The sequence below is a fragment of the Oncorhynchus tshawytscha genome, linkage group LG18, assembly GCF_018296145.1.
Source record: "Oncorhynchus tshawytscha isolate Ot180627B linkage group LG18, Otsh_v2.0, whole genome shotgun sequence".
Taxonomy (NCBI): Eukaryota; Metazoa; Chordata; class Actinopteri; order Salmoniformes; family Salmonidae; genus Oncorhynchus; species Oncorhynchus tshawytscha.
In genome coordinates, this window is record NC_056446.1 from 15454081 (window position 1) to 15565119 (window position 111039).

At 41.4% G+C, this 111039-nt stretch overlaps 6 protein-coding genes and 1 long non-coding RNA gene across 11 annotated transcripts; 2 read left to right on the forward strand and 5 right to left on the reverse strand.

The window, feature by feature from the left end:
* Positions 1-7503: 7503 nt before the first annotated feature.
* clvs2 (clavesin 2) lies at positions 7504-47466 on the reverse strand. Of its 2 annotated transcripts, XM_024377981.2 has the most exons (7): positions 47187-47466; positions 46511-46635; positions 29773-30130; positions 28862-29036; positions 13801-13911; positions 13283-13503; positions 7504-9494 (listed from the first exon to the last, which is right to left on the reverse strand). In XM_024377981.2, exons 3-7 carry the CDS (start codon positions 30051-30053, stop codon positions 9401-9403), a joined length of 882 nt encoding a protein of 293 aa, XP_024233749.1. In that variant the 5' UTR covers positions 30054-30130; positions 46511-46635; positions 47187-47466; the 3' UTR covers positions 7504-9400. The 2 variants fall into 2 exon arrangements, with proteins under 2 accessions (XP_024233749.1, XP_024233748.1); XM_024377980.2 differs by lacking the exons at positions 46511-46635; positions 47187-47466 and having other exon boundaries at positions 29773-31829.
* Positions 46781-54336, reverse strand: smpdl3a (sphingomyelin phosphodiesterase acid like 3A; the record flags this gene model as incomplete). The annotated part of the gene is given in 6 exon segments (XM_042300501.1): positions 46781-46791; positions 47187-47364; positions 53178-53322; positions 54137-54207; positions 54209-54270; positions 54273-54336. Coding segments are annotated over 6 exon segments (531 nt in total), but the record flags the coding sequence as incomplete, so codon positions are not given.
* A 1776-nt stretch (positions 54337-56112) lies between these two features.
* Positions 56113-57909, forward strand: LOC112218070. The gene is made up of 4 exons (XR_002948555.2): positions 56113-56192; positions 56785-56848; positions 57441-57539; positions 57728-57909. It is a non-coding gene; the product is annotated as an uncharacterized LOC112218070 (long non-coding RNA).
* Positions 57910-65808: 7899 nt separating this feature from the next.
* On the reverse strand, positions 65809-67440 carry fabp7b (fatty acid binding protein 7, brain, b). The gene is made up of 4 exons (XM_024377982.2): positions 67278-67440; positions 66971-67143; positions 66593-66694; positions 65809-66096 (listed from the first exon to the last, which is right to left on the reverse strand). Exons 1-4 carry the CDS (start codon positions 67348-67350, stop codon positions 66046-66048), a joined length of 399 nt encoding a protein of 132 aa, XP_024233750.1. The 5' UTR covers positions 67351-67440; the 3' UTR covers positions 65809-66045.
* Positions 67441-68708: 1268 nt separating this feature from the next.
* Positions 68709-90603, reverse strand: pkib (protein kinase (cAMP-dependent, catalytic) inhibitor beta). Of its 3 annotated transcripts, none has more exons than XM_024377983.2 (3): positions 90440-90603; positions 70738-70897; positions 68709-69528 (listed from the first exon to the last, which is right to left on the reverse strand). In XM_024377983.2, exons 2-3 carry the CDS (start codon positions 70868-70870, stop codon positions 69446-69448), a joined length of 216 nt encoding a protein of 71 aa, XP_024233751.1. In that variant the 5' UTR covers positions 70871-70897; positions 90440-90603; the 3' UTR covers positions 68709-69445. The 3 variants fall into 3 exon arrangements, with proteins under 3 accessions (XP_024233751.1, XP_024233753.1, XP_024233752.1); XM_024377985.2 differs by lacking the exon at positions 90440-90603 and adding an exon at positions 84950-85070; XM_024377984.2 differs by lacking the exon at positions 90440-90603 and adding an exon at positions 78479-78618.
* A 6395-nt stretch (positions 90604-96998) lies between these two features.
* serinc1 (serine incorporator 1) lies at positions 96999-101751 on the forward strand. The gene is made up of 10 exons (XM_024377989.2): positions 96999-97148; positions 98139-98300; positions 98637-98830; positions 99012-99091; positions 99196-99333; positions 99476-99645; positions 99758-99848; positions 99954-100098; positions 100425-100649; positions 100787-101751. Exons 1-10 carry the CDS (start codon positions 97110-97112, stop codon positions 100923-100925), a joined length of 1383 nt encoding a protein of 460 aa, XP_024233757.1. The 5' UTR covers positions 96999-97109; the 3' UTR covers positions 100926-101751.
* Positions 101752-101788: 37 nt separating this feature from the next.
* On the reverse strand, positions 101789-105659 carry hsf2 (heat shock transcription factor 2). Of its 2 annotated transcripts, none has more exons than XM_024377986.2 (11): positions 105461-105657; positions 104851-104959; positions 104635-104762; positions 104396-104520; positions 104215-104290; positions 103987-104048; positions 103810-103891; positions 103433-103542; positions 103088-103345; positions 102810-102912; positions 101789-102502 (listed from the first exon to the last, which is right to left on the reverse strand). In XM_024377986.2, exons 1-11 carry the CDS (start codon positions 105551-105553, stop codon positions 102176-102178), a joined length of 1473 nt encoding a protein of 490 aa, XP_024233754.1. In that variant the 5' UTR covers positions 105554-105657; the 3' UTR covers positions 101789-102175. The 2 variants fall into 2 exon arrangements, with proteins under 2 accessions (XP_024233754.1, XP_042156642.1); XM_042300708.1 differs by lacking the exon at positions 101789-102502 and adding an exon at positions 102523-102697 and having other exon boundaries at positions 105461-105659.
* Positions 105660-111039: the final 5380 nt, after the last annotated feature.

A 111039-nucleotide genomic window follows, 5' to 3' on the forward strand; every position in this document is an offset into this window, starting at 1 on the left:
TCAGGCTGAGGTTAAAGCTTGGTCGCAAATGGGTCTTCCAAATGGACAATGACCCCAAGCATACTTCCAAAGTTGTGGCAAAATGACTTAAGGACAACAAAGTCAAGGTATTGGAGTGGCCATCACAAAGCCCTGACCTCAATCCTATAGACAATTTGTGAGCAGAACTGAAAAGGCATGTGCGAGCAAGGAGGCCTACAAACCTGACTCAGTTCCACCAGTTCTGTCAGGAGGAATGGGCCAAAATTCACCCAACTTATTGTGGGAAGCTTGTGGAAGGCTACCCGAAATGTTTGACCCAAGTTAAACAATTTAAAGGCAACGCTAGCAAATACTAATTGAGTGTATGTAAACTTCTGACCCACTTGGAATGTGATGATAGAAATAAAAGGTGAAATAAATAATTATTTCTACTATTATTCTGACATTTCACATTCATAAAATAAAGTGGTGATTCTAACTGACCTAAAACAGGGAATTTTAACTAGGATTAAATGTCAGGAATTGATGTCAGGTGAAATGTTTTTGGCTAAACTTCCAACTTCAACTGTATAGACAATACATGGTGACTTGAGAGCCCATACTGTGAATCCCTGAGCGTAAAGGCTGAGCAATGGCTTTGTTTGTTTTGACTGTAGCTGTCTCAGCCTGCTGTATGGTATCTATCTACTATCTATCCATACATTTTGCAGTGGTACAGTAAACTGTCTTTTTCCAAGGACACGTGCATCCACAGTCAGCAACAACAGCTCGACAAAGTGTTGAGAAGTAGGCCAGAGAATAAAAGAAACTTGACTTTGAAGTTCCAGAGCTCCATTTCCTGTTCCACCAGAGGAAATGCTGCTGTGAGCTGTGTGTTGTTTTGTGTGGATCTGACTAATGGCTGGGGGCAGAGTCCCCCCCCACCATGAGATACACTCATCAACGATAAACATCAACAACAACTGCAGTGAATATTATTTTTTCATAATTATAACTATGTCTTACCTTTCTATTGTATTTTTTTGTCAGGGAAACTTGTTTACTGGTGGTGGAAAGTACTTGTTGGTTAACTGCTCTTCATTATGAGCTTGGTCATATCATCATACCTTTCCCAGTCACTAGGTATAACAAAGCAATGACAAAGACAACCATACCGTACGAGGTTTTAATACCTTAAGTTTACTTGATTTACGCCAGTGCTGCTGGCACATTTCAGTGAATTTATTCACTTGTGGAATGTCTTGACAGAGTACAGACCTCAGATATACATGATTCATAAGCACTGAGTATGTGCCGATTATGTGAGCTGTAACAATGTCATTTCAAAAACATTATTCAGAATTGAAATATGTTTTGGGTTGTTTTGTTCTTTAAGACGATTCAGTTTTGTTAATTGCCTGTATTATGCATGACTGTTATTTGAACAAAGACAACACATTTTGCAGTTGTTGTCCCTTGTTTTCAGCAACACTCTGGTGCACTACTGTAGGACTTGAAATATTAGCTATTAACAGACCTGTCAGACATCAGTTGAGATACATGTAATGGGTGGATATAGATTGCACTGCTATGAGATGTGAACGCGCTGTTGATTTCCTGACATGCACGGAGGAAAACAAACTACACACCTTATGTAACAGCAACAATATTAGATATGTTCCCAAATACTCATTTCAATGTAGATACATTTTCTTGCCAAATATACACAAGGGACATTTTTTATTTGGGGCTATTCCTTTTTTATAGCCCTTTACCCTGGGTTACCTTGTCAGTGCTCTATTCCTACTTTGTGAGACTATTGCTCAACTTTCTCCCTGCTCTGCTGTAGCTCTGTCCTGCAATGAATCACAACAGGATGTCACTGATATGTTTAATGATACTGTTCTTATGTTGTAGTTTTCGTTTTTGAACAGTTTTAATGAAGTCCAAACTCTTATTTAAACAACAGCACATTATTTATTTTAAATCCCCCCAAAAATATATTTTCAAAGTATGTTGTACATGGAGCATAAACCAACTGGTAATACAGTACTTATATAGCTTTGCAGTATTTATATGAATTCTTATTTTTTCCTTTCTTTGTTTTGTTTTCAGAACAATGTTCTCTTGGCGGCTTTTTTTGTCAACCTTGTTAAGTTTTTAGTATACAGTACTTTAAGCAAAACGTGGCTCTGGACAATGCAATGTAAGCATTACGAATTGAGTAAACAAACATGTTAACATTTAAAGGTCTTTGTGTTTTATTTTGGTATGGGCTAACTTCATATTATAGATATAGATGTCTTTAATATCTTCCAGTCATGGAAGGGATAGTTTGGGATTTTGGCAATGAGGCCCCTTTTATCTACTTCCCCAGAGTCAGATGAACTCATGGATACATTTTTTGTGTATCTGTGTTCAGTTTGAAGGAAGCTGCTAACTAGCGTTAGCACAGTTTCTAACTAGCGTTAGCACTGTTACTACCTAGGGTTAGCACAGTTTCTAACTAGCGTTAGCACAGTTTCTAACTAGCGTTTAGCAAATCTTCAGTAATCTGTCCTTAAACTGTTGTATTCTGCACAGCACATTGTCATGCCACCCAACCACAAAGTTATCTGAACCTTGGGCACAACAGTGACTATAAAGACAGTTGTTTAGGCCCAATCCTCTTATGTCCATCTTCCCCTGTGTAACAGGGCGCCCCCCCCTTGGGTTGTGCCGTGGCGGAGATCTTTGTGGGCTATACTCAGCCTTGTCTCAGGATGGTAAGTTGGTGGTTGAAGATATCCCTCTAGTGGTGTGGGGGCTGTGCTTTGGCAAAGTGGGTGGGGTTATATCCTTCCTGTTTGGCCCTGTCCGGGGGTGTCCTCGGATGGGGCCACAGTGTCTCCTGACCCCTCCTGTCTCAGCCTCCAGTATTTATGCTGCAGTAGTTTATGTGTCGGGGGGCTAGGGTCAGTTTGTTATATCTGGAGTACTTCTCCTGTCCTATTCGGTGTCCTGTGTGAATTTAAGTGTGCTCTCTCTAATTCTCTCTTTCTCTCTTTCTTTCTCTCTCGGAGGACCTGAGCCCTAGGACCATGCCTCAGGACTACCTGACATGATGACTCCTTGCTGTTCCCAGTCCACCTGGCCGTGCTGCTGCTCCAGTTTCAACTGTTCTGCCTTATTATTATTGGACCATGCTGGTCATTTATGAACATTTGAACATCTTGGCCATGTTCTGTTATAATCTCAACGCGGCACAGCCAGAAGAGGACTGGCCACCCCACATAGCCTGGTTCCTCTCTAGGTTTCTTCCTAAGTTTTGGCCTTTCTAGGGAGTTTTTCCTAGCCACCGTGCTTCTACACCTGCATTGCTTGCTGTTTGGGGTTTTAGGCTGGGTTTCTGTACAGCACTTTGAGATATCAGCTGATGTACGAAGGGCTATATAAATAAATTTGATTTGATTTGATTTAACAGCAGTCCTTATAGACAGGGAATAAAACAGCAACGATAATACTGTTTCTGCAACAGAGGAATAATCCTACCTGGCATTTTTATTGCTTTTTATTTTACCCCAGTTATGAAGCAGGCAACCTTATGTGCTGCTGTAGAGTGCTTCCATCAATTGCTGCTGTGTTTTTATGACACTTTACCAGCTAGATAGCCTTTAAGACTCCCAGGACGGTGTATATTCCATTCCCAGGCCTGAGAGGGGAACTACAAATAAGACAGAGTACTTGAGGTGTGTTTGCCTAAATATCATGCAGTGCAGAGAATTGCTGTTCTTAACATTGAGTCAGTTCCACAGATACTGTATGAGTGGAGGCTACTGTATGCCAAAGGACCTTAGTGGCGCTGTATAATTTGATTATTGGGTCCGTCCTTTCTATTTTCTCTCAAGGCTCCTCCCAAACTGGCCCAACAAGGGGAGTCAGTCAGCCCAGCCCACGCCTGGGCCATTCATAAATCTAATGGAATCGAATCAACTCAGGACAGGGCAGGGAACAAAAATAGAATCCAGTGAGTCAATCTCTCTCTTACATTGGTTTCCTGCTAAAACCATGTTATTTTAATGCATGTTTTCTGTCCCCTAAAAGCAGGGCACTATTTACTGTAAATACTGAATTCTCCATGGTTCTTCAGCTGCGAAATAAATCAAATCCAAGCAGAGGAGAGATGTTGGTCCTGAGGTCCCTATGCTCCCTGAGCTACAGTAACAGGGTACCACAAAGAGAGAGAGCCACGCTAGGCCTCATCATCAGCTGATGAGCCAGGAGATCTGGGTCAGCCAGAGCACTAAATTAGTACAATGTTCCTCATGCTCGGCAATGCCATCTCTTGCAATAAATAATACAAGGGACTTTTTTTTAAAAACAACCTCTTGTTGTTTTAGGTTTAGAGCTACCGTGGAGTTTTGGGTGAAAACAGAGTGAAATCAAGGATGCTGTGGGGGTTGTTAGTATTCCTGATATAACCACTGTGCAGACAGATACATTAAAGAGAATATTGCTCCTTGCCACGTAGTCAGAGCGGGTGAGTCTCATGCGTGTGATGGTGAGTAAGAGACCTGAGGTAAAGAGGTGTGATTCATCTCTGCCTATTTGGCCACAGCATCCTCCACAAAACAACTCCCTCCAGCATCAACAGCCTAAACACGCAGAAGGCAGGCAGGCAGCTCACAGAGGCCACCTCGGGCCAGGATTAGACCTCCAATCTCCATAAGAGACTGTCTGGGAGTGAACCAGGGCAAGGTAAGGCAATATGGAAGCTGTTGGTTCTACCTCTGGCTCCTCACGCTCTCAGCAGAGTGACACAGCTATAGAACAAAGAGTGCTACATTGATACATTGAAGTCAATGGGGAAGACCAGTAGACTCAGTCAAGGTGGAGAAAGCCATGTGAAATCATAAATCACACCACGTCTGTTGTCTCAGTCAGTATGGGCCTCCTCTGACTGGGTGAACCAACTAGCCAAACAGACTGCACCGTGATGGTCATGTCGGAGGGAATAACGATGGCTTTCTCAATGAATAATTCAAAAAGCTGATGGGTTTGCTGCTGTGTGTGTTCAGTAAGGGATTGAGGTGTGTTCTCTTCTTCACACACACTGCAGTAAACCCAGGGTGGCTCAGTATGGCTCAACCTCAGGAGGCTGAAGAAATTTGTCTTGTCACCCAACACCCTGACAAACTTTTACAGATACACAATCGAGAGCGTCCTGTCGGGCTGTATCACTGCCTGGTACAGAAACTGCACCGCCCGCATCCGCAGGTCTCTCCAGAGGGTGGTGCGGTCTGCCCAACGCATCACCGGGGGCAAACTACCTGCCGTCCAGGACACCTACAGCACCCGATATCACAGGAAGGCTGAAGAAGAAAAATAATAATCCAGGACATTAACCACTCGAGCCACAGCCTGTTCACCCCACTATCATCCAGGTGGCGTGGTCAGTACAGGTGCATCAAAGCTGGGACTGAGAGACTGAAAAACAGCTTCTATCTTAAGGCCATCAGACTGTTAAATAGCCATCACTAGCTGGCTTCCACAACCCTGCACCTTAGAGGGTGCTGCCCTATATATATAGACTTGGAGTCACTGGCCACTTTAATCATGTTTAAATAATGTTCACATACTGCTTTACTCATCTCATATGTTTATAAATTATTTTATTCTTCTGTATTTTATTCAATGCCACTCCGACATTGCTCAATATAATATTTATATATTTCTTAATTCCATCATTTTACTTTTAGATTTGTTTGTATTGTTGTGAATCGTTGTTAGATACCACTGCCGTTTATAGATACCACCGCACTGTTAGATACCACTGCACTGTTGGAGCTAGGAACACAAGTGTTTCGCTACACCCGCAATAACCTCTGCTAAATATGTGTATCTGACCAATACAATTGATTTGATTTATAGGCAAGGTTGGAAAAATCCTTCTGCTGCGACAATTCCTCATGTTAGCTCTCTACACAGACACCAGCCGCTTGCATTTTTGCTGAAACACGGCCTAGAGGTATTCTGGGGGTAATTTTCCACCCGACCAATTACCCTGATCCCACAGCTTTTGATATCTTTCAGAGCTTTTCATGTATTCATCAGCAAATTTGCCAATACACGTGTTTAGTGGAGGTGCTCTCATTTAAATGCGACCTGCTTACTGAATGCTTTGAAGGTCTCTCAATTACCCGCTGTTATCCTAATGTATCCCGTTCAGTGGTCTGCAACTCATACTTCAACAGCAGAGGTCCGTCTAATAAAAGTGCCCATAAATACAAGGTCAGTTTATCCTTCAGCATAACGTTGGTCTTGACACGGTTTGGCTCACGCTCTTATGCCTTACTGCCAAGCTGGAATTGGTGTGAGTCAGGAGTATGGCTTTCCATTATAGGATATTCATTCGGCATAAACGTAGTATGCAGTATACAGGAGTGCAAAACAGGTAAATAAGAGAGCAGAGTGATACCAACCTGTGTGTCCATATTTATTGGTTGCTCATGTTTGATTAATTTACATAATTTAATTCAGCAAGTTGTTTTCAAGGACTTTTAAACATTAAACACTCTTCCCAACACGTCTGCTTTGAATAATCTGTGATTTGACGAGACCTCTAATTTGAGTTTCTCTCTTATCTGTCCCCACATACACTACCGTTCAAAAGTTTGGGGTCACTTAGAAATGTCCTTGTTTTTGAAAGAAAAGCACTTTTTTTTGTACAGTAAAATAACATCAATTTAATCCAAAATACATTGTAGACATTGTTCATGTTATAAATTACTATTGTAGCTGGAAACGGCAGATTTTTGGGGGAATATCTACATAGGCGTACAGAGGCCCATTATCAGCAACCATCACTCCTGTGTTCCAATGACACGTTGTGTTAGCTAATCCAAGTTCCTCTGTCCAGTGTCTGTGTTCTTTTACCCATCTTAAACTTGTATTTTTATTGGCCAGTCTGGCTTTTTCTTTGCAATCTGCCTTGAAGGCCAGCATCCAGGAGTTGCCTTTTCACTGTTGACGTTGAGACTTGTGTTTTGGGGGTACTATTTAATGAAGTTGCCAGTTGAGGACTTGTGAGGCGTCAGTTTCTCAAACTAGACACTCTAATGTACTTGTTCTCTTGCTCAGTTGTGCACTGGGGCCTCCCACTCCTCTTTCTATTCTGGGTAGATCCAGTTTGCTCTGTTCTGTGAAGGGAGTAATACACAGTGTTGTACGAGATATTCAGTTTCTTGGTAATTTCTTGCATGGAATAGCCTTCATTTCTCCGGACAAGAATAGACTGACGAGTTTCAGAAGAAAGTGCTTCTTTAATCAGCACAACAGTTTTCAGCTGTGCTAACATCATTTCAAAATGTTTTTCTAATGATCAATTAGCCCTTTAAAATGATAAACTTGGATTAGCTAACACAACCTGCCATTGGAACATAGGAGTGATGGTTGCTGATAATGGGCCTCTGTACGCCTATGTAGATATTCCATAACAAATCTGCCATTTCCAGCTACAACAGTCATTTACAACATTAACAATGTCTACACTGTATTTCGGATCAATTTGAAGTCATTTTAATTTCAAAAAGAAGGACATTTCGAAGTGACCCCAAACTTTTGAACGGTAGTGTACAGCATATACAATCAAATTGACATGGAAACATGAAACCAAAGGATTAACTCGAAGCAATAACATGCATTCATTTCATGAACAATTATTAACTGTCATAAGAAGTCGTTACTGTACCTTGAAGCCATAGATGAAGTAAAGCATTACACAATAAAGACGTTGTTTTGTCAAAGGGGGGCTTTGGTTGAAATGGCAAGTCTGCATACATGAAAACAGTCGGAAGAATATTACAGATGCTTAACATATTCAATTCTCAAACGTGTGTTCCAGCCTCAAAAAAAAGATGCTGCTGTTGTTGCATCATCATCCTGTAATGTAGGATGATCGGAATAGTGCACAGGCCAAACGAGTCGTGGATGCCTTCAAATACTGACGAACATCACACAAAAACATGAAATACTTTAAACCTGGGTGAAACACACAGACAGCAGCATCCGATCAATGAGGCTTCGGACAACAATACCATTGTTCAACTATCGGGTTATTGCAACGCCTCTCACACATCGCTACCTGACGGTCACTACAGACAGACTGGGTGACACTGACAAGTTGTTACGGCGCCCTCCCTTAACCAAAGAAACCAAAGAGGTTCCTGGGTCTGCAGCAGCTGAGAGCATAAGTTCCTCGGTTATCGAGCTGGAGATGATATTGCCTGGACCGTGTGATCACTGGGTATTAGGACTGTCGATCTGTCTGGCCTAGTTCTGGGCAGCCAGGCAGCCACGCCAGAGTGAATCCATGTTAGTGGCATAGCAGGAAGGCAGCACTGTGTCAGGGCTCAGAGGCTCCAGAGCTGAACACTGCCTCGAGGTTCACCATCATGCAGGGAGAAACAAAGGAGCTAGCAACGGAAGATCACACAGTGGCATAAACTGACTGTACCCCTGCAGACATCACAAAAGTTTGATATCATATGTATACATTATACTGTAACTTAACTTCCAGCATCCTAAAATAAGATATGAGGTGTTCTAATAATAATAATATGTATTTATTTTAAATAGTGTATCTAAATTGATTTTCAAGTAGGTGTGTGCAGTAGTGGGCAACATCTCCTATGGAAGCAGATCGTTTCAAGATAATCCTTGAACAGGAACACATTTTTGGAATCACATGACACAGTGACAACACTGTTACCTCTTCTGAGCTGAACCAATAGCTGATACTAAATCATTTCAAAATATGAGACATTTGTCATGTTTTCATGGTTACTGTCAGTTAACCCACTGATCTCCGGCAGGCCATCATTGAAAATAAGAATATGTTCTTAACTGACTTGCCTAGTTAAATAAAGGTTCAATGTAAAAAAAATAAAAACATTAAAAAAACATTATTAGAACAAATCCCGAGCTGCACTTGCCGGTTTGGAAATGTTAAATACTGTACCAAAAGTCCCCAGCTTTCAATCCCCTTTAAGCGTGATTTCCCATCATCCTCCTATGGTACCACTTTTATCACAAAATATTTCACGAGAAGCACATACAGAATATTAACAGCAGTCTTTGCATGTTTTCCTGTCACAATAACTCCCCCATCCTCCTAGTGTTTAGATGAGAAGTGTATTTACAGTGTTGAATTGGCACTATGACAATAACATTTGGACCTCCGCCATTAGCTTCTCTTCCCTTTTTGTTTTTAGAAATATCTCTCAAAATGCCTCGTCTTTATGATGAGGTTTTCCTTATGCTCCGATCTCTGCCCTCGCATCGTTACGTCTCTGTGTTCTTTTTGTTGTTGTCGGAGGGAGCATGGGGATTGTCTCCCCTCTGTCTGTCTTTCTGTCTGAGGGCGATGTTTCCTGGTCTGCTTGCGTTGTCGCGCCGTACTTTAGTCCAGCGAGAGCAGCGGCTGCATGTTCTCCTCCTCGCTCTTCACTTTTTCTGGCCGTTTAAGCACTCCGGGCTCCACCACCGACTGGGACCTGTGGATATGAATAAAAGATGACTGGCATCAGAGAGGCCTGTGTTCATTGAAGCACTATCACTGAGGACTTCTCACCTAGTACAAGGGAGTGGGATGAAAAAGTGCACTTGCACCAGAGAACCCTTGCATCCTGCAGAGCAGGTAGCACACAAAGGAATCATACAAGGTCATAGACGATTGGTTTCATAAATGCATCCCAAAATCCCCCCAGCATGAATTGTTTAAGGAGGCCTCGGGTCACGTGCAATACCCCAAAAACACAAAAACGTACACACACGTGCAAACTAAACATTAAAAATTCTCTTCCCCTAGAAATGTTGTTGTCTTGTATAGTACATGAGCCCGAAAAGGTCATTTGATCACAAAATGTCACCCTCAGACACTGCTCTAACCTATTTCTGATGTATTTCTCCCATAGAAACCTAAGCCGCTTTTGGAGCGATCATTCGTCATGCAGACGTCTGGTATACGTTGGTCTCCTGTGTCTGCCGTGGCGGATAAACATTCATATGACTGATGAGGATTACTAAGAAAACAACCAGAGCTTCAACAACCAATCACCTGTGGCAACAAACAAAAAAACACCCACAAACAAAATAAAAGAGATGATTGTACAGTATTTACACAGGGGCTCAAATGGCCTTTGGAATAGTAACTAGTAGGATCCTATCAGCCTCAGTGAGCTTAACATTTACAAGTACATAAAGCTACTGCTGCTACCAGGGTCCTATGTAATCACTGCAGCAGTGAACAGTGACGTAAAACAGATCTGCCTCGGAGTCAGTCCACCACTCACACAGTTCAGTATGGCTGTGTCATTATGGGGTGGCCATGATACAGCGGCTCATCATTCAGAGCATATGGTTCTCCAACAGTGACTCATAACCAATTTTGCCATTTATTTTTAATCAATTAATGGATAAGGCAAATGTTGGCTTGACCTTTGTGGAGCGTATAAATCGCAGCGTAAAGTGGGTAGCTGAAAGCCCCTGACTAAAATAAGTCACTTCAGATCATATGGCTGCAGGTGATTTACAGCATTACGTTCGCCATATATCAGGCCCCTGGCCAAGATGCTATGATACACCAATCAAATGCTTCTGTCACAGATACAGGCCAGATCAGGGTAAAAGAGGGCTTAGATAACAATGGGAATAAAGACATTATTAAATGCTTTTATGTCCTTCATGAATCAATGAAAATCCCATACAGTACCTTATCTCTCATTGCTTCGACTGCTGCATCAGTGTATTGTCTTGGTAAGCAGAAATGTCATTCACAGTACAATTCACTGATAAAAATCTGCTGAACCAAAACATTTTTTTTTTTACTAAGGATACTGTGCTGTGCATGGAGGAAGTACAAGTTCAGTCAGAGGGTTGTGTGGGGCAGCAGGATTGGAACTGAGCTTATTGCCGAAGGTAAAACTCCATCACTTCTGTTCATGCTCCAAAAGGTAGCTGGCGCACTCCATTGAGTGAAGATCAGAGCATCATATTCATCTATTTTGCCTAATGCTCATTTCATGAGCCAGTAAGTGGAGAGAGACAGCCCTGAAGAAACTCACCGAGACAAGGGACTGTCACTAAAGCAAACTAATGTCACCATGCCTAATTTATTATTTCTATAAAATGTACAAAACTATCCGCTATGGAGGATTTCAGAAACTAAACCACTCGCCTAAATTAAACACTGAGATCGATTTCTCTGAACAAGTTTCGCATTTTGAATAGTGAATACATATTATAATATCCAAGTATACCATTTCCTATGATTATGTCTAGGAGCTACCCCACTGAATAATGTTGGTGAGAGGCCTTCAGTACACAACACACAAAACATCATATTTTTTGTGCTCTGTGCTCCCGTGTAATTTAATGAAGGATTACTCCTACTGTAGAAAATCAATCATGTGTTTTCCATGTATCTTATAGGTCTAGGAATCCCTAGTTATGTCCAATTTCTGCCCTATTCCTGTGGTTATTACATGAGCCATATACAGTTGAAGTCAGAGGTTTACATACACCTTGTGAAATGTATTTGCCTCTCAGTTTTTCACAATACCTGACATTTAATCCCAGTAAAGAATTCCCTGTCTTAGGTCAGTTAGGATCACCGCTTTATTTTAAGAATGTGAAATGTCAAAATAATAGTGGAGAGAATGATTTATTTCAGCTTTTATTTCTTTCATCACGTTCCCAGTGGGTCAGAAGTTTACATACACTCAATTAGTATTTGGTAGCATTGCCTTTAAATTGTTTAACTTGGGTCAAACATTTCAGGTAGCCTTCCACAAGCTCCCCACAATAAGTTGGGTGAATTTTGTCCCATTCCTCCTGGCAGAGCTGGTGGAACTGAGTCAGGTTTGTGGGACTCCTTGCTCGCACACGCTTTTTCAGTTCTGCCCACAAATTGTCTATAGGATTGAGGTCAGGGCTTTGTGATGGCCACTCCAATACCTTGACTTTGTTGTCCTTAATCCATTTTGCCACAACTTTGGAAGTATGCTTGGGGTCATTGTCCATTTGGAAGACCCATTTGCGACCAAGCTTTAACCTCCTGACTGATGTCTTGAGATGTTGCTTCAATATATCCACATAATTTGCCTTCCTCATGATGCCATTTATTTTGTGATGTGCACCAGTTCCTCCTGCAGCAAAGCACCCCCACAACATGATACTGCCACCCTTGTGCTTCATGGTCAGGATGGTGTTCTTCGGCTTGCAAGCCTCCCCGTTTTTCCTCCAAACATAACGATGGTCATTATGGCCAAACAGTTCTATTTTTGTTTCATCAGACCAGAGGACATTTCTACAAAAAGTATGATCTTTGTCCCCATGTGCAGTTACAAAGCGTAGTCTGGCTTTTTAATGGCGGTTTTGGAGCAGTGGCTTCTTCCATGCTGAGCAGCCTTTCAAGTTATGTCGATATAGGACTCGTTTTACTGTGGATATAGATACTTGTGTACCTGTTTCCTCCAGCATCTTCACAAGGTCCTTTGCTGTTGTTCTGGGATTGATTTGCACTTTTCATACCAAAGTACGTTCATCTCTAGGAGACAGAACGTGTCTCCCTCCTGAGCAGTATGACGGCTGCACGGTCCCATGGTGTTTATACTTGCGTACTATTGTTTGTACAGATGAACGTGTAATTTTCAGGCATTTGTAAAATGCTCCCAAGGATGAACAAGACTTGTGGAGGTCTACAATTGTTTTTCTGAGGTCTTGGCTGATTTCTTTTGATTTTCCCATGATGTCAAGCAAGTTTGATGGTAGGCCTTGAAATACATCCACAGGTACACCTAAAATTGACTCAAATGATGTCAATTAGCCTATCAGAAGCTTCTAAAGCCATGATATCATTTTCTGGAATTTTCCAAGCTGTTAAAGGCACAGTCATCTTAGTGTATGTTAACTTCTGACCCACGGGAACTGTGATACAGTGAATTATAAGTGAAATAATCTGTCTGTAAACAATTGTTGGACAAATTACTTGTGTCATGCACAAAGTAGATGTCCTAACCGATTTGCCAAAACTATAGTTAGTTAACAAGAAATTTGTGGAGTGGTTGAAAAACAAGTTTTAATGACTCCAACCTAAGTGTATGTAAACTTCCGACTTCAACTGTACTTTATGATATACCTGGAAGAAAATGCATCAGCTATGACATATCTGACAGAGTAACTTGTCCGTTTCTTAGAAGACACCTCTACTTTTATCTCGTATGAAGACACAACACACAATCTATCACATTGACACACGTGAATAACATGAGTCTAGACGGACCTCTTCATGGTTTTAGGAGACAGGTCTTTCTCAAGGTCTTTGACAGACAGGGTGTAGGACTCGGGGCAGTACTCGGTCTCCTCATCATAGGCGTGGTCCAGAAGGGTGCGGGCCCAGGTGCCCATGTCGTAGGGGGGCATCATCCCACCCAGTTCAGAGGGCAGGATCTCAGGGTGCATGAGTTGGTGAAGGCTGTTCAAGTTGTTCCCATGCATGAAGATCTGCAGAGGGATGGACAAAACAACAACACAACATTGACACCGATAGATAAATGAGCATATACAGTCTAACAGCATGCAAAAGTCTACAGTATGTTAGAGAGTATAGGTTCGCCATTGTGAAAAGCTGACCTGAACACTGTTTATATGAGCACAGCTCTTCAGAAGGTTACCATAAATGATGTTGAACACAATGAACATACATTCATTGGTTATACTGTACAGCAACACAGTTGAACCGGTGGTCTCTGTCAAAAAGATTTTTCATTATGTTCCCTCAACAACAAACTCTCCTCCTACCCGTTTTCTCGTCTTGTCCTTCAGAAAGGGGCGTATGACGGTGTACAGGGCGTGGATGTACCACGGCTGGTTCACAAAATGGATTCCTCCGAACCTGGCAGGGAAGCTGTCCTGTGGGCAACAAAGAGCACAAATACACTCACTATTCTGCCTGTTGGTATGGTTACTAACTTAATCCTATTTTGCGTTGTTACTTTTATTCTATTCAAATTACAGTATGTCAGAGGAGAGTATGTTTTAATGAGAGTGGAGTTGAACGTTGTTATGTAGAATGTAAATTTAACATCATTAAGTGATTTTTCCATTCCCTTTTCCATCAATCTTGATGGGTTTACATGTTGGGTTTATGTTAATGTTGCTCATCGAAAATCACCCAGTCCGTTTATTTTACTAGCTACTGTATACTGAATTAACATTGAATTGTTCAGTGCTGTTGTCTTCTGGGCAATGTTGCATTGCCATGCAGGTTGGAGACTGGCAGCCAGGGAATTTCTCATAGATTGGACACTATTCTCATAATGGTCTAATCTCTATGTCATAATTTGGACACAGGGAGTATGCTGAGATTGTATCTCGGTTGGCTGGCGAGCACCAGAACTGGATCCCTGGGGAAACATTTATGTAAATGAGTAATCTGATGATTTATGGGATTGTCTGTGAGGTGGACACAGGAGGAACACCCAGAGTGCACCATGTAACCTAGTGACACAGCCTGGGGGAAACTCAATAGTCTCACATAACATTTAATGAGTTGGTAATGCCTCAGTTTCATATGTAAGTGTGGTTTCCATCTGTTCTGAAGACTTTACTGAGGTTTAAGACCGGTGTAATGGTGACCTGTATCATTCGAATTAGCTAATGATGGTGTCGCTAGCTTACTGCAGCTCTCCCTCTTAAATCTGTCCGTTATTCATCGATGTTCATCAGGCTCGACATTTAAGATCACAGACATGACTGTCATTATGGAGTTTTTCCCTCCCACGCTGTTAATTCTTCATTAACGCAAGCTGTGCTGTACCTTTCTACCGAGCAAGAACGTACACCTCCACTGACTAAGCATGGCAATCAACTCATATCACAATACAGATACAGGGGATACTAATTCTTTCTATCACACTTTCAGACAACAAGTTGAAGTGCCAGAGGGTGTTCTTGCCGTGGGAGATAGCTCTTGCCTCTTGGCTATGCAGATGGATTTTTAGAACGTTTGCAAATAAGCAGATGGCTGTTCTTTTTTAAAAACAGGACAGTAATGGCTTCATGTGCACATGTAGTTCTGGAAACCCGAACAGAAGGATGCTTACACCTTAATTATTTTACACACAGTTACTGTGATCACAGGGACCAGGGTGTTAAGAGTCTATTGTTTGTTCAGGATACTCGTCATCACCTTCAGTGGGGCTAGCATGTGTCTGAGAGAGAAAAGAGTCATGTACTTTGATGGCAAAGATGACAGAACTGAGCTTTAGGGCCGCTTTCCGTCTCAGAAATGGACAGCCTCTGTCGCCGTGGTGATGCTGAACAGCTGGGTTAGCGTCCCTTGGCCTGGCTGCAAGGACACTGGGCGGTCCAGAGTCTGGCACCAGCGGAGCCGCTCACAGTTTTCTGGCACAAGATCTGACACCAACGAACAGAGACAGCTGACAGTGGACAGGAAGAGGGCAGAGGTCCGAGTCGCCTCACCCGGCCAAATCTCCCAGGCTGCCACAGCATGTATGTTCCTGAGAGCAGCATCAGCCTGCCTAATATTTGTCCCTCCTGCTTTGTGATCCATCCGACAGCTTTGACTTGGATGAAGGCGCCATCTGCATTATACATGAAACACAAATCAGAAGACATGATGGACGCTCTGTCTTCCTCCTCTGGTTGTTGGTAGTGGAAGTGGATTGATCTGTACCCCTAGTGTGATGTCGAGAAAGTGAGGAAGGGGGAAGGGGGAGGAATAGAAACCACCGCTGCCCTCATGTATTTATTTATTCAAACTACAAGATACTTCTGCTTCTGCTTAATTTGGGGAGGACAACCTCCAAAAATGTGAGAGCATGAAGCTCAACTGTGATCATCTGTTCATGTTCCATGCTGTTGGTCTCAGATGTTTGGATGCCATCTGCTTTTTTCAGCTGATCCGTTTCAAGTGACATTAGCCACCTAAGATGGATGTCCGCATACCTGGGAAAAATTTTCAGAACCTTTATCTAAATAGGCCGTGGTGGTGAAATAATTACAATATAGCGATTAAACACTGGAATGGTAGGATGTACAGAAGACGAATGTGCAAGTAGAGATACTGGGGTGCAAAGGAGCAAGATAAATAAATAAATACAGTATGGGGATGAGGTAGATTGGATGGGCTAATTACAGATGAGCTATGTACAGGTGCAGTGATCTGTGAGCTGCTCTGACAGCTGGTGCTTAACTTCTTTGGGACTGGGGGGCAGTATTGAGTAGCTTGGATGAATAAGGTGCCCAGAGTAAACTACCTGCTACTCAGGCCCAGTTGCTAATATATGCATATTATTAGTATATTTGGATAGAAAACCCTCTGAAGTTTCTAAAACTGTTTGAATGATGTCTGTGAGTATAACAGAACTCATATGGCAGGCAAAAACCTGAGAAAAAATCCAACCAGGAAGTGGGAAATCTGAGGTTTGCAGTTTTTCAAGTCATTGCCTATCGAATATACAGTGTCTATGGGGTCATATTGCACTTCCTAAGGCTTCCACTAGATGTCATCAGTCTTTAGAACGTTGTTTGATGCTTCTACTGTGAAGAAGGGGGAATGAGAGCTGAATGCATTCCATTGCATTTCTACAGACAAAGGAATTTTCCGGTTGAAACATTATTGAAGATTTTTGATAAAAACATCCTAAAGATTGATTCTATACTTCGTTTGACATGTTTCTACGAACTGTAATATGACTTTTCGTCTGAACTTTCGCCTGGACTTGCCCGCGCCTCGTGAGTTTGGATTGTATACTAAACACGCGAACAAAAAGGAGGTATTTGGACATAAATAATATAATTTATCGAACAAAACAAACATTTATTGTGGAACTGGGATTCCTGGGAGTGCATTCTGATGAAGATCATCAAAGGTAAGGGAATATTTATAATGCTATTTCTGACTTCTGTTGACTCCACAACATGGCAGTATCTGTTTGGCTTGTTTTGATGTCTGAGCGCTGTACTCAGATTATTGCATGGTGTGCTTTTTCCTTAAAGTTTTTTAAAAATCTGACACAGCGGTTGCATTAAGGAGAAGTGGATCTAAAATTCCATGCATAACAGTTGTATCTTTTATCAATGTTTATTATGAGTATTTCTGTAAATTGATGTGGCTCTCTGCAAAATCACCGGATGTTTTGGAACTACTGAACATAAATAGCCAATGTAAACTGTGATTTTTGGGTATAAATATGAACTTTATCAAACACAACATACATGTATTGTGTAACATGAAGTCCTATGAGTGTCACCTGATGAAGATCATCAAAGGTTAGTGATTAATTTTATCTCTATTTTTGCTTTTTGTGACTCCTCTCTTTGGCTGGAAAAATGGCTGTGTTTTTCTGTGACTAGGTACTGACCTAACATAATCGTTTGGTGTGCTTTCGTCATAAAGCCTTTTTTAAATTGGACACTGTGGCTGGATTTACAACAAGTTTATCTTTACAATGGTATAAAGTACTTGTACGTTTGAGGAATTTTAATTATGGGATTTCTGTTGTTTTGAATTTGGCGCCCTGCAATTTCACTGGCTGTTGGCGAGGCATATCCCAGAGAGGTTAAAGCTAGTGAGGGAGGTAAGACTCTCCAGCTTCAGAGATTTTTGCAGTTTGTTCCAGTCATTGGCAGCAGAGAACTGGAAAGAGAGGCGGCCAAAGGAGGAATTGGCTTTGGGGGTGACCAGTGAGATATACCTGCTGGAGTGCGTGCTACGGGTGGGTGCTGCTATCATGACCAGTGAGCTGAGATAAGGTGGGACTTTGCCTATCAGAGACTTGTAGATGACCTGGACCTGGCAATGAGTATGAATCGATGGCCAGCCAACGAGAGCGTACAGGTCACAGTGGTGGGTAATATATGGGGCTTTGGTGACAAAATGGATGGCACTGTGATAAACTGCATCCAATTTGTTGAGTAGAGTGTTGGAGGCTATTTTATAGATGACATCGCCAAAGTCGAAGATCGGTAGGACGGTCAGTTTTACGAGTGTATGTTTGGCTGCATGAGTGAAGGATGCTTTGTTGCAAAATAGGAAGTCGATTCTAGATTTAATTTTGGATTGGAGATGCTTAATGTGAGTCTGGAAGGAGAGTTTACTGTCTTGCCAGACACCTAGGGATTTGTAGTTGTCAATATGTTCTAAGTCAGAACCGTCCAGAGTAGTGATACTGGACGGGCGGGCAGGTGCGGGCAGCGATCGGTTGAAGAGCATGCACTTAGTTCTTCTTGCATTTAAGAGCAGTTGGAGGCCACGGAACGAGAGTTGTATGGCATTGAAACTCGTCTGAAGGTTAGTTAACACAGTGTCCAAGGAAGGGCCAGAGGTATACAGAATGGTGTAGTCTGCGTAGAGGTGAATCAGAGAATCACCAGCAGCGAGAGCGACATCATTGATGTATACAGAGAAGAGAGTCGGCCCGAGACTTTAACCCTGTGGCACCCCATAGAGACTGCAAGAGGTCCGGACAACAGGCCCTCCGATTTGACAACCTGAACTCTATCAGAGAAGTAGTTGGTGAACCAGGCGAGGCAATCATTTGAAAAACCAAGGCTGTTGAGTCTGCCAATAAGAATGTGGTGATTGACAGAGTCGAAAGCCTTGGCCAGGTCGATGAATACGGCTGCTGTCATGCCCTGACCATAGAGAGCCCTCGGATCTCTATGGTGTTTAGGTCAGAGCGTGACAAGGGGGATGTTCTAGTCATTGATTTTCTATGTGGCTGGGTTGTATGGTTCCCAATTAGAGGCAGCTGGTAATCGTTGCCTCTAATTGGGGTTCATATTTAGGAAGCCCTTTCTCCCACCTGCTTTGTGGGATATCGTTTTGTGTAGGTGCATGTAGCACTACGTTACTTCACGGGCGTTGGTTGTTTATTGTTTTGTTTAAAGTTTCACTGAATAAAATATGTGGAACTCTAATCACACGGCACCTTGGTCCGTCTCTCATAACAACTGTGACAGCTGCACAGCAATGTCTCTTATCGATGGCGGTTATGATATCATTTAGGACCTTGAGTGTGGCTGAGGTGCACCCATGACCAGCTCTGAAACCAGATTGCATTGCGGAAAAGGTACAGTGGGATTCGAAGTGGTCGGTAATCTGTTTGTTGACTTGGCTTTCGAAGACCTTAGAAAGGTAGGGTAGGATAGATATAGGTCTGTAGCAATCTAATTGGCATAATAAAAAAACATCCCCTAAACATCCATCAGTTTAAGCTAGAGATATCTGCATTGGATGCGTCTCAATTCACCACATCTGCCGACGTCGCACCTCCGCGTCTGCGGTGAAAGGTGACAGAGCTAGAGAGGTGTTTGTCAGACTATGAGACATCCCGAAAATCGGTCTTCTCACAAGATTGTCTGTAGCATCCTAACAGTTTGGCCTACAAAACTATTATGGCCCCTCGAAGAAAGATGAGACTCTCCCAAACACGATGGTATTCTCCGTTTTGCTCTATGACCACCACAAGCTTCTGGAGAATTGGCTGAAGTCGGTACAGGCAATCTGCAAATTTCTGTCTGTAGCGTCCAAACAGTTTGGGCTACATACTAATATGACCCCTCTGTGGAAAGGTGAGACTCTCACAAACATGTACAGTACCAATTGAAGGTTTGGACACACCTACTCATTCAAGGGTTTTTCTTTATTTTTACTATTTTCTACATTGTAGAATAATAGTGAAGACATCAAAACTACAAAATAACACATGGAATCAAGTAGTAACCAAAAAAGTGTTAAAAAAATCAAAATAAACAAAACAAAATATATATTATACTTGAGATTCTTCAAAGTAGACACCCTTTGCCTTGATGACAGCTTTGCATACTCTTGGCATTCACTCAACCAGCTTCATAAAGTAATCACCTGGAATGCATTTCAATTAACAGGTGTGCCTTTTCAAAAGTTTCAGTTGAGGAATTTATTTTTCTTCCTTAATGAGCCAATCAGTTGTGTTGTGACAAGGTATACGGAAAATGTCAAGAACTCTGAAAGTTTCTTCAAAAACCATCAAGCGCAATGATGAAACTGGCTTTCATGAGGACTACCACAGAAAAAGAAAACCCAAAGTTACCTCTGCTGCAGAGGATAAGTTCATTAGAGTTACCAGCCTCAGAAATTGTTTTCCATGAAAACATACATGAATTGGGTTGCAAAATGAATAGAAAATATAGTCAAGACGTTGACAAGGTTAGAAATAATTACTTTAATTGAAGTAATAATTGTGTCTTTGCTTTCTTCAAAGAATCCTCCATTTGCAGCAATTACAGCCTTGTAGGCCTTTTGCATTCTAGTTGACAATTTGTTGAGGTAATTTGAAGAGATTTCACCCCATGCTTCCTGAAGCACCTCCCACAAGTTGGATTGACTTGATGGGCACTTCTTACGTACCATACGGTCAAGCTGCTCCCACAACAGCTCAATAGTGTTGAGATCCGGTGACTGTGTTGGCCACTCCATTATAGACAGCATACCAGCTGACTGCTTCTTCCCTAAATAGTTCTTGCCTAGTTTGGAGCTGTGCTTTGGGTCATTGTCCTGTTGTAGGAGGAAATTGGCTACAATTAAGCGCCGTCCACAGGGTGATAGCCTTCCTTCTTCAAGATCCCTTTTACCCTGTACAAATCTCCCACTTCACCACCACCAAAACAACCCCAGACCATCACATTGCCTCCAACATGCTTGACAGATGGCATCAAGCACTCCTCCAGCATCTTTTCATTTTTTCTGCGTCTCACGATTGTTCTTCTTTGTGATTCGAACACGTCAAACTTAGATTTGTCTGTCCATTACACTTATTTCCAATCTTCCTATGTCCACTGTCTGTGTTATTTTGCCCATCTTAATCTTTTCTTTATATTGGCCAGTCTGAGATATGGCTTTTTCTTTGCAACTCTGCCAAGAAGGCCAGCATCCCGGAGTCGCCTCTTCATTGTTGACGTTGAGACTGTTTTTTTGCGGGTACTATTTATTGAAGCTGCCAGTTGAGGACTTGTCTGTTTCTCAAACTAGACACTCTAATGTACGTGTCCTCTTGCTCAGTTGAGCAACTCCTCTTTCTATCCTGGTTAGGGCCAGTTTGCGCTGTTCTGTGAAGGGAGTAGTATACAGCGTTGTACAAGATCTTTAGTTTCTAGACAATTTCTTGCATGGAATAGCCTTCATTTCTCAGAACAAGAATAGACTGACGAGTTTTAGAAGAAAGGTCTTTGTTTCTGGACATTTTGAGCCTGTAATTGAACCCACAAATGCTGATGCTCCAGATACTCAACTATTCTAAAGAAGGCCAGTTTTATTGTTTTTTAAACAACAGTTTTCAGCTGTGCTAACATAATTGAAAAAGGGTTTTCTAATGATCAATTGGCCTTTTAAAACTTGGATTAGCTAACACAACATGCTATTGGAACACAGGAGTGATGGTTGCTGATAATGGGCCTCTGTACGCCTATGTAGATATTACATTTTAAAAAATCAATAGTCATTTACAACTTTAACCATATCTACACTGTATTTCTGATCAATTTAGTGTTATTTTAATGGACAGAAACAAGAACATTTCTATGTGACCCCAAACTTTTGAACTGTCAGCCAGGGGCCGCCAGTCAGCCAGGGGCCGCCAATCAGCCAGGGGCCGCCAGTGCCGCCAGTCAGCCAGGGGCCGCCACTCAGCCAGGGGCCGCCTGTCAGCCAGGGGCCGCCAGTGCCGCCCCTCAGCCCAGAGGCGCCAGAGCCCCTCAGCCCAGAGGCGCCAGAGCCCCTCAGCCCAGAGGCGCCAGAGCCCCTCTGTCCCGAGCTTCCGCCCCTCTGTCCTGAGCTGCCGCCCCTCTGTCCCGAGCTGCCGCCCCTCTGTCCCGAGCTACACCCCACCTCTGTCCCGAGCTACCCCCCCTCTGTCCCGAGCTGCCCCTCTGTCCCGAGCTGCCCCTCAGTCCAGTGGGGTCATTTAGTAGGGTCACCGTGGTTAGGAGGCCACGGAAGCGGACAAGAAGGCGGACTAAGACGATGGTGAAGTGGGGTCCGCGTCCTGCGCCAGAGCCGCCACCGCGGACAGACGCCCACCCAGACCCTCCCCTATAGGTTAAGGTTTTGCGGCCGGAGTCCGCACCTTTGGGGGGGGGGGTACTGTCACGTTCTGACCTTTATTTCCTTTGTTTGGTCATTATTTAGTATGGTCAGGGCATGAGTTGGGGTGGGCAGTCTATGTTTGTTTTTCTATGATTTGGGTATTTCTATGTTTCGGCCTAGTATGGTTCTCAATCAGAGGCAGGTGTCATTAGTTGTAGCCTGGGTGTCACTGTGTGTTTGTGGGTGATTGTTCCTGTCTCTGTGTTTGCACCAGATAGGGCTGTTTTGGTTTTTCACATTTCTTGTTTTGTTAGTTTATTCATGTATAGTGTCTTTATTAAAGTACCATGAATAACCACCACGCTGCGTTTTGGTCCGCCTCTCCTTCAACTAAAGAAAACCGTTACTACATGATTCCATATGTATTATTTCATATCTGTTGTTCCATGTAGTGAATCGGTTATTCAATGCGATTGTATGGGCTAATTGCAGTAAGGTCAAAAATATATTTTTTAATCAAATACATTTTTTTGTTATTTTTTTTATACTTCAAGTGGTCTTAAAATTCTTAATCAAATAGCTAAATGATCCTTGGTATGACTTTCTTAAAACAATTCATTATTGCTTAGTAGAAACATCTTCCCCGGGCTCAGACAGGGCTTAGACTCCTATAGGTTAGAACTTGAATCTGATGAGCTAAAAAGACAAATGACATCCAAAAATCATCTGAGGCCAGCAGCGAGGAACATGAACAGATGGATATTGGTGTACATGGGCCATTTTGCATGGCTCCAAAGCTCTTTTATCACAAGATCATTTCAATTGATTTATTAGCTTATTAGCTTGTGTTTGGACATATTAGTTAATAGACACATGTCATTGCTTTGATCTCTTGGTGGCTGTGATGTCACAGCTCCTCCTTTTGTTGGATATCTAGAAGTTTCCTGATGTTACATCGCAGATTTTCCCAAGCAACTAAAGCTAGAGACTAGAGCTGAGGTTCAAGGGGAGTCCATCTAACCAGGCATCGATTGTTGATGGGGCATTCCCTTGCATTGCAAAGAGCAATTTATGGCAATAGAAGCCTATAAAGCCAAGCTGTCAAACTCATCAGTGAACACTGACGAACACATACTGGCAACATCCCAGAATGAGGAGCTTACAAACTGTTGTTCCACAAGGAGTCAACGGTATACACTGATGACATGTTATTTGTCTACCAAAACATGCTGATAATCCGATTACAACAGTGACTATCATATAATCTTGGCAGAGCCCCACCTGTTTTGAGCCCCCCCAAAAAACAAGATTTACATGCTAAAAACGCCACTTGATAGCCTATAATATGTAAGTAAATATTATTTGATTTTTCAATCTGGGCTTCTTCCACTACTGTCGATGTTGAACATTATGGCATGCGGCTCTCATGTCTCCCTGTTCTTTTTTTAGAAGCTGATGAGCCCATCTTTTCCTGGCTTGACGAGCTCTCTAAATTCTGCTCTGCTCCTGTCAGGAGTCATTGATAAAGGATGAGTGAACTCATCCTGCGGTGAAAATGAAAAAAATTATACGTACATATAGCAGAGCCCTTTTTAAAAAGGAAACGTAGCCTGGAGTGAAGATGCTACTTTGTTATCTCTTCCCTGGAATCAGACCTCTTCGTGTGCACTAGTTTAAAAGCAGATTACAGTAAGCAGCAGCATTATCCTCGGGGAAGGCTTTTGATTGAGAGCCACGTTAAGTACATTTAAAATGACAACACCATTGCACATTCTCTGTTTTCTTTGAAGAGATACACCCTGGAATTAACACATTCAGCCGGGGTAATTAGAGAGGAGAAAGGAGAGACAGAAGAGAGACACAGTCACAAACCATAGGTCACGTCAATAACAGGAGACACTTTATCTTCACAAGCCAGATACGGCCTGCTTTACTTAGCAGTGGGAGTGAGGGGTGAAGCTCCACTCATTGGCTCGTCCAATCCTGTTGCAGACCAGACCAGCACAGTTCTGCTGCAGGAGAAACAACACAACTCCAGAGTGAATCGGAATCTGAGGCAAGCAGACTAACAATTAGTTTTCCTCTGCCTTGGTCCCAGGTATGTCTGCTGCTGTTTCCTCAGCCAGCCGAGAGTCTCCTGGATGGGGCTGTGGGATAGGAGCCAGTGGAGCTGAACATCCAGATGGGAGATTCACAGTCAGACAGCCAGATGGAGGGAGTACTTTGTTTGGACTTGTCACAAGTGTGTAATGCACTGTTGATCACAGCATTGAATAATCCCTGACCTCTCATGAGGAAAGGTTCTCTTCTTCTGAATCACACTAAATGTGTTAACGGAGAAAATCTGTGAATATTATACAGACTTCTTGCCCTCGATAAAAGTACAGACTTGACTGAGGGAGGGTAAAATCAATTTTTCACAGATTTTGGGGATACTTTGACTGTGGGGATAAACACATTGGATAAGGCTCTAGTTCATGACTGGATTCATACGACATAAATACAATAAAGCGAGATCCCCACGTTATCGACAAGCTTGGAGAACCATGTCGAGCGGTTTACTGCTTTCAACTCATCCATCCTGTGGGTGGGCCTAATAAAACATACAATCGACGGGATGCAGTACATCAGAGCTCAATGAGGTATTCATAGAATGGTTATTAGGGATCCGGTCAGTGTTCTTCTTTCTGCTGGCCTTTTCACCACTTCAGTAGAAAAGGACGAACACTTTGTGTTGAACCCCTTCAAAGCTCAGTGGGTATTTTATCGATCTGTAATGACATTACTGCCCATGGATGAATCAAACCTTCATAGCTCCCATCCAAACAATACAGCAACACTGAGTTGGCTAAAGGATACTGACCGATACAAAAACGTGTCTTCTTTCTTTTTCTCTGTGGATTGTAAAGAAGCCTTTGTCTAGGAAAAGGTTTTTTCCCCCTGCGGTACTACCTACACGTAATGTGCACAGTAGCTACAGTATGTAGAAGAGAGACTCTGACTGGTACAGCTAATAGATATGCAGTCCGAGGGATATGGATGCTAGATAACGAGGGGAAAAGACAGATACAGAGAAAACATATTTTTATAAATCGAACAAGTCTCAAGGGCATTCAAAGAGCAGGCAAAGCCCAAGTTAAATCCCAGCGACAACAAACCAAAAAAATCGAATAAACCGTGTGGTCAAAATAGTCCATCAAATTATCCAGCACTTTCATTCTCAAGCATAAAGCCATAAAACCTATTTATACTACATCACTTCACAAAAGTACTTTGCTAATCCCAAGCCTCACACAGAACAGCATATAATGTCGGGCCTCAATGCACAAAACAGCCTTGTCTGCTGCTACTGAAACAAGTCTATTAGCCATATGCAGAAAAAAAACACATTTGTGAAATTCATCTTTCTACGTATTAGAAAGAAATGTCAGTGCGGTATGAATACTTTATAGAGTGTTAATAAACTGAGCTCTGAAGAAAGCTCCAAGCATGAACCTCTCGCAGTTCCAATTATTTCACTGACAATGTCCTACTATCATTATTAAAAGTAATGAGAATTTGGCCACATTAAATCTTGTTGCACAAGAGCTTTTGAAAAATGTGTTGCCCTCATGTATAATTAAAACTGATGGATTTAGCCTGGCTAAATGGTTATAAGCTGTCACCTTTTAAGATGTGAATTAGCACCATTGCACCATGTTACATAATTATGGAGAAACAGGCCAAATCGACAGAGGGACTGACTACAGCCCTACATCTGCAGAATTAGGTTAAAGGCTCAGTGCAGTCAAAAACTTGATTTCCGTGTGTGTTATATATATTTGCACACTATGCGGTTTGAATAATACTGTGAAACTGTGAAAATTATGATGACATTTTAGTGTAAGAGCTGTTTGAAAAGAATGCCTGAAATGACATCCTGTTTTGGTGGGATTGAGTTTTGGCCTAATGTGACATCACCAGGTGGTAAATTAGTTAATTGACCAACCAGAAAGACAGTTCCAAACCTCTCTGCCAATAACAGCTAGTTTTTCATTTTCCCCTCCACACTCCCAGACAGAAATTGCTATTTGCTAAAAAGCTATTTTTTTTCCTTATTTTTAACCATTTTAATTGAACTCAATCACACTAAGTTACTTAATTGTTACCCAGATATGATTTGATATTGAGACATATAAAAATAAAAAAAACAGCTGCATTGAACCTTTAATGTAAACAGGTTGAAAAATAGATTATCCCCCACTCTGTCTAAAACCCACAGAAACAATGTACACATCATCACCCACACCGAGGGAGAATGGCAGAAGTGTTTTTCTCTCATCTAGCAGCACAACCCATCTGGAGAGTACATAGCATGGCGGATGGATAGGTTGCCACGGAAACTCAGTGTGGGGTGGGATGGGGAAGACTGGTCTGTTGTGATTGGCTGCTGAACACAAGTTATTTCTCTAGACTGATAGGGACAAAAGGCAACGGTAAGACAGAGAGAGAGGGAGCAAAAGGAAACATCAGAGGCTCTGAGATAACAAAGTATAGCTTGGGGAAACCAAGGCCAGCATGATGTGTTCTACTCATTCCAAGCATTTCTTTTTCTTGGAATTGATTTGCCAAGAATATCTGCGCTCTGAACAAGTATTCATTTCTTTCGCCTCTTTTGCCAATACACAATGAAATCTCTACTGGAGTTTGTGCTCTCTGTATTAGCCATTCCAACAACAATAGATGTGACTGTCAGTTCGGGAATAAGGAACTAAATTACCACACAGTTGAAATATCCTTATGGGCTATCTTCAGATTTTCTTTGAATTTCCATTTTTCTGTTCAGCCTCAGACTATTCCAAAGTCTCTGTAAAAAAAAAACTGCCAGCAGAGTGTTGTTATTGTTGCCAGTAGTAATGTTAAACGATTTTCATTGTTGTCAGTAGTATTGAAATTCTTCATGGTATTCTGAACACACCACCCAAGTGCAATAACAACTGTACTGGCAAGAAATGATAAACAACCTGAACCAAGATCCTGAAGATCACACATGTACGCACACACGCACACAAATACACACACACACACACACCCACACACACACACTGGTGGGCAGCAAACAGTGAGCTGCACCTGGTACAAGTACCAATGATATGTAAGATGGATAGATCATCAGCTACTACATGTCCTTCACAACATAATATGAAAAAACAACATCTTGACATGTCTTGGTATTTTCAAAAATCAATAACCATACAGGCAACGAGTGTTAACCTCAGCTGAGGGTGAAACCCTTATGTTGAAAGTGCTTCTGCCCTTAATGACAGGCATAGTGACACATGAGGTGTGCTGGCACACACGAGACCCTTAATGTCATTACAAAACCCACCAGGGGGCCGCAACACCCAGAGATAGTCGCAGTGCTCAGTGTCAAGTGGGCTCACAGATACGATGTCACCGCTATTGATTACAATAGGAGAAGCTTTTCTCTCTGGCGTTAGCATTATGAGGAGAGGGGTCACATGGTGTCTGAGGTGGAAAATCCATAGTGGTATACCATACCATGTAATAATATCCTATATACCTTATGAAGTACCTACTATTGTAGAGCTGATGAACATATATGAATTACTGTAGATAAAGTATAAACTCGATCGAATGGAAACAGATTCAGTTGGGGCTTTTCAGTCTCCAACTCAGACAGGGAGGAAAATGTGGCTGATTCCATTAGTTATACAATGTTTCTGTGTGTTTTCTTTTGTTTCCCATTCTAGTTTGTTCCCGCATGATTTGGTAGCGGGCACATTGGGAGACTGAGATACTAATAGCAGTGATCAATTATTCACAGTCTATTCTGTGTCTGGAGAAGCAATGGAATGTGCAACGGCCTCGTCATGGTCCTCCGTTGATATTCAGTCAACAAACCTCTCTGATGGTAACTGCCTGTGCTCTACATGGTACATTATACACAGCTACACGGCTAGCCTATCTAAACTTGTCATACACTGGAATTTGAATAATGGGTTACAAGAGGAATTGGCTGACATTCACAAGGACGTTCAGAAAAAAATGTCTGTATGCATGTTGTTATTAGGCTTTAGGCTTAGGCTACACATCGTATTTATATTTTAGTTGGCCAGCTACCAAAGGATGCACTTGGCCAGGGATATTGTATTATTTTTTATCTTCCATTAGAAGTGATTGAACAGGGTCAAAGGAATGCTGTTCAAATGTGAGTCTCTATCACAGGCCTACACTGCCGGCAATCAAAATATGAATATCATTATTTACTTCTCATGCAAGTCTTTGATTGTAATGTCATTTCTGAGAGTACAGAAGAGTGATTATCGAGTGAAAGGGCTTTTACATTAGAACAGTTTGTCACATAACCAAGAGATTGATAAGATAGTTGATCCGAAACAGTTTCTCATGAAGATTCCGAGACGTTTTCCACCTTCTCCAGTAGGTACGCAGGACCATGTGTGGTAAGCGGGTTGAAATAGAGCCTGTCTCTAATGCTCAATGCATATAAACTAGCAACAGTAGTGCTATACTTCCGTAAGAACAACGGAGATCTGCACTGACAAGTGTCTGGTGTATTCAAAATGCCAAGAGGACAAGATCCCTGTGGCAGGCTTGACTAAGATGATTAAATGTAGCAAACCCCATGTGAATTTGGAGTGATCTGGGTAATCTCAGTAAATGGAGACAAGTGTCAAAAGTAGCTAAGAACTTCATCTGAGCGATGTGGAGCCCGGCAATGAGAAAGGTTAGAGAAATGTTGAGACTTACCTGTAGACCTTCTATGGCCAGTCTCAGCATACTCGGTGTTAGTTTGGAGGCTTGCTTGAATGTGAAGTTGCTCCAGTCGATGATCAGGACAAATCCATTCACCTGTAACTCTGGATCTTCTATCATGGACTCCAGCGACAACAGGATAGCTCGAAGTATGTCCACAAATGTATACCTATAGATGTGAGAAAAAGCATTAGGGGAGTAGCCTAGATTACAAAAATAAGACAAAGTAGTGATTAAGTGATTATTGTGTAATTATTACGTAATAACAAATGTACCAAATAATCTTAGTACTGTAATTCCAGTTAAAATGAAATGTAACCAGCATACCCTTGTTTGGCATTATATACAGAAAGTGACTACCATTTTCATTCAGGAGAGTAATACAAAGAATCAGATTGGAGAGACAATTTGACTTGTGTGAGTGCTGTTATTGATTAAGTTAATGGCCATTCCTGATGGCATTTTGCTTGTTCATCACATCCTGCTATTGCATGAGGTCTGAAAAGGCTGTTTTAAATGACTCATGTAATTGTCATTGTGACTATGGAGATCACATGAGTGGGCCCCTAAAGTCAAATCTCTGCAATATAGTAATTTGACTGTATCTGATTTAGTCCTTAAATTCAACATTCACTAGTGGGGTGATGATATCATTTCTACTGGCCTGTGCAGCCTAAACTTTTCTAATTTCCTGGCCTACATCCATGATACTGACAGGGATTGCCTTTGGGTTCATAGTTCAATTTGTGGGGATTATGTTTCGGTTATGTTCATAAGACTAGGCTCTGACAAATCCAATAACACAGATTTGTGAAAAATAAATAGAGGGTCGATAGCAAGCAAACTGTCAAGTGGTGTTAGAGTAGTTCTGAAAAGACAGCTCCCTAATATCAGAAGGACATTACCTGCTCTGGTCCCAGTTAGCAGCGAAGAGAATCAGTATTTTCCTGCCATATCTGTCCAAGTTGGTCAACACCCCCGGAAATCCGTCTTTGAGAGCTTGCTTGATGCCCGGATCGGTTGCTATGAGGTTTTTGAACATATCCAGATTTTGCTGACGATACTCAAAATACTGGGCCAAGAGGCGGAACGCCTCGAAATGGTTAAATTTCCGAGCTCTGAGAAAGCGTAGGATGAAAGCATCGTCTGTCCTAAGAAAGCCAATGTCTGGGCGCGTGATAATCATGTCCCTCACCTCCTGAATGTCCTGATGTGCAGTGTCGGGGTTCTCCTTTAACTCCACCTTGGCTTTCTCCAGTGTTTCTGGGGACAAACCGGATTGTAAGTGAGTCATCGTTCTTGCTTCAACGTCCACGGCCAATTTTGAATGGTAGGTAAAAATGTTACAGTAGATAGAGCCAAAAAGTCGTCAACAATGAATGCGTCACGTACAGGTCTATTGGACCTTCTCAACCAGGACCCTAAAATCAAAGCCTGACTTCAGATATCGTCCTGCTTCCCTGAGTATGATGGAAGGTGCTAGCAACATTGACTGTGTTCACTTTTTGGACAGTTCCATTTGGTTTCCACCTGTACCGTACATTTGACTTCTGTTTCCAAGTTTATTTTCATACGTCGACATTTGTAGCTCTCAATTCAGTCACAATACTGGCTGTGGCTGACTTCCCAAATAGGTCTAAATATGTTGTGGCTATGTTGAAAGCCTAAGCACATAATTGTAAGACAGCCATTATCGTCCATCCCCACCCAAAATGCCAATAATACAATTACCATAAAAGCGTTACACTATCCAAGCGGGCAGGCAATGCGGCACCCTGCAGCAACTCTTGTCATAACTCTCCTTACCGAAAGCATTTCAATTCAAAATCAGAGAGATGCTGTCACCGACTGCTAGAAATTACAGTCGAAGAATCAAGGCGACATATTCCGTCGACATCCTCACTCCATCCAACCTGCAGTCTATTTCCATTCTGTGTGTTTGGTACCAAAATTGTTTGGATGTGGGACCAACTTCATGTCCCGTCGTTCTGAGCGCCGTGCTGCTCCGGTTCTGTGGTGGAGGCTTTACGTCAAGTGCTACTGTTGCCGTTTTGTTGCTGTTGAAAGTGACTAAAACCATCGCTCCGGTGATACAGTCAGTCTGACCGTCATCACATGGTGGAGGGGGGAGAATCACCCACTCTCCTCTCTCTATTCATCGCACCCAAACACCTGCTCACTGGCTGCTACCAGACCGCATATGGGCTCCTCACTCTGATTTTACATCCGAATTTATGCTGATTTCTACTCTATCCTCGTCTCAATCTGTCTCTCATAATTTTGTGTGGCGTGCATTATTCATTTTATTTCAGGCTGTTCTGGTGCTGTCGCTTATGAAATACATTTTTGAAACGACCGCCAACCTATGCAGTCCCATCATGTTGATGCCATTTAGCATTTGCATTGGGGGACCAAATCTGCATGAGGCTATACATTTTCATATGGCTATGGCCTACAATTAGAACGGAAAAATAAGTGTCCTTATGACTTATTGGTTAATTGTCTTTCTCTTTACATGTTCCCTCAACTAACGCGAATTCAACGTGAAATCAACGAAAAGTCGGGTGAAAAAAAATACAAAACTCTTACATTAATTACTTTTCCCCAGGTTGTTTCATTATTGTTACACTTCGCATCAAAATGCATACAATGTTGCTACAAATAGACGACACAATTGGTTTGATAGATATATTTAACTGATTGCAGGAACATCCCGACATGGCCTTTGTTTCAATAAGGCAAATTCATTGTCTTGTGGTGCCCGCTGAACTGAATACACCAACCTGTCCGGTCCAACATTTGTTGCGTTTGTTGCTCTCTCCCCCTGGACAAAAAAAAAATTATCACAAGATGTGCTACACGGTTGCCCACATTCTGCCAAGCTCTGAGAGCGAAAATCAACGGTGAACACTGATGAGGAAGACTTTGACATGCGCACAGGTGCACACACACACACACACTGGGACCCCGTGGCTTAGTTGACAGAGGTCCAGTCGATGTGATTGTTTTAGCTAACATCCGCTTCATGGCTGCTGATTTGAGCCCTTACAATGATGCGTAAACCTCCCACTGGGTACAGACGTCATTTCAACGTCTATTCCACTTTCAACGAGATTTCCAGTGAGCTCTGTGTAGACCTTTAGGCTATTCTAATTGCCAACCTGCATGTTGTTTGAACAAATGTTCTCCTATTCACTAAAACTGAAACCAGTTATGCATTGCACCTTGTGTATTTTCTTCAGATTCAGTCACATTCTTCAAAGCTTGTGTGAGGTTTATTAATTGGTTATTTCGTTTAGTGAATCACAGTGTTAGTTAGCAATGGTACCGTATGCGGGACCGTCACTCAGTTGCTCCCAAGCTCGAGCCACCACTGAGATAAGGCACAGCGCGTGGATCATAATGTCATGTAGCGTAAGGGGCCAGAGAGAGCAGGGGACTGACTGACAGCTGAGCATCGTGAAAGGAAGGAAAAACAGACTCCCGCGGGAGGTGGAAATGGGCAGCCGATAATTACATTCTGTTCTGACGGGTGTGTGGAGGAAATCAAATGAATGGACGGACCTGCATAGGAAATTACCTTTGTTGCGAAGGTGCAGCTGTCATTTTGAGGAGCTCGCTCACGCGCTGTGAAAATGTCATATGATCTTTCGATGGTTGATTCCTTGATAAAAAAATGGGTAGCCTAAAATGACCTTAAACTCAGTTTGCAGTATTTGTATTAATGCATGGTATTTAGAATGACATTAGTCTATGCTTGAAGAAAATTACCCCCATCTCCCCCAAAATATATATTTATCTTGAGGAGTTCTCAGTTAAAACAAGTTAGATATTTACAAAATTCTTAATGGGGAAAAAGACACATGTTACAGAGCGTGATCGCAAAGGTGTCATTAAATTAGTCACCACAGCGACCGAACTCCTGTGCTGCCGGTGGCGGTTTCAGCACCACGTGAGTGGACAGCGCCTTGTCGACGCAGCACTAGCGCTGCCGGGTACTTTGAAACTACTGGTTTCACTGGTATAAATGAGGGCGATGTAAGATAACTCACACATTATTTTAGATGTTTACGTTGGGGTGTAGATGAAAAGATCAAACCATCCCAAATATATAGTGAGACGAAACAGGCTACTTACTAAACAGCACAGCACCATTAGGCCTGAACACGGTCAGATTTTGACAATAGACGCTCTTTGGCATGCTGTGAACTCTCCATACCTAAATGTACGTGTGAGTGAAGCAAATCCACCCCTGCATGGCAAGATGCCATGAGTTGCAAACTAGCCTATTTTGTGAACTACATGATTTAAACAAATAAATAGTGTAAGGCTATTCACCTCGAACATCAAGTGGTGGCGTGATTCAATTGCATATCTGAATGCAAAGACAGTGCTCTCAGATTGAGTTGTGATTTTTCTACAGTCCAGCTAATGAATTACATAAATTCATCATAGGCCCGGGGCTTCAGCCTCTGACCTTGGCTGGTCCACAAGCGTGTTTGTGTGAAAACCACTGGTCTGGTGCTGCTTCAATATTAGACCGGGTGAGCGCCCACCAAGGCAATGCCCAGGAGCTTATCTCCATAGCCAGATGTTGGAGGGAAAACTCTCTGAACAAGTCATGGGAGCACGTAGCCTGTTATGCCTTCAACTGAAAATGGAGTAAATTACCAGAAGTGCCGTTTAAAGAATCTCGATAATTGTCATGAATTATTTTCATTAAAACATGTTTTTATTCTTCCAGTTCCCTGTTCCAGCAAGTTCAGAGAAATGGGTAAGTGGGATAAACATGGCTGGCTCCCAGTGCTGAGAAGTGTCAGTGCGGCCAGGCCGGATGTGCTCGCTCGTCCAGACAGACAGTGATTCAGATGGCACTTAATGGACTCGTGTTGTTGGTTTATCGGAGGTTTGCCCAGGGGCGTCGCTAATATGGTCGTTGCGTGTGCACTAATGTTCAGATGGAACAATATGCTTGAACTGCTGTATAAGTCATGATAAATTACACGCCATATGGCGAGCCGGCCCGTGGTTTAGGACTGACCCAATCTCACTATTTTACATCTGGTCAAACGCAGCCTTCATGGTGTTATCAGTGGCGACAGGTTCAATTAATAATCCTGGAATTGAGGGATTTTGTCATAACTGGGCTCAGGTCCAGGAGACCAATAATGTTATGTTCACTGATTATGTTACAACATATAGGCCTAAAAATCTGTTTGTACACCATGGTTATCTCTGTGGAACATTATGATTATATATTTTTAGGTTATATGTCAGTATATCTACATTTATCTCGTAATGTACGTATACTATTGTATACTATTGTTAGGAAGGTGCTCTTTCAATGAAACACACACACACACACACACACACACACACACACACACACACACACACACACACACACACACACACACACACACACACACACACACACACACACACACACACACACACACACACACACACACACTAGGTTGGAGAGGCTGGAGCAGAGGGCTGCCACAGTGCAGAGCCCAATGAGCTGATCAGAGGGGTTAAATTCCTTGCTGGAGGGAACATCGCTATTAGGTATGATATGAGGAATGACATTCAATTCCATCAAGCTATACACATACCATCCTGACATGTTTATTGTTCTTATAATTTATTTAAAATGTGAGTCTGGTCACATCACACGTTTCCAATGGCAAATTATGTAGTTAAGTAAAAAGCACACCACCACCATATAAACAGATTACCCATACACTCCACAATCAGTGCAACATTTTGGCAGGATTTTCTTCAGAAGGATGCAATGCACATACAATGCCAGAGGATGGCACTGTTGTAGCAGTTAAATCTTACAGTCTACCACACTTTGTCATAGGTGCATAGCCTATTGCATTTTGGGTCAGAAGCTATGGATAGTTTTCATTGTTTGAATGATAATATGACAACAATGAAGATGATCATAATGAAGGTTTTAATAGCCAGTTTAAAACTAAACCTAGCCTGTGGGTTAATTGTCGCAAACTACATGAATCTTAGTTTTGTTGGCCTGTATCGGTAATATGTGCAGTCAATACAGTGGTCAAATGACTGTAAGGTCATAGTCACATCATATTGATTGTCTGTGTCAAAACTGAGGTGTCAGCAGACATCCATTTTCCACATGAGCAGAATGCATGGGCCAGGTCTGATTGTGTTAAAGTATGCCCTGGTAACCTTCACACATCACTTCCTCTCCAATAAACAGCACAATCCCATATTCAAGATTTAGCTCATCATGCCATAGCAATGAAGATGGCAATATACTGTATCATGCATCCAACAGTGTAAAGTAAGTGTGGGGTAAAAAAGTATCTTGGGAATTGAAAGTCAACCTGATAATATTGAGGTTATCAGAATAGTATTTCTACCAGTGGAGGCTCCCCAGATGAGGAAGTGGAGGACCATCCTCCTCAGTTAATTTCCTAAAAATGAAAAATGTTAAAACATTTAAGAACGTATAATTATTAGATAAAATTATACTAAATATAATCACATCACCAAATAATTGATTAAAACACACTCTTTTGCAAAGAAGGTCAACAGTAGCCTTAACAGCACTCTGTAGGGTAGCACCATGATGTAGCCGGAGGACAACTAGCTTTCATCCTCCTCTAGATTAATTGACTCCAATACAAAACCTATGAGGCTCATGGTTCTCACATCCTTCCATGGACTTACACAGTAATTATGACAATGTCCAGAGGACGTTCTCCAACCTATTAGAGCTCTTGCAGCATGAACTGACATGTTGTCCACCCAATCAAATGATCAGAGAATTAAATCTAGTACTGAAAGCAAATGCAGCTAGCTAGTTTATCCTACTGAAACACCCTGCTCAAACAGAGGGATGCTATGTTAGCTAGCTGGCTATGACTATCCAACACAACACTGGAACTCTTCCAAGTCAAGGTAAGCTTTTGGTTCAACTAATTTAATGCCACTGGGGCCCGCCGGTGTAACTGCTTACTGACTGTACACTGTAACGTTACTACATCACCGTAACGTTACTGCATAATGCATTAGTTCTATTAGCTATGCTGACTATGACGTTACTTTACTAGCTAATATGGTGACAATGATGTAGGGTGTGTGCAGCGGTTTGGCTTGGAAAGGTTTTTTCGCCTGGTCACATACAGCTGAAGTCCACAAGCAAAGGGAAGAGGTGAAAGGAGGAGAGTGCATAACGTACTGTAGATGCGAGAAGGAATACAACGTGGCTGCTATGAAACTGTGAACTGTGTTTACGCGTGATCAGGGGTGTATTCATTCCGCCGATTCTGTTGAAAAGTGTTTCTTAAACAGAAGCAAATGGAACAAAATGGGGATAAACATACCATCATTTGTCCAATAGAAACTCTTGTTTGAACTGTTGGACTAATGATTTTACCCAATATCAGCTAGATGCAGGCAAGAGTGCGCAAGGCGGTATTGAATGTCCCGGTCTGTCCATGTGTCATTGTCTGTCACATCAATTTTGTCTCTCAACCTGTGTGCACCTACGTTGTAAACTTTCATTCCTTGGCTAGGTTGCAGCAACCTCATGATGGGTATAGGGAAAATTTGAGTATCATATAGTACCCTAAACCTATCACTGTTACATTTATCTGGGTGAATGGAATATGAATGACAGTCATCCAATATGCTGTAATAGAAATAAGGCCAAGCAAAAAAAATCATCCTCCCTCGTCTGAAACGGAACTGACCGCCACTGATTTCTACTGTGAATTATTTCAAGGACTATTTGTACACTGTTTCTCAGAGCAATGGTTCATATCCATATCGAACTAGCCTGGTTAATGCATGTAACAAAGGTGAACATCAAGAATTCAAAAGGCAGTTAGCAGGGCCTAAATGCAATGAGCAAACCTGCCTTTAGAAATTAACCAGCACTGTGCCCGACAGTGCACTAAGCTGCAGGAAGGGTCATCTGTTGGCCTATGTGTGTTTCCAAATGGCACCCTATTCCCTACATAGTGCACTACTGTGTGTCCTGGTTAAAAGTAGTGCACATATTAGGAAATAGGCTACCATTTGGGATACATTCATAGTATCATGGGTCAGTACCGTTGTCATCATGTGGAATAAAAGGGGCCATGACCCCCAGGCTCCACTATGATCAAAGACCTTGGCCAACCTGTTCCATCCTGGGCAAACCCATTGACCCTGAACTAATCTGCCTACTGAGGCCCAGCACAAACCAAGAATAAACCCCAAGGGAGAAAACGTGCAGCAAAGACACAATTGGCTTCGGGCTGTCTTTAGGAAATCATTATTGACTGTCCTTCAATCAATCAGAAATGTCCTTCTGTTCACATATTTAGACGAAGCCACAGGGCGGTAGATGGAACGTGATCCTAAGATTTTAGTCTGTTATTTATGAACGGAAACATTGGATGCCAGACAGATGCATATCCCAAGAAGACAATATTCCTTCATCAAGGATTTGGTCATTTCTACTAATGGTTTGTAGGTCATTATTCATTAATATCAATAATCTTGTTCACAGCCACTGTCCATAGTCTCACAAAATGTTTGGGAAAATTCTAAGTGTGATGATCACATCGTGTCAGTTCTTCACTTTTGTCTAAATCCGTTGAAGCAATAACAATGCACAAATTGGTTCAATAACTATCCACACTCTCTGTCAAGCAAAAATACTGTCAGTTGGATTCTTTCCAAATGACGACTTAATTCACATTATTTTCGTTTTGTATATTTCTGCTGACCACTGTCTCTTGCACGCATACAGTACACTTCCCACTTCCACAATCAGAACTCTGTGTCTGCAGACAATACGTTAACCCTAGTGTAACATGAGAATCTCCAGCCCCAGCACAGTGGGGTACATTTTAATTGGCAGTAGTCACCATAATGGTGATTTTCCCTGTATTTTTGGCCCACTTCTAAACACTCCCTCATTCACTACTACAAGCCACTTTGTAAAATATGTCCCTGCAGAAATGGGTCTTTTGTTCTCTACACTTTGTTGTGTATTCCTAGAGAGAAGTTCTCATGGAAGGCCCGATGGAGTTCCATTCTTTTCCCAGAGTACCTTTCTTCCTCTCAAATGGGAAAAGAGGGAGTTTTTAGTGTGCTTGCCATAGACATCATCTGACTGTGAGGTAATAGCCTAGCTGCATACCCATTGGCTGATGGGGATCAGGCTATGCTCGGCCCACAAAGGACAGGGTACAATCAGATCTGAACCCCGACTTCATAAAGGTGGCCATTCATGCTGGCTGACAAATTGCCACTGAAGCATGAGACGAAAGGACCACCCCCCCCCTCATTTCCCCCTTCAAGACACCCTCTCCTACCACCATATTGGGGAAACAGGCTGAATTGCACAATCACCAAGCCTCCCTCAATGGCTGTCTGTGCTAAGTTTGGCTTTGAAAATCTGTGCCACTCACTCTCTTTATATTCTGTATGAGAAGGAGTAGGGTGTGAGAGCTAGCACCACACGAGGCTAGCTCTATGACTAGAACATTGTGTTTGTCTACAAGGGAATCTGGCCATGCCAAAAAGTGATATTAAACTTCATACCAGGTTTTTGATTTACTAAGTGCTTGAGGAAGTAGCAATGGCTATCTTTCATTTCACCACATATAAACAATGCAAAACACTCGCCGTTCCTGTGAATCTACAACGCTGAACATTTGAATTTAAATGTCTAATCTCCTGTAATGTAAAAAAATGGACCGTATGCCCATGCGTCTCTTCGTTTCACCTCTCTGTGAGTTAAGTTACAAAGGGATTCATCAAAGTCCCTACTTGATGAAGGAAAAACAGCGTTGAGCCTTGTTGTAAAGCCAACAATATTAGTCTCAATAACATTCTGGGGGGGAAACAAAACACAAAGCTGGGAGTGAGACAGAGTGAACTGGCCAGTCAGCAGAAGTTACAGTAAGCAATATTTACAGACCAAGGGCATTTCCCCCAGGAGGATTACAGGGCTCGGTTAGGGAGATAGGTTACTAGAAGTAACAGACCAGACGACTCCTCTCCTTGTTGACGCAGATTCAGCACCAAGGCCTTGCATTGAGGAAGAAGAACCTAAAGATGACCCACAATTGAGAGGTGTGACTGAAAAGTATCTCTCCCGGATCATCTACACTTTATATAATACAATACGTCTCATGACTCATAGGGTTGAAGGGTTCGTATAGGTCTTGCCCAGCCCTGCAGCCATACTAGCTATAATAGGATCCTATATGCCTACTGCACAGTTAAATGGAAGTAGCTGTATTTTAGCTGAGTCTGCAATGTACCCTGCCTGACATCATCCAAAATGTTCCATCATTCATTGTCTACAAGCACAAATGACTTGTTGCATGAATATACCCACTGGTATTTTGGCTATTCTGTGCTGTAAATGGCATCCTTTTAGGTTTTAGTTGCTGCATCAAAAGTCATTTTAAAAGTAGGTAAGGCCCCGATGTCAGATATTCTGACATTGAAATCAAGTGACAGAGAGGAGGATGTGAGGACAGGTATCACTGATACGCACTACTCTTCACCAAAATGGCTGACGACTTGTCTCTTCATTAGACTGAAGGTGTGAAATATAGACCTGGGGTATGAGACTCGTTCACACAACATCTCCACATAATTATCATGCACACTACAACCATGCACCACAACTGTTACTAGACAGTTTTATATATATAAATACAGTACCAGTCAAAAGATAACACACCTACTCATTCAAGGGTTTTTCTTTATTTTTACTATTTTCTACATTGTAGAATAATAGTGAAGACATCAAAACTATGAAACAACACATATGGAATCATGTAGTAACCAAAAAAGTGTTAAGCAAATTCAAATATATTTTATATATGAGATTCTTCAAAGTAGCCACCATTTGCCTTGACAGCTTTGCACACTCTTGGCATTCTCTCAACCAGCTTCATGAGGTAGTCACCTGGAATGCATTTAAATGAACCTTTTAAAAGTTAATTTGGAGAATTTCTCTCCTTCTTCATGCGTTTGAGCCAATCAGTTGTGTTGTGACAAGGTAGGGTTGGTAAACAGAAGATAGCCCTATATGGTGAAAGTCCATATTAGTGCAAGAACAAATAAGCAAAGAGAAATGACAGTCCATCATTAATTTAAGACATGAAGATCAGTCAATGCGGAAAATTTCATGAACTTTCAAAGTTTATTCAAGTGCAGTCGCAAAAACCATCAAGCAGTATGATGAAACTGGCTCTCATGAGGACCGCCACAGGAATGGAAGACCCAGAGTTACCTCTGCTGCAGAGGATAAGTTCATGAGAGTTACAAGCTTCAGAAATTGTCAAGTAACTGCACCACAGACTGCAGCTCAAATAAATGCTTCACAGAGTTCAAGTAACAGACACATCTCAACATCAACTGCTCAGAGGAAACTGTGTGAATCAGGCCTTAATGGTCGAATTGCTCCAAAGAAACCACTACTAAAAGACACCAATAAGAAGAAGAGACTTGCTTGGGCCAAGAAACACGAGAAATTGACATTAGAGCGGTGGAAATCTGTCCTTTGGTCTGATGAGTCCAAATTTGAGATTTTTGGTTCCAACTGCCGTGTTTAGAATTCAAGGCACACATAACCAGCATGGCTACCACAGCATTCTGCATCGATATGCCATCCCATCTGTTTTGCGCTTAGTGGTACTATCATTTGTTTTTCAACAGGACAATGACCCAAAACACACCTCCAGGCTGTGTAAGGCCCATTTGACAAAGAAGGAGAGTGATGGAGTGCTGCATCAGATGACCTGGCCTCCACAATCACCCGACCTCAACCCAATTGAGATGGTTTGGGATGAGTTGGACCGCAGAGTGAAGGAAAAGCAGCCAACCTCATGAAGCTGGTTGAGAGAATGCCACTTGAATGAGTATGTGTGTCCAAACTTTTGACTGGTATTGTATATATATATACACACACATGTATATATAATTCATATGCCATTTAGCAGATGCTTTTATCTGAAGTGACTTACAGTCATACTTGCATACATTTTACGTAGGTGTTGTTCCGGGAGTCAAACCCACTACCCTAGCATTACAAGTGTCATGCTCTACCATCTGAGCTAAAGGACCCTTTTTAATGTCTGAACACGTTCATTACTGGCTACTACCCCTCTTTTCCTCCACAACGCAACCCTGTAGTTTCTTAGAGACACAGCCAAGATAAACGGGACAACAAAACAATGCACAGCTGCCTCTAACACATAACACCATGGCCATAGACGGAAAGACTGTGTGGGCACGGTGAAGTAATTTAAGAGACATAAAAGAGGATGTTTGGCTGTTAAAAACGTTTTAAACAGAGCCTTTGGATATGACTCGGATAATCCAAGTAACTGAACAGATGCTCTAAGTTTAGGGATAGTAAGACTAGGTATCACTCCCTTATTAACTAACATCGTGTCCTTGCACTCCATGTTGAATAAAAGCCTCCCTGATCAAAGTAAGACATTGTAATCTCTACTTTTGCTGTGCCGTGTGTGTGTGTGTGTGTGTGTGTGTGTGTGTGTGTGTGTGTGTGTGTGTGTGTGTGTGTGTGTGTGTGTGTGTGTTCTCTGCTCTGCCGCCATCCCTTGAATTTAACAGTCCTATTCCACAGATTCCAGTTCCCCAGGGGCCTGCCCAGTTACAAAATCTTGACAGTAATCCACAGATTGAGTGTTTTGCGGCATCAGCCCAGCCAGCAGGAACAAAAGCGCTGTGAGGAGCGGCGACTGATCACAGTCTGCTTGACCATAATGAGGCCCGGTGTTTAGCGTAGACTTGACCTACTGGGGTCCCTCACATTGACCTCATAACTACAGCTCTTAAGGTTTTCAGGAAGCATAGAGGGCCTAAGCATACGTGACAGCATTGGCCGTGCCGTATTGCCCACTTAATTGGCTACAGTTCAGTACAGATAAAAGGAATTCAACAAAATCCTATTCAGACAGTGAAACATGGACATGTCGAGCTTGTGTTCTGAGTTTTTACATCTTTAAAACATAGATCACTGATATCACAAAGACATATAGCAATACTCTCCATTACATAAGCAAGGAAGGCTGTTGAGTTCTTAGTATTGCCCTAGTTCACTCTGTGAGGCGATACAAAAGGGCAAAGGGGGTATATAATGGCATTAAGTCCACTACGGCTTAAGAGCTTGGCCTTCTGTCATTATTGTCTGTGTGGATTATTGGTTTGAAATGTAGAGGCTTGGTGTCTCTCTGAGAAAATGTGCCTTGCTTCTCATAAGATGCCTAGAATACTGCTGATATTTAGGAAAGTGTCTTTAATGGGCTTTGCCACATCCCTCTCTCACCTCAGTTCCACCCTACCCAAAACATATTTCAGAGGGTCTACAGTGCCTTCCGAAATAATTCACACCCCTTGACTTTTTCCACGTATTGTTGGGTTACAGCCTGAATTGAAGAATAACTAAATTGAGATTTATTTTGTTGTCACTGGCCTACACACAATACCTCATAATGTCAAAGCGCAATTCTGTTTATTTTTCAACCCCTTTATTATGGCAATCCTAAATAAGTTCAGGAGTAAAAATTGACTTAACAAGTCACATAATAACATATATAGACTCACTCTGTGTACAATAATAGTGTTTAACATGATTTTTGAATGACTACCTAATCTCTGTATGTACCCCACAAATACAATTATCTGTAAGGTCCCTCAGTCAAGCAGTGAATTTCAAACACAGATTCAACCACAAAGACCAGGGAGGTTTTCCAATGCCTCGCAAGGAAGAGAACCAATAGGTAGATGGGTAAAAATAAAAAGCAGACATTGAATATCATGGAGCATGGTGAAGTTATTAATTACACTTTGGATGGTGTATCAATACACCCAGTCACTAAAAAAGCACAGGCGTCCTTCCTAACTCAGTTGTTGGAGAGGAAGGAACCGCTCAGGGATTTCACCATGAGCCCAATGGTGACTTTAAAACAGTTACAGAGTTGAATGGCTGTGATAGGAGAAAACTGAGGATGGATCAACAGCATTGTAGTTACTCCACAATACTAACCCAATTCATAGAGTGGGTATGCTTGTCATCAGCAAGGACTAGGGAGTCTGTTAGTGGAAAAAATTTATGGAATAGAGCTAAGCACAGGCAAAATCCTAGAGGAAAACCTGGTTCTGTCTGCTTTCCAACAGACACTGGGAGACAAATTCACCTTTCAGCAGGACAACAACCTAAAACAAGGCCAAACATACACTGAAGTTGATTACCAAGTCGACATGAAATATTTCTGAGTGGCCTAGTTACAGTTTTGACTTAAATCGTCTTGAAAAACTTTCGTCAAGACTTGAAAATGGCTGTTTAGCAATTATCAACAACCAACTTGACAGAGCCTGAATTTTTTTTTAAAGAATAATGGGCAAATGTTGCACAATCCAGGTGTGGAATGCTTTTAAGAGACTTACCCCAAAAGACTCACAGCTGTAATTGCTGCCAAACGTGTTGCTGACATGTATTGACATAGGGGGTTGAATACCTACGTAATCAAGATGGGTTTAAAAAACAAAAAAATGGTTTTGTTTTTTACAAATGTTAGAATTTTTCTTCCACTTTGACATTGGAGTATTTTGTGTAGTTCATTGACACATTTTTTTTTTTAAATCAATTTTAATCCCACATTGTAACAACAAAATGTTGAAAAGATCAAGTGGGGTGAATACTTTCTGAAGGCCATGTATAAGAAGTGGTGTGGAGGAGGCCAATCCAGGCATTCACTTCTACTGCCCACTGCAGGAGGATCACAGTCTCCTGCTAGATTTATACAGTTGTTTAAAGCTTGGCCTGAACCCAGGACAACTCAGGGAGGCTTGCGGGTAGTGAAGACTGAAGAGCAAGAGACCCTCTGTCTCAAACAGAGTCACATCGACAGGGCAAATATTGACCCATCTCTCTCTCGCTCACTCCATCAGTGGCTGGTCCTTTGAGGGGAACCAGCCCATCTGATTGGCAGTCCAGTGATTCACGCTTATTAGTGCATCACAGAGTCATTAGTGAGGCCTGCCAGAGTTCTGCTGCAGTTACCCCGGAGTCGTCTTTATCACCATGCCAACCACTAACCTCATTTCCACAGTCCCTTCCACCAGGCATTGTGAATCTCCCAGACTCTCTCAGCCCCTGAATGCTAATGTTAAACCCAGTTGAGGGCATATGAGTGAAAAGATTTCATCCCCAAATCCAAAAGGCAAGGGCAGATAGTCCTTCTGGACTGTGGGGAGAGGGGGAGAGAAGTGGGGAACAAGGGGAGAGGAGGAGAGGGTTGAATAGGGTTGGGGCTGTCTGATCCCCCCTCCCCCGCAGAGCAGTTTGGTCTAGTGTGGCATTTGCTAGCTTTTCATTTTCTCCAGCGAGGTCATGAGTTAACCTCTCTCACAGTACAGCTATAGAGGGGACTGGGGAGCAGGTGAAGAGGATAACTGTAGCATGACAGCTGGGAAAACAATCTCCAAACTAGGGTCACTTTGATCCAGAGAGTTTGATCTCTGCACATGAGAAACTGATGGTGTCTCAGAGAAAAAAATATCACAACTTACAAAATGCAGAGAAAATTGTCGTGCCATCTTTCATTTTTGGGAAATAAAACAAGTGCATTGAAAAAAAAAGTTTTTCTCATGAATGCCCTCCCCTTTTGTGCAACAGTACCACTTAGAGGCCATTTGCTTTATACTGTAAGCAAAGCAATGCACAGTTTACAGTTTATTCAATAACTGCCAGACATTTTAAAAGCAATAACCATACAATGTACTTAGCAGTTAGCGATCGATTTCTCTTTGATTTCAACATGTCAAAGAGAAATCAATAAAAGGTCCAAAAAAAGTTGGACACATTATTTGGCGTTTTGCGATTATATAATCATCAACATTCTCATCTGGTATCGTGTCCTTATTTCGACCTCAGAGATGCTTAAATTGTCACCATTAAATTGAAAGTTTTACATTATACATTTATATTTCATGGTCATGTGAAAACATATTGGGGTGGCAGGGTAGCCCAGTGGTTAGAGCTGTTGGACTAGTAACTGGAAGGTTGCAGGTTCTAAACCCCTGAGCTGACAAGGTACAAATCTGTTGTTCTGCCTCTGAACAGGCAGTTAACCCACTGATCCTAGGCTGTCATTGAAAATAAGAATTTGTTCTTAACTGACTTGCCTAGTTAAATAAAGGTTAAAAAAAATATGAAATATCTGTACAGCATTAATAAAATCCCTGAGTTTTTACATTACAGTAGTTCACAATAAAAATATCTCTGTTTTAGTGTCCCTTTTCAATATGTATGATATAGGAGGTATAGTCCAAGGGCTGCACCGCAAAGACCTGAGTCAGCTTGCAGGCCCCATCACACACATCATAGCTCACCATAAAATGGCAAAAATACTTCTGAAACGTTTCACTTTGCCCCAACTCAAAACTCAGGGCAAGTTGAAACAAGCTGTGTGGTTGAATATCCTTTCATCCAAGTGGTTCAGTGATTACGTATTCAAGTTTCCAGTCAGATCTTTTTTCTTGGTTTGCTTCGATGAGATTCAAGTAGTACTGCCAAATATCCTTCAGAGAGAGAAAAATACTATTTCAAAACCATGAAAAGCCATGTAAAAAACCTTGCTCTGAGAGAGTACCTTGATTATAATTAGATTTGTTATGAATGACAGCAACATTAATCATGAAGGAACAGCATTGCTGTGGGTCTAGGGCAGGGATCATCAACTAGATTCAGCTGCGGGCCGATTTTTTCTTGAGCGGATGGTAGGGGGGCTGGAACATAATTACAAATCATTTGTAGGCAGCAAATTGACAGCAAGAAGCCCAAACCAATATAATATTTGACTAAAACATAATGATTTTCCACCTTGCTTGCATTTATATAGATCAAGTGTTTCTCTCTCTATTATGCGTGGAAACACTAGGGAATAGACTTCCAAAATGTATAATCATTTGGAGCTGATTTCCAGGGCTTTTTACAGTCTTTTATGTCCAACATTGAAAATCCCCTCGCTCCATTCCCCCCAAAATGACTGACAGTTGGGGAACCCTGGTCTAGGGATTTGTTAAGCTGTTGAGACTGAATGCACCCCGTTTGAAAGTGTTGTCAAGATGTTTCTGATTCGTTCTCATTTTCCACATTGCTTTTCTTAACAGATTACCCCAGGAAGTAGAGCTACAAAGAGACTAACAGTGATTTTCAAAGGCTGGGCCCTCCCCACTGTCGACTGTGGCGGCTACATGTTTGAGCTCCCGTCTTTGGGGCATGCTGAAATCACATGTAAGCTAGTCTGAGCTCTATGCTGTATGAGCGAGAATCACAGTGGGATTGCTCTGTTGAAACTGTACTTTAGTAAACCAAGCCAAGGACAGATCAGTGCTGACCTTATGAAAATAATAGGAGGGAAAGTGACAAAGCAGAACTGAAATCAGCCTCTGCATGGTAATCATGAAATAAGTTCTTCTTAACTACATCACCTTGAGAGGGTTAATGTTAGACATGAGGAGGATAATACACCATGAATGGATATTTCCAAATGAAAGTAGATTGTCCCAAACCCCTGGATAATGGTGGTTCACAAGTTAACTGAGTTCCCTACTTACCAGCAGCCCGTAGTCCTATGGGTCATAATGCTACATGTGGAAGGCTCTATTGTTGGAGTACGGCTCTTCTGCCTTTTTGATTGGAGTAACAGCCGGTGTGACAAACAGGGAACTAACCGGCCCCCCTTCAAAGCAAACAAATGATAATTTGGGTAAATAAATACATGGCTAAAGGCATTAATTCCTTAGTTCCTCCTCCATTGCATTAAGCTAGCTAATTATACATACAAGCATTTTTGTGGCTGTGGGGATTCTAGCCAACACTGACAGTCAGGATAACACTGAACCCACAGGAGGTGAATGGGTCACATTGGTGGATGTCGATTGTCTGAGTAATTTGAGGTGGAGTTGAACACGATCTAAACGCGTCATTATAGTTGGAAAGGTACAAAAGGTCACTTAGCGTATGATGCCTCGTTCACACAATGATACTGTATGTAGGAAGTAGAGTTCAGAATTTGATGACGGATACAAATAATGTCCAAACCTCATCCTGACCCAGGCACTTACCAGACAAAAAATGTACTTTTACAAAAGAGTCTATGATTAAGTTAACAGCATATGATCTATTGAATACTATCGAATGCTATCAATACTATAAGTTAATCAATACTAGTTACTCCTTGATGACAGTCACTTCTCCAACGCAGAGCCTTGACGCTATCCAGTGACTCACCTTGCTGATCCTGCAAGAACATTATGCTGTCTCTGTGAGTGTGGCCATAGAAATGCCCTGAGATGATCTCCCTGTAGTTGCGAATTATCTTCACAAGTCTCTCACTGTAGAGTTCTCTGACGGCCTTGGTGTTCCTGGCATAGGGCAAGTAACCCACTGGAACATGAGAAATGACAACCTACAGAGGGATGACAGGAGAAATAGCATGCTTAGGCATGATAGGACTGGTTTGGAGTCAAACCTTGCTTAAAAAAAACACATGTCAGTCTTCCATGTTATATCCTGTATAAGCAGTCTTCTGGTGCTTAGAATCCATGCAGGACAGAAGCCCTCCGCACCTTCATACTCGTCGCCAAACCCACTGGCTACAGGTTATCTACAAGTCTCTGCTAGGTAAAGCCCCGCCTTTTCTCAGCTCACTGGTCACCATAGCAGCACCCACTCGTAGCACGCGCTCCAGCAGGTATATTTCACTGGTCACCCCCAAAGCCAATTCCTCATTTGGTCATCTTTCCTTCCAGTTCTCTGCTGCCCATGACTGGAACGAATTGCAAAAATCTCTGAAGCTGGAGACTCACATCTCCCTCACTAGCTTTAAGCACCAGCTGTCAGAGCAGTTTACAGATCACTGCACCTGTACATAGCCCATCTGTAAACAGCCCATCTATCCACCTACCTCATCCCCATACTGGTATTTATTTATTTATTTTGCTCCTTTGCACCCCAGTATCTCTACCTGCACATTCATCTTCTGCCGACCTACCATTCCAGTGTTTAATTGCTATATTGTAATTACTTTGCCACCATGGCCTATTTCCTTAACTTACCTCATTTGCACTCACTGTATGTAGACTTTTTGTTTTCTTTTGTTCTACTGTATTATTGACTGTATGTTTTGTTTATTCCATGTGTAACTCTGTGTTGTTGTATGTGTCGAATTGCTATGCTTTATCTTGGCCAGGTTGCAATTGTAAATGAGAACTTGTTCTCAACTAGCCTACCTGGTTAAATAAAGGTGAAATTAAAAAATAACATTAAAAAAAAAACCTGGCTAGATATTTTCTTTTCTTTAACCTTTATTTAACCAGGAAGGGCTCATTGAGAGTAAAATCTCTTTTTCAAGAGCGCCCTGGCCAAGATAGGCAGCACCAAGTCTTTACAAAAAAAATACAGACAGACAACATGAAAAACTACAAGTAATCTAGTAAAAACCATTGAATTCACAAGAGTATAAAACAGCAAATTAAAAACATTGGCAGGTCAGGGAATCAGCCTCAAAATCCTTCATCACTGATTTAAAAACACCAATCGGGACAAGTTCTTCCAGTTTAAAAGTATTTTGTAAGGTGTTCCAAGACGATGGCGCAGAGTACATAAAAGCCCTTTTTACCAAATTCAGTTTGGATATATATTCCTTCTACTAAGTAATGTAGCTATTGTGCCTTCAGAAGGTATTCGCGACCCTTGAGTGTTTCCACATATTGTGTTACAAAGTGGGATTAAAATTGATTTGTCATTTTTCGGTCAACAATCTACAGTACTCAAAATACTCTAATGTCAAAGCAGAAGATAAATTCTAACATTTGTAAAAAAAATCTAAAAAGTCATGAAAAATAAAACATATCTTGATTAGATAAGTATTCAACCCCCTGAGTCTGGCTAGAACATGAGAGAACTCATTTTAGGCCTGCTGATCAGGCCTCTTGGTAATTTGCAATTATTTTTTGCATTGTTTTTAATGTCCATAAACATTATATATTGATAACCATTGTAAAACTCACAATAACTTGACCCAGCACACAATAACCTTACCTGACTGCCAATTTATTGTCCTGTGTGGCTCAGTTGGTAGAGCATGGCACTTGCAACACCAGGGTTGTGTGTTCAGTTCCCACGGGGGACCAGTACAAACGAAAATGTATACACTCACTACTTGAAGTTGCTCTATATAAGAGCGTCTGCTAAATGACTAAAATATACCTTTTGTGAAGGAGGATTTTACTCTCAGTTGGTGCAGCCCAAGCTGTGATTGATAAGCTGGAACACAATCCTATACTATATCCCCAATAAAGTGACAGTGAATTTGAGTAACCCTGCAGGACACCCTGGAAATATCCTCATAGAGAATGGAGAAGGTCAAGAGGTCAAACAGTGCATTCAGAGAGTATTCACACCCCTTGACTTTTTTCCAAATTTTGTTGTGTTACAGCCCGAATTTAAAAATTATTCTATTGAGATTTTTTTGTCACTGGCCTACACACAATACCCCTTAATGTCAAAGTGTAATTATGTTTTTCATTTTTTATTATTTTTTATTAGAATAAAATTAAAAGCTGAAAATGTCTTGAGTCAATAAGTATTCAACCCCTTTGTTATGACAAGCCTAAATAAGTTCATGAGTAAAAATGTGCTTAACATGTCACGTAATAAGTTGCATGGACTCACTCTGTGTGTAATAATAGTGTTTAATATGATCTTTGATTGACTAACTCATCTCTGTACCCCACACATGCAAGGTCCCTCAGTCGAGCAGTGAATTTCAAACACAGATTCAACAACAAAGACCAGGGAGGTTTTCCAATGCCTCTCAAAAAGGGTACCTATTGGTAGATGGGTAAAAATGTAAAAAGCAGACATTGAATATCCCTTTGGTCATGGTGAAGTTATTAATTACACTTTGAATGGTGTATCAATACACCCAGTCACTACAAAAATACAGGCGTCCTTACTAACTCAGTTGCTGGAGAGGAAGGAAACCGCTCAGGGATTTCACCATGAGGCCAATGGTTACTTTTAAACAGTTTGAGTTTAAAAGCTGTGATTGGAGAAAACTGTGAATGGATCAACAACATTGTAGTAAGTCCACAATACTCACCTAATATCCAAGATGGCATAGCACCCAATGTGGTGTGGACCTGCTTTTTCTCTAACATATTTTTCTTTGCCTCTTACTGGAATCTCTCCAACATAAACTAGCCAGCTAACTAGCCAGCTAACGGTCATCAGCTAATCTTAGCTAGGAAAGCTCTCGCCAGTTTGTACAACGCGATTCAACCAGAGCATACCGGACCTATTTTTTTTCTCTCCATAACCCCGGATTCCTATCGCAAGCTCTGAGCCTTCTCCCCTTCCAAACTTCGCAGCTAACGTCCCCTGAATGCTAGCTGTCTAGAGCACAACGGACTGTTGGCTTACGAGGCCCATCGAATACATTCCGAAGCCACTAGCTAGCAGTCAGCTATCCTTTGCTAGCGGTCATCAGCTACCTTTATCCCGGACAACTCTCGCCAGTCTGTACAGCGTGACTCAAACCAGAGCTAGTCTGACTTATTCTTTTAAATATCTCCGGATTCCTACCGCAAGCTCTGAACATATTTTTATTTTATTTATTTTTAAACATTTTTATTATGATTTATTTTTTTAAATGTTTTTTCACCTGGAATTATAGCAGCTAACGACCCCTGAACGCACAGACGCTAATCTGCAGCCTGCTAGCTATTTTAAGCACATTGGACTGCTGATTTAAGAGGCTCTTCGGACATATTTCTTCAGCCACTATACATATTTTGCCAATTGGCCCGGATTACCACACGGAACCCTGCTGATCCGTCCATTTCTGTTAGCCTGCTAGCCCCGTGCCGCTAGCTGCTTGAAGCCACGCACTGGACTTGTATGATCACCCGGCTATGCATGCCTTTCCCTAACGTCACCATGCCGTGTCGATTGCTGTTTTGGTTTGTAACTATTGTTTTATTTCACTGTAGAGCCTCTAGCACTGCTCAACCTGCCTCGGCTAACAATTTAGTTCCAGCCCCCACACACGCAGTGACATCACCTGGTTTAAATGCTATTTCTAGAGACAATATCTCTTTCATTATCACTCTATGCACAGGTTTACCCCCACTGTATTCACATCCTACTATACCTTTGTCTGTACATTATGCCTCGAATATTATTCTACCGTGCCCAGAAATCTGCTCCTTTTACTCTCTGTTCTGAACATACTAGGCGTCCAGTTCTGTTAGCCTTTAGCCGTACCCTTATCCTACTCCTCCTCTGTTCCTCCGGTGATGTAGAGTTTAATCCAGGCCCTGCAGTGTCTACCTCCACTCCCACCCCCCAGGCTCTCTCATTTGTTGACTTCTGCAACCGTAAAAGCCTTGGTTTCATGCATGTTAACATTAGAAGCCTCCTCCCTAAGTTATTCACTGCCCTAGCACACTCCACCAATCCGGATGTCCTAGCCGTGTCTGAATCCTAGCTTAGGAAGACCACCGAAAACCTTGAAATTTCCATTCCTAACTATAACATTTTCTGACAAGATAGAACTGCCAAAGGGGGCGGTGTTGCAATTTACTGCAAAGATAACCTGCAGAGTTCTGTCTTACTATCCAGGTCTGTACCCAAACAATTTGAGCTTCTACTTCTAAAAATGAACCTTTCCAGAAACAAGTCTCTCACCGTTGCCGCTTGCTATAGACCACCCTCTGCCCCCAGCTGTGCCCTGGACACCATATGTGATTTGATTGTCCCCCATCTATCTTCTGAGCTCGTGCTCCTAGGTGACCTATACTGGGACATGCTTAACACCCCGGCCATCCTACAATCTAAGCTTGATGCCCTCAATCTCACACAACTATTCAATGAACCTACCAGATATAACCCCAAATCCATCAACACGGGCACCCTCATAGATATCCTCCTAACTAACTCACCCTCCAAATACATCTCTGCTGTTTTCAACCAAGATCTCAGCGATCACTGCCTCATTGCCTGCATCCGTAATGGGTCTGCGAGCAAACGACCACTCCTCATCACTGTCAAACGCTCCCTAAAACACTTCTGCGAGCAGGCCTTTCTAATCGACGTGGCCGGGGTATCCTGGAACGACATTGACCTCATCCCGACAGTAGAGGATGCCTGGTTATTCTTTAAAAGTGCCTTCCTCACCATCTTAAATAGGCATGCCCCATTCAAAAAATGTAGAACCAGGAATAGATATAGCCCTTGGTTCACTCCAGACCTGTCTGCCCTTGACCAGCACAAAAACATCCTGTGGCGTTCTGCATTAGCATCAAATAGCCCCCGTGATATGCAACTTTTCAGGGAAGTTAGGAACCAATATACACAGCAGTTAGGAAAGCTAAGGCTAGCTTTTTTAAACAGAAATTTGCATCCTGCAGTACAAACTAAAAAAAGTTCTGGGACACTGTAAAGTCCATGGAGAATAAGAGCACCTCATCCCAGCTACCCACTGCTCTGAGGCTAGGAAACACTGTTACAACCGACAAATCCACTATAATTGAGAATTTCAATAAGCATTTCTCAACGGCTGGCCATGCTTTCCACCTGGCTACCCCTACCCCGGTCAACTGCCCAGCACCCTCCACAGCAATCCGCCCAAACCCCCACCATTTCTCCTTCACCCATATCCAGATAGCTTATGTTCTGAAAGAGCTGCAAAATCTGGACCCCTACAAATCAGCCGGGCTAGACAATCTGGACCCTCTCTTTCTTAAATTATCTGCCGAAATTGTTACAACCCCTATTACTAGCCTGTTCAACCTCTCTTTTGTATCGTCTGAGATTCCCAAAGATTGGAAAGCTGCCGCGGTCATCCCCCTCTTCAAAGGGGGAGACATTCTAGACCCAAACTGCTACAGACCTATATCTATCCTACCCTGCATCTCTAAGGTCTTCGAAAGCCAAGTTAACAAACAGATTACTGACCATTTTGAATCACATCGTACCTTCTCCGCTATGCAATCTGGTTTCCGAGCTGGTCATGGGTGCACCTCAGCCACGCTCAAGGTCCTTAACGATATCATAACCGCCATCGATAAGATACATTACTGTGCAGCTGTATTCATCCACCTGGCCAAGGCTTTTGACTCTGTCAATCACCACATTCTTATTGGCAGACTCAAATGATTGCCTCGCCTGGTTCACCAACTACTTCTCTGATAGAGTTCAGTGTAATAGATAGAATACCTGGGGCCAGTTGTCGTGGTTCCTGAGGGCGGGGTACACCGGCATGTCTAGGAGGAACTCCCTGATGGTTTGAGTCATGTTGCTGATGACTTGGATCACCACGTCTGTGGACAGCTCCCCTGATGGGACATGTGGATGGCTGTCTCTGGTGAGGGGAATAAGCTCATTCAAATAACTTATTAGAGAGAGCCCAGGGCAGAATTCATGAAATAAAACAAAGATCTGCTAATGTGTTACCCATAAATCCCTGTAATCCAGGAGTTGTCTTTTTTCACATTTGAATCTAGGTGCAGTGGCAGGGCCTTTCACCAAAGCATCTTAATTATGCTTAACAAGCATTATACATGCCAATAAAATGTCAGGCTTAACCGATTAACTGAAGATTTGTGAAATGAACTAGCTTAGTACCATACACATGCAGTACAAGTCCTTTCGTGTTATGTGTGATTAAAATGTTCAGGCCTTAGCATAGCATTTAGTGCATTTTTAGTAGCCTTTGCTATGCATGGCTCTTTATTCATATGCACACCTATCTGATGCGGAGTTGTCCCCACTGGTTGAACGTTGGCATAATGACTTTATAGCACTTGGTTTTAATATCAGCAGAAGTTATTGTATGGATGATTTATGGCCTATTAGGCTGCTGTGGAAATTACTTATTACATTTTGGTTCGAGACAAAGCCTAGAGCTGTTTCAAAACAATACACTATACAGACATTGTTCATGCTTCAGTGAGCAAATCACTGATTGGTTGCTTATTTTACAACGATTCCACCAGTAACAATATCATTGTTAGTTATCCAATGACAGGAAGGAGGAAGCAATATGCTTTTGTTAGTTGTTTAACCTCTCAAAAGGTGCACAGGCTACTTCTCCATTAGCGTTGTATATGAAACAGGAAAAAACAAATCCACATTAACACCACATGTTGTTTTCCATACCATATAAAGCTACAAACCTTGTCCAGATCATAAACTCTGGCTGTGGAGCAACTTGTTTCATGTGCTGGAAGCTGACAGGATGAGCTGGTAGAGTCACACATGAAGTTTCCAAAAAGACCAGGGTTTGAGGCTGGGACACCCTTAGAGGAGAACACACTTTGGTGTATTCATCAGTCACATGGTAGGGGGGGTCAAAATGCAGGTCAGAGATGTTATATCAATCTATTTTATTACATGTAGGGGATTATGTAATTCATGCTAGTCAGGATTTATTAATTATAGGTAACACCACTCAGTGGCCAGTTTATTAGGTAAACCCATCAAGTACCGGGTCGGACCCCCCATTGACTCCATAACATCCTGAATTATTTAGGGCATGGATTCTACAAGGCATGGCATTCTTCAAACATTGCTTAATTGGTATCAAGGGACCTAACAAGGGACCTAACTTGTGCCAGAAACATTCCCCACACCATTACACCACCGCCACCAGCTTGTACCGTTGACACCAGGCAGGATGGGGACATGCGACTCCTGCTGCTTAAGCCAAATACACAAAATTCTAAATCACACTATCAGTGTCATACCATGCACAATACATGGATAAATCTAGGCAATGGGGACTGTATAATCTTGTTATGATGTTTTACAATATTGCGGACAGGCAGAGATGTAGAGAATGAAGTTGGGTTAGTCCTAAATCATTATCTTCAACATTGTTACCTTCCATTACAGAACTTTGCTTGTGTGTGGATTGAGGCCTATACATTCAAATCATTGGTTTCTCCATTGTATTGACATTTCCTTATTTATATTGTGGATGGGGTTTCTGTGGACCAAAGGAAAGTCTACAAAACTATAAGCAAACCAGCATTTGTATTGGATACATGAAATTGTGATGACACTGATGAATTAATCTTGCACACTGTCTATTAGATTTTTTAAAATCCCCTTATTTTACCAGCTAAGTTGACTGAGAACACATTCTCATTTACAGCAACAACCTGGGGAATAGTTACAGGGGATGAATGAGCCAATTGTAAGCTGGGGATGATTAGGTGACTGTGATGGTATGAGGGCCAGATTGGGAATTTAGCCAGTACACCTGGGTTAACAACCCTACTCTTACAATAAGTGCCATGGGATCATTAGTGACCACAGAGAGTCAGGACACCCGTTTAAGTCCCATCTGAAAGACAGCACCCTACACAGGGCAATGTCCCCAATCACTGCACTGGGGCATTGGGAAATTAATTATTTTTTAGACCAGAGAAAAGGGTGCCTCCTACTGGCCCTCCAAAACCCCTTCCAGCAGCATCTGGTCTCCCACCCAGGGACTGACCAGGACAAAACCTACTTAGCTTCAGAAGCAAGCCCACAGTGGGATGCAGGGTGGTATGCTGCTGGAATGTATATTAAACCTTTTTAGTAATTACCCATAATTCTACACATTTGAATACTTGTACTTCCAATTTTGATCCTCATGATTTAGCGACTGTAAATAAAATGTGTTGATCTACTGGGATTTGTTTTTTTAAACGTTCTGTTCTGTCTGCTTGGATTCAAGAGATTAGTGGCCTATGGTTGCCTTAATCTTTCGCAGGCTGTTATGTTCTTTTGTTAAAGTATTTGCAATTTTGATGGTATAATATAGTTTTGATAAATATAAACTCAGCAAAAAAAGAAACGTCCTCTCACTGTCAACTGCGTTTATTAAAGGCAAACTTAACATGTATAAATATTTGTACACTTTAAAAAATGACCCACGGGTTTAGTAAATATTGCAAAAGAAAATCAATGATTTTTACTTAAAATAATAGGTTTCTGGTTTTACTTACATTTTTTTATGTAGTACTTAATGTATGTGTTGTAAAATCCAAGGTAATATGCTGCTAAATTTGAACGAATATTTCTAAGTAACAACCATCAACTTAAAAATATGATATTCAAAATATCATTATTATGTTGGACTAACCTGCTAGATCAAGTTCTGAACTTATATTGTGCTTATATTGTGAACCAGCTCAATGGACCTCCTCTTGATCTTTCTCCTCTGGAAAGGCCATGCAGCAGGTAAGGACCAAATTATAACTTGGAATGAAGTTTGGATCTCTCTACACATATTTTCGACGAAATGTTACTAGCTAGCATGCTACTAGCTAGTAAGTTAGCAGGGCATTTACTCGCCTCGGCGCTGTTTCTAACCTTTGTCATTTTTGTGTACGTTATATATTGACCGAAATCGCTATGTAACATATTAGCTACCTAGCGTACCAAAAAGTGCATCGTTAGCAAACATTACAGTAGAACTGAACACATGGTTCCCCTGCAATGTAATATTTGCCTGCTAGTCAAGTTAGCCAGGCAGAAACAGGAAAGCACCATACGTAGCTAGCTAACTACACTATCTAGCTACACTTGTCCTTGCGGAAACCTTGTTGTTCATATTTTCACAACATGTTCAAGGCAGCACTGCAAACGTTGACCTTGTGCAGTAGTTATCTAGCTAAATGAAATAACTGGGCTGGCTAGTAAGATGGATAACAAGCAGCTCTTCCAAGTCAGCTAGGATTGCGATGTTTCTGCTAGCTATCTAAAGCTGAAGTCATTCGAGTTTTATTTTCCTGACATTGTCATAGATTTTAATACAACTCCTCTTCTTTAGAGTATAGGTATTCAGACCTTCCTGGGTAATGGACAGACCATCTTTTCCAGAATACATTGGCATGGTATGTAAATATTGTAATGAAACAGCAGGAAGCATGTCTCGAATCCTCGACCGGGCCCGCTATCGACTGTGCCACAAAAGCCTGCTCGTGCGGCCGGGTCGATGTCCGCGTTTATAAACCCAGGGTCGTTACAATATATTTGTGTTGTCATTGTAGCTCATATAAGGGCTTGTAAGGGCTCTGATTTCCGCAATGCCGAAAACTCCGACGGAATCCAGAAATCTAAACAGAATACACGGTACCCCTCTGACAGGATACACAGGATATTTTTATTACAGTAACCCAACATTAGTGTGAAGAATAGGTATTAGATATATACTGTATTTGTTTATCACCCAAATGGATTGAACACATTAGGCAACAAAAAGTTAACATGGAATTCCGGAAAATAAAACGGTATTTGGGGGGGGGAAAGAACAAGGAATTTATAGGGCCCTATTAGTGTTTTACACAATGCGATGTCACCCAGGCAGGTATTGACAATGTGTGTCTTCCTTATTTTAAAAGGAGATAGCATATGGGATGTGTAAGTAATAATGTTTTAAGCTTATGTATACACAAAAAAAATATTGATTTTATTTTAATTCCGTAGGGATCCGGCGGTCCTTTCTTTGAAGGACTTCAATGAAAGATGGCCAACCCTGTTTGAACCCACTCGGGTACAAAATACAGCCGAAGGAAAATAGTCAATGTAGGTATAATTTTGTATTTATTTAAATATTTTGTTGTCTTGACCTAATATTATAATCTACAATTCAATATGCATTAAAGAATAGTCTGAACATTCTCACTCTACACAAGCTTTGGGAGGGGTTTCCCAATAGCATTCTGGTTCATCTTTTATACTTATCAGTTCAGAAGATGTTTTCTCTCTCTCAGATTAAGGACGAGTTCAGAAGAATTACAACTGTTTCTCTTGAGTCCACCTTTATGCAGAAGCTGGACGAATATACACCAACATGTTTTGACTTGTTTAAGTCAAAAGGAGGTGCTATAAAGGCGGTTTGTAACAGTATAGACTGATGATAAATGATAACATTTATTTTATTAAAATAAAGATGTGGAAGTTTGAAGTTGAACACTGTTGTTTCTTTTTGCATATTCCCTTGTATATAAATAATCATTTGTAGTAAATTATCCCAAGTATATTTAGGTAACTATTTGCATCAGCTTTTTAAGTATAGTTGTGAATACAGTTGTATTCAGAAGTTTACTTACACTTTAGCCAAATACATTTAAACTCCGTTTTTCACAATTCCTGACATTTAATCCTAGTAAAAATGGTGATACAGTGAGTTATAAGTGAAATAATCTGTCTGTAAACAATTGTTGGACAAATTACTTGTCATGCACAAAGTAGATGTCCTAACCGACTTGCCAAAACTATAGTTTGTTAACAAGACATTTGTGGGGGGGACAAAATGGCACCGTAGAGAGAACACGGTGTTTCAGCGAGCTCTCGTGGCATTCGTAAATTTATATTCTTACAATCTCCTAGCTTGAAAAAGTGGTAGAATTGGCTAAATAAGTTACCATATAATGAGTCTTGACGACTATTTCGCAAAAATCTCCGACAACATGCCCAATAGAACTACTAAGAAGTCGACCAAAACCACCACCCCTGTGGATGTGCATGAGGAGCAGGCTAACGTTAGCGAAGCTAACACCATTGCGGATCCAGGCACAATGGACCTGATGATTCAAAAGATGACTGATAACATTACTAAAGTGATCGATGCTAAGATAAGAACGGTCTTGGAAGCAATAGCAGGCCATTCAGCTGAAATACAGAGCGTTGTGAAACGTGTTGTTGAGGCGGAAGGAAGAATTGCTGCAGTGGAAACTTCAACTACATCTATGGACGCTAAGATAAAAGCACTTGAGAAACAGGTGCGCGAAATGGCGGAGCACATTGACGGCAGCGCGTCATGGATGCGGCTAGAAACATCGGCTCTGATGGTAGTCAACATAAAGGTCCAAAGGTCTCATTCTTCAATGATTATTCCACAGCGGTTGTACGAAGACGCAAAGCGTTTGATGAGGCGAAGGCTCGACTCCGGAGAATGAAGATGGACTACGCACTGTTGTACCCGGCCACATTGAAGATGATGGTCAACGGATCACCTAAAAAGCTCTACACACGTGAAGAGGCTGCTGCATTTATTGACTCTCTCGGGTAAATAACTTTAAGCTGCACCTCCACAGCATTGAATAACTTTGTTTATTTTTGATTGAATCTGATCATGAAACAGTGGTGTGAGTCCTCACGTACTCCGGCTCAGTAATATTCGTATCTTTATTATTTTTCTTGCTAAAGTAATAGCCGCTATAGCTCAGGCTGAGATATGTGTGAATCCATATTGGTGCCCAGGCTTGGTTTTAGGTGGAAGAGCCTCAATCTTCTTCTATTGATTTTCTTTTCCATATATATATAAAGGATGAGGCTATTGAGCGGCAATGCGGACTTAAGAGTCTACATTGGAGAGTTGAAATCCCCTGCATGTTAGCTAGTGGGAAAACCCCCTTTTGGATTTTTACATGTTTAATTTTTGGGTTTAGTATAGTTCGAGTTCAGGGTTCATATTTTTTGTTTATGCTCAGTGAGATAGAGGAGAGTTCAACACATGGAAAAAGGTACCACCCCACTTTTACAGTAGGATCCAGTCTGGAAATTGAATGGTCAAGATACAATGGCAGATAACAGACTGCGTGTATGTACGTGGAACATTAGAGGGAGCCATAACCCCATTAAAAGGAAGAAAGTACTGTCTTTTTTGAAAAAAGAAAATATTCATATTGCCCTGTTGCAAGAAACTCATTTGGATGATAAGGAGCACCTGAAATTACAACAAGGAGGGTTTGGTCAAGTGTTTTTCTCATCATTTACATCCAGAAGTAGAGGTGTAGCAATTCTGGTGAAAAAGAACTTACCACTTAAGGTCTTGAATTGTGTGAAAGATAAATTTGGTCGCTTTGTTATAATTAATGGTACTTTGCAAGGGCAGAACATTTCCATAATGAATATTTACTTCCCCCTGCTCACCCCCCTGATTTCCTCACTAAGGCATTTCTAGACTTTTCAGAATTAAACTCAGACACTGCAGTGGTTGGAGGAGATTTTAACTGCTTGTTGAACCCCCTTATTGATAAGTTTCCCAGCGGTATAGCTTCACTCTCTCATCAAGCTAAGTCACTTAAAGCTATTTGTGATGATCTGGTGTATGCGGATGTCTGGAGAGCTTTCCATCCCTCCAACAGAGAGTTCACTTTTTTCTCTGCACCTCATGGATGTCAGACTAGAATAGATTATTTTTTTATGCCCAAGACGTCTTTGCAGTCTGTTTTATCTGCTAGGATAGGAAGCATAGTCATATCTGATCATGCTGAGGTGATCCTGGACATAAAACTCAACGGGGCATTCAAACGGTCAAGACATTAGAGGTTGAACACAACCATTCTTAAAGACCATACATTCACATCATATTTTATAACAGAGTTTAAAGCATTTTTCTCTATTAACTCTCAATCAACAGATAACCCCTCGCTCCTTTGGGAGACCTGTAAAGCGTATGCCAGGGGTCTGATTATGTCATACACAGCTACTAAGAGACGGAAAAAGCGGGAAAAGCAAAAAATGTTAGAGGGTGAATTAGGAACTAAAGAGAAGGACTACATTAAAACGCCCACTCCTGCCCTATTAAAGGAAATATCAGTCATTAGATCAACGTTAGACTCTCTCCTAACACAGGATGCTGAAAAGAAAATGAGATTTGTCAGGCAAAAGCTATATGAACATGGCGATAAGCCAGGAAAGTACTTGGCATACCTAGCTAAAAAGAGGGCTGACTCTCAGTCAATTGCTACTATTACTGATTCTGATGGTAATCATTTTATATGAAAATAAATTGATAAGTGACTCATTTAAGACATTTTATACAAACCTTTATGCCTCAACTGCCAAAGGATGCACCCAAATTAATGGAGAACTTCTTTTGTAAGATTGAGCTCCCTACTATCTCCGAAGAGCAGAGGTCCCTCCTTAATGCCCCTATTACCAAGGAAGAGATAATGTTCGCAATTAAGAATCTGCAAATTGGTAAGGCCCCAGGACCAGATGGGTTTTGTAGTACGTACTATAAAGAGTTCCATGGCCTGATCCTTGAGCCATTGCGTGATATGTTTAACCACTCATTTTCAAATGACCAACTCCCTCAAACACTGAGAGAAGCCAACATTTCACTTATTATCAAAAAGGGAAAATGTCCAGAGTCTTGTTCCTCATACAGACCAATTTCCCTTCTGAATGTGGATAGAAAATTGCTTTCTAAAATTCTAGCCACAAGATTAGAGGACTCACTGCCACTAATTGTGAAAGGAGACCAAACTGGCTTCATTAGGGGCCGTAAGTCATGCAACAACGTCAGGCGGCTTCTTAATGTAATTCAAGCCTACCAACAAAGTGCTGTGGATGGTCTTGTGCTCTCCCTAGATGCTGAGAAAGCATTTGATCGTGTGGAGTGGTCTTACCTATTATTTGCTCTAAATAAATTTGGTCTGGGGGACAACTTTATAAAATGGGTGAAAGTTTTATATGATGATCCTTAGGCTGCTGTCCTTACTAATGGGCTACGGTCAAATAGCTTCTCTATACACAGAGGTACCAGACAGGGCTGTCCTTTATCCCCCCTCCTCTTTGCACTCGTTATGGAACCACTGGCCGAGGCCATCAGGGTAACGCCTGCTATACAGGGGCTGCTCATTGGTGATGTTCACCATAAAATAAGCTTGTATGCTGATGATGTCCTGATATTCATCTCTAGTCCCGAGACTTCAATTACATCTCTTATTAATATTATTGAATTATTCAGAGAATTCTCAGGCTACAAGATTAACCTTACTAAGTCAGAGGCTATGCCACTTGGTAGCCTACACTCTGTACCTAATACTTCTACCCCCTTCCCTTTTAAATGGTCTCCCTCAGGTTTCATGTATCTGGGTATATTTGTAACTCCTAAATTCCAGCTAATGTACAAAGCCAATTTTGTTCCCTTGTTTGATACAATAAGACAGGATCTGGATCGCTGGAACTCTCTCCCGATTTCTTGTTTGGGTAGAATATCCCTCTTGAAAATGAACATTTTACCTAGACTACTTTACCCAATCCAAATGATCCCAGTATTACTCTCCAATAAGGTAATAAAGGATGTAAATGGATGGCTAAGTTCCTTTATATGGAGTAAACGCAAGCCAAGACTTAAGATGGCAATATTGTAGCTGCCAAGTTCTATGGGCGGCTTGGACCTGCCCAATATCAGGTTCTATCAATGGTGTGCCCACCTTTTGTTATATTTCTGACTGGATCACAAATGATGACTCCTCTATTTGGTTAGACATTGAGACTTCTCTTTCAAAATACCCCTTACAGGATCTTTTATTTTTCAGAAGTTTCAAGTCTGTAGAAGATCACTGCAATAATCCCGTTACACTTAACACACTCAAAGTATGGAGGTCAGTTCAACGCTTCCTGGGAAGGTCCAAACTAACCTCTGCTCTTACCCCAATTCTTAACAACCCAGATTTCAGTCCAGGATTGCTGGATGCTGGCTTTAACTTATGGCTTAATAAGGGCATACGCAGGCTAAATTACTTATTTGCTGATAAGATTTTGTTGTCATTTGAGCAGATGGTCGAGAAATATCGACTCCCAAAGCAGGACTTTTTCCGCTTCCTACAAGTAAGACATTATATTCTGAAGAGCACCACCTTAATTGGTAACCCTGATGTGTCTGTCATTGAAAGAATGCTTTTTTTCCCACAAATGAAAATGTCTGTTAGTCTGTTTTATGATACTTTAAGGTCCTTTTCTGCTGTCAACACACGGAGGGTGAAACAAGTGTGGGAGAAAGAATTGTCTGTTACTATTGATGAAGAGATGTGGGAGGACATTTGGAGATATGCAAAAACAATATCTATATGTAACCGTACTAGAGCAATCCAATTAAGAATAATACACAGATTGCATATATCCCCAAATCGCAGACATGCTTTTAGTCCCACTTCCTCTTCCCCTCAGTGTCTTAAATGCAAAACTGATACAGGCACCCTAACACATTGTTTATGGTCATGTACCAAAATACAAAGATACTGGTCTGGTGTTCTGCAAGAAATTGAAAAGATCCTAGGGGTTGATCTAGAATTGGACCCAGTTTCTTTACTGTTAGGTCTCCCTAGTAGGCATGTTACTTCTGTCGGTAAAAGGAGGCTTTACAACATCCTTACCTTCGCAGCGAGGAAAAACATCCTTTTATAGTGGATTAGTGATAAGGTTCCTTCTATTAAAGATTGGCATAAGATACTATTTGAATGGGTGCCTCTGGAATATCTGACATGTACATTGCATTCTAAAACAGACCAGTTCTACAAAGTATGGGAACCTTATCTAAATTACCTAGAACCTGAGGTATCAGCTATTATGCTGCAAGGATTCTCTTAGAATGGCGGGGATCTATGTATTTCAGAACTACACTGTACGTTCCATGTGTGGAACCTAACCTCTTGGTTTAAACTGAGCTTTTTTGTTTAATTTCTGTTTGTAAGTTTGTTTAAAATGTATGTATTGAGAGACACAATGATGGTGATGGGGTGAGAGAAGCACCGAGCGGGAAGAGGAAAATGGTGTACGTATGTATGGGTGTGTATGTATGTATGTGTGTGTGTGCGTGTGTGTATGTATGCGTATGTGTGTGTATAATCATGGGTATATGTATGTGTGTGTATATATATGCACGTAGATATGTGTAAGTGGGTGCTGTTTTTCTTGTTTTTGTTCTGTGTGCTTTGTCTCTGTTGTTGTATCTCTTAATATGGGTGAAAATTGTGAAATTCCAATAAAAATACTGTTACAAAAAACAAGACATTTGTGGAGTGGTTGAAAAACAAGTTTTAATGACTCCAACCTTAGTGTATGTAAGCGTCCTACTTCAACTGCACATATTTGAGTAGTAGGAACCCAATTAAAATACATTTTACTAACCTGAGTACCATAAGTAACTCAGCAAAAAACATTTGTAGATAAAACAGAATATAAATTACTATACTGAGTAAATTCAGCAAATGAAACGTACAATATTAGCTCTGTAACGGATTACATTAAGTATATCAAACTTATAACATAAGTTCTGGGATTTAAGCAGGTCAAACAAACAAAAACTGTTCTGAACCTGATAAAATGAAGTTGAATGAAAGGAATTTTTGAGATCCAGTTTGCACTTCACTTATTTGAGTTCGTAATACACTAAAAGTAAAGTATATTATACTTTAAAGATCCTCCTTGTTGGATTTACTTAAAAAGCTGATGCAAATAGTTACCTACATTTTTTTAAAGTAAAAGGGGCAAAATATTTTGTACAGCGTGTGAATATAAGATTCAACAACTGAGACAAAAATTGAACAAATTCCACAGACATGTGACTAACAGAAATTGAATAATGTGTCCCTGAACAAAGGGGAGTTCAAAAGTAACAGTCACTATGTAGTATGGCCACCAGCTGCATTAAGTACTGCAGGGCATCTTCTCCTCATGGACTGCACTAGATTTGCCAGTTCTTGCTGTGAGATGTTACCCCACTCTTCCACCAAGGCACCTGCAAGTTCCCTGACATTTCTGGGGGGGGAATGGCCCTAGCCCTCACCCTGAGATCCAGGCTGAGATCCAGGCTCTTCGCTGGCCATGGTAGAACACTGACATTCCTGTCTTGCAGGAAATCACGCACAGAACAAGCAGTATGGCTGGTGGCATTGTCATGCTGGAGGGTCATGTCAGGATGAGCCTGCAGGAAGGGTACCACATGAAGGAGGAGGATGTCTTCCCTGTGACGCACAGTGTTGAGATTGCCTGCATTGACAACAAGCTCAGTCCGATGATGCTGTGACACACCGCCCCAGACCATGACTGACCCTCCACCTCCAAATCGATCCCTCCCCAGAGTACAGGCCTCGGTGTAATGCTCATTCCTTCAACGATAAACGTGAATCCGACCATCACCCCTGGTGAGACAAAACCGTGACTCGTCAGTGAAGAGCACTTTTTGCCAGTCCTGTCTGGTCCAGCGACGGTGGGTTTGTGTCCATAGGTGCAAGAGGCGCCGCGTAAATCAGCAGCCCAACCAGAAGGGACACGACGCCCATACTCTCACATGAAGCTCATAAAATGTGAGCGAAAATGCGTCCGTATAAGTTTTCTCAGCAAACACGAACAGGAAGTATGGCGGTCATGTGACTCCTTTAACCGCTCCTGGTTGTGAAAACTTTGCGGTCACGGGAGCACTTTAGTTTAGTTTACATTTCAGAGAGAGAGCTGAGGTCGCTTGGCGCAGTTCTACTAAAATTATATTTGACTTTGGCGCAGGCATACATACGCCAAAGCCCTTTTTGCAACATTGTTTCAACATGGACTTCCAAGGGATGTGAGCTTGATTTCTGCTGATACATTGTATCGAATGGTCATAAAATGAATACATTGGGGCAGACACGACATGGGATCTTACCTACGAGAACAACATCCTGCAATGCAGGAAGATCCTACATATTAAGGCTAAGCACTGTTTCAATCTCAATGCAAGTTTGGAACACCATTATAATGGATTGATTAGGTCATATTTTGTTACATAACAGTTAATAACACTACATGTGTGAACTAATATATAACATTATTGTTTTGTAGGACTACAGATAGGTAGCCTACAAAGCCTCAAAATGACAAATAGTGGTTTGAGGGTTTTACTCTCTGTGAGATATATACCAAACCAGCCTACACACGTGATAACTTGACAGTCTCCGAGACAGACTTGCTCAATCCATGAGTGAGTAAATATGTTGACTGAGTGAATATGTTGAGTTTGAGGAGATTGTGCAGTCAATGGGTATCAAACAGTCATTTAAATAACAGAGTAAAAAATATATACTTTTTGAGTTAATTTTTTTATTTCAGCATGTTTCACACATGTTTACAAAGGATGATCTATCATGAAAGAAATGTATATAAAAATGTCTTTAAAAAAAAAGATTTCCAGCCCATGTCATAAAACATTTGGAAGGATGAAGTGCAACGGTCAGCATACAGTAAAACAAAAGAAGTAAACATTGGCTGTCTCCCAGTAAAATGGACTCAAATGATTTAAATAGTTATGTCTCCCAGCTCATGCCTTCTCATAGGTACGCACTGCCACAATGTCTTCAAATGTGAGAGTCTGTGGATCAGATAAAATAACAAATAAATCACTGTGAAATGAGCAAATCAAACATGAAAAATAGAGTGTAAATAAACATTCATCATTATTAAAAGTAAGATATTGCTCGTTTTATGGTGATAAAAATAAGACTCCAGTTTCTATTTAGCTAAATACATCCCACCAGGTCACACCAGAAATTACCATTTAATATGATAATTGTATAATATGATAAATGCATAATATGGACAATTAGAGGTAAGCCTGCAAACTTGCATTAAAAAAATAGATATATAACTGCAGTCATCATGCTGAACTGATGAGGACAATGAACATTTTCTATACTAATTTTCACATCTCTACATTGACAACTATACTTCAGAATAAAGGCTTTCAAGCATAGAAATACCCTCTCCACCAGTAGTATTACTAGTGGGCTTGCTGCCCCACCGCCTTGTTTCAGCATCCATATTACCCAGGAATTCACATTTCATAATTAACTCGGTAAGGTTCTTACCATGACCAATTTTCCATCCTTGATTTCTCTCACAAACTTGGTCTCCTTGCCGTCCCACTTCTGAACGTGCGCAAGTTTATCGCCATCCAAGTTCACAGTGGACTACAAACAGAGGGGCAAAATAGGTCAGAATATTGCTCTCACCAACTAGTTACATATAATTACAATGTTATTGTAACTTCTATCAAGCAAGGGATACAACATCCAAAACATAATTCAGATCATATTACTCTTACAAATTTGGACTGGGTACTGTAACAGGCTTCTCAAACCCAGTGAAAATTATGAGCGGTTTCAACTGCCCAAAGCCTATCGCTGAGTAGTGTCCAGTGCATATATCCCCAATTTTGACCATAAATCCCACATTGTAGCACTTACTTTACAGTTTCTGTCATCGGCAGTGGCTTCGTCAAACTCCTCCCCCAGGTTGAATGATATTTCAGTGTTCTTGAAAGTACTCTGGGTTTTTACGACCACTTTGTCCCCCTCTTTTGAGATGATAACAGTTGGTTTGGTCACATTTCCGACCTGCCTTGTTGCAAAACCAACACCTGCGAAATTAAGGAAAAAATTTAATAAGAGGTGTGATCATGCGAACGACCATACATCATGTAATGTATCAAATATAAGTCATAAATAAACTGTCTTATTATTAGGTTATACTTTTAAAGTTATAAAAACTCACCAAGTGCTTTCATGTACTCATCGAAGTTTTCACTGTCGACCAGTTTCCAGGTGGCACAGAAGGCATCAACCATGATGAAGAGTTAGAGGACCGTGCAATAAGAGAACTGAGGTAAAGTTAATACTGATGAGTCTGAGCGTTTTCCCGTACACCTACGTTATTTGTTTGGGGCTTATTAATATGCATCCTATAAGGGGCGGATAATTACTTCCCATTGGCTTAGGAGATACTCTCTATCTTCTGATTGGCGTTGAGCGCTTCTAAAGCTATATTTCGCTTTTTACTTTACAAAGATTTGACTCAGCCTACTCATTGCAAATTACAACTATTATTTATCAACTGCTCGTGCATCGACTGCAGTTGCAGATCCGTCTTGTGACTTACTAGAGGAATGTTCTGCACAACACTAACTACTCTCCTTGCCCTCTGCAAGACAGACTGTAAAAGGAATGTGTCATATCTAGGTGTGTGAAAATACTCAGCCGGAATCAGAGCTTGTTTGATAATTCTTTGTCGTTAGTGGATTAATCCACTCAAACAGTCGCATGGGCATTCTGCATTGAGGACAGCCATTATGCACTCTGTGTGCATTCGACTAGGTCACATGTTTCAGGCAGAGAAAGCTATTCATTTTCAGTATCATATATCTGAAGGAAAGTAAAAATGGAACATTCGTGTATTTCATTATTGAGTAGGCTATGGTTACAGTAATTATTTCATAGCATGACATCGGGTTCTGACTATACTGATTAAATATGTGATGAATGTGTATGCATGTGCATGTATGAATACTATTAGGAGACAATCGTATTTTTTACTTGGCCCTCTTAAAGATGTTCAGTGCTTTGTTTCCAAGCGCTTTGACATTTGATACAGAGTGAGTTAACATGGGTAGCCTAATTCATAGCATGGAGATTTGTTGCTACAGTAACATGCATAATCCATATTTGAACAAATATTTATCCTTCATTTAATTGTTTCGATATCTATATTCAGTTAACAATTTGCTGTATATTTAATGTCAATAAAGGTCTTATAAAGAGAATGTACTGTGTATTTGCCAGTTTATTCTGAACGATCCATTAATGTCGGAGTGAAATACACGTTTGGTGCCCTCCTCTGGCCAGATACAGTATAAGACATAAAAAATTTAAAAAATACATATTTTGTCAATGGTGACAAACACAACAATATTCTGGTTTCATGGCTAAGAAAAGCTCTACTGACATACTGTATCATTGCAGCTGACTAAGGAAAAGTAGGATAGACAATGTAATCACCATTTTACTGCCAATTACAAATATTGTAATTGGCAGCAACGTTGGTATCAATTTCACTGTGTAATGAGATGCCTCCCCTGTACAAAGACAACAAACAAACATATTTTTTTAAATTATAGCATCTGAAAAATATTCACAACATTGCCGTACGTAGAGGATAATGTTTATTAGCTGCAGTGGACATCGAAATGCATCTTTACAAGGAAGCAAATATAAAGTAAAACTATATTTACAGACCGAAAATACATATATTTTTTTACTTCTAATAACTCAGTTGATAATAATGTTGATTTTAACAGTAAAAAACACACAGTAGAGGTTTGTACTGTAGCACACTAATAAATCACAATTCTAAGATAAAAATAGTACTTACATCACCAAATGGAATGTTTATACTTTTGTTGTGCAAAGAGACATTCCTGCAACTACATGTTAACATTCTGAGAAAATGCTTTCATTGGAACACCTCTGTATGCAACGTATGTACAAGTCCCTCTCGCTCAAATATGAAATGACATTTTTCAGAGTCATGCCCAACTGTCAGCCACTTCACCAGTTCACTGCATATGCTAAGATGAACAAGACATAAATGCAGGCTCATTCACCGTACATGTAATGAATTATGGGTAATCTTGAATGAAAACCCCCTTAAAGCTACAAAGAAACAACCACTTCACTCCTAGCGACAGAGCTCTCCCTTCCCTTCATCATCCAACAGCTCTTTAAGTTTTCATCATAGGTGTCCTGATGTTGCATAGCACGGTGCATGGCGATTACAGTTGTCTGGTCAATGGGGTTTGTTTGAGGAGAAGTGGTCCATGTTAGAGACAGTCTCTCTCTTGTTCTCCATCTTCTCTCGTAGTCAGTTAGCCAGAGACCAAGGCCCAATTACGTCCCCTCTGCCTTCTCCTCACCCTCTGTAGGACTCTTCGGTGGGCTTCCAGAGGACGAGCCCTCTCCTCCTTCATCATCTGAGAAACACACAGAACAGCATTCATTATTTTCGTCAGAAACATATCATTGAAAATGCCTCAAGGCCCATGTAGTGGAAAATGTCTGCATTCCAATTATAATCCAAGCTGTGTACTCTCCCCTCTTTTGTGTTGCTTTGTAAGATATGGGTGATATGTTGCATTCGCAAGATAAAAGGAACATGAGATTACCAACCTCAGCACATAACGTATAGCTCGCTAGCTGACACCTTGAATATCAACAGAGACTAATCATAGCATAGACCCTCAACTCAACCGCTTTGTTCATATCCAGCATTTTAATACAGTTTTGAACACTGACAAAGTGCAATACGCCACATAGAGATGAGAATCTTCTGAGGAAATGGCCAAATACCGACTGCTTCCAGCCAGACACTTACAGTATTTTATTCTACCGATCAAACACTACTCTGCTTTGATCCTCATAGGGCAAGGCCTAGGGGATTTATACTGCAAATTGCAGGCAACTATGTTATATCTGGTTCATGCCCTCTATAACATGAGGACCTATGGACCCCGACATTGCACTGTAGCCACTAAGAGAAAAGAAGCAGCGCTGAGTAATACAGTTATATACTGTATCTACAGAGGCCTCCAACTAACAATTACTTTCCCACCCCTATGAACCAATGCATTGATTGGCTACCTCTCACTGATAGATATCCCTTTCCAAATGACCCTCACAGCCATTGAGCTATTACTAAAAAGAGAGAGATGGCTGTTCCCTTCTTTAGTTTCCATTTAAACAGTTAAAGCTGTGGTACATTTTCCATACTGTTAACTTCCAGATGCCCTTTCCACTAAACCCGGCTTGATTAATGGAAAGCTGGCTATCCAGACAGACACTTGCTAATGGTGATGGGTACTGGGCTGGCCGGTCCTAACAAAAGCACTCAACCATCTATTAATGACAGAGTGCTTTGTTCTCTGTTCAGTGATGCTCTCCCATGCTTTTCCCTTATATTTAGGTTTGGATTGTATCATTTATGGAAAGGTGCAATACTACATCTAAAGTAAACAGGTAAAACTGTTCATCTAAATGTTGAGATGAAAATACCTTCAATTGTGCAATTCAGCCTAACCATTAACAGAGTGAAAGCATGGAGGCCTATGTACATTATTGTAAATATTGCTGAAAGTATGCAGTCAAGTACTGTATGTAATTCAAAAATACATTTCACTACCCACCTACAACTGAAAGCTCTGCTAGTTTGTCTGACAGGTCAGCAGGCCCCGCCTCAACGATATCAGGTACAGCGTTCCTCCGGCCAGTCCTCCCCGTGGCTGCAAAGTCGGTGACAACAGGCTCCACATCAGTCATCGCTGGGCCCTGTCCTCATAGCATAGTCTGGAGGGAAAGGAACACAACACCATAGTGTATTTTATGTCTAAACATATTGTGACTGGTTGATAAACACTGCGTTATAAATCATTGCACAAGCTCTCAGTCACACATCCCAGTACAACAGAATATCTGCAGTGCATATTACAGAGGTAATCACTCACAGGAGGCTGGTGGCACCTTAATTGGGGAGGGCGGACTCATGGTAATGGCTGGAGCGGAATAGGTGGAATGGTATCAAATACATCAAACGGATGGTTTCCACCTGTTGGACGCCATTCCATTCGCTCCATTCCAGCCATTATTATGAGTCGTCCTCCCCTCGGCAGCTTCCACTGTAATCAATGTATTGGGCACGCTGCACTTGTAACAATAAGCAGTAACAGGCCTACATTTTTGGGGGAAAAATGATGTTCAGAATGAATCAGTCTATATTTCTTCGTCTGGTAAAGTGTCATGCTTTTAACTCCAACTATCTGGTAAGGTATTGTACAGTGTAGTAAAGCTCTACAGACAGAAACCTGATATGAGCACTATTACAGATCATAGTGCTTTCACTAAGAGCACTGCTTCAATACCCTGTTCTAATGCCATTTGGTCCTTTAGCTCTAGTCTAAATATCCAGGACCTTTGTTAACTTGGCCTAAAGGCCATTGATTGGTATTACTACAGGGACATATACATCTGATCAATATTGTGATCAATACTCAACTATGTGTTACGCAACCTTTCCTGCAGCTCCATTTCCCCTTTGAATAAACAACCCTGCGTTTTACATTATGAGACCAAATGTAGTAAGACGAAATACCATGCAATGCAGTGTACAACTTGACCAGCAGAGGGCGCATTTCACATCAATACAGTATTGTAGGTCTAATAATAATCTGCTGTGCATGTTAAACAGGGAGTAAACCATTCCCTCTTGTTTTGTTAACGCTAAGTAATGATACTCAGAGATTGGATTACAGTCTCTCCTGGACTATTCACTATCTTGTATTTTTAACAACAGCGATAACATTTAGACAGCCTATACATTTCCAAAGGCAATATGTCCTACCTCCAAGAACACAGCACACACACAGATAGTGCCTAAAAAAAACATCTAGCCATCCTTCAACAGATGGTGCATCGCCTACAGTGGGTGTAGATCAAGGCCGTAGGTGATAAGCACCCACTGGATGTCACAAGATTTAGAATTTAATCAAAACCCCCTAAATCAACACAGGCTATTCTTGGATTAGTTTTGTCGCTATTTTAAATAGGCCTCCAGCTTAACACCTGGGGCACCGGTGAGGCAGGTCAGACGGAAGCAGGGAGACGTTAGCCAGAATCAGGGCCCAGCAGGGAGACGTTAGTCAGAATCAGGGCCCAGCAGGGAGACGTTAGCCGGCATCAGGGCCCAGCAGGGAGACGTTAGTCAGAATCAGCAGGGAGACGTTAGTCAGAATCAGCAGGGAGACGTTAGTCAGAATCAGCAGGGAGACGTTAGTCAGAATCAGGGCCCAGCAGGGAGACGTTAGTCAGAATCAGGGCCCAGCAGGGAGACGGTAGTCAGAATCAGGGCCCAGCAGAGAGACGTTAGTCAGAATCAGGGCCATGCAGGGAGACGTTAATCAGAGTCAGGGCCAAGCAGAGAGATGTTAGTCAGAATCAGGGCCAAGCAGGGAGACGTTAGTCAGGGAGACGTTAGTCAGAATCAGGGCCCAGCAGGGAGAAGTTAGTCAGAATCAGGGCCACGCAGGGAGACGTTAATCAGAGTCAGGGCCAAGCAGAGAGACATTAGTCAGAATCAGGGCCAAGCAGGGAGACATTAGTCAGAGTCTGGGCCAAGCAGAGAGATGTTAATCAGAATTAGGGCCAAGCAGGGAGACGTTAGTCAGAATCAGGGACAAGCAGGGAGACGTTAGTCAGAATCAGGGACAAGCAGGGAGACGTTAATCAGAGTCAAGGACAAGCAGAGAGATGTTAATCGGAATCAGGGCCAAGCAGGGAGATGTTAATCAGAGTTAGGGCCATTCACACACTTATCAAGAGAACATCCCTGGTCATCCCTAATGCCTTGGCAGACTGGCAGACTCACTAAACACAAATGCTTTGTTTATAAATGATGTCTGAATGTTAGGATGTGACCCTGGCTATTTGTAAATAAATAGAAAAACAAGAAAATTGTGCCCTCTGATTTGCTTAAAATATATAAGGATTTTGAAATGATTTATACTTTTACTTTTGATACTAAAGTCTATTTAAAACCAAATACTTTTACTCAAGTAGTATTTTACTGGGTGACTTTTCTATTAAGGTGTTTTTACTTTTACTTAAGTATGACAATTGGGTACTTTTTTCACCCCCGGTGTTATGTATGGCCAGCTTCATCTGTGGCCAGCTTTGGGAAGACAGAATGCTGGTTAAGCAGCATGGCCCATATAAAGGCCCTGTGTGCGCTGAGTGTGAGACCCTCGGAGGAGTGATCCTGCATGTTTAAAGGCCCACTGCTAAACACATGCATCCATAACTGTCTGAGCCTACAGAGAGACTGCTGTATTTGGACTTGGGTCCCATCCAATAGAGGGCTCTGGGAAGCAGTGGAACCAACAGTGCCCTCACAGAGTGGGAGCAGCAGGAACTGGTGTTGGCATTCTCCTCAGTGCAGCCATTCAATCATCCACGTCCACTGGAATAAAAGGAGCTGGCTGCGTTGCCAGCAGGCCCCTGTGCCAAGCAGCCAACGAGAGCCCAGTGCCAGGAGACAAGAGGGAGGCAGCAGCTTGTGTATGTTTGAATGAGAACATCACTGCCCACTGTTGTTAGAAACACAAGCTTGTCTCCGTATGGTTGAGCTCACTCACACACTGCAGCAAGGAGGGCGTCGTAAAGCATCCTATGCATATGTGGGATGAACGGTGTCGGTGTGTAAAGGCCTATTGTTGTCGGAATCAGAAAGGATAGAATCTGACTACAGGTTAGACCACTAAAGACGGACTATAAGAGCCTTGCCAATCAGCAAACATGTTTCCCTTGAAAGGTCTCCCGAGTGGCGCAGTGGTCTAAGGCAGTGCTAGCTGTACCACTAGAGATTCTGGGTTCGAGTCCAGGCTCTGTCGCAGAAGGCCGTGACCGGGAGACCCACGGGTCAGCACACAATTGGCCCAGCGTCATCCTGGTTAGGGGAGGGTTTGGTTGGCAGGGATGTCCTTGTCCCATCACGCACTAGCAACTCCTGAGGCGGCCGAGTGCCGTGCACGCTGACACGATTGCCAGGTGCACAGTGTTTCCACCGACACATTGGTGCGGCTGGCTTCCGGGTTAAGTGGGCATTGTGTCAAGAAGCTGTGCTGCTTGGTTGGGTTGTGTTTCGGAGGATGCACTACTCTCGACCTTCGCCTCTCCTGAGTCTGTACGGGAGTTGCAGTGATGAGACAAGACTGTAACTACCAATTGGGGAGAAAATGGGGTAAGAATTGTTTTGAAAGTATGTAAGGAAGTCAAATATCTTGAAGTCAGCACTTGAGCAACACTAGCCTGGTGGAACCAGCCTGATTGCTGCATTCACCAGTCTGATTCACAAGTGTAATAGAATGATGAACACAGTGATCAGACTGGTTCTACTGGTTCTACTTCGACATTATCTAATAACAAACCCCTCTAAAAGAAAGACTGTTAATCCAGTCTTAATCCTGAACAGTATTGGAGTAGCACAACATCTTATCTCCTTCTAATTCTTTACAACTTTCCAGCTACAGTACAGTATGACAACAAGAAGTTGCTGATGGAGAGAAATCTTCTCATTCCTGAATGCGTTTCCTTTCATGTCTATTCATGATAATGCTCAACGACTACCCAGCTAGGACATTTGGTTCCTCGGAGGTTGTGGGAATGTAGGTTTTGGTTTCCCATTGGTTCTGGGAACGAAGCCATACGTTTTTTGACTGGAATGTTTTTTTTAAACGTTCTGAAAACGGAAGTGAACATTTCGTCTGTTCTGGGAATGTTCATTTTTTAGGTTGCAGGGAGGTTCTGAGAATGTTTTACTATGGTTCCCTAAAAAAATCCTGGGAGGTTTTATTTATGTTCCGAGAACAGAAATGATAGGTTATCTGTTCTGCAATTAAGTTGGGGATGGGATTGAAGGGACAAATATAGGAAAAATATACTAACCGAGCACAGCACAGATGACTGACATCTCTCCATCAGATGAAGATTGACAATCTTGACAAAAACATGAAACCCAGATAACAGTTCCAAAATGCAAACAGAAATGTGGAATATCTCCAAAACATTTGCAATTATTATTGTCAACAACAGAGGAGGTAGAGCCGTCTTTCATTTCAGGCACGTCAAAGCTAAATATAGAAGGTAACACTACTTGTGAAGTACACACATATGTCCATAAATATGCAAAAATAGGTCTAAACCTAGGGCTGACCTAGGACTGGACCCTGGGAGATGAGTGATTCATGCTAAAAACTCAGATTATGTTCCAACTCATCAAAATATCAAATCAGTTGTAATGGACTTAAATATTTGAAAATGGACACTCATTTGAAAAACAAGCCCATTTTATTGACTTTAATGAGCCATCCCTTTAAAACAACAGGACTACACAGATACTTATATATGCAGCAAGCACTCATGCATACGATGAAAAATGTATGACGTGTGACCACTCCACGTTACGTTTTATGAAGCATGAAAAGAAACACACCGTGTTAAAAAAAAAACTGTGGGAACATAACGATCAGGTCAAAAACGTGTTGGACATGTAACCCTCAGGCCGTTTGGGTTCTATTTACGTTCCAACAAACAAGATAAGCAAAACATGTTTGAGTTCAGTGAATCATCGCTGCTCTACGGAGTGGGGATAAGATGTGCACAGCCACTGTGCCGCAATGCCATTCCATTCACATGGCATTTCCCAGGAGACACTGTACAGACTAAAACTAACTCGGCACAAAGTCGTAAACACACTTAACTCGGCTCTGCTGCTCTACTACTGAGAATGTTTCACTGCAGAACTCTTTGTGGAAAATATCTGGTTCAGCCACCGACTTGTCTTTCTGAAATTTGAATGGAAACCTGTCCTTAGTTGTAAATGGAAGCTTCTTATGTCATGTGGCCTGTCCTCACAACCTGTCAAAGCGTTGTTATTTCAGTGGCTTGAATTGTCTCACCAAACGAATGGCTGAACTGTAAACCGTCTCCCTCTGTCCACCAGTGCTGGTTGGACCAATGGGGAGTGATGACCTAGAGCAGCTTGGCTGAGTGTGGTTAAGGGTAACGGCCAAGTTCCTACACCTGTGTCAGAACAAGAAACGACACATGGAGCCCCATTTAATTTACTTTGTGACAATGGCTTGATAGAGAACCATTACTCTGGGCTAGGCTGACCTTCAAGCTCAGACGGCCACCACCACTCATCACACCCTGCCAGCCACAAGGTTTCTTGATCCTCCTCATATTAAATGGAGAATATAGCACACTTTCAATAGCCCCACCGCCTCTTAATCTACGTGGAAATAAGCTTTCGATTGAGGTAAGAGGATTAATAGGTGAGGGAAAGTGGAGCAGTTACAACAGCTCAGATGTGACACAGGGTGCAGAGTCAACATGCCAATTAGCTCATAAGGGAACGAAAAGAACGTCAGTGCACGTTTCTATTTCAACCAACTGTTTCCAGAGCCTTCTATAGTATTTCATCTCTAGGTGATAAATACAATTTGTAAGCAAATCATGCACCATAAACTACATTCAACCAGCTGTCATAAAGGCCATTGTTGTGATAAGGTTAGCCGACAGTACCCGTGTGTCCGATTGCCAGGAGGCTTACATGGACAGATATGCGTGATCCTCTGTGGCTCAGTTGGTAGAGCAAGGTGCTTGCAATAGTAGGATATTGAGTTCAGTTCCCAGGACCACCCATACTTAAAATGTATGCACACAACTGACAAAGCATCTTTGAATAAAAGCATCTGCTAAATGGCATATACAGTAATAGGTGGATGAACTGCATGCAGAATGAAAAACACCTGAGGCTCCACCATAGCAGGACCTTGTCCCTGGGTTCCCCCTCTTCTTTCCACTCCACTGAGAGAAGAGAGAGCTCCCAACGTCTGATAATGAGCCGTGTTCAGTGGGAAACTTAAGGGAATGAAGTCACTGTGAATAAACAGTTGGCTGTTCATTATTCAGGTGGGTCAAGGGACTCTCATTACTGTAGCCCCAAACAAACAAAAGAGTCCTGCTCACAGAGCATAGTGAACAGCCTGTCTCTCCACTCCCACTGTTTACTCCCACTGTTACCCGGTCATATAGCAGCGCAAAGCATAACATGACATCATTGATCTGGCACCATTGTCTAATTGTCCACTGAGGTATTATTGAAGATTTTCCACAGATGGAAGATACTCTACAAGGAAGAGAAATGTGACAGTGTCCTATTTATATCTGAGAAATGTCCATCCAAGAGTGTTGTATCCTGCCCCTATGGGCTCTTTACCCAACCCAGTGGTAGCTGTGTTGATCCCGCTGTGAATGACAGCGTGGAAGGCCGGCCCGTCCTCGGTCTGTCCCTCTCAGCAGGCTCACAGGCTTTTCCCAGCAACCCTCTGTCCAAAAGGGCAGCATGTGACCGAGCGAGCGGTCAGATAACACAGAGAGACTCAAGCAAGGCAATAGGGATGACTGCCAAACATAACCTAGAAATACTGTGACAACATTTGATTAAGGCACAGCAGATCAGAAATTTAAAAAAACAAGCGCGCACATAACAGCCATTAGGCTAAGGAAGAAAATTAGTCATCTCTTTGAATGTTGTAGGAGCTGATGTAACTGATAAGAAACCACATTACATTGCGAAAACATGCAATTAAATGAATCACAGGCATCACGGCTACAGTACAGTGTGTCTCTGCACAATGTTATTTCAGCATTACTATAAAGCCTTGACAGCAGATGCCCATTTGATCATGTTACACTGCTCATTGGACCTCTTCTACCCAGAAATATATCCTAGTTGGGGAGCCCACAATATCTCCTCTCAACTACTAATATTTGTCATTTTGCTATGGAAAGATGTCATTTGAAACAAAGCCAACAGAAGTTGCCTCCATGTTTTGCAGCATAGAGAGGGTAATTAAGTAAATGTCTCCCATAGCAGCCGGGAAGAGAAGAGGGCCCTCCACCTCCATATAGGGCTATATTTGGACAGGCGATCTCCTGATGGGATTTAGAGGACACAGCTCCCAGGGCTGCACATTCTCTGTCACTCATATGTAAGAGCAACAAACTGACAAGTGACTTTAATGCACTGAAAAGCTTATCTTTTTCAAATCACTGAGTAGGGCTCCTCCAGGGTATTTCCAATCGAGAGATTCATAAGCCTGATTGAGCATCTCTTCAGTTCATACCATCTGCAAATTCTTGTTGCCATTTCTCATAAATATCCTACATTATTGTAGCTAGTGTCACATCTGGTCAGACAGAGTCATTCTTAAAGCCACTGATGAGCTCATAAAACGTCTTTATAAACACCCCCAGTGCTCAAAGAATACATATTACAAGCAATGGAGAGAGGAAAAACCCGAAACATACTTAGCAGGCGAGTTGAAGATGCTGTGCAGGTAAGCCGGATGAGAGGTTTTAATCTTTCCCTATTTATAGCCAAGTGAGTTGGCCTGAGCAGCAGCAGCGAGGAGAGATGGAGACGAGGCAGAGCAGAGAGGCAATGTGATTCATCTTCTACTGACCACTGTAGAGGCGGGACCATGGTTGTTCTCCCATTCCAGACGGAGGGAGAAAGGCCGTCCCTGGAGGATGCCTGTCCTGTTGGCCACCTGCCTCCTCAAACAAACATGAAACATTCTCCCGATAGGCTTCATATGGGCTGTTTCCCAAATGGCACACTATCCACTGTATAGTGCACTCTGTTTGACCAGGTCAGCGTAATAGGTTTTGGGTTGGCATTTGGGACACAAATATGATCAAATCCCTCCAAGATTTACTAAAATCCTTTGAACTGGATAGTCAATTGGATATCTTACATGCTTTGAAGTGAAGAAAGCCAGTACCTGATCTTGAAATAAGCCACAACAGAGCTTTGGAAAACAGCTGCCCGTGGCTGAGTCGGCAACTTACAGAACACAACACATTGAGGTCTTATTAAAGTTGAGCATTTGAGGAACAAAATGCATTTTTCACTTAATATTTCTGTAAAAGTCCTAACTAAGTCATAATAGCTAAGAAAATCACCCAGATGCCTAAAATAGCCCCACAAAAATACAATACCGAAACAAACATTTCTATCACACCAGTGTGTTAAACTGATCAAGGCTATATTGAAGAAATAAGGCCAGAGGGGGTGGTATATGGCTAATATACTGTGCCACAGCACGACGCAACACTGTGGTATATTGGCCATACACCACAAACCTCAGAGGTGCCTTATTGCTATTATAAACTGGTTACAAACGTAATTAGAACAGTGAACCATACATTTTGTGTCATATCTGTGGTATTACCATGGCTTTCAGCCAATCAGCATTCAGAGATCAAACGACCCCATTTATCATCACAATTAATGCATATCTTAGATGCTGGTTTCAAAGCTTGATGCTGTGACCCGTCGTGTTGCCAAGGGCATCTTTGAGACTCACTGTCAAGTCATGGCCCTCTCCCCCAGGAAGCAGCCTGTGACTTTGAAAAGGCTTCCTCCCTTTGCACTTTATTGAAAAATCACCTTGAGAAGATTTATGAGGAGTTTAATGTCGGGAAGAACAAGAGTCAGCGAGCGGAAATGCTGAAAGCCGATTCATTACACACACCTGCCAGAAGAGGCAGGCACCCCAACACTGTAACTCCTCTCTCTGGTAGGTCTGATGGCCTCACCATTATGTGCCCGAGTGACAGTGACCCTATCAAATAAAAACAGCTCTCTCTGCTCAATTGAATACAATGGCATAATTGATGATATAAGCGGATTTGAATAAAATATTCATATTTTGTACTGTGTATATGCACACACATGCACTGGCAATCTCTACAAATAGATCTTTATGATGACTCATCTATTTGGCTTCTATTTGGCCCAAAGACCCTCCTATATAATCAGTCAATCAATTCATTCAGAAAGTATTTACACCCTTTACTTTTCCCCCCACATTTGTTGTGTTACAGCCTGAACGTAAAATGTATTAAATTGCAATTCTTTTATCACTGGCCTACACACAATACCCCATAATATTTTTTTATTTATTTTTATTTCACCTTTATTTAACCAGGTAGGCTAGTTGAGAACAAGTTCTCATTTGCAACTGCGACCTGGCCAAGATAAAGCATAGCAGTGTGAGCAGACAACACAGAGTTACACATGGAATAAACAATTAACAAGTCAATAACACAGTAGAAAACAAAGGGGGGAGTCTATATACAATGTGTGCAAAAGGCATGAGGAGGTAGACGAATAGTTACAATTTTGCAGATTAACACTGGAGTGATAAATGATCAGATGGTCATGTACAGGTAGAGATATTGGTGTGCAAAAGAGCAGAAGAGTAAATAAATAAAAACAGTATGGGGATGAGGTAGGTGAAAATGGGTGGGCTATTTACCAATAGACTATGTATAGCTGCAGCGATCAGTTAGCTGCTCAGATAGCTGATGTTTGAAGTTGGTGAGGGAGATAAAAGTCTCCAACTTCAGCGATTTTTGCAATTCGTTCCAGTCACAGGCAGCAGAGTACTGGAACGAAAGGCGGCCAAATGAGGTGTTGGCTTTAGGGATGATCAGTGAGATACACCTGCTGGAGCGCGTGCTACGGATGGGTGTTGCCATCGTGACCAGTGAACTGAGGTAAGGCGGAGCTTTACCTAGCATGGATTTGTAGATGACCTGGAGCCAGTGGGTCTGGCGACGAATATGTAACGAGGGCCAGCCGACTAGAGCATACAAGTCGCAGTGGTGGGTGGTATAAGGTGCTTTAGTGACAAAACGGATGGCACTGTGATAGACTGCGTCCAGTTTGCTGAGTAGAGTGTTGGAAGCCATTTTGTAGATGACATCGCCGAAGTCGAGGATCGGTAGGATAGTCAGTTTTACTAGGGTAAGCTTGGCGGCGTGAGTGAAGGAGGCTTTGTTGCGGAATAGAAAGCCGACTCTTGATTTGATTTTCGATTGGAGATGTTTGATATGAGTCTGGAAGGAGAGTTTGCAGTCTAGCCAGACACCTAGGTACTTATAGGTGTCCACATATTCAAGGTCGGAACCATCCAGGGTGGTGATGCTAGTCGGGCATGCGGGTGCAGGCAGCGATCGGTTGAAAAGCATGCATTTGGTTTTACTAGCGTTTAAGAGCAGTTGGAGGCCACGGAAGGAGTGTTGTATGGCATTGAAGCTTGTTTGGAGGTTAGATAGCACAGTGTCCAATGACAGGCCGAAAGTATATAGAATGGTGTCGTCTGCGTAGAGGTGGATCAGGGAATCGCCCGCAGCAAGAGCAACATCATTGATATATACAGAGAAAAGAGTCGGCCCGAGAATTGAACCCTGTGGCACCCCCATAGAGACTGCCAGAGGACCGGACAGCATGCCCTCCGATTTGACACACTGAACTCTGTCTGCAAAGTAATTGGTGAACCAGGCAAGGCAGTCATCCGAAAAACCGAGGCTACTGAGTCTGCCGATAAGAATATGGTGATTGACAGAGTCGAAAGCCTTGGCAAGGTCAATGAAGACGGCTGCACAGTACTGTCTTTTATCGATGGCGGTTATGATATCGTTTAGTACCTTGAGTGTGGCTGAGGTGCACCCGTGACCGGCTCGGAAACCAGATTGCACAGCGGAGAAGGTACGGTGGGATTCGAGATGGTCAGTGACCTGTTTGTTGACTTGGCTTTCGAAGACCTTAGATAGGCAGGGCAGGATGGATATAGGTCTGTAACAGTTTGGGTCCAGGGTGTCTCCCCCTTTGAAGGGGGATGACTGCGGCAGCTTTCCAATCCTTGGGGATCTCAGACGATATGAAAGAGAGGTTGAACAGGCTGGTAATAGGGGTTGCGACAATGGCGGCGGATAGTTTCAGAAATAGGGGGTCCAGATTGTCAAGCCCAGCTGATTTGTACGGGTCCAGGTTTTGCAGCTCTTTCAGAACATCTGCTATCTGGATTTGGGTAAAGGAGAACCTGGAGAGGCTTGGGCGAGGAGCTGCCGGGGGGGCAGAGCTGTTGGCCGAGGTTGGAGTAGCCAGGCGGAAGGCATGGCCAGCCGTTGAGAAATGCTTATTGAAGTTTTCGATAATCATGGATTTATCAGTGGTGACCGTGTTACCTAGCCTCAGTGCAGTGGGCAGCTGGGAGGAGGTGCTCTTGTTCTCCATGGACTTCACAGTGTCCCAGAACTTTTTGGAGTTGGAGCTACAGGATGCAAACTTCTGCCTGAAAAAGCTGGCCTTAGCTTTCCTGACTGACTGCGTGTATTGGATCCGGACTTCCCTGAACAGTTGCATATCACGGGGACTATTCGATGCTATAGCAGTCCGCCACAGGATGTTTTTGTGCTGGTCGAGGGCAGTCAGGTCTGGGGTGAACCAAGGACTGTATCTGTTCTTAGTTCTGCATTTTTTGAACGGAGCATGCTTATCTAAAATGGTGAGGAAGCTACTTTTAAAGAGAATGAATAGTGGAATAATGTTTTTAGACATTTTTACAAATGTATTAAAAATGAAAAGCTGAAATGTCTTGAGTCAATAAGTATTCAACTCTTTTATTAGGGCAAGCCTAAATAAGTTCAGGAGTAAAGTCACATAATCACATAATAAGTTTCATCGACTCACCCTGTGTGCAATAATAGTGTTTAACATAATTTTTTAATGACTGTTTCATCTCTGTACCCCACACATACAATTATCAGCAAGGTCCCTCAGTCAAGCAGTGAATTTCAGATACAGATTCAACCAAGAGAACCAATTGGTAGATGGGTAAAAATGAAATAAAAAGCAGACATTGAATATCTCTTTGAGCATCGTGAAGTTATTAATTACACTTTGTATGGTGTATCAATACACCCAGTCACTACAAAGATACAGGCGTCCTTCCTAACTCAGTTGCCGGAGAGGAAGGAGACCGCTCAGGGATTTCACCATGATGACATTAAAACAGTTACAGAGTTTAAAAGCTGTGATAGGAGAAAACTGAGGACGGATCAACAACATTGTATTTACTCCACAACACTCACCTAATTGACCTAAGCGAAAAGAAGGAACCCTAACAGAATAAAAAATATTCCAAAACATATATCCTGTTTGTAACAAAGCACTAAAGTAATAGTGAAATACATTTGGCAAAGGAATTAACTTCTTGTCCTGAATACAAAGTGTTATGTTTGTGGCAAATCTAATGCAACACATTACTGAGTATCACTCTCCATATTTTCAAGCATAGCGGTGGCTGCATCATGTTATGGGTATGCTTGTAATCATTTAGGACTGGAGAGTTTTTCAGGATTAAAAATAAAACATAATGGAGTTAAGCACAGGCAAAATCCTAGAGGAAAACCTTATTCAATCTGCATTCCACCAGACCATGGGAGATGAATTCACCTTTCAGCAGGACAATAACCTAAAACACAAGGCCAAATCTATACTGGTGTTGCTTAGAAAGACAGTGTATGTTCCTTAATGGCCGAGTTACAGTTTTGACTTAAATCTGCTTGAAATCCTGTGGCAAGACCTGAAAATTGTTGTCTAGCAATGGCCAACAACCAATTTGACAGAGCTTGAAGAATGTTGAAAAGAAAACTGAGAAAATGTTGCACAATCCAGGTGTGGAAAGCTCTTAGAGACTTACCCAGAAAGACTCACAACTGTAATCGCTGCCAGAGGTGATTCTAACATGTATTGATTCAGGGGGTTGAATACATATATTAGTGTTTTATTTTTCATACATTTTTCATCTACTTTTACATTTGAGTATTTTGTGTAGATTGTTGACAAAAAAAGTACAATTAAATCAATTTTAATACCACTTTGTAACAGCAAAATGTGGGTGTGATTAAATGTGGGTGTCAAGGGGTGTGTCAAGAGGTGTGATTACTTTCTGAAGGCAGTGTATCTGTACAATTTCCACAGCAATTTAGCTTAAAACAATCCAGATTAACAAGGTTTATTACACTTGAAAGGAAAAACAATCATCCAAGACTCTTGGATAACATGGTGCCTCTTGGGCAATTCAAAAGACTGATTGAGGACCTTTTACCTGAATAATGTGTTTTTCTATGATTGTGTTTTGCTTTTCCAGTATTGATATGAATATTGATATGTACTGCTGTATATACAGGGCTAATCAGTAAAATAAACCTTGGTCTCAGCATAACTCCCTGTCAAAATGGTTGCGGATAGTTCACCCAAATGACACATTGGTTTCCTTACCCTGTAAGCAGTCTATGGACAAGGTATGAAAGCAATCCATTCCTTGGTTTAGATTCCCTGGCACGGTTTCCACATGCTAACGTTTTAGCATTTTTGGCACAAATCCCATTCAAGTCATGGGACTGATATTAGCATTTTTCGCACATCGTGTCCAAATAATTCGAAAGTATCTCAAATGGATTGTGAAGCTCAACAAAGTCACCTAGCTGCATTGAACATGATGCGTGAAAAATGCTAATATCAGTCCCATGACTTGAATGGGATTTGTGCTACAAATGCTAAAATTTTAGCATGTGGAAAAAGTTCCAGGGAAACTAAACCAAAGCATGGATTGCTGTCATAACTTGTCCATAGACTGCTTACAGGTTAAGGAAACTAATATGTAATTTAGTAATTTATTTGCAAACTATTGCTTTAATCATCAATGGCTTTAATAAATAATGAATTTCCTCACATTCGAGATAATTCCTGCCAGAGGTTAATAAAACACTTTGTGAATTAAACCCTTGTCTTTATATCGGCCCATATATCATGTGTGACTTCATGAGCAGACAGGTGGTTTGTCTAGCAGTAAATGAGAGTACCATTTCATCAAATCACATAGGGCAGTCTACAATAAACAACCGGCTTGCTGAAGACCTTACCAGGCAGTTGTGCGGTCTGCTGGGGCCAAACAATCACAGCTAGGTGGTCTATTTCATATTTGTTATTCCTCGTACAGTATCTCGTTCAACCGCAGCTTCATCAACAGAGTGCAACGCAGGATATAAAGCAGGATGACGAGTACAGCCTAGATTGCTTGTGGTTTATCTTTAGCCTCTGTGATGACTCGGCTCAAATCCAGTGATTTAAGATTACACAATCCTGGTTGTTTTATTGCCCCAAGTCTCTAGACTTTACACAAGGCTGGATAAAGACAAGGATTAGGTTTCAGAGCTGTGTGACTGTGGGGCTCTTCATCTACTGTGTACTCTGTGAAATATAACATATATGGTTATAATTTTTGCAGATGGACACTACCGGTGAAAAGTTTTAGAACACTTATTCATTCATGGGTTTTTATTTATTTGTACTATTTTCTACATTGTAGAATAATAGTGAATGCATCAACACTATGAAATAACACATATGGAATCATGTAGTAACCAAAACAGTGTTAAAAAAAATCCAAATATATTTTTTATTTGAGATTCTTCAAATAGCCACAATTTTCCTTGATGACAGCTTTGCACACTCTTGGCAGTCTCTCAACCAGCATTTCAATTAACAGGTGTGCCTTCTTTAAAGGTCATTTGTGGAATTTCTGTCCTTCTTAATGTGTTTGAGCCAATCAGTTGTGTTGTGACAAGGTAGATAGCCCTATTTGGTGAAATAGCGTACATATTATGGCAAAAATAGCTCAAATAAGCAAAGAGAAACAACAGTCCATCATTACTTTAAGACATGAAGGTCAGTCAATACGGAAAATGTCAAGAACTTTGAAAGTTTCTTCAAGTGCAGTTGCAAAAACCATCAAGTGCTATGATGAAACTGTCTCTCATGAGGACCGCAACAGGAATGGAAGACCCAGAGTTACCTCTGCAGCAGAGGATAAGTTTATTAGATTCAAGTAACAGACACATCTCAACATCAACTCTTCAGAGGAGACTGTGTGAATCAGGCCTTCATGGTAGAAGTGCTGCAAAGAAACAACTACTAAAGGACACCAATAATAAGAAGATACTTGCTTGGGCCTAGAAACACGATCAATGGACATTAGACCGGTGGACATCTGTTCTTGGTCTGATGAGTCCAAATTTGAGATTATTGGTGAACGGATGATCTCCGCATGTGTGGTTCTCAGCATGGAGGAGGAGCTGTTATTGTGTGGGGGTGCTTTGCTGGTGACACAGTCCATGATTTATTTAGAATTCAAGACACACTTAACCAGAATGGCTACCACAGCATTCTGCAGCGATACGCCATCCAATCTGGTTTGGGCTTAGTGGGATTATCATTTGTTTTTCAACAACCAAATTGAGATGGTTTGGGATGAGTCGGACCGCAGAGGGAAGGGAAAGTAGCCAACAAGTGCTCAGCATATGTGGGAACTCCTTCAAGACGGTTGAAAAAGCATTCCAGGTGATGCTGGTTGAGAGAATGCCAAGCGTGTGCAAAGCTATCAAGGCAAAGGGTGGCTATTTGAAGAATCTCAAATATAAAATATATTTTGACTTGTTTAATACTTTTTTGGCTACTACATGATTCCATATGTTATTTCATAGTTTTGATGTCTTCGCTCATATTCTACAATGTAAAAAATAAAATAGTACAAATAAAGAAAACCCCTTGAATGAGTAGGTGTTCTAAAAACTTTTGACTGGTAGTGTACAATGTGGTTTATTTGTGTTTTAAAGTAAATCTATGTCTGTGGTATGAATTACCATCTGTGGCCCTGGGAACAAGGAACCCAACCTGTGTTGTGGTCTTAAAATGACTTCTGCTGGTACGCACCGGTGCACTATGTAAACTAGAATAACATAATTGCACATGCTCCCAGTGAGAGCTAAGTACTCTCATTGGGGTTGCTGCATGTGTGTCATGTAAGACTGGCACTGCAACATATAGTAAGCTCTGTCGCAGCCGGCCACGACCAGGAGGTCCATGGGGAGACGCACAATTGGTCTAGCGTCGTCCAGGTTAGGGAGGGTTTGGCCGGTAGGGATGTCCTTGTCTCATTGCACACTAGCGACTCCTGTGGCAGGCTGGGCGCAGTGCACGCTAACCACGTCACCAGGTGCATGGTGTTTCCTCTGACACATTGGTGCAGCTGGCTTCCAGGTTGGATGTGCGCTGTGTTAAGAAGCAGTGTGGCTTGGTTGGGTTGTGTTTCGGAGGACGCATGGCTTTCAACCTTCGTCTCTCCCGAGCCCGTACGGGAGTTGTAGCGATGAGACAAGATAGTAACTACTAACAATTGGATACCATTAAATTTGGGAGAAAAAGGGGGTAAAATTCAAATATATTTATTTATTTATTTTTTCACTCCAAAAACATGATCAACTTAACACTCCACTACAGTACACAACATAAGAATAATGTAGTATGGATAAAGCATTAGCAATACATCCAAAACTAGTTTCCTCGTCTTCAATATTTCACAAAAAGGACGTGTGTGTGTGTGTGCAGCAGCCTCTGGAGGCTGTTCTGACACTGGCAGAGCAGTCCAGAATGACAATGTTAGACTCCCACAATGGGCCAGATTTGTGATAATTTTATTGACTCAATAGTGAGAGGAGCGAGAGCATGCTTGGCTAAGTGCTAAAACTGATGCGGTTTCACAAGAGCCAATAGAGAGAAATATTAACGGCGTCTTTTTGTAGGCACTAACTCTGCCATGGTTCGTTGGACAAAGCCTATGGGAAAGTTAATTTAGTTATTGTCGTTTTTTTGGGATAAACACAAAAAACAGAGAATGTGGTAAACACAGGTTTAGGAGATTTGATACATTTTGTTCTATGAGATAATCTTCATCAGCTAAAGTCACGTTCTGTGCATTTTGAAGCATTTATGTAATTTAAAAAAACAACACATAAATGCTTCCTAATTCATAAAGATCATGTTAACTGACTGGTATTACAATCATAGAACAAAAATGTATAAAATCTCCTAAACCTGTGTTAACCTTATTTTCAACCTTTATCCCCCAACCATATTCTTTCCTCATTCATTTTCTCCATAGGAATGGCTGAACCAACCAGAGGTAACTCATTTACGGTTTTTAGGACTACAAGTTGACGAGGTCTATTAATTACCGTAGGGCAGACTAAGCTGAGAGGGAGCGAGGCAGAAGAGAGGAATGATGGGAAAGAGGAGCCCTCCTGGGGCATTGCTAGTGAAATACCAGCACAGAAACGGTCAAAGGCAGAAACAGATGCCTTGATGACACTCACTGAAGCAGAAGAAAAAAAACTTCAAACAGCATGAGCCACAACAAAACCGCTTTCCTGTAGCAGGCAGACTGTAGTTAAAGATGGCCAAATTGAAATTCCACCTATTGTCAGCGTTTACCTGACTAAGCCTTAATCCTTTCAGACGCCATCTTTAAAAGACAGTTGGTCTCTGGAGATTTAAGGTAGAGGTGTCTTCGATCAAACTCCTGATGAGTCTCTAATCAGGTTACAGCTTACCCTCCTTGTTTGATACAATAAAAAGCACAGTTTCTCTCTGCATTTGTTTTATCAGACATTCCTGAGAAAAACGTTTGATGTGTAGATACAACACAACATGATAACAGGGAAATAAGTGGTACCAAACTGCCCTTTTCATTCCCATCATGTGTGCAATTACACACACTAGTAGGCAGACAGCATTACTAATTATCTGTCATCAACTCAGACAATTAACAGGATTATACAAATGGGAGGCACCTAAACTCATTACCTGAATACATGTTTTTAAAGTACAGTCAATACTGACCAATTTGGAATGATCTACTGTGACATAAGATCCTTAGTGACAGGCAGATGATGGTCACTGGTCCACAAGAATGATGAATAGTTATATTTGCATATCTAACACCGGACAACCTCCAGATAGCAGGAATATAAGCCTATAGGCAGCTACCAGCTCAGGACATACAAACCCCACCTCTAAGGTGAAAAGGGTAACAGCGTTCTTCCCATTTCTTTTTACCTTTCCAGAGAGTCATAACAATGGTATAGCGTTGCGAGGTGAAGGAGCACTGAGTCTATTTGACAAAGTGCTGACCAGAGGAAGCAGAGAGGGGGGTGTAAACGCCACGTCCCCATGCAACTTCAGCTGTCCCTCTGGATATGTGTTAAACAACATTTCACTTCTACTTTTAGTATCCTCTTTAGAAAACACAGCAGTCCGTTGACAACAACAGCCTGGTCCAAGCTGAGTGGCACTGTTTGGGCGGTAATCTGACACCTACACTACAGTCATTCTAAACTTATACAATAATTATGGTGGAGAAGGTCAGACAGATTGTGCGATGGGGTCTGGAAATGACATGTTACACATGATTCTAAAGACTAGAGCAGGCAGTCAACAGATTTAAGACTGGAATTTGTCTGCAATCTCTTCCCTCCAAGTGTCATAATCAACACATTTCCCCAGGCTGGCTCATTATTCTGCCAGTCATGTAGTCTCTCAGGGCAGGTGTTGACTGGTGGATGTGTTGATGGTGGGAGTGAAAGGAATAGCATGGTGCTTACCCTCTACTCAGCAGGAGCTAGGGAGTCGGACACTGGAATGGAATGCATGCTGTAATCAGGAATAAACCCAGTGCTTGGAGATCACCATAAATACAACATCCTACTGCATGATGCACGGAGAGCAAACACTGTTTCAAACCATAGGTTTGAGTTGTCATCGGAAAGGTTTTAGCTGAGTGTCACCTTCCTCAAACAGCTTATTCAAAAGATGAGAGCCATATAAATGTGACCATGCTTTATTTGATCAGTGGGAATAATATAATATAATATATCATATAAAATAAATGAGGAAACACTGATTGATAGAATCAGTATTGTTCCTCGTGATTGCACTGCTAAGCTAATTGAAACATTTATGGCATTAAATCAAATCAGCTAGGTGTTCAGACAGAGGGACAAACAATTGAATTAGAGATAGGTGAGCTTTGTTTCAAGTATTGAATAGCCTTCAAAGGCTAATGTCATTTGGAATGAGAGGAGGATATGTCCTTAAAATACAACGACCTTATGAACAATTGCTAATAACCCTGATTATCAATCAATCCAAGTAGCATGATATTCGTCGATATTCTTCTGCTTGACAAACAACATGATTGTTCAATAACAATGGAATGAATGTAGCCTACAACGGATAGATCGATTGACAAAAAGGTTGCTCCAACATCTGCACATTGTAGTCTATAGTGTGTATGACATTGCATATACGGCATTGTCATGTGTGGAATTTACATGACTGAAATCCTCTGGCTGCAGATTTCTACCGCAAGTAATGCCAACAATAACCAGCTGAATTAAGAACCGTATAACTTGCGCATAAATTAGGCTTCAGCAGCCTGTAGGTTACTTGTCGGCATTGGGCAACAACCTGACGACGAGTAACCTTCCAAAACACGACATATTGTGACACTTACTTACCCAATGTGTAGAACAAATGGTTGTTACAATAATGTGCTTTAAATGCGCTCCCCCGAAATATATATTTCACCATCGACAACCCATGGATAGGACGCGTTGCGCACAGTCCATCCTCATCGTGATTTCCTCTACTCTCTTTATTCTAGTGAGAGGAACTATATCCCCGACACGGTGACATCACACAGACATACTTCGCACGGGAACGCGCAGAGGCCAGTGCGGGTTTAACTTGAGCACGTTTGTTTCGTCCTCTATCACAGTATCTTTGAAGTCTATTATAATGTAATTACGACCCTATATCACCAGTTTGATGGACATTCAAATTGACATATACTCTGATAAGGAACTGATAATGTAGTATTGGCATTTGCATTGCATCAGTTTGAATTGAACTGTCATGCAATGAAAAACAAAGCCTTTGGCCTACAATGTCATTATAGCAATTCCAGTCATTGCATATTTCTGATGGATAAAGACAGTTTACCAAATGAATGCTTGAATTCCTTACTTGTCTAGTGGTTCATTTATTTGTATAATAAATATGCATCATTGAACACATGTATGCCTCCACATTATTGCTCTGTTTCCAGAAATAAAATGAGCAAATGAGGTTTTCTGTACATTGTGAAATGTAACATTAAATTCCAGAGTAGACAGGCAGCCACAGAGAAAAATTAGTTTTCCTAGATATAATTGTGCGTATCTGCATGGAAGGACAGTGAACACACTTTTTCAGCTGGAGAAAACACAGATCAACTGAACGGGTACAATGCCAAACGCAGCACAGTTGTGTGTAATGAACTGCATGTATCAGACGCAGTTCCATTTCAAGAGTTTCAAATTGTCTGGGTCTCTTGTGATGTTAAGATTTGTTGTACTTCTTTGTGAATTGCATTCATTTCCCCCAGACCTTCCTGTTCTATTAAATCATCAGGGATATGCGATAGTAAGTAGCTTGGAGAGGTAAAACAAACTAACTCTAATATAAGTATGCATACTGCATATCTGCAAATGTGATTTCACTTATCACTGCATTCAAACAACTATCATATACTGAGAATGTATGAAGTCCCTTTCGTGAATTAGGCTGCTTCCTATCAATGCAATTTGTTTTATGTACTGTCTGAACAAGCAGTAGCTGTTGCAAAAGAATAGCCACTGCTTTGACTTAGATTAAATGTGATTTAAAACCATCTGTCACTCTTCTTACTGTATAGAGTAGGCCTATGTCAGGCTTTCATGCAAACTAAACAGGTTAAGAATATATAATTAGATAAGGGAGGAAATGTATCTTCTAAATCTAACTAAAGCAATTAAAATGGCAACATGATCAGACTGTGCTCCCCTTCCACAGCCAAAATTAGGGCAAGGTACCTGGCTTATAAACTGATGCCCATGTGAAACCCATGGAACCCATGAAACCCATGAAACCCACAAGCCAAGGCTTGTGTAAGACTACTTACATACTTACTAATTTACATGTGAAACCCAAGGTACTCATGAATGACTTCCTAATACTCCATAGCCAGAATATGTGATTATCCAAATGAGCCTAATCTGATATGTTGAAGGTGACAAAGCTACCAAAGCTATCTGACTGTGAATTTGAACAGTAGCCCTTTGTACTGTTGCTCACTGCAAAAAGCAATGAATGACTCATTTACATACTTATTTTCCACACATTATCTTTTTTCCCTATCTTAATGTCTCCCACTGCTGAGGCCATTAGTGAATGATTCAGAGCAGCGTTTTGTGCTCGGGGGGGAATGCAATTGGGATGCATTTTTCTTCTCAAATTAAAGTGATGGTGATGGAATCCACGAGAGAGATTTAAATGAGTCCATTTGACCCCCTTGATTGATAAATATATTTATTGCCATTAACATGATTCCAGAATTAACTCTGCTTGTCCCTTTGAAAACAGCCCAGTGTCTATTAATAGAGGTTTCCTAGAGATGACCTTGTTGTGACAAGGTGTCTGAGCTCACTCCTCGCCAGAGCTGTCTGCTCTCTCCAACAGCTGGGCATTTTGGGTAGAGAAAAGCTCTGTCTGTCTTGTAGAATGTGTCATGCTTTATAACCCCTTCTAATCTGTTGGGTTCATGCTAAATCATTGCTACTATGGGTTTTTATTGGTTGGGTGGGTTGTAGTAGCTACAAGTATAAGGTGAGACACATGGTTGAGCAGGAAATTTGGCATCTACTGTTCAAGAAGTGAATGACTTCACTTGAATAGGAAATTTACTGAATACAAATATAAATGCAACATGCAACAATTTCAACAATTTCACTGAGTTACAGTTCATATAAGGAAATCAGTCAATTGAAATAAATTCATTAGGCCCTAATTTATGGAGTTCACATGACTGGGCAGGGGCACAGCCATGGGTGAGCCTGGGAGGGCATAGGCCCACCCACTGGGGAGCTAGGCCGAGCCAATTAGAATAAGTTTTTCCCCACTAAAGGGCTTTATTACAGACAGAAATACTCCTGTTTCATCAGCTGTCTGGGTGGCTGGTCTCAGATGTCGCTGCAGGTGATGAAGCCAGATGTGGAGGTCCTGGGCTGGCATGGTTACACGTGGTCTGTAGTTGCCAAATTCTCTAAAGCAACGTTGGAGATGGCTTATGGTAGAGAAATCAACAATCAATTCTCTGGCAGCAGCTCTGATTCCTGCAGCCATCTGTGGCGTTGTGTTGTGTTATAAAACATTTGAGAGTGGCCTTTTATTTTCCCAGCACAAGGTGCACCTGTGTAATGATAATTCAGTTTAATCACCTTCTTGATATGTAACACCTGTGAGGTGGATAGATTATCTTGGTAAAGGAGAAATTCGCACTAACAGGGTTGTAAACAAATTTGTGAGATTTTAGAGAAATAAGCTTTTTTATGGGTATGGAACATTGCTGGGATCTTTTATGTCAGCTCATGAAACATGGGACCAACACTTTACATGTTACATTCATATTTTTGCTCAGTATAGAACTATCAACTGACAAGGAACAGGTTGAGCCATCCAGCAAAGAGGGAGCTGAATTTGAGATACTTCCTTTGTCTGGAGTGAAATTGAATGGAATGTGTGCCAATGAATTTGAATATTTCCACCCCTGGATACTGTTGCCTTCCTTCACTGTGTTACAATGTTCATTCAACAACAATGAGGGCATTGTTTTTAGAACAAACAAACAGAATCAAAGCAACAAATGTGCCAATTTTCTGAGTATGCTGCATTTATTCACACTCGTGCATGATCACATCTCTGATCACACACACTGGAAATGAGTCATAGATGGGGGTGTTTCCCACGTTAAAGAAACGGGAAAGTCAGTGAGTTCGTAAACAGATGATGAGCGGGTAAGAAACATGGCAAACACAAGATGTACAGTATGTCAGGAGAAGTGCAGTATTCTACTAAGGAGATGTATACCTGGAATGCGGAGGTGGAATGGAGGGAAAAAGAGAGGCAGAGGAGGTCAAAGAGAGAGAGGGAGGAAAAGGGTGAGCTTGAATTGGTTTAAAATGGTGGGGAAAGGGAAATGGTTTGTTAAAGCAGAATGGTAGAACGTGTAAGCAGAGTGAGCTGTACACTGGATCGAAGACATGAGGAAAAATGGATTGAGGGAGGGCGAAGCATCAGAGGGGGTAGGTGTGATGAAGTTCTCGGAGCCAGAGGCTTGCACCAAGGGTCAGGATAAAGATGAGACGTGAAGGTAGGAGTGATATTTTTGGAAAAAGTGTACCCTTGCTTTTTGGCTGATCCATTTGTGGTTTCAGGGTGGGTGAAAAATGAGCTGGGTGCTGTGGAATCGGTGAAGGTTGTTGATAATTGTTTGTGTTTCTGCTGGTCAGAGGAAGCAGGCCATCCGCATTTAAACGAATGGGGACAAGAGACGTGAATTTTGTATTTATTTTTTTGCTCTCAAGATAAGGGCGCCATTGAAAGGAGTGATTACTGGGGTAGCGGTAAACATGAAGTTGACCAACTGAAGGGGAAGATTCCAGGTGCTTGTGATTCTTGTCGTTTGGTGCGATGCAGACAGGGTGGCGTGAGTGGTGAAACAGAAGAGTCTTTGTCTGTTCTTTTGAGTTTTGATGTTGAGTCTTGGCCTGACAAAGTGATGGTAGAATATATAAGTTATCCTGTGTGTCAAACACATTACGCGGTTACAGGTGTCAAGCTTATGGGCATGTGGCAGCAGTGTGTAGGAGGGAGGTTCCTAGGTGTGAGACATGTGAAGGGCATGAGACAAAGGAATGTGCAGCATTGGGGAAAGTAGTGGTATGTGTTAATTGTAGGGATGCCCATGGGGCTGCGGATCAGACATGTCTGGAGGAAAGAGGCAGGTTGAGGTTTCAAAGTTTAGAGTAGTGCAGAAGTTGTCATATGCTGAGGCAGTAAAGAAAGAAGAGGAAGATGGGTCAAGGGGGAGGGATTCTGAGAGGAGTGGTGTGAGTAGTAGATCTGTACCAGTACAGAGGGATAAGCCAACAAGTAATATATGCTTCAGTAAGATTGGATTTTTAGCGTTTAAAACAATGGTTATCAATTGCACTGCAGGGATGGAACATAAGTTGCAGAAAAATGAGGTTATGGTGGCAGCTGCAGAGAGGTATTTGGATGTACGAGACCTGACGTCAGAAGAGTTACAAGGTGTGTTGAGTGGTGGTGTCCCGTCCTTTCAGGCTGTTGGCCTGAGATAGGACTAGATAGATGCAAATAGTGGAGTTTTTAGTGAGCGTAGGATTAGATGGTACGGTATTTGTTGATTTTTTATTTATATACAGCACCAGTCAAAAGTTGGGACACACCTACTCATTCTAGGGTTTTTCTTTATTTTTACTATTTTCTACATTGTATAATAATAGCAAAGACATAAAAACTATGAAATAACACATATGGAATCATGTAGTAACCAAAAAAGTGTTAAACAAATCAAAATACATTTTATATTTGAGATTCTTCAAAGTAGCCATCCTTTGCCTTGATAACAGCTTTGCACACTCTTGGCATTCACTCAACCAGCTTCATTTCAATTAACAGGTGTTCCATGTTAAAATAGAAGGTAGGGCTATTTGGTAAAAGACCAAAGACCATATTATGGCAAGAACAGCTGAAATAAGCAAAAAGAAATGACAGTCCATCATTACTTTAAGACATGAAGGGCAGTCAATACGGAATGTCAAGAACTTTCAAAGTTTCTTCAAGTGCAGTTGCAAAAACCATCAAGGACTGTGATGTAACTGGCTCTCATGAGGACCGCCACAGGAAAGGAAGACCCAGAGAATCCTCTGCTAGAGAGGATAAGTTCATAAGAGTTACCCACCTCAAAAATGGCAGCCCAAATAAATGCTTCACAAAGTTCAAGTAACAGACACATCTCAACATCAACTGTTCAGATGAAACTGTGTGAATCAGGCCATCATGGTCAAATTGCTGCAAAGAAACCATTACTAAAGGACATCAATAAGAAGAGCCTTGCTTGGGACAAGAAACACAAGCAATGGACATTAGACCAGTAGATATCTGTCCTTTGGTCTGATGAGTCCAAATGTAAGATTTTTGGTTCCAACCTCCATGTCTTTTGTATGATGCAGAGTAGGTGAAAGGATGGTCTCCGCATGTGTGGTTCCCACCATGAAACATGGAGGAGGAGGTGTGATGGTGTGGGGGTGCTTTGCTGGTGACATTGTCTGTGATTTATTTGGAATTCAAGGCACATTTAACCAGCATGGCTACCACAGCATTCTGCAGCTAAACACAATCCCATCTAGTTTGCGCTTAGCGGGACAATCATTTGCTTTTCAACAGGACAATGACCCAACACACCTCCAGGCTGTGTAAGGGTTTTTGACCAAGAAGGAGAGTGATGGAGTGCTGCATCAGATGACCTGGCCTCCACAATCACCCGACCTCAACCCAATTGAGATGGTTTGGGATGAGTTGGACCACTGAGTAAAGGAAAAGTAGCCAACAAGTGCTCAGCATATGTGGGAACTCCTTCAAGCATGTTGGAAAATGATTCCAGGTGAAGCTGGATGAGAGAATGCTGAGTGTGTGCAAAGCTGTCATCAAAGCAAAGGGCGGCTACTTTGAATCATCTAAAATTAAATATATTTTTATTTTATTAACACTTTTTTGTTTACTAAATGATACCATGGGTTTACTACATGATACCATGTGGCGGCAGATAGCCTCGTGGTTAGAGTGTTGGACTAGTAACCGAAAGGTTGCAAGATTGAATCCCTGAGCTGACAAGGAAAAATCTGTCGTTCTGCCCCTGAACAAGGCAATTAACCCACTATTCCTAGGCTGTCATTGAAAATAAGAATTTGTTCTTAACTGACTTGCCTAGTTAAATAAAGGTAAAATAAAAATACCATGTTTTATTTAATCGTTTTTATGTCTTCACTATTATTCTACAATGCAGAAAATAGTCAAATAAGAAAAACCCTTGAATGAGTAGGTGTGTCCAAATTTTTGACCGGTACTGTATATTTATTTGTTTTTAAGCAAAGTGTAAGGGAGTTATACTCCAGTCTAGTAGGTGGCGGTAATGCATCATTTATTGGATGCCAACCGCGGTTAAACCTCATTCAAGAAGAAGAGATCGTAAACAGACGAGAAGCATCCATATTTTTTCACAGAGAAGTCGTATTTCAGCAAAACACCATGGGGGCCGTTCTTGGACTGTGCTCCATGGCGAGTTGGGTAAGTATTTTCTTAATTAAAATAAAAGTCGACATCATATCCAGTTATAAAAAACAAAAGGGCCGAATCAACCATTTCTTCCGAGATAGCTTCGCTAGCTCAGTTGCTAACCTTCTGTAGCAAATGCGCAACAACGAAGGCAAGCCAGGGTGGTTCCTCCCTGTTCAGCTGTCGGGATTTGCGCATTGCCTTTTTAATGAAATAAATTGGCCTGTGATAATATTTCCAACACTTGAACACAAATGATTGAACAAGTATTATTTTATTTGGCAAACAACCGTCATAACTATGTGGGGTTTGACAGTTCGAACCCGACCATGTTTTATTAAAACTAACGATTGCTCTCTCTCTACCGTATACGTTTTACATTTTGGATACTACACAGCAATGTAGCCTTACGTGAAAGCTAACTAGATAGTTAGCCACTTTGTCATTGATAGCTAAGCTAACGTTAGCTACCGGTACTTGGAAATATTGCAACACCGTCGCAGTCAAATGTCAGATAACAGCTATGACGTCTCCACGTAACGTTAGCCTAGTAGTGACTTGCGAAATGTGCGTCCTGAAAATACACTAAATTCATGTAGAGACAATAACAGGCAGGTCTGTTTTTTTTCTATCTATTTGGTTATACTAATACTATTCCTGAAACCGTTTAAGCTGAAAGTGTAACGTTAGCTGTTTGGACGTTCTCTTCCACATTGGTATCCACTTGATTAGGTTTGACACCAGCCATGGCCAGATCTCTATTCTTGGCAGGGATTTGGTTTCCATAATAGTTAGCAACTTGTCAAAAACAACTGTGTTGGTGTTATGTTAACCCTAGGTGGATTGATTAACTTTGATCAATGAATGAATAACCTGTTGACTTGGTACCATTATTATATTTGTTCAACCATTCAGTGGTAGCTAGGCAGATGCATGATTGTGTCACCATCAGTTCAATGCTTATTATTAGCTAATTGATTAATAATGTTGTCTTCACTGTAGATCCCCTGCCTGTGTGGCACTGCTCCCTGCCTGCTGTGCAGATGCTGCCCCAGTGGGAATAACTCCACTGTCACCCGACTTATCTATGCCTTCTTCCTCCTTCTGGGTGTGGGCATCGCATGCATCATGCTAATGCCAGGGATGGAAGAGCAACTCAAGAAGGTACCAAACTATGTTGTTATGTGTTTGATGTACAACATGTACACTCGAACCAATTCTCCTGGCACCTACTACCATACCACGTTCAAAGGCACGTAAATCTTGTCTCGAGGCTTAAAACTCCTTCTTTAATCTGTCTCCTCCCCTTCATGTACACTGATTTGAAGTGGATTTAACAAGTGACCTCAATAAGGGATCATAGCTTTAACCTGGATTCACCTGGTCAGTGTGTCATGGAAAGAGCCATGTGTTCATAATGTTTTGTGCGCTCAGTGACCTCTAATTCTATACATTTTTCTATTTGCCTGACTAATTACCTGTGCATCTTGGCTCTTGCAGATTCCAGGATTCTGTGATGGGGGAATGGGTACATCAATCCCAGGTGTGGAGGGTCATGTCAACTGTGATGTCTTGGTCGGCTACAAGGCTGTGTACCGTGTCTGCTTTGGCATGTCCATGTTCTTCCTGCTCTTCTCCCTCCTTATGGTCAAGGTCAAGAGTAGCCAGGATCCTAGAGCTGCAGTACACAACGGGTAAAAATGACACAGCAAGCCTTATTTATTATTATTATTATTTATAATTAGAATAGGGAATGATGATATCAGTAAGCTTATATACTGCAAGGCATGAATATAATTCATAAATAAGGGTATCTGTTTATAAGGAAGTTAAAACAAAAGGTCACACAGTTAAAATACTTATGCTATCTTTTAGGTTTTGGTTCTTCAAGTTTGCTGCTGCGACTGCCATTACCATCGGTGCATTCTTCATTCCAGAGGGTGCCTTCACAACTGGTAACGCTCCTTTTCATTCAAATATATTTTTCTGTCTCATGGAAATATTAGCATATCCTGCAGCTCTTTGAAAGTAGTTCACACATTGTTCTTCTCTCCCATAGTTTGGTTCTACATAGGAATGGCTGGAGCTTTTTGCTTCATCCTGATCCAGCTGGTCCTGCTGATTGACTTTGCCCACTCCTGGAATGAGTCCTGGGTGGAGAAAATGGAGGAGGGCAACTCTCGCTGCTGGTATGCAGGTATGAGACATGAGCTTCTCTTTGAGAATACCTTGTGGAAATGGTGACGGGTTGAGTTAAAGCAGTCTTCAGCATCTACTCTCCTCTAACCTCTGTCCCCATTGTCCAGAAATAACCATCCAGTGTCATTCCTCCCTTGCAGCTCTGCTGTCTGCTACAACCATCAACTACATCCTGTCCCTTGTGTCTCTGGTCATGTTCTACGTCTACTACACCCACACTGACGGCTGCACTGAAAACAAGGCCTTCATCACTGTCAACATGCTGCTGTGTGTGGGAGCCTCAGTCATGTCCATCCTGCCACAGATTCAGGTAAGGAAGTGCATTGGACCAGCATGTCACCTACACTCCATGTTGTATCCCTAAAACCTTCATGTTATATAATAAACATGTCATTATGTGTTCTCACCCCTTTTCTCAACAGGAGTCCCAGCCAAGGTCCGGGTTGCTGCAGTCTTCCATTGTGACTTTGTACACCATGTATCTCACCTGGTCTGCCATGACCAATGAGCCAGGTGAGGATTTTAATGAGCCAATGTCTCCCTTTTCAACACACCAATCAGTGGCTAGCTCTTCATCAAGACAACTTGAGTGAATGTATTGGTCTTTGCCATCCACAGACAGGAAATGCAACCCAAGCTTGCTGGGTATCATTGGCCTCAACAACACCACCCCAGCTGGCAAGGACCATCCTGTTGTTCAGTGGTGGGATGCCCAGGGCATTGTGGGGCTGGTCCTGTTCCTGATGTGTGTTCTATACTCAAGGTAGAGTTTGACCTGTTTTCTAACTGTCTGCAGTTTCCTATAAGAAGGAACTGCTAATGTTATTTTATCACCAGGTAGCCTAGTGGTTAGAGCGTTGGACTAGTAACCGAAAGGTTGCAAGATCGAATCCCCGAGCTGACAAGGTAAAAATGTTGTTCTGCCCCTGAAAAAGGCAGTTAACACACTGTTTCTAGGCCGTCATTGAAAATAAGAATTGGTTCTTAACTGACTTGTCTAGTTAAATAAAGGTAAAATAAATGTACTTATCAGCTTCGTGTAGTTGCCATTGACCCTAACAATAACAAGTTATCCATTCATTCCTCTAGCATCCGAAACTCCTCCAACACCCAAGTGAACAAACTGACTCTGACCAGTGACGAGTCTGCACTGATCGAGGATGGCCCCCACCCTGAGAACTTTGACGTGGAAGACGGCGAGAACCGGGCCTTGGACAACGAGAAGGACGGAGTCACCTACAGCTACTCCTTCTTCCACTTTATGCTCTTCCTGGCCTCCCTCTACATCATGATGACCCTCACCAACTGGTACAGGTGTGTATCTCTCACTCTCCCTGGTTGATCTGGTTTTATACATGAGAATTAGGCAATGAGTCTGCTTAAGTATTGAATATATTGTGAACATATACACAGGTCACTCATTTTAAAAGGTCTCTTTTTGATTTCCCCAGCCCCGACTCCAGCTATGAGACAATGACCAGCAAGTGGCCCTCTGTGTGGGTGAAAATCTCCTCCAGCTGGATCTGCATTGCCCTGTATGTGTGGACCCTGGCTGCCCCACTGGTCCTGGTCAATCGAGACTTCGACTGATGAGCTAAAGAATTAGAGGGGGGCGCAATCATTTGCTCAATTGTATAAGGTGAACAAGCTCTGTGTGTGTGTTCCCCGTGGATAACCCACCCACCCTTTTTGTTTTTAACAAACGGCATGCATGCAAGTATTGAGTACATGTGTTATCCACTGTGTTTTATCCTATTGCACAATTTAAAGAATGAGGATTACTTTTGCAGAGTTGGGGTTGTAAAGGTTGCTGGGGCTTGGGGAGATGGTCAGTGGACATGTGTTCAGTTAAAGAAGGGAGGACTCTTCCTCAACTGTAATCGGTTCTGGATAGGACATTCAGAAAGAACTGTTAATTTGTTACAAAATGGGTAAGACTGCTTTGTTTATGCTACACTTTCCTTCACTTTAAGTTAGGCATATGTAGAGGAAGTGCAGGGTTCCAGATATTAGCTAACATTGTTATCCTAGGTTCATTTCCATCAGTAAGCATGATTAACCATTTGCATGATATTATAGGCTAATCTAACATCATGTAAATCTTAATGTTGCTGTGGTTTCCTTTTCAGAATATCCGCCCCAATTGCTAACCTGCAGCTTTACCTTTTGGGCAACTTGCACATCTTGTAATAAGACCCTCTGTTTTATGTACCTTGTGTTACTTATGATTTGCACTAGTTATCTTTTAAAGGTAAAATACTGATGTTCAAACAGTGGATACGTTATTTTGTAGATGCTGTAGCATAATTTAAGGTATTAAGTGTTTTTAGCAGACAAGATACATGTCAACTCCCATTTCTCCTGAATAGTTTTTGCCTTTCGATATGTATTAAAGTGCATTGTAACCCAAGGCAAACCATGCTTTTTCTTGAATTTTGCCACTTCATACCGCATTCAGAATGAAAATACACTTTATTTGAATGTCATAGAAGCTTAACAGCGAATCTCACAAAATCACAGTCTTATAACACGACACCTTATGATACACACCAGACCGCAGTATTTGAAATGCCGAGCACTGTAGTTCTAGGACAAGGAAATGCGCAGGCACTTGTTTTTTTTCATTTAAAGATTGATGTGATCATTGACCTATCAATACAGGAATCAATAATACAGTGAAACAAAATTGCAGCCTTTTCTTTAATCAGGGTTTACCTTCAACTGCTAGTGGAGAAACCATATCAACAGCTACATTATGGAATGTCTTACTTCTGACCTAAATGTACCAAAAGATACAAGGAAATAAATACAGTAAATCATTGTTTTTTTCTGCTCCTTGGTTAAATATCCAGCTGTGTCGAGTCAGTGGCGCTCCCTTCTGGGTTGAGTTCACACAGGTAGAAAAGCGTGGCCTCTGCCTCCGTCAGGGGCTCTAGGCGGACCAGGGAGCTCCGTGGAGGCTCCTCATCTGGCTCCAGGAGGTCTGTGGGTACCTCAGTGCTGGGCTGCAGCAGGCTGTCTCCCAGCTCTGTGGCTATGCTGCTGTCTGGCTCTGGGGCCAAAGGGGTGCAGCCATCCAGGAAGGCCAGCAGAGGGCAGGATGTGTACTGGACCAGCTGCTTGTCAGCAGAGATGCCAGACTTGCCTCCTTTGGAACTACCACTCTCCTAAAGATGACATAATTGAGTGAAATTAATTCCCTAACAAAAGAATTCAGACAGGAAGGCTTGATGTTGAGTAAAGAGAGGGGAAGCAGGTAGTAGCCTCACTATAGGCTTGTGTATTGCCTGTTTGACAGGACTCACTTAAGCTGTGCAGATGCTGAAATCTTGCAAGTTCACAGGGCAATTTGAACTGAACAACTGAAGAGGAATCATAGAACTGAGTAAAAATAACATTTTGTATGAAATGTCATTAACATAAACCTCTGTGGCCTATCAACTTCCCAATTACATTTAAAAATGAAAAGCATACCTCTAAAATATCTGGATCAATGCTGAACTGCTTCCCGTACAACATAGCCTGAAAGTCTTCCAAACTGCAGTCAATGCTGTCCAAGTAGTCCATCAGCTCAACCCTGTTAAAACATATGGATGCTTCTTATTAACTGTAAGCTGAAACAAATTCCATAGGCCTATATATCCTTAGTATTGCAAAAATGCTACCCAGTAATATGGGACATATTGTGAGAGCCTTTTAAAGTTCTTCAGGAACTACGGACCACGAAGATAAAGCAAGTCAAGTCCACTTACTTGCCGAGGAGGTTGATATTCTGAGAAATAGCTCCACTCTCATTGAGGATTGAGTCCATCATCTTCATGGGATCCTCCAGGCTCAGGCCTGATGGTTTGTTGAGTTGCAAGACGCTGCTGGTTGGAAGGCTATCATATGTGCTTATGGTGGTCTCTTCTGGTTCAAATACCAAAGAGTTGGTCTGGCCTGGATTGTCAGCGCCATCTGTCGGTGACACAGTATTGCTGTCGAAGACCTCAACAATTTCTACATCCCCCCTAAGAATGAAGGAGAGGAGAACAGGCATGAGGATAGATGGCACAGACGAAAATATACACGAAACAAAAATGTAGATGTTGACTTACGATTGATCCATTATTGAGGGGCCCTCTGTGATCTCTGCATCGTCGTCAGTTACGTCACAGATGACAACATCATCAGTAAGATCAGCGTTCTTCAAACCACTGACAGAGGGCTGGGAGAGGGCTCAGAATATACATTTTTAGAATGCTTTTCATTGAAATAACATTATAAACTCATATTGGAAAATTCCCCCCTGACAATGTCAAGTTTCATTGACTCACAATTGAAGCAATTTTCCTGGGCAATGATCCTGCCTTAATCTTGTCAAGAAAAAAATATCTAGTGTATTTGCTAGTATCATTAGTGTGATGTCAATGGATGGACATCCCCGTGTATACCTTACATAAGGAGGTAAATCCCTTTAGACCTCTACACATACTTTGTTGTGCTCCAGAGGAGGTTCATCGTAGATTTCATGGATGTATTTAGGCTTCTTTCCATTGTTGTTCAGTAGAATAGGTCTGAAAAATGGAGATTGAGAAGTAAAATGTATTAATAATGTTTTGTAATCGATGATGTCATTCGGTGGAAGAATTGTTATACTATGAAGGCTTACCGTTTGCGTTTTAAACCCATAATCCGGTTCTTCTGTACGAATGTGACAATGAATTGTATCAACTGCAATGAACAAAGACCACAACAAGCAAAGTTAGATTAAACTTTTATAGCCTTAAGGCCAATTATGCATTCAATGGTTAAGCTGTTTTATTGTAAGAAAATTGTTTCCAATTCAACTTCCACTGAATATGTGAAGTAATTTGGGGTGAAGAACATTTTACTGTACCTTCTTAATGATTTGCTGCTGTTGGGAGTGCTTCTGTCTCAGGTCTGATATTTCCCTCCATAGACCTTCATTATCTCTGTAAACAGAAACTCAAGCATCAGCATAGTACCATCTCCAAACCAACACATCACTACTACTTTTATACCCCCATTTAATTGCCAGGGCATGGTAGTTTGCATACCTTTTCAATGTGTTGAGTCGGGAATCAATGCTTTCTTGTTTTCCATGAACATTCTGAACACTGGCCAAAATATTGGACAGGTCTTCCTGTTTGATCTTAGTATCCTCTGGTCTTGCATTAGAAACCTGAAAAAAAATATGCCCATTACTCAATGTCTACCTTATTCAGTTTGACCACTTACTGATATAGGTCATTTATGTGTTTACCATTATTTGTTTGTTTCCTCATGATGGTCTCACCTTTCTTTTGATGTTTTCCAGCAAGTCATCCTGCCCATGTTTAAAGTAAGGATGCTGGAATTCAACTGGTCCATCACGCTCTTGCTTCACTATGCCTGTGTCAATGTGCATCACTTTGCGAAATCCATCTGCAGAGAGACCACCCATTAGACAGCTGCACAGGGGGCATTCCACTAGAACAGCTGAGCAGCTCTGTTTATAGAATAGCTGACTTACACATATTTAGCTGTCTGACGAAGCTAGCCATGTTGTTGTGTTTGAAGAACTTGGGAAGGATCTCCTTGGCAAATCGCTGTTCGTTCATGACGAGGAAACTGTTCCCCTCCTAGAAAACAAAGCAATATTATAGTTATGAGACTGCAATGTCAACAACTACTTCCACTAAAGGGAATGTTTTAGAAAGGGAATGTTTTGTGTTACATTTCAGGAACTAAACAGTGCATGGACTTTCTTGCCTGACGGAATGCTTATTGATGTGCTCTTATTAGGACACTAGCCAACATTCAAACAGATATTTCAAATAGCACTCGCTAGCTATAACGTCAGCTTCTGGGGGAGGGTTGTAGCGGAGGCTACTATGCAAGCTTTAGCAAGCACGGATAACAATAGCAAATTCGTCTTTGAAATCAGTAGCTAAACAAAATGATGCTTCTTGAAGGCTACCAGTGACACCTGCATTTAAGACTAGGAAGAAATACTATAACTCGGTCTATGAGGCAACAGATGATAAATCGCTAGCTGGCTAAATCGTTCGTTTCACACCCTGCAGCGCTAGCGCTTACTCGCTAGCTAGCTCTGTTACGCTTAGCGGGGCAATTTCATTTACCTGACTCCAACAAATAAATTCATTCGTATCAGAATCCTCCACAAGAGTCCAAAGCTTGGTGAGGAAAGCTGGAACATTTGAGTTTTGTTTCATTTTGCAAACTGAAGGTGGAAAGATGCCTTTTTGGGATGAAAAAAGCAAGTCGCTGAGAAGAAAATAACGTCGTAAACATGCACACAACTTCCTGTTTGAAGAGCAGAAGCTGATTGGTTGAATCTTGATTTACGTAACTTTTATCACGTGTAACGTAGAAGCATGGCTCAATTAGCAATCTGCAAATTATTACTGAAATGTGTTAGCTATTTCTTTTTCTGTGAAATGCTTTCAGGTAACTGGAAATGTTTTCACATATATATTGATAGCTCTCGAGTCAGCTGGCATGGGAGGATGCTCATAACTAGGTAACGTACGTACCTAGGTTTGTTTACGTTCGATTGATGAGTCATTCTATTTATTGCCACTAGGTGTCAGCCTTAGATTATGTAAATTCCAGCCTAATGTGAATAATGGCACCGTAGTCCTTAGGATAACATTGTCACCCCTCAAATTTAGTCACTACAGGTAGCATGTAACATTTTTAGGATAGTTTTCTACTTCAGATATTTCTCAAATTTCTGCTCCTATGTGTTAGTTTTCATCTTACAGTTTGGTTTCATTTACCTATTTACTGCATAAGGGTCTAACACAGATACAAGTTTAACAATTATCAAAGTACTGAAGTGAAATGAAGATTACATTTTCAATTGATCTGAATCATTCATTACATTTCTGGAATATCTTTAATATTTGCAATGTTCAGGACAAATATCGTGAAAAGAATGGAAAGAAAAAAACATTTAGCTTTTATAGCCATCTCAGTGGAAAAAGCCACAAAGGATAGTTTAGGGGTTAAGTAAAACCGTTTCCCTCCACAGGTTGAGAGGGCCACTGTTGACTACCTACCTGCTAGAGTGCAGCTAGAGAACAGCAGAAACAATGTGTGGGGGTTGGTTGGCCATAACTCCCTGCTTTGTGAAACAGATAAGTAAGGATGTAATTTATTCCCAATAGAGGGCATTTCTCATTTGACATTAAAAGTACACTATTGTGATCTAGGTAACTTTTCATTCGATTGGTATTTTTTGCATTCTTCAGAGGGATTCATGCAAATGTTTAAGAATCACCAAACGCTGCACAAGATTTAATGATATTATACTGTATTTATCAAACACACATACATACACTTAATTTCTGTGGCTTAACAACATACACTAAGTAGGCAAACATACTACACAGAGAGGGGCACGTTTCGCAGAAAGATCTATGTTGCCAACAGTGCATGCCTCTTCTACTGAGACATTATAACAAAATGAGGTTGACAAGTGCACAGCTAATTGGGACAGACAGTAATATTACATCAAAAGACGTCATGAAGTCCTCTTAAATGGCACTAATTAGGACATTCTTTGATTCTGAGACAGCGAGATTATCGGAAAGGCAAAAATCACAGCACATTAAAGTGAGACAGGTGACATTCTGCCTTTCATTGTATAGTACAGGGAAGTAAGCTCAGTGCCATATTTACAATTGTTCTGGATAGAAGTAAAATACTGCTTGAGCCTTGAACATTAATATATATAAACAGTATGATGCTGCTGTAATGTAAGTTGCTTATCATTATATTTGACAATAGCCATGCCACAGTTGAAAAACGTCCAAATGCTGGAGAGTAGGGTTAGCAACAGCAAATAAAGTATGTATTGCTAAATCTGAAGGGGACTTACAGTATGTCTCACTTGGTGGCAGCATTGTTTAAAGGGCTAATTCAGAAGATTAATTTGGTTTGACTTTGTGTTTGGTGAATGTCATGAAAGTCTTTGACATACTGGCCAATCAGAAGTGACACCCTTATTATCTGACCCTTCCTATCTGACTTGTAAGGTGTTAATGCCATAGGAAAATATAGAATTAGCTGTGAACTGATCCATGTAGGGCTGCTTACAGTGTTCCAAAAATAGTTGGCTACTGTATATGACTTGGCCTACATTCATATTTTTTACAGCAACTTTTATTCAGGCCTGTGTTAATATGAAGAGTTTCATTCCAAAATGCTATATATCAATTTTCAGAAATGTTGGTAAATGAGCTTTTATTGTTTAAAGACATTTTGAAAGAGATTGGTGAGTTTTTTTTCAAGATACAGTATAATCATGGCATGGGGTTGTTCAATGAAAGAAATGTATTTGTTTAAAATCTATAACTTGATGGTTTCATTTCAGAAAGACAAATAATCATGTTTTTTTGCAAAATTCTATACATTCACCTCATTCGCAGAGAAATAAGTAGTACTGCTAGGTTTTACACAGTCAAATGTAACAAATAACTACATATTTAATAAAGACATTTACAAATGCTACATTTGTGACATCGACATTTATTTTATAAAAAATACAAATCAATAAATTAATTTGAAATGTACATTTGACATTTTAGTCATTCATCAAATCCTCTAATCGAGAGCGATTTACAGTAAGTGCATTCAACTTGAGAAGATGGCTAGGTGAGACAACCACATATCACAGTCAAATATACAGGAATACCAACATTCCATTCCAACTAAACAATGGATGTATAGCATTTTGTAAAAAAAAAAATCATAAACATCTAAAATCTATTAAGAAAAAGTCTGAGAACAGTAAACACGTGAACAATTTGTGGAAGTAGTGTTTTGGAAAGAAAATCTTCATCTGTAACCTTGTGGAGGACAAAATAACTGTTAAGGTTAAAGTTTTACCAAAGCATTCCTTAATCATGCCCGTTCTTTGGACCAGGCTCAGGGTGTTCAGGTAGTGGTTGTGAAGCTGCATACTCACTCTCCCTTTTTTTGCAGCAGCAGAGTTGGAACAAAAACTTTGGAATGAATTTACATTTTCCATTGGATGTAGAACTTGGGCCCGCGTTTTATAGTTGTCGTTCTCATTATTCGATTAATCTTGAAGTCTTAACAGAAAAGAACCAAAGAAAAATATATTAGTGCTGATCCCAGCAGATTTATTTTTTACTTAATGAATAAATACGTTTGGAGTTTGCCATGCAGGTATTAGACTTCCTTCAGACTGCCAAACGAGTGGTTTACATCTTTGATTCAGTGTTACCGAGCGGGAATGCCTCTGTATATTAGTTAATGCTGCATTTCCAAATTTCACCACACAAATTGAATGATCTCACCAAATAAATAGTTATTTTTAAGACCTATGTATTAAAGAGCAAAAATAAAACACACCTTCTCAGTTGGATGTTGGAGACAAACATTCAAATGTTTTTCTTTACTTTGAGGAAGTTATTTGTAAAAAGAGTATTACATCCATTTATTTACTTTTAGTTGAGTGAGACTTGGAAATGATGTGGCTACTTACAAGCCAAAACCCATAAAAGACATGCATGCACATTTCACATTAGTGTTAAGTCCTGGGTCAAAAATAAATGGCTAACAGCATGGAGGGGACATTTAGGTCAATAGGGGCTGGGATGCGGAACATTCTAGGCACTTCATTTAGTGAATTTGTTTTAATTAACTTTGTTCTCAGATTGATGACATACCATATAGGCCTAGTAAAATTGTTGACAGAATTTAGAAACCTGGCCATTACTTACCCATCAGCCTGTGTAGATCTCCCTCATTTTCTTTAGGGAACAATGATGTCTTTATACTTTATACTTTATTTTTATTTAACTAGGCAAGTCAGTTAAGAGCAAACTCTTATTTACAATGATGGCCTAGGAACAGTGGGTTAACTGCCTTGTTCAGGGGCAGAATGACAAGTTTTTACCTTGTCAGCTCAGGGATTCAAACTAGCAACCTTTCGGTTACTGGCCCAACGCTCTAACCACTAGGCTACCTGCTGAAATCTAAGCCTATCACGTACATGCCCTTATACCATTCATCAAACAAAAAGTGAGTGTCTTGTCCTTCTCCTGAAATCTGCTCCTACATTCCTCCCTGTCATCATCAACAGAGCGTTGGGGTAGGGGCATGTCTGACATCAATTTATGTGCAATTACAATGATCATTTAATACGGTCAATTTTAGAATCTGATATTTTTATTTATATAACATGGACATACTGTTGACATGTAGACTATGGTGTAACGGAATGTTTTGCCTTGTGTGGTAGATTTTGACACGCTTATGTAGGTGTCATAACCAGCCATAACATAATACAATAGATGTCACAACAGTTCTAAATATATGTGTCATGACAGTGTTATGACCACATTATGACATGTTATAACACAATGTCAGCTGTTATGACATATTATGACATGGTTATGTCCAAGTCATAAAGTGTTATGACACCGGGTGTCAAGTAAAGTGTTACCAGACAGGTATTCACCAGTGAATTTGATAGCTAGTACTGACGTTAATTACAGTAAAGTTAAACTAGTGCCGGCTTAAGCTATTAAGATGAACAGTTAAACTTTCAGCAGCCTTTACTAGTCCCATTTGTTTCATCATACAAACAATTCTAGGTTGTGCTTGTCTTTCACTTGTGGATGGAAGAACAAACTGCCTGTTGTGTCCTCCCAACCGGTTCGTAACCAACCTGGGTGAAAGTGATGCTCAGGAACTTTTGTATAATTTCATCCAGTAGTTTTGAAAGTGGTGCTCACATGCAAAAACGCCCCCCCCTGCTTTTTGTGTACTATGTCATCAATTTGTGTACTACGTTATCCATTTCATATGATATGTTACGTCCGACAATTTTTTAAATATACAGTACCATTCAAAGGTTTGGACACACCTACTTATTCCAAGGTTTTTCTTTATATTTACTATTTTCTACATTGTAGGATAATAGTGAAGACATCAAAACTATGAAAAAACACAAATTGAATCATGTAGTAATCAAAAAAAGTGTTAAACAAATCAAAATATATTTTAGATTTTAGATTCTTCAAAGTAGCCACCCTTAGCCTTGATGATATCATTGCACACTCTTGGCCTTCTCTCAACCAGCTTCAACTGGAATGCTTTTCCAACAGTCTTGAAGGAGTTCCCACATATGCTGAGCACTTGTTGGATGCTTTTCCTTCACTCTGCGGTCCAACTCATCCCAAACCATCTCAATTGGGTTGAGGTCGGGTGATTGTGGAGGCCAGGTCATCTGATGCAGCACTCCTGTCGATGACAATAGGGGCGTGATCCCCCCCCCCCTGTTTCCTGTATTCCACGATCAGCTTCTTGATTTTGATGACGTTGAGGGAGAGGCAGTTTTTTGTTTACCCCTGCACAACGTCTGTTTGAGTCTTTAACGGATGGAAACTACAAATGTAATGGCACTTATAAATGTAGATTCTTCAAACACCCCCAAACAGGGAAACAGATCCCAATCAAATGTGTTATCACGTGCTGGAAGTGAACCACTCGATTTCGTCCCTACGTTATATCGGCATCAAACACGTCACTTTCCCTAGGAGAGGGGGTGACCTTGACAATGTATTGTTAAAATGAGAGGCTACCTGTATCTTTAATTTAAAGACCCTTGCTCCCTTTGGTCTCAACGTAGACTTTGATCTGAAGCCTATGTAGCCAAATTGTA

Excerpts from the sequence above, each read along its gene's own strand:
- clvs2 (XM_024377980.2), bottom strand. The coding sequence starts at position 30,161 with ATGACTCACTTACAATCCGGTTTGTCCCCAGAAACACTGGAGAAAGCC. Across the intron at positions 29,037-29,772 it reads GCTAACTGGGACCAGAGCAG|GTATACATTTGTGGACATAC; the intron begins GTAATGTCCTTC and ends TCACATCTATAG. Across the intron at positions 13,912-28,861 it reads TGGCCATAGAAGGTCTACAG|GACAGCTTCCCTGCCAGGTT; the intron begins GTAAGTCTCAAC and ends TGTTGCCCACAG.
- pkib (XM_024377983.2), bottom strand. The coding sequence starts at position 70,870 with ATGACTGATGTGGAGCCTGTTGTCACCGACTTTGCAGCCACGGGGAGG. Across the intron at positions 69,529-70,737 it reads AGCAGAGCTTTCAGTTGTAG|ATGATGAAGGAGGAGAGGGC; the intron begins GTGGGTAGTGAA and ends TGTGTTTCTCAG.
- serinc1 (XM_024377989.2), top strand. The coding sequence starts at position 97,110 with ATGGGGGCCGTTCTTGGACTGTGCTCCATGGCGAGTTGG. Across the intron at positions 99,092-99,195 it reads AGAGGGTGCCTTCACAACTG|TTTGGTTCTACATAGGAATG; the intron begins GTAACGCTCCTT and ends TCTCTCCCATAG. Across the intron at positions 99,334-99,475 it reads CTCTCGCTGCTGGTATGCAG|CTCTGCTGTCTGCTACAACC; the intron begins GTATGAGACATG and ends CCTCCCTTGCAG.
- hsf2 (XM_024377986.2), bottom strand. The coding sequence starts at position 105,553 with ATGAAACAAAACTCAAATGTTCCAGCTTTCCTCACCAAGCTTTGGACT. Across the intron at positions 104,960-105,460 it reads AATTTATTTGTTGGAGTCAG|GAGGGGAACAGTTTCCTCGT; the intron begins GTAAATGAAATT and ends TTTGTTTTCTAG. Across the intron at positions 103,892-103,986 it reads ATGGGTTTAAAACGCAAACG|ACCTATTCTACTGAACAACA; the intron begins GTAAGCCTTCAT and ends TCCATTTTTCAG.
- fabp7b (XM_024377982.2), bottom strand. The coding sequence starts at position 67,350 with ATGGTTGATGCCTTCTGTGCCACCTGGAAACTGGTCGACAGTGAAAAC. Across the intron at positions 67,144-67,277 it reads TGAGTACATGAAAGCACTTG|GTGTTGGTTTTGCAACAAGG; the intron begins GTGAGTTTTTAT and ends TTAATTTCGCAG. Across the intron at positions 66,097-66,592 it reads AGGATGGAAAATTGGTCATG|ACTCTCACATTTGAAGACAT; the intron begins GTAAGAACCTTA and ends TCTGATCCACAG.